The 133,980-nt window shown below is 50.6% G+C and overlaps 49 protein-coding genes across 49 annotated transcripts; 24 read left to right on the top strand and 25 right to left on the bottom strand.

Annotated features, from left to right (window-relative positions):
• Positions 1 to 760: 760 nt before the first annotated feature.
• Positions 761 to 3,195, bottom strand: J4E82_008103 (uncharacterized protein; the record flags this gene model as incomplete). Its single annotated transcript, XM_051734342.1, has 6 exons — positions 761 to 937; positions 991 to 1,266; positions 1,316 to 1,773; positions 2,506 to 2,933; positions 2,983 to 3,065; positions 3,127 to 3,195. The coding sequence occupies 6 exons, from the start codon at positions 3,193 to 3,195 to the stop codon at positions 761 to 763; spliced, it is 1,491 nt and encodes a 496-aa protein (XP_051585936.1).
• A 205-nt stretch (positions 3,196 to 3,400) lies between these two features.
• J4E82_008102 (uncharacterized protein) lies at positions 3,401 to 4,056 on the top strand (the record flags this gene model as incomplete). Its single annotated transcript, XM_051734341.1, has 2 exons — positions 3,401 to 3,745; positions 3,799 to 4,056. 2 exons carry the CDS (start codon positions 3,401 to 3,403, stop codon positions 4,054 to 4,056), a joined length of 603 nt encoding a protein of 200 aa, XP_051585935.1.
• A 270-nt stretch (positions 4,057 to 4,326) lies between these two features.
• On the bottom strand, positions 4,327 to 4,629 carry DPH3 (Diphthamide biosynthesis protein 3; the record flags this gene model as incomplete). Its single annotated transcript, XM_051734340.1, has 2 exons — positions 4,327 to 4,383; positions 4,435 to 4,629. 2 exons carry the CDS (start codon positions 4,627 to 4,629, stop codon positions 4,327 to 4,329), a joined length of 252 nt encoding a protein of 83 aa, XP_051585934.1.
• A 282-nt stretch (positions 4,630 to 4,911) lies between these two features.
• J4E82_008100 (uncharacterized protein) lies at positions 4,912 to 7,203 on the top strand (the record flags this gene model as incomplete). The annotated part of the gene is made up of 1 exon (XM_051734339.1): positions 4,912 to 7,203. The coding sequence occupies one exon, from the start codon at positions 4,912 to 4,914 to the stop codon at positions 7,201 to 7,203; it is 2,292 nt and encodes a 763-aa protein (XP_051585933.1).
• A 1,164-nt stretch (positions 7,204 to 8,367) lies between these two features.
• Positions 8,368 to 8,848, top strand: J4E82_008099 (uncharacterized protein; the record flags this gene model as incomplete). Its single annotated transcript, XM_051734338.1, has 2 exons — positions 8,368 to 8,474; positions 8,560 to 8,848. 2 exons carry the CDS (start codon positions 8,368 to 8,370, stop codon positions 8,846 to 8,848), a joined length of 396 nt encoding a protein of 131 aa, XP_051585932.1.
• A 307-nt stretch (positions 8,849 to 9,155) lies between these two features.
• On the bottom strand, positions 9,156 to 10,025 carry J4E82_008098 (uncharacterized protein; the record flags this gene model as incomplete). The annotated part of the gene is made up of 1 exon (XM_051734337.1): positions 9,156 to 10,025. One exon carries the CDS (start codon positions 10,023 to 10,025, stop codon positions 9,156 to 9,158), a length of 870 nt encoding a protein of 289 aa, XP_051585931.1.
• A 693-nt stretch (positions 10,026 to 10,718) lies between these two features.
• Positions 10,719 to 11,375, bottom strand: J4E82_008097 (uncharacterized protein; the record flags this gene model as incomplete). Its single annotated transcript, XM_051734336.1, has 1 exon — positions 10,719 to 11,375. The coding sequence occupies one exon, from the start codon at positions 11,373 to 11,375 to the stop codon at positions 10,719 to 10,721; it is 657 nt and encodes a 218-aa protein (XP_051585930.1).
• A 1,022-nt stretch (positions 11,376 to 12,397) lies between these two features.
• Positions 12,398 to 13,699, bottom strand: J4E82_008096 (uncharacterized protein; the record flags this gene model as incomplete). Its single annotated transcript, XM_051734335.1, has 2 exons — positions 12,398 to 12,934; positions 12,986 to 13,699. The coding sequence occupies 2 exons, from the start codon at positions 13,697 to 13,699 to the stop codon at positions 12,398 to 12,400; spliced, it is 1,251 nt and encodes a 416-aa protein (XP_051585929.1).
• A 1,191-nt stretch (positions 13,700 to 14,890) lies between these two features.
• On the top strand, positions 14,891 to 17,632 carry J4E82_008095 (uncharacterized protein; the record flags this gene model as incomplete). Its single annotated transcript, XM_051734334.1, has 3 exons — positions 14,891 to 14,994; positions 15,067 to 17,525; positions 17,574 to 17,632. 3 exons carry the CDS (start codon positions 14,891 to 14,893, stop codon positions 17,630 to 17,632), a joined length of 2,622 nt encoding a protein of 873 aa, XP_051585928.1.
• Positions 17,633 to 18,939: 1,307 nt separating this feature from the next.
• Positions 18,940 to 20,475, top strand: RVB1 (RuvB ATP-dependent DNA helicase pontin; the record flags this gene model as incomplete). The annotated part of the gene is made up of 4 exons (XM_051734333.1): positions 18,940 to 19,092; positions 19,143 to 19,362; positions 19,415 to 19,962; positions 20,008 to 20,475. The coding sequence occupies 4 exons, from the start codon at positions 18,940 to 18,942 to the stop codon at positions 20,473 to 20,475; spliced, it is 1,389 nt and encodes a 462-aa protein (XP_051585927.1).
• Positions 20,476 to 20,860: 385 nt separating this feature from the next.
• On the top strand, positions 20,861 to 21,388 carry J4E82_008093 (uncharacterized protein; the record flags this gene model as incomplete). The annotated part of the gene is made up of 1 exon (XM_051734332.1): positions 20,861 to 21,388. One exon carries the CDS (start codon positions 20,861 to 20,863, stop codon positions 21,386 to 21,388), a length of 528 nt encoding a protein of 175 aa, XP_051585926.1.
• A 2,175-nt stretch (positions 21,389 to 23,563) lies between these two features.
• J4E82_008092 (uncharacterized protein) lies at positions 23,564 to 25,179 on the top strand (the record flags this gene model as incomplete). The annotated part of the gene is made up of 2 exons (XM_051734331.1): positions 23,564 to 23,788; positions 23,839 to 25,179. 2 exons carry the CDS (start codon positions 23,564 to 23,566, stop codon positions 25,177 to 25,179), a joined length of 1,566 nt encoding a protein of 521 aa, XP_051585925.1.
• Positions 25,180 to 26,662: 1,483 nt separating this feature from the next.
• On the top strand, positions 26,663 to 28,532 carry J4E82_008091 (uncharacterized protein; the record flags this gene model as incomplete). Its single annotated transcript, XM_051734330.1, has 3 exons — positions 26,663 to 26,756; positions 27,134 to 27,406; positions 28,081 to 28,532. 3 exons carry the CDS (start codon positions 26,663 to 26,665, stop codon positions 28,530 to 28,532), a joined length of 819 nt encoding a protein of 272 aa, XP_051585924.1.
• A 340-nt stretch (positions 28,533 to 28,872) lies between these two features.
• On the top strand, positions 28,873 to 29,472 carry J4E82_008090 (uncharacterized protein; the record flags this gene model as incomplete). The annotated part of the gene is made up of 4 exons (XM_051734329.1): positions 28,873 to 28,876; positions 28,898 to 29,007; positions 29,091 to 29,196; positions 29,249 to 29,472. 4 exons carry the CDS (start codon positions 28,873 to 28,875, stop codon positions 29,470 to 29,472), a joined length of 444 nt encoding a protein of 147 aa, XP_051585923.1.
• A 426-nt stretch (positions 29,473 to 29,898) lies between these two features.
• On the bottom strand, positions 29,899 to 32,208 carry J4E82_008089 (uncharacterized protein; the record flags this gene model as incomplete). The annotated part of the gene is made up of 2 exons (XM_051734328.1): positions 29,899 to 31,927; positions 31,976 to 32,208. 2 exons carry the CDS (start codon positions 32,206 to 32,208, stop codon positions 29,899 to 29,901), a joined length of 2,262 nt encoding a protein of 753 aa, XP_051585922.1.
• A 417-nt stretch (positions 32,209 to 32,625) lies between these two features.
• J4E82_008088 (uncharacterized protein) lies at positions 32,626 to 33,399 on the top strand (the record flags this gene model as incomplete). Its single annotated transcript, XM_051734327.1, has 2 exons — positions 32,626 to 32,662; positions 32,768 to 33,399. 2 exons carry the CDS (start codon positions 32,626 to 32,628, stop codon positions 33,397 to 33,399), a joined length of 669 nt encoding a protein of 222 aa, XP_051585921.1.
• Positions 33,400 to 33,761: 362 nt separating this feature from the next.
• J4E82_008087 (uncharacterized protein) lies at positions 33,762 to 36,468 on the bottom strand (the record flags this gene model as incomplete). The annotated part of the gene is made up of 3 exons (XM_051734326.1): positions 33,762 to 35,134; positions 35,182 to 36,400; positions 36,457 to 36,468. The coding sequence occupies 3 exons, from the start codon at positions 36,466 to 36,468 to the stop codon at positions 33,762 to 33,764; spliced, it is 2,604 nt and encodes an 867-aa protein (XP_051585920.1).
• A 2,480-nt stretch (positions 36,469 to 38,948) lies between these two features.
• J4E82_008086 (uncharacterized protein) lies at positions 38,949 to 40,749 on the bottom strand (the record flags this gene model as incomplete). Its single annotated transcript, XM_051734325.1, has 5 exons — positions 38,949 to 39,087; positions 39,141 to 39,512; positions 39,562 to 39,978; positions 40,036 to 40,533; positions 40,586 to 40,749. 5 exons carry the CDS (start codon positions 40,747 to 40,749, stop codon positions 38,949 to 38,951), a joined length of 1,590 nt encoding a protein of 529 aa, XP_051585919.1.
• A 2,623-nt stretch (positions 40,750 to 43,372) lies between these two features.
• On the bottom strand, positions 43,373 to 45,416 carry J4E82_008085 (uncharacterized protein; the record flags this gene model as incomplete). The annotated part of the gene is made up of 6 exons (XM_051734324.1): positions 43,373 to 43,805; positions 43,860 to 44,070; positions 44,127 to 44,545; positions 44,595 to 44,716; positions 44,779 to 45,166; positions 45,232 to 45,416. The coding sequence occupies 6 exons, from the start codon at positions 45,414 to 45,416 to the stop codon at positions 43,373 to 43,375; spliced, it is 1,758 nt and encodes a 585-aa protein (XP_051585918.1).
• Positions 45,417 to 47,833: 2,417 nt separating this feature from the next.
• J4E82_008084 (uncharacterized protein) lies at positions 47,834 to 48,905 on the top strand (the record flags this gene model as incomplete). Its single annotated transcript, XM_051734323.1, has 2 exons — positions 47,834 to 48,804; positions 48,857 to 48,905. 2 exons carry the CDS (start codon positions 47,834 to 47,836, stop codon positions 48,903 to 48,905), a joined length of 1,020 nt encoding a protein of 339 aa, XP_051585917.1.
• Positions 48,906 to 49,853: 948 nt separating this feature from the next.
• J4E82_008083 (uncharacterized protein) lies at positions 49,854 to 50,127 on the top strand (the record flags this gene model as incomplete). The annotated part of the gene is made up of 2 exons (XM_051734322.1): positions 49,854 to 49,928; positions 49,978 to 50,127. 2 exons carry the CDS (start codon positions 49,854 to 49,856, stop codon positions 50,125 to 50,127), a joined length of 225 nt encoding a protein of 74 aa, XP_051585916.1.
• Positions 50,128 to 50,379: 252 nt separating this feature from the next.
• On the bottom strand, positions 50,380 to 51,210 carry J4E82_008082 (uncharacterized protein; the record flags this gene model as incomplete). Its single annotated transcript, XM_051734321.1, has 1 exon — positions 50,380 to 51,210. One exon carries the CDS (start codon positions 51,208 to 51,210, stop codon positions 50,380 to 50,382), a length of 831 nt encoding a protein of 276 aa, XP_051585915.1.
• Positions 51,211 to 53,000: 1,790 nt separating this feature from the next.
• On the bottom strand, positions 53,001 to 53,990 carry J4E82_008081 (uncharacterized protein; the record flags this gene model as incomplete). The annotated part of the gene is made up of 1 exon (XM_051734320.1): positions 53,001 to 53,990. The coding sequence occupies one exon, from the start codon at positions 53,988 to 53,990 to the stop codon at positions 53,001 to 53,003; it is 990 nt and encodes a 329-aa protein (XP_051585914.1).
• A 1,664-nt stretch (positions 53,991 to 55,654) lies between these two features.
• On the bottom strand, positions 55,655 to 58,873 carry J4E82_008080 (uncharacterized protein; the record flags this gene model as incomplete). The annotated part of the gene is made up of 2 exons (XM_051734319.1): positions 55,655 to 58,740; positions 58,804 to 58,873. The coding sequence occupies 2 exons, from the start codon at positions 58,871 to 58,873 to the stop codon at positions 55,655 to 55,657; spliced, it is 3,156 nt and encodes a 1,051-aa protein (XP_051585913.1).
• A 1,502-nt stretch (positions 58,874 to 60,375) lies between these two features.
• J4E82_008079 (uncharacterized protein) lies at positions 60,376 to 62,569 on the top strand (the record flags this gene model as incomplete). The annotated part of the gene is made up of 2 exons (XM_051734318.1): positions 60,376 to 61,099; positions 61,149 to 62,569. The coding sequence occupies 2 exons, from the start codon at positions 60,376 to 60,378 to the stop codon at positions 62,567 to 62,569; spliced, it is 2,145 nt and encodes a 714-aa protein (XP_051585912.1).
• Positions 62,570 to 63,447: 878 nt separating this feature from the next.
• Positions 63,448 to 65,117, top strand: SPM1 (Subtilisin-like proteinase Spm1; the record flags this gene model as incomplete). Its single annotated transcript, XM_051734317.1, has 7 exons — positions 63,448 to 63,480; positions 63,533 to 63,612; positions 63,665 to 63,790; positions 63,836 to 63,860; positions 63,908 to 63,974; positions 64,025 to 64,339; positions 64,495 to 65,117. The coding sequence occupies 7 exons, from the start codon at positions 63,448 to 63,450 to the stop codon at positions 65,115 to 65,117; spliced, it is 1,269 nt and encodes a 422-aa protein (XP_051585911.1).
• Positions 65,118 to 65,378: 261 nt separating this feature from the next.
• Positions 65,379 to 66,446, bottom strand: J4E82_008077 (uncharacterized protein; the record flags this gene model as incomplete). Its single annotated transcript, XM_051734316.1, has 2 exons — positions 65,379 to 66,375; positions 66,427 to 66,446. 2 exons carry the CDS (start codon positions 66,444 to 66,446, stop codon positions 65,379 to 65,381), a joined length of 1,017 nt encoding a protein of 338 aa, XP_051585910.1.
• Positions 66,447 to 67,151: 705 nt separating this feature from the next.
• Positions 67,152 to 69,028, top strand: HAS1 (ATP-dependent RNA helicase; the record flags this gene model as incomplete). Its single annotated transcript, XM_051734315.1, has 2 exons — positions 67,152 to 68,520; positions 68,574 to 69,028. The coding sequence occupies 2 exons, from the start codon at positions 67,152 to 67,154 to the stop codon at positions 69,026 to 69,028; spliced, it is 1,824 nt and encodes a 607-aa protein (XP_051585909.1).
• Positions 69,029 to 70,826: 1,798 nt separating this feature from the next.
• On the top strand, positions 70,827 to 76,182 carry J4E82_008075 (uncharacterized protein; the record flags this gene model as incomplete). Its single annotated transcript, XM_051734314.1, has 3 exons — positions 70,827 to 75,842; positions 75,898 to 76,069; positions 76,127 to 76,182. 3 exons carry the CDS (start codon positions 70,827 to 70,829, stop codon positions 76,180 to 76,182), a joined length of 5,244 nt encoding a protein of 1,747 aa, XP_051585908.1.
• Positions 76,183 to 77,047: 865 nt separating this feature from the next.
• On the top strand, positions 77,048 to 77,472 carry J4E82_008074 (uncharacterized protein; the record flags this gene model as incomplete). The annotated part of the gene is made up of 2 exons (XM_051734313.1): positions 77,048 to 77,153; positions 77,213 to 77,472. 2 exons carry the CDS (start codon positions 77,048 to 77,050, stop codon positions 77,470 to 77,472), a joined length of 366 nt encoding a protein of 121 aa, XP_051585907.1.
• A 2,321-nt stretch (positions 77,473 to 79,793) lies between these two features.
• Positions 79,794 to 81,017, bottom strand: J4E82_008073 (uncharacterized protein; the record flags this gene model as incomplete). Its single annotated transcript, XM_051734312.1, has 3 exons — positions 79,794 to 79,796; positions 79,844 to 80,551; positions 80,604 to 81,017. 3 exons carry the CDS (start codon positions 81,015 to 81,017, stop codon positions 79,794 to 79,796), a joined length of 1,125 nt encoding a protein of 374 aa, XP_051585906.1.
• Positions 81,018 to 81,622: 605 nt separating this feature from the next.
• Positions 81,623 to 83,320, bottom strand: J4E82_008072 (uncharacterized protein; the record flags this gene model as incomplete). The annotated part of the gene is made up of 1 exon (XM_051734311.1): positions 81,623 to 83,320. The coding sequence occupies one exon, from the start codon at positions 83,318 to 83,320 to the stop codon at positions 81,623 to 81,625; it is 1,698 nt and encodes a 565-aa protein (XP_051585905.1).
• A 325-nt stretch (positions 83,321 to 83,645) lies between these two features.
• Positions 83,646 to 85,533, top strand: NOP58 (Nucleolar protein 58; the record flags this gene model as incomplete). The annotated part of the gene is made up of 4 exons (XM_051734310.1): positions 83,646 to 83,892; positions 83,945 to 84,280; positions 84,343 to 84,770; positions 84,820 to 85,533. 4 exons carry the CDS (start codon positions 83,646 to 83,648, stop codon positions 85,531 to 85,533), a joined length of 1,725 nt encoding a protein of 574 aa, XP_051585904.1.
• Positions 85,534 to 85,889: 356 nt separating this feature from the next.
• On the bottom strand, positions 85,890 to 86,667 carry J4E82_008070 (uncharacterized protein; the record flags this gene model as incomplete). The annotated part of the gene is made up of 4 exons (XM_051734309.1): positions 85,890 to 86,066; positions 86,125 to 86,328; positions 86,382 to 86,522; positions 86,662 to 86,667. 4 exons carry the CDS (start codon positions 86,665 to 86,667, stop codon positions 85,890 to 85,892), a joined length of 528 nt encoding a protein of 175 aa, XP_051585903.1.
• Positions 86,668 to 87,411: 744 nt separating this feature from the next.
• Positions 87,412 to 89,304, bottom strand: J4E82_008069 (uncharacterized protein; the record flags this gene model as incomplete). The annotated part of the gene is made up of 2 exons (XM_051734308.1): positions 87,412 to 88,418; positions 88,473 to 89,304. 2 exons carry the CDS (start codon positions 89,302 to 89,304, stop codon positions 87,412 to 87,414), a joined length of 1,839 nt encoding a protein of 612 aa, XP_051585902.1.
• Positions 89,305 to 95,273: 5,969 nt separating this feature from the next.
• On the top strand, positions 95,274 to 95,735 carry J4E82_008068 (uncharacterized protein; the record flags this gene model as incomplete). The annotated part of the gene is made up of 1 exon (XM_051734307.1): positions 95,274 to 95,735. The coding sequence occupies one exon, from the start codon at positions 95,274 to 95,276 to the stop codon at positions 95,733 to 95,735; it is 462 nt and encodes a 153-aa protein (XP_051585901.1).
• Positions 95,736 to 96,312: 577 nt separating this feature from the next.
• On the bottom strand, positions 96,313 to 97,437 carry J4E82_008067 (uncharacterized protein; the record flags this gene model as incomplete). Its single annotated transcript, XM_051734306.1, has 1 exon — positions 96,313 to 97,437. One exon carries the CDS (start codon positions 97,435 to 97,437, stop codon positions 96,313 to 96,315), a length of 1,125 nt encoding a protein of 374 aa, XP_051585900.1.
• A 346-nt stretch (positions 97,438 to 97,783) lies between these two features.
• J4E82_008066 (uncharacterized protein) lies at positions 97,784 to 98,795 on the bottom strand (the record flags this gene model as incomplete). The annotated part of the gene is made up of 2 exons (XM_051734305.1): positions 97,784 to 98,539; positions 98,592 to 98,795. 2 exons carry the CDS (start codon positions 98,793 to 98,795, stop codon positions 97,784 to 97,786), a joined length of 960 nt encoding a protein of 319 aa, XP_051585899.1.
• Positions 98,796 to 99,961: 1,166 nt separating this feature from the next.
• On the bottom strand, positions 99,962 to 101,472 carry J4E82_008065 (uncharacterized protein; the record flags this gene model as incomplete). The annotated part of the gene is made up of 2 exons (XM_051734304.1): positions 99,962 to 101,295; positions 101,352 to 101,472. 2 exons carry the CDS (start codon positions 101,470 to 101,472, stop codon positions 99,962 to 99,964), a joined length of 1,455 nt encoding a protein of 484 aa, XP_051585898.1.
• A 467-nt stretch (positions 101,473 to 101,939) lies between these two features.
• On the bottom strand, positions 101,940 to 102,784 carry J4E82_008064 (uncharacterized protein; the record flags this gene model as incomplete). Its single annotated transcript, XM_051734303.1, has 2 exons — positions 101,940 to 102,379; positions 102,463 to 102,784. The coding sequence occupies 2 exons, from the start codon at positions 102,782 to 102,784 to the stop codon at positions 101,940 to 101,942; spliced, it is 762 nt and encodes a 253-aa protein (XP_051585897.1).
• A 1,678-nt stretch (positions 102,785 to 104,462) lies between these two features.
• J4E82_008063 (uncharacterized protein) lies at positions 104,463 to 104,966 on the top strand (the record flags this gene model as incomplete). Its single annotated transcript, XM_051734302.1, has 2 exons — positions 104,463 to 104,607; positions 104,656 to 104,966. The coding sequence occupies 2 exons, from the start codon at positions 104,463 to 104,465 to the stop codon at positions 104,964 to 104,966; spliced, it is 456 nt and encodes a 151-aa protein (XP_051585896.1).
• A 1,775-nt stretch (positions 104,967 to 106,741) lies between these two features.
• On the top strand, positions 106,742 to 108,582 carry J4E82_008062 (uncharacterized protein; the record flags this gene model as incomplete). Its single annotated transcript, XM_051734301.1, has 2 exons — positions 106,742 to 108,307; positions 108,445 to 108,582. 2 exons carry the CDS (start codon positions 106,742 to 106,744, stop codon positions 108,580 to 108,582), a joined length of 1,704 nt encoding a protein of 567 aa, XP_051585895.1.
• A 1,492-nt stretch (positions 108,583 to 110,074) lies between these two features.
• J4E82_008061 (uncharacterized protein) lies at positions 110,075 to 112,379 on the top strand (the record flags this gene model as incomplete). The annotated part of the gene is made up of 5 exons (XM_051734300.1): positions 110,075 to 110,513; positions 110,562 to 110,781; positions 110,830 to 110,933; positions 110,998 to 111,081; positions 111,130 to 112,379. 5 exons carry the CDS (start codon positions 110,075 to 110,077, stop codon positions 112,377 to 112,379), a joined length of 2,097 nt encoding a protein of 698 aa, XP_051585894.1.
• Positions 112,380 to 112,490: 111 nt separating this feature from the next.
• Positions 112,491 to 113,150, bottom strand: J4E82_008060 (uncharacterized protein; the record flags this gene model as incomplete). The annotated part of the gene is made up of 1 exon (XM_051734299.1): positions 112,491 to 113,150. The coding sequence occupies one exon, from the start codon at positions 113,148 to 113,150 to the stop codon at positions 112,491 to 112,493; it is 660 nt and encodes a 219-aa protein (XP_051585893.1).
• A 514-nt stretch (positions 113,151 to 113,664) lies between these two features.
• J4E82_008059 (uncharacterized protein) lies at positions 113,665 to 114,726 on the bottom strand (the record flags this gene model as incomplete). The annotated part of the gene is made up of 2 exons (XM_051734298.1): positions 113,665 to 114,629; positions 114,681 to 114,726. 2 exons carry the CDS (start codon positions 114,724 to 114,726, stop codon positions 113,665 to 113,667), a joined length of 1,011 nt encoding a protein of 336 aa, XP_051585892.1.
• A 222-nt stretch (positions 114,727 to 114,948) lies between these two features.
• On the top strand, positions 114,949 to 115,992 carry RPS0 (structural constituent of ribosome; the record flags this gene model as incomplete). Its single annotated transcript, XM_051734297.1, has 3 exons — positions 114,949 to 115,174; positions 115,259 to 115,473; positions 115,531 to 115,992. 3 exons carry the CDS (start codon positions 114,949 to 114,951, stop codon positions 115,990 to 115,992), a joined length of 903 nt encoding a protein of 300 aa, XP_051585891.1.
• A 657-nt stretch (positions 115,993 to 116,649) lies between these two features.
• Positions 116,650 to 118,578, bottom strand: J4E82_008057 (uncharacterized protein; the record flags this gene model as incomplete). Its single annotated transcript, XM_051734296.1, has 5 exons — positions 116,650 to 117,041; positions 117,096 to 117,743; positions 117,934 to 118,098; positions 118,150 to 118,282; positions 118,573 to 118,578. The coding sequence occupies 5 exons, from the start codon at positions 118,576 to 118,578 to the stop codon at positions 116,650 to 116,652; spliced, it is 1,344 nt and encodes a 447-aa protein (XP_051585890.1).
• A 549-nt stretch (positions 118,579 to 119,127) lies between these two features.
• On the bottom strand, positions 119,128 to 120,848 carry J4E82_008056 (uncharacterized protein; the record flags this gene model as incomplete). Its single annotated transcript, XM_051734295.1, has 3 exons — positions 119,128 to 120,312; positions 120,389 to 120,483; positions 120,548 to 120,848. 3 exons carry the CDS (start codon positions 120,846 to 120,848, stop codon positions 119,128 to 119,130), a joined length of 1,581 nt encoding a protein of 526 aa, XP_051585889.1.
• Positions 120,849 to 124,065: 3,217 nt separating this feature from the next.
• Positions 124,066 to 125,308, top strand: J4E82_008055 (uncharacterized protein; the record flags this gene model as incomplete). The annotated part of the gene is made up of 2 exons (XM_051734294.1): positions 124,066 to 124,230; positions 124,280 to 125,308. The coding sequence occupies 2 exons, from the start codon at positions 124,066 to 124,068 to the stop codon at positions 125,306 to 125,308; spliced, it is 1,194 nt and encodes a 397-aa protein (XP_051585888.1).
• Positions 125,309 to 133,980: the final 8,672 nt, after the last annotated feature.

Here is a 133,980-nt window from a genome sequence, read left to right as displayed (position 1 = left end):
CTCAACCCTCACTACCCTCTTCTTCATACAACACTCTCCGGAAAACAGCATATCAAGAACAACCTAACTTGAGTCGCGAATGGCGCACAAAGGTTTCCGAGACGGCAAATGCTACTCGCGCGGCATTAGGACCAATTTTCGATTTCACGGAGGAGGGTTATGAGCGTATGCAAACAGCAAATGACAATCGATATACCGGTGGTAGGCATCGTGTTGAGAGTGAATATGAAGATTACGTTCCTTCTCGCCGTGTCCATGAGCTCAGTCAGAAATACTGGGATAACGACGAAGTGCACATGAATGAGCAGTATCGCAAGAATGGTTGTAGTCTGCATTCAGGTAGGCATATTGGTATCAGTCCTTTAGCACACGCGCACCCTGAGCCTATGCCGCAACTAGGCAGAAAGCGGTATGATAGTGGAATAGGGGAAAGTCCCGTGTATGGACCGACGCCAGAACTCAGTAGTAAGTTTGACTGGAGTAGCGATGAAGACGAGTTGCCGAAACGCAAACGTTGGGGACGTCTTTTTCGGAGTAAGGAAGCTGGATGAGCGATAGGCTTCGTGAATAAGATTCTAGTGGTGAGTGCAACAGGAAAGCAAAGTTCAATGAACAGGGGGAGAGAAAGTATATATTTCTGCCATATCTCGGTGATATACGCAGTGATGGAATATGTACATCGAAAGGTCTCTGTGTCGTCGATACTGCCACGGTAAGGACTTGGCTACTGTGCATGGCAGATCTTTGCGCTTTCACAGACCTAGGCAAAGCCGAAGAACTTCATGTCGTCCGCGCCCCGAATAGGCACGGTGTGTCCAACATTCTGTGCATAGATACCCTGGACATTAGGACCATAGATAGTCCTCGTGTAACCGCTTTGGGGGTCATTGGCCTTTGTGCTCTGCGGCTTGTTGTAGTCGTAGCCGAAAACGCCAGCCTGTGTCTCGTTAGCATTTGACTGACTCATCAGACAACCGCGTAACTACTTACCCATTGCTTCATCGTCTCCTGGTAGTTCTGCGGGCGAAGGGTAGTGTCTGCGCTACCGTGGTAGATCTGCATCTTGGGACGAGCACCAGTGTAGCTGGGGTACATGTTCTTGACAACATTGGCCCAGGCTGCAGGGGTGGCGATAGAGTTACCCTGAGCGCAGGTGCTGTTCCAGGCGTCGACACCACCCGATGCAGAGACGAAGCAGCCGGCGCTTACACCTGAGTAGACAATGGCGCCCTTGAAGAGTTCAGGGTAGGTTGCTGCCATGACGTTCTGAAGAGACGTTAGCATGTCAATACAAGTGGAATTCGAACGAACATACGGTCATCATAGCGCCACTGCTGGAACCGGTAACGAAGACCTTGGAAGCATCCGCTTTGTACTGGCTGACAGTCCACTTGACCATGTTGGCAATGGTGTTGCTGTCTCCTCCACCCTCGTGGCTAAGCGTCGCCTTGCTGCTAACATCCCAGCAAGTACCCTCATGAGGGGAAGATGGGTAGATGACAATGAAGCCATACTGCTCAGACAACGTCTTGTAAGGGCTGCCAGTGTAGTATGCTTGCGCTGATCCAGTGCAGTAGTGAATAGCAACGATGACTCCTGGTGAGGCCGCAAGCTTCTTGGGCACATAGATATAGAAGCCCGCTTTGGTAGGCGCAGCACCGAATGAGGTGACTTGGGAGAGGGTGCCAGGCGTCACGGCACGTTTGCCGAGAGTCGCCGCTGCGGCTACAGACAGGAAGCTGGTGACAGCAGTGAGGAAGCGCATGGTGTTGACTAGAGAATGAATGAATGGATGGGTGGTTTCAATTGTCTTGGGATTGGGCCCTCTTATAAAGCTTGTCTTCAGCCGAAGCGTGTGTGCGGTTCAAGGGATGCCGTATGCATTGAGAGGATCTCCCCGAAACTATCCAGCAATCAGCAGCAGCGGAAATGAGGTCACGCAGTTCTGGAATAAAGTGTTTCTCCCCACATCTTTGGCGCCACAGCATAGATGAAGAGCCCACGGTTGTTATTCGCCCTCTAGTCGTGCTTGGAAGGGAACTAAAGGCGTATAGATTAAAAGCTTGTTTCCATTAATCCCAGCTCGGCAAAGGCTCCACGCGCGACGTTTCGAACATCTCCCGACCCTTGACCTTTACCATGTGTTTACCCGGTCCGGGGGAATTTCCTGAAGTAACCCCACAGATTGTGTAAGCATGCGCCATGCATCTGTAGACGACTCGTAATGCCTGGAAGAATTATATCAATGTCTACCGAGTCGGTGTGGATGGCATGAGCGCGTCTGGAGTAGGGCCGAGTCTGACAGCGTTCCATGGGCCAGATCCAGAACCAAGCCCTGTTCGAGCAACAAGTCCTAGTTCGGCCGTTGCTTGTCGCTTTTTGGTACGATGGAAGCGTAGTGATGTGGGCTGCCGGGTAATGCTGGGGGGTCCAATGGTTTTGACGGTGAAAGTTCTGGCATCGCAAACCTCGTGCAATATCTTCATCATCTCCCAGCCCACATACCGTCTCCTCTTCCCAGACCGCCGAATGTCAGTCCGCCCATGACACCACCACCGCCTCCTCCTCCACCAATGTTCTTCCCTTCGTTGACGGGCCTCTTGGCTACTCTTCCCTGTGCCTTGACGCCTTGAATGACCTTGTCTAACTGCGTCTCCACCACCACGCCGCCTACTATCATCTCACCCAGTGTCGCATGTAGTGTCTCGAAGTTGAAAATCAGATCTAGCTCGCATACGTTTTCAAAGAGGCCGTCGAGCGCCTGCACAAAGACCTGGATAAGATCGAGGAGCGCGAGAGGCGATTCGGTAGACGTGGAAATTACGATAAAGTAGAGGGTCGCATAGTGGCGGTAGGTGACGAGTGACGGTGTGTCGTTGTGAGGAGTCGTGGGCGTGCTAGATTTGGAGCTGCTGGCGAGGAGCGGTGGGAGGCTAGACGTGTGTTAGGGAGATGCGGGGCTGAATGCACGAGGCGACATACGGCAAGAAGTTACACGCTGAGTTTGGACGGTTGGCGACGAGGGTGAAGATCTCGGAAATGAGTCGCTGCTGGACGCTGGTTTCCTGGGCGGTGGTCAGCCAGTCAGTCTCGCAGCACGATGCTAGATGACATGTCGTGTAATACCAGCTGTGTGTAGAACTTGGTCAGGCGCGGCTGGCCGGCGTTGTTGAAGACAAGGACGGCGTTAATCATGGTGGTGATGTTTGGTGGTGTTGCTATTGGCTTTTGGACAATGTCCCGCCGAAGGATGCGGGGAGATGGACGAGGGTCCATGCTCCAGCTCCAGTTGCTTCCAGCCCAGGAACAGAAGCCTCTCTCCCGTCCGCTACTCGCCAATCTCCACCACCACCAAGAATAATTCTATCAATTGCTCTCTACCCATTCCACATCCATCACAATGAAGCCAGTCACTCGATTTGCCGGCACAGCCATCCGTCGCGTCGCCCGCACTTCTCCTCGCGTCCAGTCGCCCGTCAATTGCATCATCGCTAGCAGGGCCCCAGCTATCAGCCATGCCGCCCCGGTACGCAGCTTCCACGCATCAATGGGCATGAGAGTGGGCATGATGCCCGACTCAGAAGACCCCAAGCCAAAGGAGAGCGAGGCCCACGACGAGCCTGGCAAGCCGACCGAGCTCTCAATAGAGGAGTTCCACGAGCGCGCAGACCACTACCTGGGCGAGCTGCTGCAGAGGTTAGAGGAGGCTCAGGAGAACGACCCCGCGATTGAAGTAGATTACTCGGTAAACCTACACTACACAGCATACTCCAGCACTTGACACTAATCCCACCACAGGCCGGCGTCCTCGAAGTCACTTCGCAACAGAATACCTTCGTTCTGAACAAGCAACCCCCAAACAAGCAGATCTGGCTCAGCTCCCCGATATCCGGTCCCAAGCGTTTCGACTGGGTCGTGGCACAAGAGGGCATGGACTTCAAGGAGGGTGGAGGCATCGGCGACTGGGTGTACATGAGGGACGGCAGCTCGCTGACTGAGATTCTCAGGAAAGAGCTGGGCGTTGACGTCAGTGTTGACGATGAGGTCCCGCGTTAGAACAAGCGGGCTATGCTTGGTAGCACACGCTCCATCTAACACAGTGTTGCCCTGAGCACACATGATTCAACGGTAGCCAATATCGAATAGCGAATAGCGAATAGCGACAATGAAGTTTGATTGCGCACGCTCAACTCTGCTTCCCAGGCCGCGGTCACATAGTATAACCAACATGCTTCAAACGCCCGATATATGCATTACAACGCCGTAGATGCTGAGAGGCTAGGATGAGGTCCTCCTGCGACAGTATGAAAATAGGAACTGGGGAATCTAGGCGGTAATCGCAACGCTCTTGGGCGCATCGTCGTTCTCGGGCGGGAGATCGGACTGTCGCATATTAGTCTTCGCTTCTGACATGTGAGGACGGGCACAGCATACCGGGTCGAAGATGATGCGTATCATCAGACTACAGCTGGGGCAGCGCGCAATGTCTTCTCCGTCGCGCATGTCATAGATGGAAATCTCGAAGCGGTCGCCACATGGACATGGGTGGTGGTAGATCTGCAGAGTCTCGTCGTAGAAACAGTCTTCGATCTCGACTTCGTCGTAGAGGTTGACTTCTTCGTCGGCCATGGTCTTGTGGGCGTGCGCGTGCGTGCAAAGAGCGGATGAGTTTGTCGGCGACTGCGAGGAAGTGGCGGGGTGGGAACTTTTGCCCGCAGCGCACCTCCGGCACGCTAGCCCGCGACCTGCATCAGCCCCAGACTACTACTACCCGCCGTCCATTCACATCACCAAAAGCTCCGAACACGTATAGCAACACGCCGCCCGCCCGCCTTCCTATAGCACCACCCCGTCTGCCACCTTCCCCCTACCATGGGCGCGTGCCTGCCAAATTGATCCACGTCTAGCACCATGGACGATGTCGAGTCGGCGACGGTCAAGCTCGCGGAGCTGCTGCGACACCCGGAGGACCTCGACAAGATACCCGGACTCAAGGCCGAATTCATGCGCAAGAAGGCGGCCGTCGACGGCCAGCTCCGCCATGGTCTCAAGGAGCAGCTCGAGTTGACCCAGTCGGGCATGAGCAGCATCACCGAGGGCCAGCGCACCGTCAACCTGATCAAGGAGGAGATGATGAAGATAGACAAGCTATGCGCCGAGGCCCAGAATATGATTCAGGACTTCCCGCACATTAACTTGGTAGCCCAAACACACAAGAACTTTGAATCCGTCGAGAAGATGCGCAACGACATCGAGGCTTTCGAAGACCGCCTGGAGAACCTCGAGATCCTGCTGGCACAGGACGACGAAGACCCCGCCAACCAGCCCAATTTGTTGCAAGTTCACTACGGCCTGACGCAGCTACGAGACATCCGCGACGAGGCCATGGGCCAGATCAAGAACAGCGATACCTCCACCGAGCTCATCGACAATCTCACACTAGAGAGCGGCGTCACCGTCCAAGACCTCTTCGCGCGCTTGGATGACGTCGTAGAGTGGTTTGACAGACATGTCGGGGAGGCATGCATAAACCTGATACAGCTGGTGCAGACCGATAATGTAGGCATGGTGGTTCGTTTGGCCGTCGTAGTCGAGGAAGAAGAGAAGACGGACAAGAAGATCAAGGCCCTGCAGGATGCGCAGAGGGAGTTCGGTGATCTTGCGTCTCGCTTCAAGTCCATTACCCAAGGACCCAAGGAGCTTCGTGGCTACAAGGAAAAGTTCATTACTTCCATCGAATACGTTTGCAAGGCGGAAATGGACGCGGCGAGAGAAGAATTCATGCAAGACCCGGACAAGATTGAAAAGTCCTTCAAATGGTACTTTAACAACCTCAACACAGTCAAGTTGGGCATGGTCGATCTTATGCCCAAAAAGTGGAAGATCTTCGACACATACACCAACATCTACCACAAGCAGATGCACGACTTTCTTATGGAGTTTGCTGACGATGAAGCCCTCGGACCGCAATATCTGCTAGCTGTCATCAACTGGGTGGACAAGTACTACGTGAAGATGCAGAAGCTTGGGTACTCAGAAGAGCAACTGCAGCCGCATGTCATCGACAACCGCAGTCCTGAGCTGATACGTACCTATCGCTCCGTCATCATCCAGGCCGTCGACCAATATATGGAACGCATCAATAACCAAGATAGACAAAGGTTCCTGGAGCAAGACAAGACAGCATACGAGACCAACTTTGACGGCATCACCCAAACTAGGTCACTGGGAGATATGTGGACACTCTTCAGCCAGAACATTGGTGTCGCCGCCAGTAGTCAGCGTCCTGACGTTGCTGATGGTGTCGTTGATGCCATGTTCCGTGCCTTGTTGTCTCGCCAGCGTATATGGACTCAGCTCATTGATGATGAAAAGACTAAATATCTCGGACCAAATTTCGTGCAAGACGAGGATGAGACCTATGTCTTGCAAGAATGGCTTATCGCGCTCGCAAATGACCAAATCATTTGCATTGACGACGATATTGATGGTAGTGGTGGAGCCTCGTTCTTGACCGTCTTTGAACGCGAAGTCACGCCCATCGTCTCGCAAGACTACATGATCGACAAGCTGGCCAGGAACGTGGATGAAGCGAAGAACGGTTATATCGACATTTCATCTCACTGCATACAAGTTTTTAGCGAGCTCATCTTTATTGTCGATCTCAAGCCTGTGCTTGGCAAGTTCTTTACACCGGAGTGGTACTCGAGGACTGATATGGCTTCTATCATCACAACTTTCAAAGACTATGTGGAGGAGTTTATCCCCCGCATTCACCGCTCGCTGCGGGATCTTATCATCGACTCTCTCGCCGATGAGTTGCTTGTTCAGTATCTTGGGGCCGTGCGCAACAAGGGTGCCAAGTTCAAGAGAACGGACCAGTTTGCAGCAAAGATGAAGGACGATCTTCTCACAGCATTCGAATGGTTCAGGACATTCGGCGAGCAAGGTGCCGACATCATGCAGCGATGGCGCGCTGTGCAGGAGTTCCTCAAGCTGCTTGAATGCGACAAGTCGCAAGTGCAGTTTGCGTACGTTGAGTTCAAGACTGCTTATCGCGATGTTACTATTACATGGGTGGAAGCTGTATTGAAGACGAGGGACGACTTTGACCGGAGCATGTTGAATGCGGTTAAAGCAAAGGCTGCAGAACCTATTGGGGAAGAGTCGCCTCCTGATCCGATCATGGGCAGGGTGAAGTAGAGCTGATTTTGGCATTTTTCGGCTGCTGAGGCGTAAGCATGTCTGGCGTTGGAGGTGTATTCATACTGGGTCAGTGTTGCAGCCACCGGAACGCGGCATCACTAACGACTCTAGAGCAATACGGTATACCCCGGATTTCTGTTCGTTGCTAGATTAGCGAATACGAAGTTCCTCACATCACCTTCTGTCTACTTGACGATCAGCTTACTATGGTTTTCTCGTCGCAATACCTTTGCTCTCCCAGTATGACGTCTGCGACTCCCCGCCCACAGCTCGCGGTCTCCTTTCATGCATAAAAGCGGATTTGAGCGAGAATAAGAGGCAAGATCGACAGGTACATTTCCTTACCTGCGGAACATTCATGTTCACGCAAGTAGCCTAAACGGAAAGGGGCTAGCGTCAGGGGTCCACCAACGTCTCAGAATGGTGGAAGGCGCCGCGTGCTAATATCGTGCCGCTCCTATCAAAATGACCTTCATATGTCGGCCGCTTTGTTAGTTGGTGGTTTGATTGGGGATGTTTCGAAACAACATGTTCTTCAAAGACACGTCGAATGCCTTCATGCCAAAGAATTCAACGACTGTGAAACGAAAAAAAGTACAACGCAAAGTTATGCGCGCAAACGGAAACCACAAAAAGCCCAGAAGACGCGCAACACTCCCCCACTACCATTGACGCAACTTTACGGCTTTCAAAACTTCAAGCATCGCGCTCCTACCACCCGTCGATCAACCAACACAATCTCCGCTATCGCTCATCCCAACCTGTGAACCTTTCACGTAGCTCGCCACACTTGTCGTGCAAGGATCTCCCATCCAATCTAGACCAGCAGCCGCGAGGAAATGAATCACTGCAGTCGATCGTTGAGCGAGGCTGGCGCGTCCTAACCCACATGCGATACCACCCTTCCATCTCTCCGTTATATGACTGCTAATATGAGCCCTGTATAAGACCCTGTGTACCGCCTCGTGTCCTACCTCTCATTCTTCTTCATCCTACGATCTCCAATAATCAATAGTACTTAGTATACTATTAGCCACTCTTTTTTACCTTGCAAGCCAAGTCCAACCACAGTCTTTACTACCAACAACTCGACGTTTGTCTCTTTTGATACCCATCTTCTTACATTCACCAACACCTTTCAACAAACCATCAACCATCAAAATGCGTTTCTCCATCGTCGCCGCTTCTCTCATCGCAGCTGTCGCTGCTCAGTACCCCTCTGCTTCTGAGGAGGTCTGCTCTGCTGCCGTCACTGTCACCGTCACCGAGTAGGTCTGCCCTTACATATCCCTGCCATCCTGTCACATTCAATCCCTTCTCGTGTATATTCGGATCATTAACAACTCCCTCCAGGACTCTGGCACACACCCCCGTCGCCCCCTCCATGTCCAGCGCCTACTACCCCACCACCACCCCCATGGCCGCTACCCCCTCGTCCCCCGCCCCCGTCATGGGCGGCACCGGCGTTCCCATGGTTCCCGATGCGTCTTCCGTCGGCACCATGCCCGTCGCTTCCGGCACTGCTGCCCCCAGCGGTAGCGGAACCGGTGCTCCTTACCCCGAGTTCACTGGCGCTGCTTCCGGCCTCAAGGTCGGCGGTGCGCTTGCCGGTGTGGGTGCCGTTGCTGCTCTCTTCTTGTAGAGAGTGAAATCTTGCTAGTGGGAGAAGAGGGGGAGGGAGATTGTTGATACGATACCCTAGGGGATTAAGATACTGTTTCTTGTGTAGTCTTTGAATTGATGTGGTTTGAGCCGGATGTGGCTTAGCTTTGTATGAGATCTCTCCATCTGATGTTGAGGCCGTGATCGATAGTGATGTGTAGATGCAGTGAAGAACCGATGAAAGTTAGTGCAAGAGACATCGAGATTGATATTTATTCAGTCGCCAGCGATCCATCGATCACGAGACTGTGTCTATGAGATACTAATAGCAAGCACAGCATGTATAACTATGACTTCTTCATCTTCTCAATTTTTCGTTGTATTCTCTTCCATAGAATCCTCAAACCATTACCACTACCGTCACCCCTATTCTTCTTCACTAGTTTACGACTCGGCCTTTGAATCATTTTATGGTACCCACTCTCCCTCGCCGCTGGGTGCGACGGTGGCTGCAGGTAATGCGACGGCGGCGGGTAGTAGTTAAAGTCCGGTCCCTTGATAATCGGTAATGCGCCCTGAATCTCTGGGCCCAATACCACACCATCCACGTTTTCTTCTCGGACAGGTATTGCTTCAACTTGTATCGACTCCTCGAATTGTTCGATAGCGACATCCGGTTCTATAGCAACATTTAGCAGTTCTTCAGTAAGGTCTGTACTCCACCGTATCGCATCTCCGCCATTTTCATGTTCTTCAGCATAGAGGTCTATATCGCTGGGAAGAATGTCACTTAAATGTGTCGTTTGGGGTGCCAAATTGCTTTCCACGGCTGTTTCGGCAGTAGACAAGTCTGTTCTAGTAGACGAGTGAACGGATAGTGGAGGGTTGGAGTTTATACCGTCATCGTGGAAGCTACGAGGTGTCGGATAGGCTGGTAGTGTGGATATGGGTGTGGAGAGATGACGATTGCGGAAGAGAGCGAGGTGTGGTGATGGAGGTAATACGGGAGATGGAGGCAGAACAGGAGAATCGCCACGAATACTTGTTGAGCTCGAAGACGGAGTGGCGCTGAGGAGGAAAGTTTGGCACCCAGCAGATGGGGGGAGGGTAGGTGAATTGACATGGAAGGTTGTGGTCGTGGGAGTTGGACTGAGGAGGAAGGTCTGTTGAACTGGAGCATTAGTGGTAATGGTTATGTCCTGACGACGTCGAGGCATCGTGGACACTTTTTGTGTGGACTTCATCATAGGACGTGGACGGACAATGGGCCAACGGATGATGCGCCGACGAATGACAGATCGGTGGATGATAGGCCGAGGGGCGGTGGGTCGAAGGCTGGTTGGTGTGAGTGGTGTTGACTGGGAAGGTGCCTTCCAAGGAAGACATGTCAGTCGATAGAGAATAAGTGCTGCGTAGATGTACATTGGAGCTGAGTTATATGGTAGAAAATGGTCAGGTACGTATGTTGTTCTTATCACATAAGTAGTATATTAAGGTCTAGTTTGACAAGGGCATTGTTTTTCGGAATATGCGTAGAACAAAGACGTGATATGAGTAGTAAAATCGAGGAAGAAGACAAAGACTCGATCATGTTGGATTTTACAAGCATCAATGAGACTGAGGTACTGTAACCATCTAGCTCAATGTAGATATGTGATTCGACTCACTATGCATTTCACCTGGCTGGGACTCACATATGTAGCTGACCCGATTCTCGATCCGGAAGATTACTTGCTCTCCAAAGCAATGTCTCGGATTAGTTTGCGCACCTCGTCATCACCCAGCTGTTCGACGCCTAACAGCTTGTTGTCGTCCAACTGCTTCCAGCGCAGGGCGGAGATCAGCTATTTGTAGTCAGTGGCTCTGCTACTTCTCGCAGCTGAGTTCACATCATATTTCATCATCTTCAACTATTTCCGGTCGCGAGCAATTTGCGACCAAAGATCGTCACTATCAGTCTCAGAACTCTCCTTCTCCTCCTCAGTACGAAGAACAGGACGCATGTGATGATCCAAACGCACTACCTTCTTCTCGCCCGTTTTTGAATTCGTGACCGTCATGGTTCTTGGTCTCAGTAAGTTATCAACCCGGCCGTAAAAGCCATCACGATCAAACCCGTGGCCGAAATTGTGGGAAGAGGGCTCGCATGTTCTATCCCTCACTTTGTTCACAGCGAGTTCCCCATCAAGTTTGAAACGAGCCCGGAGATCGGAACAACTACTTACGAGGCGAAGTTCCACCGTACGCCAGTCATCGATAGCTTCTTTAGCGGGGTCCTTGTTACTCGCCATCCACCTCTTCCACTCACGCAATGTCTTATCCTCTTCACTCAATTCAGCCAAGTCGGCCGTGCATTGGGTAACGATCGTCGGCGCACGCCGTCTATTCGACCTAGGCCTAGGGTCAGCATCGTACGTGTTTGTATGCGGAGCAAATTGAGCCCGTGAGTCACTTCTATGACCTACTTGGATCAGTGTATACGGAGACGCCGTTCCAGTCAGATGTTGAGGCTGTGTCAGTGATGAATCTGTAGGTACGATGCGTTGGGTGTGTAGTGTAGGAGCCATAGGTATGTTAGCCCGATTTCTGGTATCACGTCTGGTAGTCCAATCTCTCGACTCTGATAATTCCTCGTTGGTGAGGCGCCGAGTGTGATGCGTAGGAATTTTGTGTCCGATAGCCAAGTTTCTTTGCTCTAGTTGTTCTTTGGTGAAGCGCTCACTTCGAAAGGCAGGACGAATATTGCGTCTATTAACCATGGTTTTCCGCTCTAGTGTCGTTGGTGAGGTTTAGTGGGGTTGCTGGTCCTTGTTTCGTCGCAATCGTTGTGCCAAGAGACTGGCGAGTGTAGTATCTAAACGGCTAGAGTTACGCTTTAGGTATGTTTGTCCTATTATGGTCAATGGAACCAGTTGTGGAGAATCGAAGGTACGCGACTCACGTTCCTGACAGCTGGTATCTTGTATTGGAAAAGATGGCCTGAAGCTGTGCGACGCAGCTCTGGGTACGGTTTGTTGCGGTCGATGAGATCGCCGTTGAAATCTAAGACTATAGCGTAAACCTTTCCCGCCTAGCCAGGGTAGATATGGCTGAAAAGCTGTCCGTTTTCTCTGCGTCGAAGTTGTGGATGAAGTCCAGATTGGGATGGTTCGCTGTTAAGTTTTAGGAGTACAGCGTCGAGGTGATGTGTGCTAGATTTCATGTTGACAGAGTTATGAGAATGTTGTTATATCAGCGTCAGAAGAACATTGTGCCATGAGACGACAGCTCGCTGTGCACAGTTAACGCGACAAGGCTTCACAGCAGGGACTGTCTCTGAGTGACGAGAAGGCAAAGACGTGTCTCAGAACAGCAAACTGACTGATTGTATGAAGTACCTTTAATTCCATGACATGCAAACCAACGGTGTCTGCAAAAGCGATGCGTTGAAGAGATCTAAACTTCGTGTAGATTGCCGTAAGTAAGGTATCAACGCCACCTAGATGAACGCCTATGCGTGAATCCCATTTTGGATGATCGGACGCGCCAAGCAGTTTGGTTCGCGGGCCGTCGTAGACTGTACAAATATTACGAACCTCCTCTTCCATACTCAGCGCCGGCTCTTAAGTCCTGCCCGTGCGGCAGTTGACCGTCGCTCCGGTTTCGATTCGTCTCCGCTCTCGGAGTCGCCATCTTCCAGGTCGTCGCTCATGGGTTCCGACATATCCTCGCCCTCGTCATCGTCCGTCTCTTCCGCCTCGTCGTCGATAAGGTCCTCGTCAGAACCTTCGCTGCCTTCATCAGAAACGTCTTCCATCTCTATGTTCAGGCCCATGTCGTCTGAAGAGCTTTCATCTTCATCGTCCATCTCCGCGCGCGATCGTTTCGGGGTCGCAGTGGCACCATCGACAGACTCATCATCGGAGACGTAGTCGTCCTGACCCTCGACGTAGACTAGCGCTTCGTCGGCATCGTCGTTGGCGGCTTGGTTCCGTTTCCTCAGATCAAGTTGAGCTTGGAGCATATCCAGGCGACCTTTCAACGACATGAGCGGCATGAGACCGCTCGAGCGCTCTTTCAAAACTTTGTTAAGTGCGGTGAGCTGCTTGACGATTTGTGGTTGGGAAGCGAGGTATCCACCGTGGGCCTGTTGATGTGTCAGTTGTTGCCTCCTTCAAGTCGGATGCGGATTGCTTACAGCAAGACTCCATTGTACCCAAGCCATCAACATGCCTGCCCGGCCAGGGCTTCGGTGAAGTCGCTCAGCCAACCTCTGCAACAATGTGCCAACCAATGGCGATGGCAACCGCTCTACAGTAGCGTATACTGACTCTACATCCACAACCTGGAGACATGAATCGAGAAGCTCCTTGTCGTTGGTGCGCAGGGCTTGGGTAAGGACAGTGCCGAGAGAGTTTGCGTTCGGCGGTGCAAGAGGGCGATTCTTGGTCGTCGTTACTGTGCGCTCGGGGTTGGGGTCAAATGCATCTTCTACGCTGATGATTCGTGATTCTTGAACAGGCTCAGGGCCCTCTGCGCGCAGCCGGTCTCCGAATGTAAGCTCTTCCGGCTCCGCGGCATTGTCGTCATCGGCGGCGGCGCCGTTTGGTGTGGGATCCTCCTGCTCACTCTCTGAATCGTCTTCATTCTCTTCCTCGGCGCTGCTGATCTCAATGACGTCTGCATCCAGCATGTGCGCATCGGCCGGGCCTTCGACAACAGCAGTGGCGTCGTCGACTCTGTCTGCTCGCGCGTTCTTTGAGCCACTTGTCTTTGCCGTGGGCTTTGCCGCATTTCCATTCACTAATGCTTTGAGGCCATTCTGACGGACTGTCGCAGATGATTGCGCCAACTTGGGCTTCTTCGCCGGCCGGCGGTCGTGATTCTTCGGGGTTGCTACTGCGGCGGGCATTGTGGTAGGCACAGTGGATGTCGAGGGGTCGCTGACTGGGCGCGTGGATGCCTTGACCGGAAGTTTGTTCAAGGCTGTGGTGCTGCAGCCTGAAGCAATGCGCAAGATGCAAGTGGTCGCAAAAAATTTGGAAAGAGCGAATTACCCACCCCTGCACGCACGGGCCTTGTTGACAGGGATCATAGTGTAGAGCTGTCGAGCTCGCTGCGACGCGTCGACGGCATCTGTTCCAGCAACAAAGTCATCGGGAGGGTAGCAGAGCCGTCCAAGTTGAACGCGCAGGTGTCGGAAGAGAGCAGATAATCCCAAAACGCGGCGTTGCGGGTGCGGATGCTCAAGTGGTCGGCAAGGACACGTACCCGTCCAGGTTAGTGGCAGGTCAGGGGCTGCTGCGAGGCTTGGCTCGGAGATGGAAGGGCCGGGCTACTTAACCCCAATGCCTCTCCTCTCGCGTCTGTCTTCGACGTTCTTGAGTCCATTTTCTTGATCTGCCTCCAATCAATACGCGCCTGCTCCCGATCACCCAACCTTACTCGCACTCCCCCGCCACACCTTCGTCACCTGTCCGAGATCCGTCACATCTCGACAAAAGTCTAGGCTGCTGCACCAAGTAAATCCGACATAATTAATATTGCGCATCCATCCCCCGTCTGTCTGCACCCGCTTGACACTAGCGCTCACCGCCCGCCCGTCTGAGCATCCAGCCCGCCGTCACCATCCGTGCACTACATCACCAACGTTTGTGTTGTCGCACATCTTGAGAGAGGGCGCACAGCTGCACCACTCCGTTATTGCCTCTGCCTTCCACGCGCTTGGCCCACCATAACAAACGCGTCGGCGCTATAAAGTCTGACTCATCACCGACCGCCGTCCACTCTTTGATACCTCGCCGCCGCCACCATCTGGTACGTAGTCACGTGCGTTTCAGCCTCTGCAACATATATTCCTCACTGCCCCTCCTGATCCCTCGCGTCACTTTACCGACGCTAGCCTCACCCTCCGACCCCACTTTCACCGCAAACGCGCCCACTCACCCCTCTCATTGCCGTGTCCGTCGTCAACACGCGTATTCTTGCGCAGTCGCGTGCGCCCGAAATGGCAATCGCTAACAACCCCAGATTAGCAACAACATCAAACACAACACATCCTCTGTCAGCCGCGCGCAAACCCGCCTTTCACTTTCATGGCCCTATGGCAGTAATGACATCTCCCACTGTCGACAAAACCTCCCTGGACCTTAAGGCGAGCGCTTTTGCGCCGGCAGACGCAATGGCGGTAGACACTGAGGCAAACGGGTAAGTCGCTCTTCCCTTTACTCTTCATCATGTCTCCCCTCTCACCTTACGCCACCTACTAATACCTAGTAGCGTTCACGATGTGCTCTTCGACGACCCAGAACCAAAGACAACCCTCAACGAAACCGCGCAATCAAAACCAACCACCAACGGCAATCACGTAGATATGGATGCATCAGTGCTTGCAGTCGAGCCCGCCGTCGAGCCCACTACCAACGTCTCTGCTGGAATCGACGGTGTCGCACAGTTTCTGCCTGACAGCCAACAAGATAACAACTCCTTGTTTGGTGACGAGGATACTGGTGCCACGGTTACCAACGCCGTAGAAGCGCCAACTTCAGACGTGCGCGACGAACCCGCAACTACCGAAGAGCTTTCCTCAGCGACCCAGGCAACAGCCGCTAGCACCCAAGAAGTACCCGAGACGCAGATTGTCGCCAAAGAGGAAGCGCCAGCTGAAGACAGCATGGATACCACCGCCGATGCACCTGCCGAGTCGAAACCTACAGAGTCATCCGGAGCACCTACAAAGCCAATGCACGACCTAACAATCAAGACCGACAGCGATGCGGCTACTGCGCCCCCATCTGTTGCTGCTCAGTCTCCAGCTATTGTAGATCGTGAGATGGAAGATGCTCCGTCCTCGGGCAAAGTCCGTCCCCGCGAGGATGATGATGACGATATTCCCGACGCGAAGCGCACAAAGACCGAAGAAGAGATGAGTGCTCAGACCGACTTCAAGCTCCCCGAGTTGCCCAATCAAACGGAGCAACCCAGCACAAATGGCGGTACTCCAGGACCGGCTTCCGACTCTGCACACGAGGCATCAGGTGTTCACAGGGCTGTTGATTGGGAAGAATGGCCAACCACTCCGATGACGGACGCACAGAACAAGTTTCTTCTTGAGCGGATAAGGAACACGAAGAAGATCAAGGTTTCGATAGCGTTCAAGGATCCTGTTGACCCCATAGCCCTCAACATTCCTACTTACCCTGACATTGTCAAGAACCCCATGGACTTGACTACTATGGAACACAAGTTGAAGGACAAGAAGTACACTTACGTAAGGGATTTCATGGCAGACCTCGATCAGATGATTACCAACAGCGAGCTTTTCAACAACAAGCAACATCCTGTAACTCAAGCAGGATACAACCTCCGCGCTTACTTCTTGAAAGGCATGGGTAAAATGCCCCGAGGTGCTGCTGCTGAAGAGCCACCTAAGCCGGCAAAGGCAAAGAAGCCATCAGTAAACACTTCGTCAAAGGCTCGACGTGAGTCTCGTGTTGCACCGCCTAATGTCAAATCTCCTGCCGTCGCTACTCCTGCAGCAACCTCACCTCAGGCTGCCTGGCCTCTGCAGCAAGACGGCACGCCGTTGATTCGACGTGATTCGTCTACTACAGACGGTCGTCCAAAGCGAGAGATTCATAGGCCTTCGAAGGATTTGCCTTACACCAACGCAAAGCCGAGAAGGAAGAAGTTTGCGCAAGAACTCAAGTTCTGCGAGTCTGTGCTTACCGAGCTCATGAAGCCAAAGTACAGTGCAGTTACTTACCCGTTCATTGCTCCGGTAGATCCTGTGGCGCTCAACATTCCGTCCTATCTCAAGATCATCAAGAAACCAATGGACTTTGGTACGATTGAGAAGAATCTGAAGAATGGCGTTTACCAAAGTGCCAAGGATTTCTACGCGGATGCGCAGCTCGTTTTCCAGAATTGCTACAAGTTCAATCCTGAAGGTGACGCCGTCAACCAGATGGGGCACAAGATGGAGGATCTGTTTGAGAGCCTGTGGAAGGAGAAGGCCGACTGGCTTGCCCAGCATGCGCCTGCTCCTGAACACTCGCCCAGCGACCTCTACTCTGACGAAGATGATGAGGAAGATGAAGACGAGGAGGAGATAGACCCTGCTCAGGCTCAGTTTCTTGCAATCCAGCAACAGATCGCACAACTGAACGCCACAGCGCAACAACTTCTGCAGCAGCAAACTGGTGGCAAACGTGCCTCACCCAAATTGCCTGGCAAGAAGAAGAAGGCCGCCGCGCCACCAACAAAGCGGAAGAGTCTTCCACTTGCGGTGCCACCGCCTGCGAAGCCTATCAAGACTGCACCGGTCAAGAAGGTTAAGGCTCCTGCGCCTCTGAGTTTCGCCCAGAAACAGGAGATCTCAGAGGGCATCAGTACGCTTGGTGACCTTGATATGCGTAAGGCAGTCCAAATCATCAGAAATGGCTGTCCACACCTTGCGACCGTGAACGATGACGAAATGGAGCTCGACATGGACGAGATCAACGATGATACGCTCCGGGAGTTGTTGAGGTTCATCAAGTCTCTGCGCGGTCCCAAGGGAGGTGCCGTAGCTGATGATGATTTTGAGCCACCTAGGCAGGTGACGAAGCAAGCTGCGGCTCGACCGAAGAAGAATAAGCCTATGGGCAAGAGTGAACAGGAGGATAACATGCGCAAGATCCAGGAGAAGCTGCAGTCGTTCCAGGGTGGTGCGTCGGGATCCAGCCAGTCTCCGCCTGGTGAGTTGTTAGTGCGTGCACCTCTCAATCATCAACTAACCTTTGTAGTGCATGATGCATCCAGCGACGACGACGAGTCCAGCGGCTCCGAGAGCGAGGAAGAGTAATCTTCTTCGGCAAATAGTCCTCCTGTTTTCGCGTGAAATCCTGGTTCGATGATTGGTCCGATCTCCTTCCTTCTCCTTTGACATGATCGAACATGCGCGTCTTGCCTTCTTCTTGATACTGCGGTCGGTGCGCATCGGGCGTCGTTAGCCATGGCGAGAGATCTGAGACAGACATCAGTGCTTGCTCGAGCTTGCAGGCGCTCACTTACCACCAAACCCACGCACACACACAACCAACGAACACATCGATGTATAGTATTCTCTTGCCCACCGACCCCACCCTAGAGGTGCCATGATCATGGTACCAATGCCGACAACGGATTACGAGTGACGAGGTTTGTCTTTTTAGGTCCTTTTGGTCGAAGGCATGGGCTGCGCGCTGTAACAAGCATTTGGCGTGGTGGTTCTACCGAAAATGGGGGACATGCGAGTAGTCTTTTGCTGTATGAATATGCTGCTCGTGTCGGCGGCCTGAATAAAATCCAGATAATATTGCCAAATGTGCGTTGTGCCTCGGTGTGTGATGTTCCATAATCTCTGGTCTTGGCTCGGTAGTGTACTCGAGAGTGGATGCGACTAACCAGGCGAGGCGGGATCCGAAGGAAATCGCTGTTGAGGGTGTTGTGTATTCTGTGGCGTCTTGCATGCGTACCTGTCTCGGACCTAGGGGCGTTTCGTGAGATACTCCGTGTTCCGTCAGGGTGAAGGAGTGGCCGTTGGTTGTTCGGAAGAGGATGTTCCGAAGGGGGGGATATCAGTGATGGCGGTACTCAGGGCGCGAACATGTGCTCCTGTAGGTAGTGGTCTGTAGTAAGGTCAGTACTCGGCACAGCGAGAGGAAGGTCAGATACTGTACGTTCTGTTGGCCCTTGGCCCAGGCAGTGACCCTGACTGCGCCGCCGTGTGACGGTCACTGATAGGCGACGCCATGGAGGAAAGAGGGATGGTGGAAGCCCTCAACATACCAGCAGGCTGCGATGCAGAGAGCGATGCGATAGTGAGCGAGTGCGCAGTATTGCGGGCAGCCCTGTGTCCTGGCTTGGGACAGTGAATGCCCTGCTGCTGTGAGTGGAGGCGGAGGGTGGGGATTCAAGCGGGTGACTGACATAGAGCGCCGGCGCTGCGGTCGACGCGCTAGCTGTGCCTTTCGCGAACTGCCATCCCTCCCAAAACTTCGAGCTCAAGACACCCAAAACAACGCGCGCCTACCTATCCACACCATCGCCACACCGCCTACACGAACTCGACCGTCATCCCGATACCAAATCATTATCGTTTGATAGAATTGAGTGCTTGCGACGCCGAAAATGACGACGGTGCCTGTCAGCGAAGTCAAGAGCACGCACGATCGCTCAGCCAGAACCGCGGCGCATTCCCATATCAAAGGACTTGGCCTATCAAGCGATGGACGCGCAACTCCCGCAGCTGGTGGCTTTGTCGGCCAAGCTGCAGCACGAGAGGTACTTGCAACTTTCGCTCGCTGCTTCAGCCTAGGTACTAACCAGCGCAGGCGTGTGGTTTAGTCGTCGACCTTGTCAAGGCGAAGAAGATGTCCGGCAGAGCTGTACTACTCGCAGGTGGCCCTGGAACTGGAAAGACCGCATTGGCATTGGCTGTGAGCCAGGAGTTGGGTACCAAGGTGCCGTTCTGCCCCATCGTTGGCAGCGAGATCTACTCTGCCGAGGTGAAGAAGACCGAGGCGCTTATGGAGAACTTCAGGAGAGCAATAGGTGCGCATTCACTCAATCTGTGGGTACAGGATGCACTAACACTTTGCGCTAGGTCTTCGCGTCAAGGAAACCAAGGAGGTCTATGAGGGTGAAGTGACAGAGCTTACGCCTGAGGAAGCTGAAAACCCGCTTGGAGGCTATGGCCGCACCATCTCGCATCTCCTCATCAACCTCAAGTCGGCCAAGGGCACGAAGAAGCTGCGACTCGACCCATCCATATACGAGGCTATACAGAAGGAGCGCGTCCGTCTAGGCGATGTTATCTACATCGAAGCCAACACGGGTGCTGTGAAGCGTGTCGGACGATCGGACGCCTACGCGACCGAGTTCGATCTCGAGGCAGAGGAGTACGTTCCTATACCAAAGGGTGATGTTCACAAGAAGAAGGAGATTGTTCAAGACGTCACTCTGCACGACCTAGACGTCGCCAACGCGCGGCCGCAAGGTGGGCAGGACATCATGAGCATGATGGGACAACTGATGAAACCCAAGAAGACCGAGATCACAGAGAAGCTGCGGTTAGAGATCAATAAGGTCGTTAATAGGTACATTGACCAAGGTATCGCGGACCTGGTACCTGGTGTACTCTTCATCGATGAGGTAAGATAGCACTTTCTAAAGTTTGGGTTTGACTAACATGCGCAGGTTCACATGCTCGACCTCGAGGCTTTCACATTCCTGAACCGCGCCCTTGAATCTCCCCTATCACCTCTTGTCATCCTCGCGTCGAACCGCGGCAACACACATATTCGTGGTGGGGAGAACCTGCCTCCTTCGGCGCACGGCATCCCGACCGATCTCCTCGCACGTCTCCTTATTATTCCAACACACCCATACGGGCCTGCGGAAATCAAGTCGATCATCTCCACCCGAGTTACGACCGAGAAACTCAACATCTCGGGTCCAGCTAAGGAGAAGGTCAGCGCGCTTGGTGAGAAGATTAGCTTGCGATATGCGCTGCAACTCCTGGCTCCAGCGAGTGTACTGGCAGAGGTCAATGGAAGGGAGAATAAGCAAATCGAGGTGGACGATGTGGAAGAATGTCAAAACTTGTTCTTGGATGCAGGAAGGAGTGCGCGGGCACTGGGCGAGACGAATGGATACATTGCGTAGATTATGTGCTGTAGTTTTGTACGATAGCCTGGCGTTTGGATGCAGAGGACGGTGGGCGTTTCTGACCCAGAAGGGACGATAGCTTTCTAAAAAGTTAGACACAACATGTACTGGGGATTTTGATATCACGAAAATAATTCGGAACACGGTGCAATTACACTGGAAGGTTGTAGAAGAGAAGTGTGATGCACATCCACGATGTACGAAAATCCGACCTCCGTTGCCACTGCAGGGCTCCGATTGGCTCCGTCAAGCCGCGGTCCCGATCTATAGTCAAGAAGGTCGTCTTCGCCATCGACTTACAAACAGCTTCCACCACACTCGCGACAGACCTCGCATAGTATATTCGCCCCCGAAAGTCCCATCACACATTTAGCCACCGACCATGGCTGCCTCAACGCGCACAGTCGCGCGCCTTCCCCGCCAGCTCTCCCGTCGCACATTCAGCATCTCAGCTCGACATGCTCAAGCACCCTTTGGCTCGGGCCCAGCACCACCCCGCCTACCCAAGGAAGAGCAAGAACTCTTTGAGAAGCTGCAAAAGCAAAGCACTGGCGCCTTCAGCACACCCAAAGACATTGAAACCCCAACCTCCAAACCAAACATCCGCATGCAAATCAACCAGTCTCCAGACTCGTCATCTCCAACACCCGCCTCCCCCGCCTCCAGGTCAAGACCACAAATAAATCAGTCACCCGACTCAGCTCCCGAAGTACGGTTTGAGAATGGCAAGGAAATCAAGAAGGGAGAGGAGTTTCATCCTAATATGAGGAGAGGGGCACCGCCGGAGTTTGAGGGTGATGTTAATCCCAAGACGGGGGAGGTGGGCGGACCGAAGAATGAACCTCTTAGGTGGGGAAGCACTGGAAAGACGGGTGATTGGAGCTATAATGGGAGGGTTACTGACTTCTGAGAGAAGCGTTGCTAGATATGGAAGATGCAGATTCAAGTGTCAGATAAGAAGACAGGAAATGAAGACGAGCATTGATGCCAGAAACAGCATAGGGTTCTGGATATGTATATACTGGGAACAGCTTTGGAGGAAAAGAACCAGCTAGGGTTTAGGCGGTGAGATACACCCTTGTGTACAAAGATCAAGAGATGTTTAAATACCGTTATAGAGAATTCGTGCTTTGACGCATTCATCTGCTGCGGAACTGCCATCCAGCACCTTTGAACTCAAGATCACGCTCTACTGAAATGTAACGAATGATTTACTTGAATATGAGTCAAGGTCCGCATACGCATTCCGAAGGATCATCATTGTGTTGGGAAACGGAACAGATTGTGCTGAGGAAATCACGCATGCTGCTGCAGTCTACGCGCGAATGAGACATCACTAGTTTGGACTCGGAAAGTTTTGAGTGCAGGTTGCGGCTCCCCAATCCGGAACCACTGCAGTACGCTTCAACCTCGGTGTTCTGCAAAGGTGAAACACGTGTAGAATGCTCTTTTACGAACTTTGGAGAATTCTCAAAGACATGTCGTGAAGTGTAAGAGTGGTGGAAGTTCTAGAACGATGGCTTAGTGGCTTGCAGGCCTGGCGTTCGGATAGCTTGGAAATCCCGCGGCATTGGGGCTTCTCCGGATCACCGAACCTAACGGCACGATGGTGTGCGTGAACGCGGGGATCATCTGTGTTGCACCGCAGACCAGTAGGTTCGCAGAGTGATGTGCTGTTTGGTTGACCGCCTCAAACCATGGATGCTATGTATTGATCCGACAACGTTGAGAAGTGACGCATGTGGACCCTGAAAAAGCAAGCCTTCAGGATAAGCAGATTCCTGGCTGGCGAGCTTTCGAGTGCTTGTCACAACCTCCAATACGCGCCCGAGGCTGACAACAGACCACGTGGGCCACGACGCATTCACAGACGCTGCAACAGGCCCGACCAAGCACGTCTCGACGTGGCTTTTAAACGCCATTCGGGCATCGCGACGGAGCCGAGTATCCCAAAGGCTCGCACTGATGCTGAACAAAATCATCATCATTCGATGATGAGGCCAAGCGAAGGGCAAAAATACTTGGAAAATGTAATTTGGAGTGTTTCCACAAAATCTCGTGAAGGCGTCGTGGTTTCATCCTTGTGCCCAGGTTTCAGCCGTCCTGCTCGCGCGTTGGCACGGCCGATCTTGCCCTCTAGCAGAAAGCCGGCAAGGATGCCGCTCCCCATCCTTGAGGTGATCAGGCTTCGCATCATGGATACGGCTGCAGGTCCCACATGGCTTTTGGATCAACAATGCTGGGCACCTGCCAACCGCTTTCACATCGTAGATCTGATCTCATTGCTGTTGTCAATCACCATCTGCCGTGCCCGTTCAGCACCAGTCGTCATTTTGCGTCTCCCCCTGTCGCCGTCCTTGATCCTCGAATGGGAATCCGCGGACCCCAGGAGTTCAACGAGGCACAGCAATGGAATAGTTTCGGTGTAATTGTACCGTCAGCGCGCGCTACTGCCTGTCGGTCAATCACCCTGGTCGGTACCACCCACTTGTCGGAGGCCTGGGGTCATCCCGTCGCAGAGTCGCTCACGCCCTCATGCAGTCAAATGGTCTGGATCTTTGCAAAACCCTGGTTCGATGCTGCAGTGCGGCGGTGCAGATAGGTCCATTGCAGCGATAACTAGAAGCAACAACAAATCACTCAGGCACTCTTATACCCGCGGGCCCGCTCTTTTATGACGTGGATCCTCGTTGCTGTACTACCATCGACTCAGCCCGCGAGCTTACGTTTGCTAATAGCACGGTGGTGCTAATGTCACTGATCCTTCTCCACACAGTATGTACTATTCACCACAGCGCAAACAGACGTCACATGTAAAAGCTAACGCTTCGGAAATAGCACACTTCCGACCGAACTCCCTGTCATGATAGCATGATGCAACTGTCGAGTTTCTTTTGTACTTCTGACCCGTTCCCCTAGAACAGAGATCTACGTAGCCCTGCCGCACTATAGCATAGCTCGTATCGGAACGACCCTTCGGCGACAACCAGGGGAAACATCACCGAATACGATACCCCATTGTTTGTACCTATTTGCGACTTGCCTTCCTTCCTTCCTTCGCCTTTCGTTTACTCAACTGTCAACAATGTTTCGCCTGCTGCTTTGTGTAGCACTCTTATTTCAGCATGCCTTAGCGCTGCAAGAAACGATCGACCTTGGATATGCAAAGTACCGTGGAAAAGATCTCGGCAATGGTGTCATACGCTGGGCTGGTATGCGATATGCACGCAATCCATCGCGTGTAGAGGGACTGCGATTTACCGCACCTCAAGATCCCAAAGATGAGTCTGGTGTTGTCAACGCTACAAAAGTATTCAAGACGCGTTCATGTTTGTTGACAACACGCTAACAGCACTTTAGTTCGGACCCCTATGTATCGGCACCAAGAGACCACTGAAAGCTGAATTTGGGGGAACCAACTCAGAAGATTGCCTGTTTATCAACGTTTTCGCGCCAGAGAGAGCCACAAATAAGAGCAAGTTGCCGGTCTACGTCTTCATTCAGGGCGGTGGCTTCAATCTCAACGGCAATGCAAACTACAACGGTGCAGACTTGATTGATGCTGGCGACGACGGCATGGTTGTGGTGAACTTCAACTATCGAGTAGGCCCTTATGGGTTCCTAGCTGGACGTGAGATTGTTGCGAATTCGAGTCTGAGTCTAAACAACGGACTGAAAGATCAGAGAAAAGCACTCGAATGGGTACAAAAACATATTCAACAGTTTGGAGGCGACCCGAAACATGTTACCATTGGGGGAGCAAGCGCTGGTGGAGGCTCCGTTGTTTTCCAACTTACCGCATATGGTGGACGAGATGACGGCCTCTTCCACGCTGCTGCTGCCGAGTCACCTGCCTTTCCATCGCTACGAGACGTAGGAGACAGTCAATGGCAATTCGACGAGCTACTCAAACAGACGGGATGCGCCGATCTCAACTGCATGGCAAGCCTCGATGCGGTCACCTTCCAAGATGCTGTCAGTACATTGAAGATGCCATTCCCAGGCGGCAAGAATCCACCGCTTTACTTCTGGAATCCGACCCTGGACTACGATTTCGTGCAAGACTACACTTTTAACGAATTGAAGGCTGGTCATTTCGTCAACGTGCCCACTATCTTTGGCAGTGCCACGCATGATGGCATCAATTTCGTTCAGAAGAGCATCATGTCCCAGTCTCGGTCTCAGGATTTCCTCACCGACCAGTACCCCGCCTTGAACTGGGATACAATCCGTCAAGTTTGGGGTGGTAACATTGCGACGACTGCTGACGCCCGCTGGAGATCACTGACCGCTGATGTCTATGGGTACATCCGATATACCTGCCCTGCTCTTAATGTCACCGATACCTACGCCATCAATAACACGAACCCAACCTGGCAATACCGGTGGAATGTGGGAAGCGCGTCGCATGTCGGAGAATTACTACCAATCTGGAACAATGCTACTTCGGCCGCAGGCGTTTTCGTGCAGGCATACTGGGCGTCCTTCATCCGAAGCTTTGACCCCAACACACACGCTGCAGAATATTTAGTCTCCAAAGGCTCAGAGCTTCAGAGCCCGGACTGGCACTCCTTTAGCGCAAGTAACGGACAAAGGCTGAGCTTCAACGACGACAACAACGTGACCATGGAGGCAGTTCCCGAGCTGGAGTGGCAGAGGTGTGATGCCATCGATGACATGGGTCTACATCTGAAGCAGTAAGTTCAAATCCCACGCGCACTTTACCCGAGCGGTCCACTATGCGGCTGCAGATTGCGTCTCGATGATGCTATTACCCTATCTAGAAGTTACGCCAAGTTCAGGAATGTGAACGCTGACAATGATCCCAGACCCACAGGCGACCCCACATCTCTCGGAAGCCGGCACGCACCGCTTACATCAACATACCTGGTTATTGCTACCATGATTCTGGGATTTTTCCAATGGGTCGTTATATGAGTACAGTGACGGACAACAGGACAATAATCAACATTCGTGTTCGCTCGCTAAGCGTAGCATGCAACTCAACGATGAGGCTCGGCTGAAGCATTTGACCCCCGGGCTCCTCTCTCAGCCCGCTTGATACTCCGGTGGTCAAGGTGCCGCTCAAAGGAACGACGAAGCCAGGAATTACATATGTCGATGAGCTTAATAGCTCCATATGGTGCCATCGATGGAGGAGACTCCAGGTTCTCAGGTAGAGGAGACTGATGCAAAGAAGAATAGAGTATGGAGAAAGAGGGCTTGACCTACCCAGAGATGGGGACAAGATGTGGGAACGGGTATTGGTTTGAAGCGTCATTCAAGAGTGAATGAATTACTACCAAACAATTGACAGATCAGCTGCCGCTTTTCCCTGTTCATTCACGATGATACTCGTTATCTCTACAGTGCATGTTCCATTCAGCTCACAGGTCCTCACAATGACTATACTAGTGCACGTATATTGTTTGATCCAGCTAGAATGTCCCAGCGGCAATAGCAGCTCGAGCTCAAGCTTTCGAACCTGAACAACTTCTGACGCTTTACCACAGTCGCTTGTCCGACACCAGAACCATCCCCTTCTTCACCTTGTCGCAAGTTTCGACGCCGAAAAGAATCGCACATTAGGGACTATCTGCTGCGTACAATGTCGTCACTACGCAAGAAGGATGTAAGTCATGGTGAGGTCCACGATAACCATTGGCCGCCTATCGTAGGCGCCGGGGATGCGACTTCATCATCCTCTTTTACGGTGAAGCAGAGGGAGTCAGGTGTCCACCCGGACTCAAGGGTCACAGATGGCTATACGTCGAACAATCTAGCTGCAAATATGTGGGAGCCTTTTGATCAGCCAGTCGCATTGCCAATACAGGACGCTCCTTCATCACCTTTCACTATTCCCATACGAGAGCCTTTCGGCCCACACGGTTCCCACCCATTGACGTCTTTTGGTGCTAACAAAGCAGCTGACCGTACTGCGAATTCTGGATCGCAAAATCAGCACCAATCCTTGGGATTAAACTTACACCATCGCTCAAGTCCTTCCATGTCAGTCCTTTCGTGCAAACAACCCCGACAACAGTCGCGCTACTACGCCCAAGCACTGTCCGCAGAAGACAGACTAGCGCTTGTACAGGGCATAGAGGACGACAGCCTTCAAGATTGGTTGGGCGAGAGCGCCAATACTCGTCACGATAGGCCCGGAGACTTGGTTCCACGCGTGATGCCAAAGGTGGAGAGAACCAATGCGCTTACCACTATGGAGGATGATAAGCAGCACAGCCAGCGCGCTTTGTCAAAGCTGACAAAGAAGGTGCGTAAATTTTTTGGCCTATCTCAGGTTCAAACCAAGATTGCTTCTATTGACGCCAAAAAGGATGAAGAGTCTGTTTACTCAGAGTCCCGGCGCACTTCTTGTCATTCGACGTACAATTTTCGTTCTTCTACATTATCGCCTCCAGAACCATCTCCGCTACCCGAGTCAAAATCCACACCATCATTCCAGGAGTTTGTGAACAACGCGCCTCGCTATCACGGCTCACATGTAGGTGACTTCATGTATGAACTGCGCATGAGATCTGGCTAACTTCATACATCGATCCTTAGGCTCGAGCAGCAAGCAGTGAAGACTACTTCTCGCAACATTCCAATTCTCGGATAAGCACCTGTAACGCGAACTGCACCTCATCCCTAGCATCCAATTCCGGTCCACTATCATCATCCGATACCTCCACCCGTGTTCGCAGTCCTCTACTCCAGGAAGTGAAGTTCCGGGCTAACCCAGAGACGACGTTCGATTCTCTCCTTGCGCCACACAAATCTGGGAAGGGTGAGGTATTGAAGGATTCAAAATATGCACAGAAGGTCAAGACACCAAAGGCGAGCCCAAACCTAAACGCGAAGACTAAGAGGTTGACAAAGATGCCCTCGATACCGTTGCTGCTGAGGCGTGGTAGTAGAACCGAAGGTGGGTAGGCTTGGATTCAAGAGCAGATTATGTGTATGATCTTGCTACTACTTCTTAGAATAACATCGCAGGAGCGTAGGCAGAGCTGAAGGACATCGAGGAAGAGTCGGACGTAGTGACTGCCTTGCTTTACGATCCTGAGCCATGTTCAGTTGGGATTATCACATTTGTAGATAAGACACTGAGGCTGGACATTGAGACTAGACGCTGAGATCTGGAGATCAAGGAGCGAAAGCATCAAATCCAAGTTTGGGAATAAAGTAGCAACCACATATGAGTCTTGTGACAATTAGCTTGAGATTCCAACCTCACCTTCACTTTTACTATCATAATTACACCGCTCGTACAAACTATCTCATCTCCGTTCGTATCGCATTGTCCAACTCTTACGTCCCACAAGAGCTGCAGCCTAAAGATAGCCTCCTAGATCCTCTTCTCTGACAAGCTGTACTGTTTGCGAGATGTTGTTCAATCGTTTACCCACGACTGCACAATGTCAAGGACAGAGCCAACGAAACGCAGTCGTAATCCATCCTTCAAACGTCTTTTTCCTCGTAACGACACGTACCCAATTGCACGAGCAAAGTCTGTAGGTTTAGAAAACCACAATGTACCCGTGAGGAAGACACTAACATAATGGAAGCTACAGTCAACAATACATGCCAGCTCTGCAGAATCGCCTCTCACCTCCCTAATCAAGGATCTAAGAAGGCATGAGTGGCAGGTTCTCAGTCTATCAAGCACTCTCGAGAAAGAGCGTGTAGATCACAAGAAGCATTTCGATGACCTCAAAGCAGCTCATGCAAAGGACATCGCGATCGTCAACGAGAATCACGCTCGGCAGCTCATGGAGATCAACATGAGACACAAAGAAGATATCACACGCGTCAAGATGTGGTGTGAGGTGAATCAACCGAGGCCAAATGAGCTAGCCCGGATTCTCGAAAGGCAGCGAAGGTCAGCACTACAAGCTGAGTTGCGGTTAATGAAGGAAGAGGCAGAATCGCGCGATCTGTGGAATGAGACCAGGGTTCAGAAGCTGAATCGTGAGAGTGATGAGGTCGAGAATCGATTGGCAAAGTTGCAGAGGCAATGGGATGATATAGTGGCTTGGTTCTCCGGCTAGCGTAACGAAGTAGTCTGAGAAACAAGTGGGAACACGATGGATATCGTACAAAACAAAATGTAGACAGTCTGAGCTAGATTTCTGAATTGAACCAGATGCTTTGAGCCTTATATAGAGGCATGAATGGAGGATTTTCATCTACAAATCTTCACCAACGCGCGCTTTGACCGCCCTCTTGGTCGCGTCTCTTCGGCAACGCACTCACCTTCACCTTGCTCCTTCCCCATTCTTGACCCTTGGCGTTGTGTACACGCGTCTGCTTGGATCACAAACATCACACTCTTAACACTGACTCATTAACAACGTCTCAACACCAACTCGGCATAGCGACTCTGCCACCATGAGTCCGCCCCGGCAATATGGAGTGACTGTCAAGAGGGAAGAACACGGAGAACATAATGTGCGAGTAAAGCAGGAAGAACGTCCCGAGGAACCCACTCCGACTCTTGCTCTAAAGGTTGAGCACGCCAATCACGTAAGTATACTCAGTCTCTGAAGCAGGCCGTACAAGCGCACACTACTACTTCTTGTAACATGCGCTAACTGCAACATCGTCAGGCCACCATTGTCCCTCAGGAAACAAATAGGAAGAACCGAAATAAGAAGGCTCTAAAGTCAGCTCGCAGTGACCCCGCTGGTGGTTTCTCGACCAAAAAACAGAGACGTGCGCTACATGTCACTTACCTCGAGAAAAAAAATGGCCAGACTTCGTCAAGAGCTTCTGAGGAAGGCGCGCGAGAAAGAACAGTTTGAAGCCGCTTTGAACGAGAAATTTGAGGAGGTGAAGGCAGATAACGGCATGCAGGTCGGCAAGCTTGAGAACAAACTTGAACAAGAGAAAGCAAAGACCGAAGAGGCGCACAGGCTTTTACGCGAAAGCGTGAAGTTGGTAGCACATATGACAAGCCTGTTGAAAGGCCAAGGTGGATCGGTACACTGAAATTGGTCGAGTATGAGGGCGAGAATATGGAATCTGAGTATGAGGACGAGAGTATGGAGTCTGAGTAGGATGTAGCGGAAAGAACGATGAGATACGGATGACAAGAACTAAAAAGACCCGCCTGGCTACGGTAACATGCATGGACACGACTAGAATGACAAATAGATAAAGTCCGCGAACGCGCGGGTAGACAGCAGACAACACCTTCCGAATAAGATGTTATATATAATCTCATTTCCTAAGCCATCGGCTTCGCAATGGCGTTTTCTTCCCTTTGCATCCCTTTTAAGTTGGAAAGTGAGTATAGGGAAACAAAACAATGTCATTCTTCACGTTGACCAACATTGGGTATAAATTACAGATTCCTCTCTTCGTTTGGGCATTCCCACATAAGTGTCGTGTATCAGTCCATATTGCAGGCGTGGTTTACGTCAGTTTGAATGATGCGCTCGAACCCTCAAACTCTGTAATCGTTCCACCGACCTTCTTAGCATCGCCGTAGTACCGGATCTTGTACGTGCCTGCTTCTGGTCCTGTGAAACTGGTGTCCCATGTGATTGTAACATCACTCGTTCCTGTAAGTCCGTTGACGCGCTTCCATTGGTAGACCAGCTCCCAGTCTTCATCGTTCTTCACTTGCACCCAAGTGCCATCGCTGTTCTGCTTCTCAATTGAAGCAAAAGTACCTTCTAGACGGAGATTATTACGCGGGTTGGCGCCGACAAATGTAGCAGATACGGTGGCGCCACGGGCATAGGTGGGTAGGACGTCTTTGGTAACTTGGCCAAATGAACGCCCAAAGCCTGCACCATCGTAGACGACGCCAGTGATAAGGGAGATGCTCTTGTCGCGGTTATCGGGAGGGGAAGGCCCAGGTGGCGGAGAGCTTGCTGCATCGTCGGCGAGGTAGGGAAGGTACGTTAGGGTGGAGTTGATGTATGCGTTCAAAGTGTGCTGACCATACAAGGTGGATGCACCCTCATATCGCTGGATGCCATACTCTTCTTCTGTCGCAATATAATGAGTGTAGCTGTTGGCTGGTCCACCTAGCACAACAATTGGCGAGGAAGCAATGTTCGAGGAGACAATGTAGTTGTGTACTGCCTCGCGCCAGCGGCGACCAGACATGGTCGTAGCCTCACCTGGTGAGACAATGATCACCAGCTGGCCAACACGAAGAACTTGGATGTCGACAATATTTGGAGACCATGGGTACGGTATGTTAGCCTGTCCAACATTTAGTAGGACAGGTTTCGGGTATTGGCACTCCTTCTGCTCCTTGCTTGGTGGTGCGATGGCGCTGCCAACTATATTCCAGAAAGGATTCGAAGGCGCGCCAGGGTCGTTCTGAACAAAGTCGAATGCGCCAGGCCCATCAGATGTACCAGCGGCAAAGGAGTTACCCATTGCTGCTGGGCAAGTGTGAACGACAGATCCATTGCTGAGGGTGAAGGTAAAATTGGAAAAGTCGACAAAGGTGTGGAACGAGCGGACCTTGCCAGAGATAGGCGTGAACTCATTGAAGTCGTAGATGCTCCTGGCGCCCAGAGCCTGACGCCTGCCGATCTCGTAGCATGACCTGTGGCCTCCGTCGTCGAGACCAAAGTATGGTCCACGGCCGTGGCAGTCCTGACTCTTTCCTCCACAGGTGCTGTCATTGAGTCGGCACTGTTGGCCTGAGCCGTCTTCACAGTAGGCGCCAAGTACATTGGGGGTAGTGTCACCGACGTTAGCTTGGGAGAAGCCCGCCACGAAGCCCTCGGCAGCATTTGAGTTGCTAGCGTCCGCCTCGATGTCCTTCTCCAGCAAGTAGGCAGCCACGCCCTTGTTGTCTCCAGCAATGAGCGTCTGGTTGCCGAGTAAACTCGTACCATGGACAGGGAACCAATTCAGAATTCCAATGCTCTTTCCGTCACTAGCTCTTGTAAACTTCAGGAGTGTCATGGTCTTGTCCACGTTGTCGGTATACCGATCGCGTTCTGCCTGTGGGTTGGCCAGGTAGGCGAACAGACTGCGGTTGATGTTCGCATCGGCAATTTTCGCAGTCCCAGCACTGACAGTTCCTAGGGTCAGACTCTCGTGTGCCCTCCTGATAGATAGAAGTGTTCCGTCGACGATAGCCTGGTAGCTCTGCTTATCGAAGCCTTGACTTGTGATCTGGGGAAGAAGGTAGTTCAGCCAGGCTCCTGGCCCAGCATGGCTGTGAGTGCCTGTCACGGCTACATTGTTCTTTCCATAGACGGAGTACTCGGAGCCCATGGCCTGGAGGCCCTCCAAGATGCCGTTGCGAATGGCAGAGTCTCCGGACTGGGTGTCGAGGACAAGGTACACGAGTCGTTCGCTGGTTTCGCTCGGGTTGCCAACGATGAAGGCGCGGGAGTAGAGGCGTTGGCGGAGTCCAGAGCCAATTTGCGATGAGTTGGCATAGCCCATCATGTTGAGCTCGACAACCGGACTGTGGTGTCGTCAGTACAGTCGCATGTAGTTTGTTCGCGCCACTCACCCCGTGATGTCCGCCTTGCCAACGCCGATGAGGTACGAAGATGGGTCATCGGCCAGGCCGCCATCCTGCTTCTCGCTGTTGAAGCGGTCCTGCTGCGCTCCATTGTAGCTGTTGTCGAGCCTTCCGTGCCAGAAGTCGACGGCAGGAAATCCCAAGTTGATGACGAGCTGTGCGATGATCAATGAGGCGACAAGGGCAGCGCCCAGGGCCACGGCGATGTGTGAGCGCGCCATGCACGCGATGAGATGTGTATGGTGTGGACGGATGTGTGCGGAAGAAAGCAGGAGCCCGCTGTGGAGGCAAGAAGAAGTACTTGTACGCTACTGATGGCACATGGAGCTACGCGTGCCGGACGCCTATATGTCTGCACATGGGCTCGCCTGGCACAGGGGAAACAAGATGCTGGTGCTCCTGGAGTCGTACGAATGGCCACCAGAGCTCGCAGAAGCTCGACAGTTGCGTCAGGCACATGCATGAGCCTAGGATGACGTTGCGGGGCTCCTCGTGTGCTGGTTGGCGGGGGGCCCGGACAGACCCAGTAGCCTAAATTTACCGGGCCTGCCTCTAGTTTCGCGACACCCTTCACTGCCAATACCTCGCCGTCTCCAATACACCCTCTTCCCCTCTCCTCCTGCAGGTCCCTTGCAACAATGCCACTCATCCAGGAATCCTACGACCATCTCCCTTGTATGTGCAATTTGCGATTGCCTGGAACAGCCCCATGTCCGATGCGCGCTGTTCCGCCGAGGCGCGCGTGACGATAACCAGTTATTGCCTGCTAACTGCTTGTAGATGTCGATACGGAGCTCGATGCTGGAAGCCTGGCTGCTGCCAGAGCCGTTATCAACGCCGATATCAGGAGCGCCGGCGTAGATACCTCAGACATGCACCCAGCGCTTATACCAGCAGCCGCAAAATACACACCTACCTTTTCCGACTTCATCGCACGCGAACATGCCCGACTTGACGACCACCCTACTTCCAAGCTATCGGGTGTCGATCTGAAGCGCTACGAGGATCTCGATGCGCCCGAGAACACAACCCCTACCAGCGACGAGGAGAGGCCAGAGCTGCTACAAAGGTGGAACAAGGCGCTGAAGCAGGCCTACACAAGCTCCGAGTACGTCCAGGGCAGGCTGACACAACTGGGCCTGCTGGAGAAGTTTGGCAAGAATGCGTGGCTAGTGGGCAACTCGCAGTTGGAGGACATTCTGAAGGGCATCGAGGCAGAGCTGGCGGATCTGAGGAAGCAGCAAGAAGAGGCAGAGATGTTGAGGCAGTCGCAGCAAAACAACGCAAGCGGTGAGATCAAGACGCTTGAGGAGACATGGAAGAAGGGCGTAGGCAGAGTGTTGGAGACCGAGGTTGCTGCCGAAGGTTTGAAGTTGCAGATTCTTGAAAAGAGGAGGGCAGGCGCAGTTTGAAGATTGAATTACACCATCTTGGTGAGGCGCACAACAGCATGATACCCAATACACCAGTTCCACTCAAACAGCATGTGTGTGGTCATCATGATTCGTGTCTTGCATCGCTCACACGTACCCACAGTGGAAAATTGAATGCGCAACTCAGTGATCATTACTATTTATATATAGCTAAAGTAGTAGGGGTACTCGTTTACTGAAGAGAAAAGTGTTGGAGCAAACACGCCTTTTTCGCCGTCACCCATTTGCTCATGCTAGGAAACTCTGCAAATACAAGGAAAGCACAACGTTCCTTTCATCCCTTTGGGGTATCGAACTCCAGTAATCCGTCATCGTTAGTTAAAACACCATCCTCCATTAGACTAGTAAACGATACGCTCGTCGAAGACGGGTGCCTCACGAGAGTGGCCATTCTCAACACCATCCCAGCTGACCTTACCCTTCTCGTTAAAGGTGGCCTGCTCGTCAGTCATGATGAGTCCGGGAACAATCTTTTGCGTGTCTCTGATCTCGCGCTGGCTGATGCCCATGTCATCTCTCACAATCCACAACACAGGCGTAGGGCTAGTGACCGATGGGTTGAAGAAAGCACGCTTCTGGATCTCGATTGGCAGTGGCTCCTGCGGTTGGTGGTAGAATTGGTCGAGCGAGGCTGAGAGATTGTGGATCGAGTGCTTCTCGGGGTTGAACATCTTACGCAGGAACATGGGCATACGAGTAGGCTTGGGCGCGTAGCTAGGGGTGGCGTCGGTTGTGTTGACCTTCTCGCCATTTTGGGCGTGCATGCCATCCTCAATGTGTCCCTTGAGGCCGCCGTGGGCAGGGGATGGATCAGTATAGGCAAGGCGTGCTTCTTCATGCTTCAGGGCGAACTTCAGAGTGAACTGGAAGACGATGGTGAGGAAGAGAAGGACACACATGATGGCCAGAGGACCAACAGCCTGGATGTTGTCGGCGGTAGCAATGGCGAAGAGACCAATGAGGCAAATCTCAGAGAGGTAGACACCTGTAAGTAGCTGGCGAAGTGCCTTCTGGTAGGCCTCACCCTTGGTGTCCAGGTTGGTCTCATAGACGTAGAGGAAGTTGTACCTGAAAGCAATGTAGATGAGGGTGAAACCGACCGTGGCGAAACCGAGGATAAGAGGTGCGATGCCAGAGTAGGTGATACCAATGACAGCTAAGTTCACCCACTTGGGGTACTCGGATCCCCATGAAGGAGCAGAGAGCTTGGTAAGCTTTTCGAAGATCTTGCGAGGTGTCTTGCCGGGGAGGATGCGGCCGAGGAGTACTACTACAACAAAGCCACCGATGTTCAGCAGAGTTCCGGCAGCCGACGAGAGACCCAACAGGATGAAGTAGCTAATGTAGAAGTTGGAGGCCTTGGGCAAGTTGGTAGCGAGAAGGTTGAGTACAATGCTCGGGTTGTCGAGGACCTGGTTGATGACGGACGTGATGGCACTAGAGAGAGTTGCTACAAGGAAGACTTGCACAACCTGGAAGGCAAAGTACCAGCTCTGGCACTTGAGCTCGATCTGACTGTATGTAACGTATCCGGCCAACTTGGCCATCAGACGACAAACGATAGGCACAAGAGCCATGAGAACGGCAAGCATGACAGCGGGAAGGAGACCAGTGACTACACCCAGAATCACCTTGGGAATGTCCAGGATCCATTCGAGCCAGGTGAAGCGATCAGCGAGGTAGTTGATGTTGGAGATCAGACCGACAAAGGCAACTGCATACGTTAGTGGGATGCTGTAGGATATGTTTTATGGATCTTACCAGGAACCGCGAAGAAGATGATCATGACGGAGATGAAGCCAGTAGCTAGTGCCCAACGAACGAGGTGCTCCATGGGCTTGATGCGCAGATTACCCCAGGCAACTTCTTGAGGCATGACACCAAGCTGGCGCGCCTTGAGCTTCTTGTCAGGCCTAGTCTTGCTGCTCTGCATCATCTGCCAGGCGTCTTGCGCGTGCTTTTGGGTGTCGAACTCGAGGAAGACAGCTCCAACCAAGTCGCCTTGGCCATTCCAGTGCTTGTCCTGCTCTTGTTGAATCTTGGGAAGGAGCTCAGCCAGGTGCGAACGCCCGTACTCAATGGTGTCAACCTTCTTGCCAATCAAGAATTTCAGCTTGTGTGTTGGTCGCTTCTTGGGGTCAATCCACTTGGTGCCGTCAGATACGTCGCTCGCAACGAAGTGCTTTTTGCCCTTCTCGGCCTTCATTCGGTTTGTGTTGGCATCGCGGGACAACTGGATCTCGCCCTCCTCCAGCTTCATGGCAGTCTTGTCGCGGTCCTCGACCAAGTCATCCAACTCCTTGGTGTTGGACGCAACCCAGGCGTGCTTGACGCCAGGGAACATTTCGAAGAGAGCCGACTGGGACATGGTGGTAGGGACATTTGTGAACAGAATGGTACGCGAGGACAAGCGGCTGGCTCCCCATGGTGAACGGCGGTATGCTTGGCGGAGGTTGACAACATAGAAAGACTCGCGGGCAATGATGGCCATGACCATTGAAAGAAAGATGAAGGAGATTCCGGCGTGCGCATAGTAGCGGTTGACGTTGGTGCCTGCGGGGTCGACATTGCTCATGGAGAGCAGGTCGAGCTGTTCTTGGCCTGCGCCTCCAGTGGCATTGACGGGGAACAAGACAGGCCATGTGACGAGACATCCTAGGAAGCAGGTGATGATGAGAACCTTGAAGAAGCGCACAAACAGGTAGCCGTCAATGGACTGGTGGTCCAGGATGTACTCGTCCTTGAGGTTCTTGAAGTCCTTTATCCATCCAAAGAAGCCTGGGCTCGGCGCGGGGGTCTGTCGCTGCTGGCCCAGATGGTTGAGGTAGGTCCTGGGCGCATAGACGCGGCGGAAGTACTTGCGCGCGATGAAGAAGGCGGCCACGAAGGCGAAGGCGAGAATGGCAGTCGGTACCAGGGTGGATACCAAACTGGAGAGGGAATTGGAGGAGCCCTCTTTGGCACTGCCAATGTCTCCACCCTGTGTTATGGTCAGCGCAGGCTTGCGTTTGGTTGTCGCAGCGAATTTCAACTTACGGAACTCGACATGATGGGCAGCTAGGCAGTTGCGCGCCCGTGAGGTGAGAGTGTAGGGTTTGCGAAGGGAAGATGCTTCGATAGGAAATTAGGAGGCTCCCTGGAACTAGATACAAATAAACAGGACTGCGGGCGCTATACAAGGAGCCCACAAGCCTCTAGTGTGACGTATGGTCCAAGCACACTCCACAAATCGGCCCTACCGCGCGACTCGTCAGTGCGCTAGCAACCTCAGCTCTGCGTGCGCGCATCGAGCTTCTGGACCCTGGACGCAGTCGTCGACCTGCATCACCAGCCTCAATTGCCGCGGGCTTGCTAGTGTGCGGCGTTGAATGCATCTCGGCGTTGCCGTCGATGAGGCTATACAACTGCTACTCTTATCGGTCAGCATACGAAACGCGTTCCCATGTGAAGATGCGCGACAAGGGCACAAGGAAATTACCGAGTTGGCGCAAAAGCAACCTTGTGATTCGCGAGATGCGGCGCGAATCCAGTTGAGAGACAATTGCCAAGCTCTCAGCCAATTCCCAGCCTCGCTGGCGATCGCCCTGGCAGCGGTATGCACATTACGTCAATATTGGAGTGCTTTCTGCCGGCTACCCCTTCTCCGTGTTACAATAAAGCAAGGCTCGACTAAGAGCGACCGACAAGATCGTGATACACGCGAACGTACACGGCACAGAGCACACTATGCGTTGTTGTGGGTTAGCGAACCGCAACCATGACGATGCTATCACACCGCACTCTGCGCGCACCCTATCAACTTACAGCCAGACATAGGACATCACGCCCACGACATCTTCATCCCGCAGCGATGGCCACTATTGATTGACTTGATTGACACGCAGCCGCCGCCCCTCACACACAGCGGGAAGGATTGACAGCCTCCCACCCCTGTGAGAACCGACGATCTAGATTGCAGCCACATCCCGTCTCACTACGTCTACGATCTAAATTGCGTATGCAGCCTATCCCTGACCGCTCACGCCAACGGCATGTGACGCGCAAGATGAACAGGAGAAAATTTGAGTTTTGTTGCTTTCAGCTGGCACCCCTTGTTTACACATGCGGGTTGACGTGGCGCAGCTCCAGACCCTGCTTTTTTCTTGCACAGCCACATGTTCGAACCATTTCCTCGGTGGGGTATCAGACACCTGACTTACTTCGGCTCCAAAACAACATGCTCCAGACACTTCGATTTACGGCTTTTGTACAGGCCTGGTGCAATCGCACACAGCATTTCATTTCAATCCGTTACAGACTTCCGCAAATGACCCTGGGGTAGTTGGGCGCTGCTGTCCAGTCGATTGGAGGCTAATATCATCCTTACGCGGCATCAGACACACAAATGCCCGTCGTTTTGTCGGGAACCGATGAACCTTCCTTTCTTCTTTCAGAGTTTGACAAAATAGGTCCGAACGAGCCGTTGAAGTCTCCAAGACGCGTAGATAGGCGATACGCGACCGAAAACGACCGACCCCCCTGTCCACCTCGGCACTGCCGTCACGAGATGGCAAACGGTCGATGCAGCGCAATTCAGACTTGCTGATGTGCTTACACAACCGGTTGATTGAGAATCGTTACCAAAGCTATGAGTTTCATCTAATTCGAGGTCTTCTCCAACGCATGCCCTTGCGTATTTGTCACAGAGTTGCCCATAGAGCATAAGCCTTGTTGTTACTACCTTCTTCTTTACTTGTTCGTTCGTGCTAGAGCAAAACGAAAAGAGAGGGAAAAAAGTAAAAAAACATACAACAGCGGGGATTCGCTAGTGGTCACCCACCTAACTACTAATCCGCCGGTACACTGCTTGTATATGGCTGAGCGGACGGGAAGCCTAATTTTCAGTGTCCTATGGTCGTATGTACCATTTCTACTAATAGGTGGCTTCATAACCTACAGATACACGATCACTAGAGGCTACACTAATATGGACGCACAGACTCATCCACAATCTGCATACATGGGAGAACAGACACAAGGGTCTTGCTACAGACGCTTGTCCGAGGATCTCCGAAAACTTGGCGTGCCAACATTCTATCTCTAACCATACGACAGATCCGATACTGCAAGCAATGGGCAATATTCGGTCTCCCCGTGAGATCTTCACACCAGGATTCCTAGCAAGACTTTCGTCTCTGACCTCTCTTACTTCGCTTCGGCGTTGTATCTCGGGCAACTTCTCTCCATGAACTTCGTCCTGTTCCCGGATACTAAGTGGGTTTGATGCAGTTAGGTATAGTACCTCGCCATGGGCCATAATCTTGCCTGAATATGCGGATGTAGTTCCTTGCTCACGGCGAGTCATCAAGTCGAAGAGGAAGTAGCATTCACACTCTACTGCAACGATGGTTCGGTAATGGGTATCTGGTTCGGTGCTAATAAGTTCTTATTTCTCTGGCTAACGCCATAGGCTCTAACACTAAATCGCACACATGCTACAATGCTATATAGCCCAAAACGACGTGGCTGACAAATAGTGGCGGAGTCGCCTATGCCTTCTCGATTTGCACATGAGCCTCCTTGATGCTGTCATTGCGGTTGCTGATACCCTTGCCATCAATATCAATGTCAGCAACCTCTGCGTTATCGCCATCGAAGATACGAGCGATCTCCTCGAGAGTGGGGCCACTGCAGGGAAGGTTAGCCTTGATTCATATAGGCGAGGACAAAAAGTGACGTACCGAGTCTCGACGTAGAAGTAGTAGACCCAGATCAACTCGAGGAAAACCCAGCCAGCATAGCAGGCGAACAGCTTCCAGTTCTGTTTGTACCAGCCGCCACCCTCGGAGATGGGAATAGGGTTCACGTAGTTGTTGATTGTGAGGGCGACTTGAACGGAAATGTTCATGATGAACACACCCTTGGCACGGAGCTTGTAGGGCAGAATCTCGACGGTGTAGGCAACCAGGAGACCAGACCAAGCCAGGGAGTAAGCGACACCATGCAGCCAGACAAAGACAATGTTGACATAGCCAATTGCAAGGGTACCTTTCTCGGCATATTGCTCACCAGTGATGGTAGCGCAAATCAAGAACAAGAGCATACCACCGGTGCTATTGTAAATTAGTTAATGTGTCGAATGAAGCGGATGTGCAAACTTACGCAGCGAGGAAAAGCGGGCGTCTACCAACACGGTCGACCAACAAAGCGCATGAGATGGAGACGAACAAGGAGAGAACCTTGTTTCCAGCGTCCAAACCCAATTTGTCGGTCTGGCGAGTGATACCGGCACCTTCGTAGATAATACCAGCGTAGTAGCTAACAAGGGCATTGCCAGACCACTGAGAGAAGAGACCGAGGGAGATGATCATCAAGAGCCGCTTGCGGTTGCCTGCAGTCTTAATAAAGTCCATGTATGACGAGTTCTTCTTGTGCAAGAATTCGATGCGGATAGTCTCCTTCATTTCAGCATACTCGAACATGACAGTGGAGTCGCTATCGTTGCCGTCGGCGTGGTAGTGAGAGAGCATGCGGAGCGCCTCGTCGTTCCTGTCCTTGGACAACAGCCAACGTGGGGACCTGGAAATCAAAGTTAGCCAATTGCGAAAGACAGTTTGTAATATGGAAGAAGCTTACTCAGGAATCCACCAGATGAACACGAGCTGGATGATAGAGAAAATGCCTTGGATGAGAGTCGGGATTCTCCAAGACCAGGTGTTGGGGATGTGCTGTGTACCGAAAGCCAACCAACCACAGATCAGGGCACCAAGATTCCACAAGCAGTTGTACACGGTGGTAATCCTGGCACGGTGCTGAGGATGCGCAATTTCAGTGATAAGCATAGGGCAAGAGAGTTGAGCCATGGAGTTGCCGAAACCCATGAAGAAACGGCCTCCCTCATATTGCGGGCGGCTCATAGAGGCAGCCTGAATGGCGGCGGCAATAACCATAATGATGCAACCAATAGTGATGGGGGTTTTGCGCCCATATCTGTCGCTGAGGAAAGGTACCACGGGGAGGGAAACGATGGAGCCGATTGAGTACATGGCGCTGAGACGACCCAAAGTGTCCTCTGAAGGGTTGTCCATCGTGGTCTTCCAGGAGTCAAGAAGCTGAGAAGTGTTCATGAGAGATCTTCGCACAGTTAGTTACTGGACTTTCTCTGTTTGTAGGACCCAGAACTCACCCATCGTAACCGGTGGTGGCCGAACAGACGCAAAGAATCATGCAGTAGAAGTAAAGCTTGCGCATGTTGGGTGACTTGCTCCATGACACTGGTGGAAGCTCAGGCGCAGCTTCCTGTGCCTCGACCACATTGGCCTGGTTGGGACGCTTGAAATGGGGACTCATTGCGGATAGTATTGACCAGCTGTTCCAGCGGCCAACGACGATTGCAAGGCGGAGGTGGAGTGAATACTGGGGAAGAATTGGAGCTCATCTGGGCAGGGGAGTTCTTATATGCTAGGCTGTATATCCATGCGAGTCCATATTGCGGGCCGCACAAGAGGAGATCACAAAGGTCGGGGTAGATATTACCACTATTAGGCTAAATGTCTTGCCAGGTCTGATCGAGGGCTACTCGTCTCATTGGTTGGATACGGCGTGCGGCTCAGCCACCAACCCTTCTAGAAGTATTGAACCGGACATGACCCCGGAATCCCGCCCCGGTCGAGCGATGCCAAGGCAGGACGTAGGAGCTTACCCGACTCAAGAGCGCATGAGAGATGCATGATCGCTCGATGCGGGTCGAGAAGCTGTTCCTGTGAAAGGGTCATGATCAACAGGCGAAGGTGTTCTGGACCACACCACAGATGAGTTTGGAGTAGTGAAGCGTGTTATCGTGGCGACGAAGGAAGTAGTGTTGACTGACGCGAAACTCCCGAGCTCGGCAAAAGTCTCCCTTGGCGTCAAAGATCAAGCCATCCATGGACTGTTTATCCTGGCGCGAATGTGGACTTGTGTTGTGGAGTGTATCGGACCTCCCATGAGGGTGTGTTAAGCCATTGTAGTCAAGCGCGGACAAGATTGGTGAGATGGCAGCTTGTCAGGTCGAAGCTTACGCTAGCCCGTACCGAGGTTGCGGCGTGGTACCGGGATGGCGGGATGCCCACTCCGAACACCAACACAACGATCAAATTGAGGCTATACATCTGCGTACAACAGCTGTCAAGGCGATATTTCTTGGTAGTGAGGCGTAGTGATCTTAATTGATATATACAGCTATCGATACTTGGCTGTCAGACTATTGTTTCTGCCGCGTTGTGATTCCGAACCAGGCCTTCTGCAACGCGCACTGGCGCGACCGGCTTTGCTAACGCGGCAGTCGATAGGTGGAACTCACTTTTTCCATAGCTTTCCAGCATGTCGAAATAGTCTAAAAGTTCCTACCATCATCCACAGTTCGGTTTCATGAGTAGAAAGCGATCGCGGAGCGCTCTGTTCTTGCGCACGCTCGCGTAGGTTCGGAAGATTATGCTTTCCCTCTTTCCAGGCGGTATGTTCGTTCTCAGCACAGAAGACTGTATCCAAAAAAAAGGCCCGAAAAGGGAAAAAGTAAACAAGGAGTAGGACACAGTTTCCAACACCCGCGCCATAGTATTGTGGTCACTTGGGTAAGGCGAGCAGAGCGAAGCGCGCGTGTGAGATTGAGGGAAAGGCTGGGCAAATCATAATAATAGATGACCTGGACAGTTCCGAGATTTGCATAATCTTGGTTAATGGTCGCGTGTGGCACAGTGGTTGGGGCCGAGGTCATTCGTCGAACACCAGATGCCGAAACACGACCTCGGGAGCTTGTAAATGATCCATTTACGGTGCAGCGACAGGTAACAGCTGAGACAAGAGAACCAACCGTCTCTTGTCCCGTCGGCGTAAAACCCCATATTTCTCCAGTTTGTAGCACCCCGGGTTAGGCGAATGGGGTAGTTAGCACGTACAGACTTCTGTACTAACGGCTCCACGTGTCGGCCCCCGACAGTACTTGATAGACGCCCGACTCCACCCCTGCCAGACCATGGCGCAGCCGATGCGCCATCATGCGCGATCCTGTTTCCCGGTTACTAGAGTATAACAAGAACATCTGCGCAACCGGGCATTCGCATCTCTTTCGCTATTCTATTGTAATGAAGTGCAAAGAATAAAATTTATAGTGGATATCACTGACCTACTGGCTGTTGCGCAGTCGAACGATACATCATTTCAACCCGCCCACCCACAACCATGCAGAGGCTACAATGATCTCGTTTAGCCTTGTAAGCCTATCGCATGTCTATTGGACAGTAATGCGAGTATGTTACGCTTGCGAAGAGTACTACGAACATCGTCTGACACCTCAATAGTTTCCTATAGGTTCCTAGACACGCGCTGGGCAGCCGGTGTCCAGAAGAGCTAACATTGCCTGAAGCACCTTCAATCAGACACATCAGGCTTTACCTTACATTGCTCGTTTGACAGGGCCAAGGTCAAGTTAAAGGAATGACCACGCACATGACCATTAGGAGACAGCTTTCTTCGTTAAAGCGGGCTATCAAGGTTCAAAACTAATTACTAGTAAAATAGAGCACAGAGTGATCAGCTCATAGGTGTAGGCAGCTTCTCTCGTAGAGAGGCATGTCAACCAAACTGACACGATAGATTCATTCAGACGGACTTTCCAAGGAATGGAAACCCTTCTACAGCTGTTTATAGAAGGCCAAACGCGCCCCTCGAATTAGCAGAAGACCTTATGCGCTTCGTATGAGTTTGCGATGAGTATCAGTATCTGCATGCACGTGTTCGCCTTCGCGTTGCGTTCTCGACCATTCTTCTTATTTTCATGAGGCGTCAGCCTGGGGAGTTCATTGGATTTGGTGGTTGGAGAGATAGATCGCGTTTCAATGTCTACGATTGTTTGAGTTCAGAATCTGCCATACTCTTGCACCCTTGAGAACTTTTCATTTCTGTGGACGCGCTTACCAGCAAGGCAAATCCACCACTAAAATACTGTACGAACAGCCGCCATAACGCGGGCCTTGACACCCTTCTTCTTCTGCTCGTCATTCATCTCCTGAATGCTCGCGCGCCTCCGCTCTTCGGATACACCTTCACCACTGATCATCTCTCTCTGTCCCTGCCTCATACCAGTATAGATGTCAATGTCCTTAGTTCTGATCCACAATGGGCGGTGTGAAGGAAACTTGAACCAGCTGTACACCTTCCAAATCGAGTACAAGAAAACGAGAAAAGGTGCCGCCATGTAGAGTTCGAAAAAGCCCTCTGCGCTGAGAGCCTCACCACCGACTGGCCAGAGCGCAACGTAGAATTGGGCGATGAGCGCAATGGCACAAATGAAGAAGCATACCCAAGAGCCCCAAACACCGAACGAGGCTCTGTATGGAATCTCATCCAGGGTGTGCCCTTTGTAGGCCCTAAAGGAACATTAGTGTCTATAGAGACTTTGCATACTGCTGCATGGAACTCACCAAGCTCTGCGGAAACGGATATGTGCAATAGCAATGCTGCCGAAGACAAAAAGCACTGTGATGCCAGATAAAGATAGCAACCAAGTGAAAATATCTCCACCGTTGGGGGCGAGATTGATGTATGCCAACAGTCCGAACAGAAGCTGAATAGCTACCACAACAACTGGACGGCCCTTCTTGTCAATGTAGGCAGTGGCTTTCGGACCCATACCTAGATAACGATTATTATCAGTGAGGAACTAGTATGGTATGATGCAGGACACTCACCGTTCGCCGCAAGAGCCTGCATTGTGCGTGTGGAGCCAAAGGTACAAGCATTGGCAACGCTCATGACTGCAATGAGAATGACGGCATTGAAGATGGATGGAAGAACCTTAATTCCGGCGAGCTGGATAGCGATCACGAAAGGTGAATGAAGCGAACTGGCGCCAGCGCTACCGTTCAGTGCCTCGTTGTTGACCGGCACAACCAGGCCGACCAGAGCAAGGTTAACAACATAGAAGAGGATGATTCGATAGATGACTTGCTTCGCGGCCTTGGGAATCTCCTTCCTTGGGTTATCCGTCTCAGCTGCTGCTAAGCCAGTAAGCTCGGTGCCAGTGTATGCGAAGGCTGCATTAACGAAAACACCGCAGAATCCGTGAAAACCGTTACGGAATCCTGCGGAGGTCACACCAGGAATGTTGCTAGAAATGGTCAGTAGACAACTCTGCGATCCGACTATGGAGGACGTACTAGTACTTGTTGCCAATATAACCTCTGTCGTCGGTTGGCACACCTCCGGTATCAATAATAATGCCCAGAATCATGAATCCTACACAAGCTGCAACCTTTATGATGGATAGTACGAATTCGACCTGTTCAGAAATGTTATTCTGGTTGTCTCATAGTGGAGGAGGCTGCAGAGCAGCGGACTCACCTCGCCATACCCCTTGACGCCGAAAAATTGAATGGCGATCAAAGCCACGAGAAGTGGTGTGATCCACGCAGCGTTGTTGATTCCCTGCGATCCTGACCAGTAGTGGATGATGTTGCAAGCAGCGGAGATTTCAAAAGGCAGGACAGTGAGCCAGCTGATAGCGTACTGCCATCCACAGGCAAAGCCCCAGGATGGATCGATGAATCGACAGATGTACATGGTGAAGGCTCCGTTGATTGGATACATGACTGCGAGTTCAGCCAATGCCTGCATCATCAAGTACATCATAATGCCGATGAGGGTAAATCCGATGATAACAGAGGCTGGTCCACCAGTGACGAAGGATGAGGCGGAACCAATGAATAGACCGGAGCCAATGGCACCACCACTATAAAGCGTGTTAGTCGCAGTAAAGCATAGTTACTCCGTCAAGGAGTGTTCGCAGAGACTGACATGGCGATCATTTGCATATGACGACCCTTCAAGTCCTTCCTGAGCTCATTTTGATCAGAAATGACAATAGCGACATCCTCGTCATTGGCACTGAGCTGATTTCCTTTGGTGTGATCCCCCAGGGAGTAATGCGCTGGAGGCGGATCGCCATAGTGATTCTTTTCCGTCTCGTGCGCGAGACTCATGGTGGCGAAAACGTGATAAGAACCGGCGAGGACCTTGTGACACTCAGACGGAGTGAATACGTCAAAAATCGCAGACGATTGGAACGTCGAGCGGCGATCAAAGAAAGGAGGCCAAGATGTAGGGCACAAGTGAAAGATGCGAGGTGTGCGCGAGACGCGGTAATATACTCGAGAAGAGAGCTCGCGGCTAGACAATCAGTGGCGGGCATTTGGTGGCTGCATTCGCGCACAGGGACTGAGCCTATCTTCGCCCACAAATCACTATGTCAGGCCCTCTCGCACGGCGTTCAGCACTTAATTGGTATAGTACATGCACCCTCGTAAGTCTAGGGTTACGCCCCATGTTGTCATGCAACACAATGGTAGACTGACGGATCCGGGGCCTCCGTGAGTGGTTGTGAAGTTATGTTCCAATGCCTTGGGTGGCCTGGATGGCGATGTCGCTTCCAAGCAGGAATGAAACAGTGCTTCTGGCGTCTCTTTACTGCACACCATACTTTGGCTTCAAGCGCGTTCGCGTGGCGGACCACCTGCTGGGATCCCAGGGTAGAGTCAGGGGAACGAATATCAGCAGGTCTGGAAGAGTACCAATGTCGGACCTTCTGTGCCTATCTTAGCCTGCGACGTATCTACTTGCGCAATCGCGTAACGCCCAAATATCGCTCAAACCCCAACACGTTATCAATGAACCGCTCAGCCACATTAGGCGCTAACGTACGCTACAGGCACGCTAGCTGATATTCGGGCCACTTGTTTCTGATAAGAAGTCGCTAGCGAACGCTTCGACGCATCGAAGAAAGCTTGCACAAAGCTTGTGTGCGGGGTCGCTCCAGACTCGCACGTGGAGTGCACTTGTCGTAGGGTCAGCGGGGCGCTGTTTGAGAGAGGACATGATGGATATTGTATGTTTAGACGGTTGCCTGACGCAAGAACCTCACATATCAGATGGAGCAGGATACGTCTAGTCTACCAAACACCCATCTTCGCTTCGTGGTGCGTGTGTGGAGGCTCACGTAAGATCGGGATTCGCCTTGTGACGAAAGCCCACCTCTACTTTGCGACCCGAGACGAACTGCTAAAGCTATTAGGTACAATGCAACAGACGTGGTGGGTAGCTTCTGGAAGATCTCTATCCCGAAAAGGAAGGTGGTCTGGAGGGCTTGCCGCACATGTTGGATTGGTTAGGCAACTCGAGGCTCGGGGTTGCGCGGCTGATTTTCCGGAATCATACCGGTCAGACTATGAAGTGCTATTGGATTGTATTTATTGCAGCCTCCTTCCTCTTCTTGTCGCTACATGTCTGTTGCTTTAGGTGCAGGATTACGCTGTTGGAGTCTCCTACGAAGTGCCTCATCTGCGCATGGTTTAGTTCGTTCACGTCTCAGGCTCGCTATATGCCTAGCAAGTTCTGGATCTCAATCCTCTGAACCGGCTCTAGAATGGTCGAATTTGCCACCTGTCCTAAGACTCCGGTTACCGCTCGTTCGGTACAGCTATCTAGGGTTCCCGAAGACACCTGAGCGGGAATGCACACCACAGCGTACCCAAAACAGCACTACAGCAGACCCCAACTCTGACAGGAGAACCGATTCTGTTGGATAGAGATGCATTCTCATTAGGCGCGACGACTGGCTGTGGCTGGCACTGGCTTTTTGCACAGTTCACGAAATGTGTGTCTCCTAGAGAAGGCGACAACAGGCCCATTGGCGAGCCTATTGCAATACTCTATGTTAAAGGTTACCACGTAAAGGAGGACTGAAGAAGTACTTAAGTAGGAATTGTTAACCCCGGGGAGAAAAGCTAAAGGTAGGTCAGCGGTTACGAGCCATAATCCTTCAACGGGTAGCTTATCATGTTATTCAAATTCGGTGTTGTACTCTCATTAGCCTATGCCATGCTGCATCGCAATCACTGAAGGTTAGCGCCAGCTACGTCAAGTTACCAATCGACCAACGCTGCTTAGCGCCGCTTAGCGCCGACGCGGAACTTGCTGCAACTTAATGGATTCAAACGGGCCGCGCATTGCTTAACTTCAAAATGTTGCTGCTCTCTACCTCTGAGATGAGTGCTGGAACAAGTGCTAACCCCATCAACTCCCTTGTGCGTGTCTCCACAACACCTGAGCTGTGCCGCAATGCTACGTCGCCAGGCTGCTAGCTTCGACCAACGCTTCCCCTTTTGTTGCAATAGCTGCCTTCCGCGTCTCTCTTGAGAATGTGTTTTAAGATCACGCAACCCAGTCACTCTTCACCTCCTGGTGACTCGCGTCACCTCTAGGCACTTATTTCACCCCCGCACGTGTGTGTGAAGCAAATATTGAGCCATCACGATATCATCCGCGAACGCACGTCCGAGACGGATTATCACATGTCCAATTCGAGCATTTTTCAAGGAATTCACTCACTCATCATCAAGCAATGTTGCATTCCCGCAGGAGAGTTGAATTCATGGTGGTAGCAGTGTTCGTGCTCTGCACATGGTTTCTGTTTGACGCCCGTTTGAATCGTGTTCAAAAAGAGTCTGTTGAGGCTGGCGGTGTGGAGAAGCCGAAGCGACTTGAGACAGCAGAAGTAGAAGGAGAGCGAAATATACTTGGGCAAGGAATCACGCATGGAGGCACGAAAGAGGAAACATTGTCGACCTCCACCACCTCTCACCACACAAGCACACTGACGAAAAGCACTGCGGTCGCGACACCTAGCACATCGCTACCTGATCGCGTCGTGGTGATGGCTAAGCTTCCCACCGACGACACACGGTGGGTGCATACCGACCTGGGAGACTGGCAATCAGCTATCTACGACATTGACACGGAGACTCCGCACAACATATCCACCCTGGATCCGCTCACTAACAGCACTCTACGTACCCTTCGGAACAAGGGCATGGAAGCAAATGCATACCTCGCATACATCGTACAGAATTACGACAATCTCCCTTCAACGATAGCGTTCATCCATCCGCACAAAGACGGCTACCCCATCGCTTGGCACACCGACAATAACGAGCATTCCAATGTGATCTCTCTGCAAACTCTCAACATCGACTTCATTCAGAGCAACGGATACGCGAATTTGCGTTGCGTCAACGATCCTGGCTGTCCGCACGAAGTGATGCCGTTCCGTGATCCGCCTGAGGAGCATCGAACAATCGAAGCAGCGATGCCAGATGCGTGGCGAGACTTGTTCAACAACACCGATGTACCGCACGTGCTGGCGACCCCTTGCTGTGCGCAATTTGCCGTATCGAGCAGGCAAGTGCAGAAGCGACCATTGGACACATACAGAAAATATTACACGTGGTTGATGGAAACTCCACTGAAGGATGAAACAAGCGGACGTGTTTTTGAATATCTCTGGCACATTATGTTTGGTCAAGAACCTGTTTAGTAAGCATTCGACGAAACAAAATTGGGTTGCGTGGCTGCTAATCTGCACAAGCTGTCCCACATACGAGAAGTGTTATTGCGATGTATACAACAGATGTTGAGAATTTTCTCTTCCGTTCACGGAACAGATAATCTGAGTACATGTTGGCGACATTTTCGATCGTCTCAAGTCAAGTCGATTTGGGATTTCCGACGGGCATTCAAGTTCTCGTCTATCATACGAAGCTGCGCCGCCGGCTCTGTCCGAAGACGATGTATATTAACTGAGTACAAGTCGATACTTCGGATATCGGTCTTAAGCCACAAGAATACCAAGGGCTACAGATAATGCGCATGACATAAACACAACCATGCGCATCATACCTGTCATTGTGATACGCAGCATACTGCTACCTTGTCGGCAGAGTGCTCCGTAAGTCGCTTGGTATGTAAGCGCCAAACGGAAGGAATGCTAAAGATGCCAGATTTGGAAGGCGAAACACAACACTTTGTTGCATTTATGTTGATCTTCGTCGCCAATTCGATCTACTGCGCCATGTGTATGCATCGGGAACCATTACGGGTTTTGGGAGCCATGTGTTAACATATTTTGACACTTGCCGAGCGAGAAGTGTCTTTGTCCGACCGGAGAGGAATAGTAAGAAGCTGGGCTTACGTCGGATCGATTGAAACGGCTAAGCTGAACCCTCGTGAGAGCTCGTCAGCAGATGTTTCATACATTCCCCAATCCACAACCATTTCCAATCCCCTTCTAGACATGCGGGACTATCTTCGTCATGAATAGGGGTGTAGGTCATCCCCTGTACCTACACTAACGTTCCAATCTGCAAGGCATGGTGTCAGTGCTGTACTATGTTATGCATAGTCCTTCGAGTCGTGATTAGTTCCGCTGAAAGATGCCAACTACCAGAACAATGGCTTCAAAGAGCGATATAAAAAGGTATTTTCTCTCCAAAGGAAAGAAAGCTTCGCAATCTTTCTTCGATACCACAGCTTCATGGCGAAACCTCATCAGGACAATTATATAATATACTCGTCACGCTAACATCATGTCTTCTTCTGACGAGAAGTCCGAGACTGGTGGTAGCGACAAGACCCCCACCCCAATGGGCAAGTCAGACGTTGTTAGGATACACTCTACTCAACCAGGTCATTTCGCTCTGTCAAGTCAAGGCGTTTACAGTTTCCGATGCTCGTTCTCGCTTCGCGCAGGCCAAAAGCGGCGGCGATGTGTCTTCGGGTGGCTTCGCTGCACGTGCTCAGGGTGCTGGCGATTGCAACGCCAACGCTGGCAGCCAGCAGGGTACCGGAGAAAAGAAGTGAAAAGGTACTCAAGATACACTCTAGGAAAAGTCATGAACAGGAAGCAACGTGCTTTGGTAAACGAGGACTCGCTGGATGTATTCAGGCTGTCTACATGTCAGGTTATACAGCGCTGGGACTAGTATGAATGCATTTATATGACTGTCAGAAATATGCTGAAATACTATGTTTCACCCGCAATCATAGTCCATACAACATCCTAAACTCATCCCGACCTCGAAAGACCTCATCTCCTCCTTTACCATTCATCGCTTAGATATACTGGACAGTGACTTGGGATCCACTGTTGATGGTAACGTCAGTGTAGACAGTGCTACCCTGCTTGAGATCGATGATGGTAGCGCTGCTCAGTCCGTCCGATCCACCAGTGCTAAGAGCAGCACTAGCCTGGGTGAAAACAACAGTGCCAAAGTTGCTCAATGCGACCAAGCTGCCTCCAGACTCAAAGTCCTCTACAATCCACTCAGCGTTCTGACGGCACAAAACGGAGCCGCTTGGTGCGCTAAGTGTCTGGCTGACACTCTTTCCAGTGCTCACATTAGTGAGCTTGACCGTACCCTTGGTGGTGGAGGTGGCGGTGATGTCGACTTGAATAACGTTTCCCGCCTTGACGGCGAAGTTGCTGAAGTCGTAGGCGTAGTCAGGGTACCACTCGTACCAAGCATCGTAGGACACAGCGCCGGAGCTGCTGACGGTGAAGTCGATACCGGCCTGGAGCAGACCGCTGGCACATGAATCGCCGTCGATTCCAACCCAAGCTGACGCGGACTCGGTTCCACCAGAGCCAACGTGCTTGGGTGTTGGTACTGTAAAGCGTCCGGTGGCTGACTTGAAGTAGCCGGAGGAGGGCTGTTCGAGAACGGCGCCAGACCAGTTGGATGAATAGTCAACGTGGGCAGTGGTGTTGTCTACATCAGCGACGAACTTGGAGTTCTCTTTCGCGGCGGTGCCGACCAAGATCATGGGCTGGGTCCTGTGACGACGAGTGCCATCGGCGCGAGACTTTACGCGCTCGGCGAGGTTTGAGGGACGGGCCAGGACTGCGCCTGTGATGGCGGCGAGGACAGCGATAGAAAGCTTCATGTTGAAGGATGAGTGAACTTGAGACTCGAGAACGAGAGGCGAAGAGAGCGAGGATGTTTAGGAAGCGATGGACTATTGGAACTTGCTGCGTTGATAAGTCTAACAGCGGCGTTTGACGCTCCTTATATATTTTTCAGGCTCAAGTCCGAACACCATGTTGTATATATTCGCCCCGTTTCGGTATACGATGGCGCGATAGTCCAGACTCATTACCTGATGATACCTTCCTGATATCCACTGGTCAGGTGCAAAGCTATCCAGCTAGATGCGCCCTTCTTGGTGGATTGGAAAGCGGCCTACAAGATCAATCAGGTCAAATGCCGAGATAGAGATCACTAATTGGTAGCTTGACTTATCCATTAGAGCGCTTTCGAATTTTGAGATCGGTGTATTTCCGGACGGTACAAGGGTATGGTAGAACATTCTGCATGTGTATTGGACCAGTCGATATCAGAAGACCTCTGTGAGCGAACCTTCTTGTGTATGGGTCGAGGTCCACCTATCAAATCACTCAGATGTTCATCAACTGCACGAGACAGTGTCCGACTATGCGGTCGTAGTGCTTGCATCTACAGGTCCTCCTGCCTTTCTGGGAAGCTATCCGAACACTCTGTTGAAACCACCATTGCGGGAAACAGAAGTGTGACGGGGACGTTCGTATGCTGCGCGATGAACTCGTAAAATCTTCGGAAATGCTACAGGTTCTTACCACATAGTAGAAATCGCAACCTCAAGGTTTTCGCACCGCTCTCTGTCCACGATGTAAACTCATTCCATACCAAACCTCGGTCTTCAACCACATCGGATTTCGCAATCGCTAGTACGGACACGCCCGGCGCATAGACGGATGGCACTTGTCGCGTAGGCATGCAGGATATATTAACTGCATCAGAAGCTTGTCGTTGCTTATCAGTTGGCGTGCACTTGGCAAGGGTTGGTGCGGTGCTGCTAGTCCGATATAGGAAGTTCGTGATAGTTGACGCCCGGGATGCGTGAGTGAGGTGTGCCTAGCTCGACTCTCGCCAAGATAGCTTGTAGAAGCTTGTTCGTGGTCGGAGAATAGGTCGAGTTGAGATGGTGTGTTGAGCGTTGTTCGAGGCTTGTTTGAGGAGGGACGAAGGCGCAAAATAACACAAAATTGCGCTATCGATTTTAGTGGGGCCTTTACGTTTGGGTTTCTGGGCACAGCCCAAAGCCATCAGCGTAAAACTTTGAACTCTGTCCACAGGTTGAGAGTCCATCTAGCTTAGATGGGAGGAAGATTCGGTGTGCGAAGCATGCTCGGTCTACTCGACACAGATGGCACAACGGAAAGCCTGTGACGTAGCATGGTTTGAGGAGAACGATGTGCCCAGGAGATCGGACGGCTGGATGTCTATCTGATCTTGGAGCAATACGAGGATGAATTGTACTTTTTCGAGGAGTCAGGTGCAACCTAAACCAAGCAGCTAAGGAGATGAAAGAAGCTCCGGAAACAGAGCTAATACTAAGGGACTGCGGGAAGTGGAAACGACAGTTATGTCAACATGTTATGAGAAGTGCGGAGTCAAGTCATTGGATCACAGGTAGCATAGGCACAGGTCAAGTAGACGGGAAGGTTACAATGACTTTTCGAACTCCATTCGTCGTGAATGCTATATTTACATCAAAAGAAGTGATAGCCGATCTCGCGGTCTACTTAGAAGAAAGGTATGGGGGTTTCCCATCAAAGAAGATACGTCTCAAAAAGGTCCAACCATGAACACCAGTTCATGCAAGAAAGATCGTCTTGCGACCGTTATAGAAGGCGCTTACAAGTGGAAAGCGCGGGCGTGGCGGCGAGCCTTGGAGGCAGAGGAGCCAGTGGTGGTCTTGAGCCACTGGATGAACTGCTCGATGGTGAAGGTCTCGGGGAGAGCAGAGCCAGACTCGCTGCCAGAGGAGGGAGCAGCAGGAGTGGCAGCGGGCTTGGTGGCAGAAGGGGTGGCGGGCTCGGCCTCCTCAACGGGAGAGGGAGTGGCGGAAGGAGCGGCGCTGGAGGCTGGGGAAGGAGTAGCAGAAGCAGCGGGCTTGGAGGGAGTGGAAGGAGCGTTTCCACCGGTGGAGGCACCGTCCCAGACCTTGGGGCCGGGGACAGTGTACTCGGTAGCACCACCGTAGATGTTGAACAAGACACCGGGGTCGGTGGCCTTGTAAGCCTTGGTCATGTCGACACCGGTGGCGGGGAGGGAGGCAGAGCCGCTGCCGGTGACCTTGATCTGACCGCAGCCGTTGTAGAACTGAGCCTTGGCCTCAGCGCTGGCCTCGTGGAGACCGATCATCTCGGGGCGGATGAGGTAGTCACCAGCCTCAAGGTCGGGAAGGGTGACCTCGACGAGACCCTTGTTGGCAATGAAGTTGTCAACACCCCACTTGCCACCGGAAAGACCGTCCTCCCAGATCTTGGTCCAGACAGCGCCCTCACCGTTGGTGTCGGCCTTGGCGATGTAGACCATGACGGGACCCTTGTGCGAGGCAGCAATGGGCTCGTCACCGTCACCAGTGGTAACGGGGTCGTTGTGGTGCCATTGCATGCCGATCTTGGAGCCAGCAGCAACCTCGACCTGGTCAGCGGTAGCCTTGCCACCGTTGCAGATCATGGCAGTGGAGGTGACATCGAGGATGGGGTTGTTGCCGTTGGAAGGAGTCTGGACGGCGAAGTGCTGACCCTGGTCCTTGCCGTCAATGACGAAGCTCTGGAAGGTGGTGTGCGCAGCAGCGAGGTTGGCAGCAGCCAGGATGATAGCGGTCTTGGTGAACATGTTTGCGGTTGTTGTGTTGGTTGGTTGGTTGGATTGCAAAAGTTGAGCGTATCTTCAAAGATAGAATAAGAACGAATGAATGATAGACGAATGGATTGAAAGTGAGTGTAATGCTAAAGAGCGTGTGAAAGTGAGTGTCAGCGTCAAGCTTGATGCCCTTCCAACGACGATGGCTTCTGTTTCTCTTATACTCCTTCCGCCTACACGGCACGTTCACGCCATGACAAGACTAGTGCCCTTACTGACAGAGTCCTGACAGCGCCAACAGCATGAAACCCGGGTCTGTGGATTGATGCCAAGCACCTGTCAATCTATTCCGCGCCGCACTAGCACCATAAGCGGAAGCGTGGCTTCGTTTAGCTGCCGCAGAACGTTGAATCGAGGCTTTGTCCGCTCCCACGACCCATAATATGTGATGAGGTATTGTCGGGGCGAGATTTGAAGGCGTCGCCTCCATGCATGTGCCTGGAAGTGGCCTGTACGACATCCTGAGCGTCGAATGACGGGAGAGCCTCATGGGAAACGTGAAACCATGTCGGAAAAGCTTGAGCGGTTGAAGTCTGCCATCGTGCCGCGGCGTTTAACGAAACGTCATGCGGTGAAGCGCCAACATGTTGTTCAGTCCATACCACCCGCTGCACACTGCATCAACATGTTCGCAGTTGATTGTTTGCTTATGCCATAACGTTCTTTCGGGAACTGATTGTTGGTCGTTGCTGCATGGTTCCTCACAACAGCAAGGCTGCAATAGGCAATCTCCCTACTCTTCACCCTTCGTGCTACCGGCCTACAATGACTCTCATATTTGATGATCCAATCTTCTAGAACCTGCAGTGCTTGGGGACGCAACCTCGGTGGTGGGGCGAATTGTTCCGCGAAGGGTGTGTTCGTTCGCGAGACGACATGAAACGAAATCCTTTAGTGGGGGAGATTGCGCGCCAGTGCCTGCCAAGACAATGGTGATGTTTCGACACTTCCGAGGCTTTCATGGAACAACACCGTTTCCCGCTTGAGTCGTGACGCTCTCTTTTCATGGCGGTGCTCAACATGAGAAGAACCACCGGTTATAAAATCTCTTCGCATGAACAGTCAAAATGCCGCAGCCCGTGCCTCGCAATGCTGTCAAAGAAACCGTCACTGGACGGTTGAAGAAGAACGCGGCGCTTACATGACGCGAAGCCTATTCCTGCTGTACGTTGTTTTTACTGTTGGTGTGGGGAGGGCGTTGCGCCGATGCACGACGCTGTGTAGTGGCGTTGATGAAGGATTATCGCGCCCGCTGTGGTTACCTGGCCCCAACGAAATGCGGGAGTCTTTCTAGCTTTAAGTACCCGTCGAACGATCAAAATATGCTCAATAGTTCTCATTGTCTACCAACTATCCCAACTTCTGGGAATCGGCCGTTACGGGGGTGCGCCACGTCTAAACCGATGCGCCCGCTCATACTTTTAGTTCACTCGCCACCAGAGGAGATGTATTGTTGTTTACATCGTCGCGACGCCATCGTATGTCTGCCGCCCAGGATGGATTAAACGCCGATAATTACTTGTTGTACACGTGGTATCTCTTGCTAGCAACAACCCAGGAACGCCCTTTCAATGCTCATTATACTCATTAGTAGACCGCGAATCCATGCCAAGGACCAAAGAACTTGCTGTGCTGTCTCAAGCAAAATATGAATAAAGGACCACGACGACTGCAGACACCATGGACCTCCCGTACGTTGAGTGCGATGCTGTGCCCTCCTTTTTGCCAGTCGCTATAGCCTCTCCGTTGGGCCTACTGCCCCCTACACTCGCAGCCGCACTGCTAGTGACGCTTTGGAGCCGTGTTGTTGTAGCGGGAAATAAAGCACTTTTTGTGGTGCGACCTGAACTTCCGTAAATCAATTCTGTAGCTCCCAGCGCAAGACTGATGGTGGTTCCGTCGATAGTAATTGTGCCGCCTGGCGTCAATGTCTGATCGCCAATGATGAATGTTGTTCCACTGCCAGATCGTGCTGTGTACGTCTGCGAACCGATAGTAAGTAATGGCGGGTTGGTGATAATCGGCTGGATCCCGGGCGAGATAAAGCTGGTCTTTCCGTTGATGGCCAGAGCAGTAGCTCCGTGTGCGAGGGAAATGGTGGTACCCGAAACGACGATAGACCCACCTGCAGTGAGCAATATCGAACCAATTAGATATGCAGTACCAGTCCCTGGAAGCGGTCTAAAAGTCGCATGCCCGATAGTTAAGGGAGGCGCAGTAATCAGTGGGGCAGCTGGGGTAGCCAAAACGGAGGTAACGCCGTTGATCACGACCAGGGATGCCGATTGAGCGAGAGACAATGTGGTACCAGAAACGGTGATTTCCGAACCACCGGGAAAGAGTGTTTGACCATCTACCACGAAAACAGGCCCTGAAGGCTCTGGAAGAGCGCTGATGACATCGCCGCCAATAGTAATCACGGGAGGGTTGCCGAACTGCAGACTAGGAGTGACGAGCGAGGAGGTAGTTCCATCGACAATGATAAATGAGGCAAAAGGCGCGAGCGATAACGTAGTCCCCGAGACGGTGATTGCTGGGCCACCTGGGATGAGAGATTGGTCGCCAACGACAAATGACGGTCCAGATGGGGCCGAGATAGGAGCGAAGACCTCGTTGCCAACATTGATAGTCAGCGCAGCCGGATCTGGAATAACGGATGTAACTCCATCCACGACAAGGAAAGATGCTGAAGATGCCAATGATAGCGTAGTATCGGACGCAATTATTGCCGAACCTCCAGGCACCAGTGTCTGACCGGCGATGACGAACGAGTTCCGCGGACTATCAAGAGCAGAGAACACACTGTTCCCAACAGTGAGTACGGGTGGTGTTATGTTGGGAAAGGCTGGTGATTGTATCGTCGAGGATGCCCCATTGACCACCAGAACACTTCCTGCAGCTGCTAGAGACAGCGTAGTGCCCGAGACGGTAATGGCAGGAGCACCGGGGGCGAGCGTCTGCCCCGAAACCACAAAGGTAGGACTAGGCATATGATTGTTTTGGCCGTTGGGGTTATTCGACCTGTCCTGAGTGACTTGCGCTGTGATTGTCGAGCTGCCAATTACGAATTGCGGCGGACTGCCTGGAACTGGTAGTGATTCTGGTAAAGCTTGAGTGGAGCCTCCAATAACTATAAACGAAGCCGAGGGTGCCAGACTGACAACGGTGCCATCAATAGTAGCGACGCCTCCAGGGGAAAGGGTTTGTCCTGGACCGACAAAGAACTGAGTAGCAGCGTTAGGTGTAAGTGTCGTCGAACCAATGGTCAGTACGGGTGGAGGACGTGATTGACCAGCCTGAGGAAGTCTAGACGTTCGACCGTCCACAACAATAGCTGTAGCTGATGGAGCGAGAGAAACCAGAGTTCCATCTCCCACAGTAACAGGTGAACCTCCAGCCCGCAGGGTCTGCGAGCCCACAATGACTTCGGAGGACGGGCCAACCACGACAGCTTTGGTGCCCACAAATCCCACGGTAACCCGGGTGGATTCGGGGGGGTTTACGGCATTGTTGTTGTTGTTGCCACCGCGCACCTGGGTTGTTGGGATCGAGCCAGGTCGATTGTTTGGCTTAACAGTGGTAGTCGGCTCGCCGTTAATGTCAGAGAGATTCCAGTCAGCTACTGTGAGCGGAATGGGCTTCGAGGTGCCAGTGCCCCAATTGTTTACGACGATAGGCAGATCGTCAAAACCAAGAACAGAAGACTCAGCGTGGATGAGTTGAGGGGCCATACCAGGCCAGTTTTGGTAGTATAGGTCGACAATGACAAGAACAGTCACGACGGCCTGGAGCTGCCCAGCATCACATGCAGACTGTGGAATCTGTTCGAGAAAGCCATCTGGTATTGGGCCTACAATGGTAGGTTTCTCTTCAATTCCTTTCAACCAATAAGGATAAGCTTGTGGGGAGTGCAACTGTACTGTCTCTGTTATGTGACCTGATGCGATCTCATAAGCTGTGAAGTAGACAAACGGCGTGGCAGAAGTTTGAACTATTGTGGTGTTCGGCCCAAGAGTAACGGTAGCAGTGGCCGATGGGAAGGTATCCGGATAGTAAAGATCATATAGTCCGGCATCTGACGTAGGGATGACACCTCCAGAGGGAAAAGGAGAGTAGGCTGCAGACCGATAGGCAACGGACGTAGTAGCTGCATTAGGTCTTACCGTGTACTCTTCACACATCGTAAGCGTGAAGTCCCATTCGGCATAATACGACGTGCTATAGCTGCACACAAAGTCTGATGACAATGCACTAGATACATCAAACGTCGTCGTGTAAGGAACAAGGGTATACGAATTCATGTTACTGAAATTCGATGCCTCTGTTGTCATGATTCCCACCACGTGGCTGTAAGTTGGAGCGAACCAGTAATCCACACTCGCACCTGGGATGTTGATTGTGCATGTTGCATTGGAGATGTGATTTTGCTGTGTTGCTGTGTCGTTAATGGAAGACGGGCCGATCCTTGAAGTTGCTAGCGGTGGAGACTGGGTCTGCGACAATGTTGTGTTATAGGCGTCTGACGAAGTGCCGTTCGGTTGTAGAACAGAAGAAATCTGTGATCCAATCGAGGCCGGATCGGTCGGCTGAAGGATTCCATACTCGCTAGAGCTCCCTGTACCAAAGGTGCTAACGCTTTGTAACAAGGTTCCTGGAAGGATAGCTGCGAGTGTCGAAGCAGATGCAGGCAAGGTCGTTCCGAGAGTAACGTTGGAATATGGGGCTTGGAGGCTCGGTTAGCATGCAGCGATTCAAAGCCGCGAGGCGCAATGGGATTTGACTTTACCACGACGGAACACGGCCCCCGCTGCAGACGAAGCGAAGCCTACTGCAAGAAGCGGATGATTAAGATACATGGCGGCTGTAGAGTGCTGCTCACGCAGACACTCTACGGATAACGAACGTCGTGCTCTCAAGTCGTCCCGAGAGAGTGGTGGACATACAAGAGTGCAGCAGAGGCAATCTGGGTGAGCGGGTCCAGCGTGTTTTGGCCTATCGACGGCACCGACTGGCGTGGTCCCGAGCAGAGGCATGCATATTTATCGGAAGATCAGCGCGGGAGGCAGCTAGACTAGGCCTCTGGGCGAAGTCCGAGACCTGCTCGTACATTGGTTACGTTCCTTTTCCCTCCTATTTCAGACAGGGATCAGAGACGGACAGCACGTGAGTTGCAGGCCGTCACCAATAACATGCCCTGGTCTCGCAGAACATGAAGAATCCGGTCAAGGTTTTTAACAAGTCGAATGCGGCTGCCACGCAGGTCCATGGGCGCACGCAACTGCTACAGTAAGTTACTGCGGGTTCTCCTGAGGTTTGCGAGGAGCCACTAAAAGTCCGGCCTTCCTGTCTCGGCATGGGCGAATGCTTGTATTTGTGCGGCGCGCCTCTACACCATTGCAGACATCCCTTCCTGTTCCTCGTACTGAAGGTTTGATTACCATCATGCAGGCATTGTTGAGGCTCTGACGGACATTGACACGCCACGTTGGCGATGCAGGAGTAATGCATAACCAGCATTCGGATCAGCACTATGGACGACGCATGCCGGCTCGACACTCATAGTTCTGTCCTGTTGAGCATGACGATCGTTTGGCAGGTTCCTGGTAAGCGTGCCGATCTGCCAGACTGAAGAGGGGAAATCTAAGCGAATGCGCTGCTCCAGTGCTCGAGAATCTACTGTTTCAAGCTTGTCGTTCGGGGTGGCTGCCTTGGAGTCCGGGCTTGGGTGGCCAAAGCCCAGCGCCTTGCCGTGGCAGATGGGAGCTCCAGAAAGCCCAGAGGCCCACCCCAGATTGCGCGAACATGTGCCAATCGGTGTAGGGGTGAAACGAGGGGTTGGGTGCCTCACGGCACTCAGCTGCATTCATTAATGATGCTGCGGAAGAATACCGGCTGAAAGCGACGGGAAGAGAATGGCCGTCTCACGGAGTTGAGGTGCGAGCCTGTCTGCCCGCCGCCGCGCAGCATTGAAGCGGTATGATCAAGAAGCACAGCAAAGGACTCGCAAGAAAGCGCGACGGTTGCGGCGTTCCCGCAAAAAGTGCTATCGCGGCGAGTGGCGGGTACGTCAAGTCGAAAGGAGCGGTAGCCAAGTGACAAACTCCGTTAGAGCATTTGGTGCAATATATGCCTTGGCCTGCTCGCTCGGCATCCATGCCAGGATCCGGCCAATCTGGCTCGACTCCAGACTTCGGACTGAGAGTGCTTTTGCATGCTGTCCGTGTCTTCTTCTCTTTCCCCCCTCTCTCGTGGCGCTGGCGGGGACAGACAATGCCCTTCGGTGATGCTGTTCGCTGCAATCTTCGAGGTTGAGTGGCTTCAGTCGTGCCTCCTTCCACGCGCCGCTTAGTCACGGAACATGGTCCCTTTGCAAGGGCATCGCGCCTGCCTCACGTCTCTATGCGCCTTCCTCGCCGCCGCCCTGCTCCTGCCCTTACTTGCGGCCGCCGACTATGTGCAGACAAACATCACCGAGACGCCCAACTTCAAGTTGCTTCCCGGCATCGCCTCAGTGCCAGCACCCGTCGCGGTCGCGCCGGACCAAACCTGGATCGGAATTGATGGCGCATGGAACACCTTCACCTTGGCCATAGGCGAGCCTCAGGAGTACGTGCAGGTCTATGTGTCGACTGCAAGTCAGCAAATATGGGCCATCAATCGCATGGCCTGTATCTCAAATATTACGGACCCCACGACTGGAGAGATCACAGCGTTCAACGTCTTCGACTCAGAGTGCGAGCTTAGTCGCGGTTTCTTGTTCAACAGCAGCAACTCGGAAACATGGGAGCAAAAAGGCTTTTACCAACTGTGGATTGAGAAGTACCTTGGACTAGTCGGTAATGGACTGTACGGTTTCGATTCGGTGGGTCTAGGGAGGGCCGGGGAGATGGGGCCCTCTGTCCAGAATACAACAATCGGCACCTTGGTCACGGCCAACTTCTGGCTCGGGCATATAGGCGTGCATTCCAAGTCAACCAACTTCTCCGTCTTCGACGACCCAGTCCCGAGCTACATAACTACTCTGTTCGAACAAAAGAGCATTCCCAGTCTATCTTTTGGCTACACTGCCGGCGCACAGTACCGTAAGACAGTCCCACATGCTTCCTGTATATCACTGACTCGTGTGTATAGGCGACCAAACCGTCCTCGGAAGTCTCACGCTGGGTGGCTACGATGCCTCCCGCCTTATTCCCAACGACCTTACTTTCATCTTCGCACCGGACAATGAGCGCGACCTGGTGGTTGGCATAGTTGGCATCACAGCGAACACCACGTCGGAAGAAGACATCGATCTCATGAAAACTGACGACGTCACCATGTACATTGATTCTACGATTGCAGAACTCTACCTGCCAGTTGAAATCTGCCAAGCTTTCGAAGACGCATTCGGATTGCAGTACGACGAAGCGACTGATCTCTACCTTGTGGACGATAAGCTTCACCAGAGTCTCCTCGCGCAGAACCCCAGTGTGACGTTCACTCTTGGTCAAAAATTCAGTACCGATGCCACTCTACAGATCACCTTGCCTTATGCTGCCCTAGACTTGGAGGCAACCCCTCCCTACAGAGGACTAAAAGAGAAGACAAGGTACTTTCCAATCAGGCGAGGTGGTGAGTCGCGCCAGTGGATACTAGGCAGAACCTTTCTACAGGAAGCCTACCTGACTGTAGATTGGGAACGTCAGAACTTTACAGTGTCAGCTGTCGACTGGACATTTGGCAAGGCACCAGAAATCCTTCCCATCGTGTCGCCTACCTATGCAGTAGCGCATTCCACTCCCCCGAAAAAGAAGCCTCTATCGTCTACGGCAGTCATTGGGATTGCCGTGGGAGGTGGCTTCTTCGTTGCTTTACTGTTGTGCGCAATTGGATGGTGGTTTTGGCATCGGCGACACAAACGCAAATTGGAAGCCATCAAGGCGAAATACGAGGCCGAGGCCGCTGCGGCTGCAGTCACCAAGATGGATCCACCCGTTTTGGAGGAAACTCCGACCTCTCCAGTACGAAGTAGTACCGAGGGTGTGATTGTCTTTCCGAAGGCTGAGCTGCCTGGTACATCTCATGTACATCACGAGATGAGCTCCAGTGCGCAAGAGAAGGGTTTATTGCCGGTGCATGAGGCAGATGGCAAGGAGCGTGAGATTTACGAGATGCCTGGCGACATGCCTGTGCTTGCAGAAGCAGGCGGCCGTCAACTGTCGGAGAAGGAGTCTATGGTGGTACGTGAGAGGATATACAACGGCGTAGATCCGGCTGGTATGCCAGATGCACCCCCCGTTACACATGACGAGTCACGAAGGCTTGCACCGATATCTCCCTCAGAAGTGGCGATTGTGGGCGGTCAACTACCGACTGGCAACGTGTCGCCCGTCACACCACGATTACCCCGAGACGGTGCGTCCTTGGAACCTTCGGACACATTTTTCCAGCTGCCGCCCTATCGTGCTCGCGATGGAAGACGCACCGAATCGGATGACGATCCCCTCTCCCCCGTCTCGCCTCTGGAAGGGTCTACGGATATGTCCCGACGGCGGTTCTCGTACGAGTCATGAAACCCAAAAAGCTGATTGTTTAGCGACGTTACGACTGGCGTTTACTTTGTTTGGCATAACTGGCGGGGATCTCTTGGCTTAGCGACACGCGGCACCGTTGCTTACTGCGGATATGGCGTTTGAGAGACGATAGTTTTGATTTTGTACATGCCAGAGGCTGAATACCCATCTAGACGGAGGCACGTGGTAGACACGAGTCGAGCCACGTTTTGTTAGTGTCTATGCTGTATATACCCTCTTTCCACGTACATAGCAGCAGTCCATGCGGCGGAAATGCACAACAAGCTGCTCGCAGCGCTAGGCTCATGCGTTCATCTCGATTGACATGCACCGCGCTGAGGCACCGGTCTGGCCGTCGGCTGGCTAAACGGTCATAAACCTGCAACGGGCAATTGTCCTGATTGTAGGGCAGAGCCAGGGGCGCGGGCGAAGCGGTCTGAGGAAGGTGGCTATACCAGCGCCTTGCCGCCTTGGGCCAAGTTGAACCCCTCGTATGCGCTGCGACTGGATACCAACCCCACCATTGCCCTCACGGAGGCCGCGACGAGGCACAGGACGACCGCTTTTCTGCATCGTCACTTTGTCAATCGCTTTCCTATTGCTTCATACTTCCCGGTGAAGACTCTGCGCCTTCTTTGACCGTCCCACCGCCCACCCGGTTTCGACAGCCGCCGCCCCGCTTTGTGTTGAAGCAGCTCCTGTCAGTCATCACATTGGCCGCGCGCCTAGCCTTATATCATATCTTCCGTCTGCCGCCTGCGCCTTCTCTCTGCTGCTCGACTCCTGCGACCGCCCCGATCGTTACTTCCTTCTTTGAAAGAAACTAGAAAGAGCTTGCTTTGGTTACCCCTCGCTCTTACCCCGCCGCATCTGCTATCATGGGCGACCTCGCCAACCGCAAGGTGTTCAAGGTAGCGTGGCATCCGCCTCTCAGACCCGAGCATGCGTACTTACAGGCTGCAGGTGTTCAATCAAGAGTTCATCGTCGACGAGCGCTACAATGTGACCAAGGAGCTAGGACAGGGTGCTTATGGCATCGTTTGGTACGACCCGAGCAACTGCGCGACGCATGCGGATACTGACCGTGCCTTCCAGTGCGGCTACCAACAACCAGACGGGCGAAGGCGTAGCCATCAAGAAGGTCACCAACGTCTTCAGCAAGAAGATCCTAGCAAAGCGTGCCCTGCGCGAGATCAAGCTGCTGCAACACTTCAGAGGCAAGTCTAGATTGCCCCCGTCGGCTCTGCCACAACTAACATCCGCCAGGCCACCGCAACGTAAGAAACCCCTGGTCCGAGAAGCAGACCGTCCGACACGATGCTAAATCCCGTCGCACAGATAACATGTCTCTACGACATGGACATTCCCCGCCCGGACAACTTCAACGAGTGCTACCTCTATGAAGGTATAGATTCTCCTCTTGGCATCTGACAAGGAGATGCTGACACGGTGCAGAGCTCATGGAGTGCGACCTGGCAGCCATCATCCGCTCTGGCCAGCCACTTACCGACGCCCATTTCCAGTCCTTCATCTATCAAATTCTGTGCGGTCTGAAGTATATCCATTCAGCAAACGTCCTCCATCGCGACCTCAAACCCGGTAACCTACTCGTCAACGCCGACTGCGAGCTCAAGATTTGTGACTTTGGTCTCGCAAGAGGTTTCTCCATGGATCCCGAGGAGAATGCAGGTTACATGACTGAATATGTCGCTACGCGATGGTACAGAGCTCCCGAGATCATGTTGAGCTTCCAGAGCTACACGAAAGCCAGTGAGTAGTTACCATTTTGTTCCACTCGTGCACGTCAGAGTTCCATGGCTTTGCCGTGTAGACTCTGGCGACCCCACAGACCCAGGGTCTGCATAACCACCAGCGGACCCAACTTAGCCGCCCCGGCGTTTGAATACATAGCTGACTTCGGCTAGTCGACGTATGGTCAGTAGGCTGTATTCTTGCTGAGCTTCTCGGAGGCAAGCCCTTCTTCAAAGGCCGGGATTACGTCGACCAACTGAACCAGATCCTGCACTATCTCGGAACACCAAACGAAGAAACACTCTCACGTATCGGCTCGCCTCGTGCCCAGGACTACGTTCGCAATCTACCATACATGCAAAAGATTTCGTTCCAGTCACTATTTAGGAACGCCAATCCGGACGCGCTCGACTTGCTCGACCGCATGCTCGCTTTTGACCCATCGAGCCGTATCTCAGTCGAAGAAGCCCTGGAGCACAGGTATCTACAAATCTGGCACGACGCCTCCGACGAGCCTTCCTGCCCAACAACGTTTGATTTCCAGTTTGAGGTCGTCGAGGAGATTCCAGAGATGAAGAAGATGATTTTGGACGAAGTCAGCCGCTTCCGCCAGATGGTCCGCGTACAACCCGGTGCAGGCGCTGGGGCGAACCAGGCGCCTCAAGTCCCAATACCCAACAACTACGACCGCGCCGGCTACGAAGACCCTAGGCCACAAGAAGCCTTCAACCAGGGTGGATGGAACGGCAGCGACTTGGAGCGTGACCTTCAAGGCCTTGACGGTCGCATGCGATGATTGCATCCAGATGATGTTGTTGGATACAAGAAACTTCTCATTGTTCAGAGCGTGAAGGATTTGGGTAATATTTGAGCCCCGTGTAATTTCTCTCGAAAATCTATTCATTTATATGTACCCCAGAGTGTCTTCGCAATATATGAACTTGGCGAGTGGTGTTGTAATCGTCTACGGTGCCTCACGGTATGAAGCTCCTGTCGTTGTCCCATGGAAAATCTGCTCGAGTTGTGCAAGTCGCCATCCACTCTCAATGGTCAGACACTAGGTACGTACAGCATCCAGTATATCCGCCTCCAAACACTCCAACAAGCCTGGTGCCTCGCCTTTGTATCCCCAAGCCTTCCCCGCTCTCTCTGCCCTCGTGCGCGAATTACTTGCAAAAAGATATCTGGCCAGTCTGGGAAATCCAGGGATATTCGCCATTGCGTCCAATCTCTCTAAACTAATCTGCACGGGTGTCGCATCATCGATCACACCATGTCTGTGCAGAACCTCTCCTGTCGCTTTCGCAACATCAATTTGAGAATGCTCCTGTGTACTAGCGAAGTAGTATCCATTCTCGTTGAAGAAGTCTTTTGAATTGGATGCCGCGGCTTCCACGACTTGGAGATACAGACGCATCAAATCGTCGATGTGCACCCAACTCCTCGTATTTGCACCTTGGTCGAGGTAAACTACTTTACCACCCATGTTCTTCACTTCTTTGATGAAAAATGGGATGAAAGCACTTTGGATCTTTGCTAGCCCCTTGCCTCTACCGTAGATATCCGGTGGGCACATGATTGCTATGTTGATTTTGTCGCCGTGCTCTGCAACTGTATGATGGAGAATGGTCTCTGTATTGCGGTGGAGTGCGTTTGGGGGCAGTTGACGGATTTCAGGCAGAGAAGCAATGTCCGACCATATCTCTGGGTTCAACTTCCCTAGATACTCTTCGTCGGCCCAGTCAGATACAATTCCTGTTCCGGAGAGGTGAAGGAGGTAGCCCGGGATTGGACGGTGGAGAAGACCCGTGATGATAGCGTTTAGACTGGGCTCATGGTCTGAATCGCCATTGTGGATAACAATGTCAGCGTTCTCCGCTGCTGATGTGATGAGGTCGGCGCTCGAGTAGTCACCTGTGATGACGTCGATGTTGGGATAGGTGGATTTGAAGTTTTCAGGAGTTTTGCGTAACAGAACAGTGATGTGGTATTCAGGGTGGGCGGTTGCAATAGTATGTAGGACGGAACCACCGATGTAGCCTGTGCCTCCTGTACTGCGTGCGAGTTAGTGGTCTGTCTTGGAAGCTGCGAGCATGTGAACATACAGGAAAACTTTGGGTGTCATGATCAAAGGTCAACTAGTCAAGAACACGATACCACAAAGTTGTTCAAAGTATTGATGTAGTAAAGATGCTTGAGGCGGCTTTAGAGATAATCTATCAGCAAGGCCCAACTCATGAACAAGGAATCATGCGACTCCACTTGATTGGTAATTCAACTTGGCATCACTTCCCTCTTGGTCTGATAGTGCCTGGAATGACGTTCTAGCGCCCTTACAAATGGATCGTTCTGACGGGCATGGAAAGACTGTTAGACAGTCTCGATCTGAGGACATGATGGGAATACGAATCACAGAATTTCCGTGCGCAGACACCTAGCAATGAGTGTAAAGACCGAAGCGTATAGGATGAGCTAAAGTGAACCTCAGCATGCTCAGGCGTATACGATTCCCGAAATCAGCATCAGTGGTGAGTCGCGTGAGTGCATGTATTATTTGTGACATTTGCATCGAGCTACACCACGAAGTTCGGGAGCCACAGCGTGGGTGCACAAAATACTGTGGTTTCTGCTAAGGTGGTTTCCGTCCCGTTGTTCATGTTCGTAGTGACCGCTCGACACTGCGGCGATGAGTGAAGCCGCCGACAGGGATTGTCGCGCTAGAGAACTAGCGCGACAATTATTTCCCCGTTTTCGAACTTTTGGCATGCGCTCCAAATCGAACTTTTCGTGTCACTGCACTGCATAGCACTCCCAAGACGCTCAATACACCATGTCGCCCGCCGCGATCGAGTCAGGCAATAAGAGGAAGAGGTCTCACAAGAGCAAAAAGAGCGCCGAAGCAGAGGCTGTCCCAGCGCATAATGGCGTAGACTCCACCAAGGCGCGCAAGAAGGCGCGCAAGGAAAAGGAAGTCGTTGTAGCCGAGCCTGTGGTTGAGGATGTTTCCGAGGAGGTAGAGAGCGATGAGGAAGAAGACGAGAAGGTAGCAGAGGAGGTTGCCGCCGAGGCCAGTCCCGCGAACGACGACGACGAGGATAGCGACAAGGAAGACGATGAAGGCAACGACGACAAGCTCCCCGAGCTTCCTTCTGGCACGGGCAGCAATGCCCTTGACCTTCCATCAGGCACTACCATGCCTTCGGCGAACCCAACACGATTCGATGAGCTCAACCTGAGCGAGCGAACCATGTCTTCAATCAAGAACATGGGCTTCGAGAACATGACAGAGATCCAGCAGAAGGCTATACCACCCCTGCTGTCTGGAAGGGATGTGCTTGGAGCGGCCAAGACTGGCAGTGGAAAGACATTGGCTTTCCTTATCCCGGCCATCGAAATGCTTTCGCAATTGCGTTTCAAGCCGCGCAACGGAACTGGTGTCATTGTTGTGTCACCTACAAGAGAACTTGCATTGCAGATCTTCGGTGTAGCTCGCGAGCTCATGGAATCACACAGCCAGACGTTTGGTATCTGTATCGGTGGCGCGAACCGAAACGCAGAAGCTGAGAAGATCAGGAAGGGCTTGAACCTGATCATCGCTACTCCAGGGCGTCTTCTCGATCACCTACACAACACACAAGGCTTCGTTTTCAAGAACCTGAGGTCGCTCATCATCGACGAAGCGGACAGAATTCTCGAGGTCGGTTTCGAGGATGAGATGAGGTCGATTATCAAGATCCTGCCCACGGAGCGTCAGACCATGCTGTTCTCGGCAACACAGACCACCAAGGTTGAGGATCTCGCAAGGATCTCGCTCAAGCCAGGACCTCTGTACATCAACGTCGATCATCGAGCCGAACATAGCACGGTCCAGGGACTGGAGCAGGGTTACGTTCTGTGCGATTCAGACACCAGATTCAGGCTCCTCTTCTCCTTCCTCAAGAAGCACCAGAAGAAGAAGGTCATTGTCTTTTTGTCTTCGTGCGCATCAGTCGACTTCTACAGCGAACTGCTCAACTACATTGACTTGCCAGTGCTTGGACTGCACGGCAAGCTTAAGCAACAGGCCCGTACGAACCGCTTCTTCGAATTTGTCAACGCACAAAGTGGCACACTCATCTGTACCGATGTTGCTGCGCGAGGATTGGACATTCCTGAGGTAGATTGGGTCATCCAATTCGACCCGCCTGATGATCCCCGAGGTAAGTTTTGATCATGCGCGATGGATACGAAACATATACTGACACATGTGCAGACTACATCCACAGAGTCGGTCGAACAGCTCGAGGTGCCAACGGCAAAGGCAGGAGTTTGATGTTCCTCCTGCCCTCTGAGGTGGGATTTCTCAAGCTCCTTAAGGAAAACCGAGTGCCCCTTGTAGAGTTCGAGCTGCCTTCCAACAAGATCCTCAACATACAGTCACAACTGGAAGCCTTGATCAACAAGAACTACTACCTGAACAAGAGTGCGAAGGACGGTTACCGGTCCTACCTCCAGTCGTACGCGTCACACAGCTTGCGTTCAGTGTTCGATGTGCATAAGCTGGATCTTGTCAAGGTAGCCAAGTCGTTCGGCTTCTCAGCACCACCGCGTATCGACATCAGTCTTGGAGCGAGTCTGAGCCGCGATAAGAAGGTAGAGGGACGAAGAGCATACGGGAGCCAGCCTCAGCAGCAACGACGACCGATGAGGGGAGGCAAGAGGTTCTGAGACGGTGCTTGAACGGCATTGATCGGAGTTTGGCGTACAAAATCACATACGGACAATGATCTAGGGTTTATAGCTTTATCTGCATGATCTAATCGAGTACCCAGAAGGACGTGAGTAACTTTTGGAATGTGGAATTTGCCAATGTGATGTAGCGTGGCACAGAAAGCTGTGATCAGATGCGCCCATGACACGGTCTCTCTACTCGGCAGCTTCATGAAACTTAGTGGGTGCAAAATATGGTTAGCAAAATGAATGTCTCTGAGAAAATTGGCAGTTCAACGCCACCAAACCGGTGAGCGCTAGTGGGATTTGGGCAGCAACCACTGAGACAGCAGAAGAGCAATATCACCAGGTCGGGCCAACTGCCAGTTCATCAAGTCTGCATCCTTCGGAATATGGTTCTCTAGCATATCTGACTTCTGACATATTACTTGATGGACATGCAAGCGCAGCCCAGCCCTACGAGTTTTTGAAAAAGCTATGCGGCAGATTGTATGGGGGATGCGCTGGCAAGTCGCTCTAGCGAAATGACCAATGACGTCGAGCAGACAAGCAAGCGGATGCGTCCGCCCACCGGGGGAATCGGCACAATCACCCCTGGTAACGACACGGGTGCTAGAAGCTAGCTAGCGGTCGTAGTATCGAGACGGCCTACATGACGGTGTTGACATGTGGCGGTGAGACAGACGTGTGAAGTGACAGGCTGTCTAGGGATGGGAGTGAAGATAAAAAAACCCAGAGTGTGCATAACCTGATTTCAGCAAAAGTGCATGCCGGCGCGGGACGACGGGAGGGGTAAGAATAGAATGGAATAAGCGGCGTGATTGCTTTTGCTGCTACCAGCCATCTTGTTGCTGCGCTCAGCCGGGTGGAGGGACGGTAGAGGCTGGCATTCGTCGGGCAGTCGTCTAGGAGGGCAGAGTTTGGTTCGAAACACGCGCCTGCTCGACGGAACATGCATGGCCAACGGCGTCCACGAGGGACTTCAGGCACGCTGTATGGCCTTGACGCGGGAAGGTGGCTGGGCTGTGGACAAGTCATGATGTATCGTCGGTAGCCCAAAGATACGACGCGACCTGTCGCACGTCTACTGACTGGGCTTGCTCGCTCTCTCTTGTACCATTTTCTACGTAATCAGCTGTTATTTCCCGACTATTGTCTAATATACCCTTTGCGGCTCTAATAATCCAACGCAAATCCCGCGAGCGATCTGCCAGGCCAACAAGCCTCACCTCGGCCGTGTTAGCGCCGACAAGGATTGCTGTTCTTCTAGGCTTGGACCCAGCCCGGCTTTCTCTCCACCACAGCTGGAGTTGGTTCCCACGACCGCCTCTCCACCAGCTCGACGGAGCTTGTAGAGCCCATTGCTACCCCCGAGAGACGGCTGTGAGCTGTCTGCGCGGCCTGGTCTGGTGAGTCCCGTGACGCGTGCCCTGCCACGCCCGAGCAGCTGCTAACACTGGCTGGCCAGCTTCGCTACGACCGTCGGCGCCCAGCTCGCCATTGTCGCAGAGCGTCGCACGCACTGCACATGCACCAGGTGGCCTCAGGTCCTGGTTCACGCCGCCGATAACGCAGTTCGCTCCCGCGCATCGTCCGCGCCCACACCCACGATCGCTGTTCGCGCTCGCACCCAACACCAGCAACATCCAGGTTCGCGCACACGGGGACTAGCCACCGTGCGGCCCTGCACCCACACCTCAAACAACAACACTTCCCTCTTATAACGTCCTCGAGGAAAACGGCGCCGGGCATGTCTTCCGTCACCCACCCCGCCTTCTAGAATCTTTCGGATTCTATGATGGTTTTAGATACAGACAGACCTCCTCTTCCGGCACCTACTGAACCCTCGACTCTCGATTCCGCAGACGAAAACAACTACACCGACGACGTCGACACAAACGTCTCCAACCGCACCGACAGGACCTCCTACTCGGTCCCCGAAGACGGCACCCCCATTACTATCAACACCACCTCGCCCACCAAGCCCCGTGGCAGCCGCGTCCTGCACAAGAAGTTCCCCTCGCAGACTTCGCTGCTCATTGAGTACTTCGAAGCAGGCGAAACCGAAGGCCAAGTCCGCTCGCGCCCCAGTGTGCGCGTACGGGTCACGCCTTCCTCCCGCAAGAGCAGGAACAGCACCGTCAGTGATCACGTCCAGATCACCCAGACCCAGACCCATCGCCATTCCCACGCCGCCTCGTACTCGCGGCGCATCTCCCTCCACAGCAAGTCGTACGACCAGCTCTACAGCTCGCGCCGTAACACCGTCGATTACTCCGACCTCTCCAACATCTCCTCTCTTCCCCCCGTCGACATCGAGCTACTGCCCGATCACAGCGACGACGACTCTAGCGACGGCGGACGCTATATTCCCATGCCCTCGGACATATCGTCCATGCCCGCAGACAGCATGACTGGCCAAACAGAAATCCTCCCGCCCGCGCGGCGCAGGAGCCGAAGCCTCGAAAGGGACGCAGTCACTGAGTCCATGGTCTCAGAGGCCATTCAGGACACACTCAAAGCACCCCGCCACCACCGAAGCAGAAGTCTCAGCAAAGACCGCATCACACAGCGCGTCATGGAGAAGCTGCAGCAGCAGGCCGCAGAAGGCGGCACCACAAAGTCCAAAGACCGATCCTCCAAGTCGAGAGAGGTTTCCAGGCGGCGAGAAGATGACCTCGCCTCACCACGCAAGTCGCATCGTAGAAGGAGCAAAGAAGTCGACCAAGTGAGCGGCACTGACTCCAGTCTGCTCTCCTCCAACGCCGACCGTCGCTCTCACGTCTCTGGGACTTCGTCGATCAACAACCCCAAACTACTAGCCACAGTTGAGGACGCCATCAAGCGCCTCATTCTCCCTGAGTTGAACGCGCTGAAAGAAGAGAACCGCACTTCCAGGAACATGGACAAGTTCGACCGTGCCAACCGTGATAGCATAGCCACATTCGAGACTATGGAATCCGACCGCTCTCGCGACCCATCCAGACGCCGTGTTTCCAAATCCTCGAGCGCGCCTAAACTCCACAGCAACAAGCCCAAGGTCGTCCTCAACAGGGATGGTGACAACCCAGGGACGACACTGACTGGCGGATCAAGTCGCAAGAGCGAGCGACGATCCAGTCGCGGCTCCATCTCGAGCTACGCAGACTCGACTACTCGCGATGAGAAGTCTCATCGAAGAAAGAGCAAGGACGAGAAGACCCTATCCCAACGGGATTCTGCGCTAATTGGGCTTGCCGGAGCTGGCCTTACTACCGCCGCTCTCAAGCACCACACTTCGCGGGAAGAGAAGGAGGAAGAGCGCAAACACCGCAAGCATCGCTCCTCTCGCAGCAGTCGATCTGAGAGCGTATCTGAAAGCGTCCACGAGGAACGCGTTCCACCTCTACCCTTCAACCGCAGCGAGCTTATCGGAGGATCCGAGCTCACTCGCGACTCCATCCTTTCCGCAGAAACTGAGACCAAGGAGAGGCCGCAGTCAAGGTCATCGACGAGCACTGGCATAACAGGCACAGGTGCTGAGACGCCTCTGCAACAGGTCTCTCGTGGTTACATTTCACCATCTCCACGCACACCAACCCGCACACCTAATGCGCTTCAACAAACGCTCGGCACTGCTCACAGTAACAAATCAACCAACGAAGTCCGCACAGCGACTCCAAAGAGCGATCGCAGCTACACCTCCCGCTCGAAAGTCACTGACGCCAGTCTGTCGGCTGCAGCTGCGGCCAAAGCCCGCGCAATCGAGCGGTCAGAACCTCAAGCATCGCAGTATGAAATTGAGAGTGACACGCAATCAAGACGTGGTGATACTGTCAGCCCGATACAAAGCGAGGCTAGCTATCGGGGGGACGCACAGATCACAGGCTCACCACGAAGATTTAACTCCATCCGCAGTGGGCCATCTGTGTCTTCTCTTGGCCATCAATTTGAGCGACGAGAGTCTAATCTCTCTATCGCATCAATGGACTCAACAGCGAGCACCAAGGCGGCACGTACCCGCAAACGACCTCAGGGCGTCACTCTCGAAAGCAAGAGGTCTATCCTCAACGAGGCCACGACGCCCAAGGACACAAATGAGTTCTTCGAACGCAACCACGAGAAGAATGAAATGTACCGGCGAGAACTAGAGGACAGCTCTGTGAACTACAACCGCATGACCATGTATACCGATGACAGCACAGGCGTAGAGTATCTTGATCAACAACAGAAGATTGGTGATCTTCAAGACCTTCGCAAGGTCGGCTCGAATCCTGAATACGTTCACACACCGCTAGCAGTAGAATCAGCCGTCGCATCCCTACACGACCCGTCTACCATCAGTGTTCGATCTTCAATGGCTTCAAGCCCGATCAAGAAGAGTATGCTATCGCAGGTCAGCACGAACCCAGCCTACGTGCAAACCGAAGAAGTACCTGCTGGTCAGAGATGGGCCGCCATCCGTGATAAGGCGGAAGCACTAGTACAAGAACGACGTGCTGAGGAATCTCCAAAACAAAACATTGCGCGCGAGAATTCTCCCAGGCAAAGCATTGCGCAGTCTGAAGATGGACAATCGGTTGTATCTGAAGCACCTCAGATGCATCACAGCGCCTATCCCGTTGGCAATGACGACATGATGCCCGAGATTGGGTACGGCATGGATGACGACTCAGATGTGACTACCAACCCATCAATTATCCAAGGGCCAATTGGCGGAGGAGATGGTTACCATGATCGTACCGACGAGTTGCTGAGCCGCCAAGAAGAGCGGGAGCGTACACCTACCTCGTTCAGCAAAGGCGTCACTGGACTCGGAGCTGGAGCTGCTGCCATGGCTGCTGCCGCTGCCTATGAAAGGCAGGAGCAGCAGACTCCGGATTCGTTCGACCAACGACACCAGGCCACCGTAGAAGACGAATATGATCATCCCTATCCAGGTGAGCAACAATACGAGCAGGCAGGCTATGCGCAGAGTAATCGCACTCCTTTGTCGTCAGGCCAGACCGGCTGGAAAGACGAGGGTTACCAGTCGGCTAACCAACGTGAAGCGTACACGCCTCAAAACCGCAATCATTCAAAGATCTTTGATGATGACGGTTACGGTGATGAGTACAATGGCGTGGATCTTGGCAGCCCGGACATGTTTGCTGCTCGTGCCAAACATGACCGACACGTTAGTGGCAACTCCCACGGTATGACTTCGCCTCTCTACGACGCAGCTACCGGCAAAGGTATTGATCGTATCGAATCGAAAGACATTGTGGCACTCATGGACCACCTCACCGTTCGCGATGCCCAGCGTAATGCACGCGATACCGAGATCCTAGTGACTCTTGTCCGAAGTGCTGCCGAGATGCGCAATCAGTTGGACGATCTGAAGCAGTTCATCAAGACTCAGGACACTATGATCATGAATACCACTGACAAGCGAGTCAACTTGGCGGAGCAAAGGATTCTGGGTGGCCCTCGCCCTCAACCCATGACGCCCCCTCGCATGAATCGCACATCTTCCGACGACGACATTGAGACCAAGAAGAAGAGTGTCTTCAGGCGTGCTCTGAAGGGACTAAGCTCTGGCAAGGGCGATGGCGACATCAAGCACATCGAGCAAATGCTCGTCCAATTGCTCGGTGAAGTTGAGGGTTTGAAGCAAGTCAATCAGCTCTCGTTGGACCAACAAGCGAGGACGAATAGTCTCAACTCGTACGAGAATCTGCGAGCAAGCGATGACGCAGGCTATGAGCCAGAAGGTCGTGCCAACACTGCGCCTTCTCCCGACCAGTCGGGTTACTTTTCTAACCCTTCCTCATCACGGCGCATTCAAGATCTTCACTCCGGCTTTGATGTTGTGCCAACAAACCGTATAAGCACGGTGCGAGAGGAGAGCGACGAGGAGTACGACGAGCGCAATCCCCAATACGAAAACACTGAGCGCATGACAACGCCAACTCAGGAAGCTTTCCCAGACAAGCGTCGATCTTTGGGTACTCCCCCACAAGCTTCAAAGTCGACACGGGACTCAAGCCATGAGACCACACCGAAGCGCAAGCACAAGTCCAACTCATCATCCATCTTCGGTATCCCCAAGATCTCTCGATGGTCGAAGACAACTTCTTCTACCAACCCTGAGAGTCTGCCGCGCAACAGTGTGTCTGGTGAGAGGCGACCACAATCCACACACTCCAGGTCTTCTTCTTTGGATGACTACTACGATGACGACGAGCCGTATCAGCAGCATGGTGACGATAGGCTTCGCTCCAACACTTCGCTGGCTAGGGACGATCAGGCGTCCGTCCGCTCTGCGCGCTCTCTACGCTCTCCATCGCCTCTTATCCCAGAGGAGCATCAGTACGAGATGGAAGACCCCAAGTATCAGGCGCATCGCAATTCGCTGAATCTGCAACACCCTCAGCCGCGACCCGGGCCAACCGGTCGTCACCAGAACCAACTGGAGAGCCAAGCACAAATCTACAATCCTGTTCGTTCAAGCATAGGGTCTCCAGATTTTGATCAGTGGGGTAGCATGCCATCGCTTGCGCGAAACCGGATGTCTGGTATCTCGGCTCAACAGAATGCTGGCAACCTCTCACCAATTTCGTCAGATGGCTACAGCCAACACTCTGCTTCGGAGCAACAAGCCGGCCCACCCAGGCCTCCCAAGATCCCGGATGACGGTCCTCTTATCCCGCCGCCACAGCTGCTTGCCGGCTATGGGCAGACGAGGCAGATGTACAGCTCTCCGAACGAATTCGGTAGCCAAGGTGCTTTGACACCGCTTGCACCTATCGCAGAGGTGCGTTACTCACTTGAAACCGATCGGGGCCATCGCGTAAGTTCAGCTCACGCCTCAGAAGATGGCGAACAATGCTGACATTACGCGAAAGATGACACCTACTGCCTCGCCTCGCCCGAGCAGCCAGTACCTCCGCTCCGAGGCTAGCATGGACAGCCCACAACGAAGGGTTACTGGCCCCAGGCCCATGGGTAGCAAGAGCCCGCAGCCACAGAGTCCGCTGCAACACTCGGATACCGTTGTTCGCAGGAAGCCTATCGCTGGTGAGTCTTATGCTGCTTGACGTATCGACTGAGAAAGGTTACTAACAAGTACGACAGATGATGAAGAGTCTCTAGAGAGCTACCGTAGCAGTCTTGATTCCGAGATTTTCTAGGCGAACCATCTCAAACCCAGCATTGTAATCCACAGCAACAGGCAAACTGCAGTCAATAGCTGGGTCGAAAGTAATGGACAGAAGGGGGACGCACGTTTTCTTTCCCATCAACGACCAAGCAAGAATTTGCAACAGCGGTCACCGCTTAGGCATGTGACATTTGCTGAATGAACGAAGAGTACGAAGAGTAGTAATATTGGGATGTGCAAAAGCTTTTCATTGGTTATATGGACTTCATTCGCTTTACATACCTGCGCATATATCACTTTGCGAGCATGGCGTTTATATAGCGTTCTTCGACATGGTTTCTGTGGCATGAAGTTTGGAGGGAGTCTTGAGTGGCTGATGAGGGACGAACTTCATGCTTTATGAGAAACGACGGCGTATTTAGGTAGGCATTTCGATACGAATGCAACATTGTGTGTTGGCAGAAATGTTTTCCTTCAGCGTGTGATGTTTTGTTCCACGATCTGTTTCGTCATCGTTCGGATTCGGTACCTGGATGTCTTCAATGCACCCCACCAGCACGCGACCACCACAGCAAACTTACCAACTAGCCCCTACAGTTCTCAGGTTCCCGCTTACCAGCCCTTCACTAATCGGCAAGTCTTTGCCTGAACGCGAAGGGTCTTCCTGTCTCGGCCCGCAGTTATGAGGTCGTCGTGACATCATCAGGGTCCACCACTCTTTCATCATCATCGATGAGCTGTAAAGCTAGCAGTATGTAAAAAACCTTTATAACATGTCCTTCCGGCTTGGATCTCCATCAAATACACACACACAACTTCTTTGATACCCATATCTCCGATTCCAATACACACCTCACCAACAAATTTCCAAACTACTTCAGCCTACACACATCACAATGTCTGCCGAATACAAGAACACCAACGTCAACGAGATCGCCAAGAAGGCTGAGCAGGAACTCAGCAGCGATAGCGCTACCAAGGGCCACAACGTTGGTCTTTCCAGTATGTCTTCTTTACCAACCCATCGCACAAAAACACCGACTAACTCTACTCCTTCACAGCCACCGAATCCGGCGTCGACACCGCAAACGTAGAGGGCAAGTTCCCTGGCGCAGAAGTAAAATACGGCTCCGCTGCCAGCGGCGCTGGCAACAACCGCGAGATCCCGCTCGACGAGGGTGGTTCCATCAAGGCCAACGGTCAACCTACCAAGGCGGGTGACTTTGCTCACGGAGGTGTCGGCGCACCTGAGGAGAGGAATCAGACTTATATCAACAACAACGGTGGTGATGACTCCATCCGGGGGAACATCAGGAACTAGGATGGTTGATGCATGAAGATGCGGGAAAGAGGTTGATTGAGACCCTACCGCTTAATGAATGAAATGAAATGATCCAAAAGAGAAACCATGAAATCAAAGAATCTGAATGCTGTTGTGAGGATTTGACCATTTTCCTTCTCCATTCTTTCTTGCTTCGTCCTCTTCTAACCTCACTAATTCCTACGTTCTGTTTCGCTCCATGCTGTAGCCATGTTTTACTTTCTCGAATGCACTGTTTCTGTCTATCATCCCTCACTATTCCCTTCGCGCACGAAAGCTCTGTTCTGCTCACACCTAGTATCTATTCTCGAAAAAATCTCGATCATATGTGGGTATACATGTATTGACACAGTGTGTACCAGAAACAGAGTAATTGGCCTGCTGAACTAATAATACCTAGATCAACGTATCGCAATCCAGCCTAACGTCAGCATTCAGAGACCTCGTTTGTACGAGAGAGGGCTCTACGAGCACCTAAGCGTTTTGGACTAGACCATATACACTTACCTAGCTAAACCAGGGCACCTGTTTGACACATATTTCTAGCAAGCTACTACACTCCAACCAAACGGTAACTGCGTCAGACAGCCCTATTAAAGTCGAGTCCCGAACTACATTCTCCGACTCCTCTTCTCGCTCGAGCTCCGATTTTACTAGTACTACGAACAACTCTCTATCAAAACCATGTCCATAAAGAACGAAAGGCGATAATAACCAATCCTCTGGCCTACAGGGCAATCTTGGAAAGGGAAAGGAGAAAGTTAACCTACGTGCTGGCGGTAGTGTACTGACTAGCTGGCGATGTGATCACTGTATTACGATACAGTCATAAGATAGTGTAGAGCATAGTGTGACGTGGTCTTGAATGGGGGTAACATGCGGTTATGGGTATTGTGGAGAGTGAGAGTGCTAGAGCTAATAGTATGATGAAGTCATGATACCTGAGCTGCAATCTTCAGCTAGACGAGGATGAAGGTCGGTGTCGTCCTTCGGCTCATAACAACGACACGACGCTGACGCTGTATGCCTAGATATGCTTACTAGGAAAATTGGAAAAAGATTGCTTTTGAGCCTTTCATGATTACAAAGCTCCTTTCGTTAGCCCTGAAGGTTCACTTTCTTTAACCCTCAGAATCATTTCTCCTCGCTTAGAATCCTTGTGCATCATTGGAGGACTCGACCGCGTCAAGTATGACTACCACACTTGACCAGGAGAGCCAAAATAGCCTGAGTGAGGATTTCGAGGCTTCAAGATGCAGAAAGAAAGGTGCCGTAACGGCACATATCCATCTATACTTGGAGACATCAGAAATGACCACAGTAACTCGATGTTCCTCAATCATCGTGCTGTAAATGCGTCGCTTAAACCAGTTGCAATCGGGACAGATTCCAGAACTCCTTTAAATTACCAGTTCCTAAAACTACAAGGAATTTGCGACTTAGGTTCGATCCAAGGCACATGGGAAAGCATATATGGATATTGAGGCTTCTGAAGTGAAGCGAGATTGGTAGTAGAGATACTCAAGTAGAAGATGACATTTCTTTACAGCTAACAAGTCCCATCATCTACATACAAGTCAACCTGAAGCGGAACTCATGAAATCTAGATATTGTTCCTTGTTTGCATGTCTTGTCTGAGGGCGAGCAACGTACGGCCTAGCTAATTGTTGGTGATACTTTCTGTAGTGCTTAAGTCGGGCGTCTTGCCGATTGAACACTCTCTCGCACGAAGCGTTCTCACAAACATAGACTCTACTCGAATGTTTGAGCCGCTGGTGTCTTGCTAAGTTGCCCCTACGGTGAACACCACTGAATGCGGTACAGCAGTCATCTATATCGCAATATATCTCGGATGAGGCAGTGGAGGAGGACGTGGTACTGGTTTCGGACTGTAATGCCGTTGTGGATTGTACAGATGAATCCCACGAGTCTTCGCTGAAAGACACCGAGGGAACAATGTGTGCTGGTGGCGTTGCCAGCCGTATTTCGAAGGCTGGGTGATCGAAGAACTGGGCGGGATGTGTAGATTTGTGAGATAAGGACAACGGATTCCAGCTCGGTTCATGCAGCGACGTAGGACGCACCGTCAGCATGGAATCAACCATGGATATCGGATCTATGTCGTGGGATGAGATACATTCACATGTTGCAAAACCCACGCCAGGACGTTCGGTCAGCGTGGATTCGTCCATGGATCCATCCACGTTGGATACGCGTTGGTACGCTGCTCTTCCCGCGCTGGCATCGGTGCCACTATGACTATCGGCCATGCACAAGTCAGGCCCCATAAGCAGCGGTGGCCTTTGGTCTTCCTCTAGAGGCTACTAATGTCGGTCAGAGTGCAATTGCAAGTAAGCTTTCAGGCACTTACGTTATCTTTTGCCTTGCGTGAGTATGAAGACGTTTTGCATTGAAGCGGTGAGCTAGGAGGCTCAGCTACTGTATCTGAAGCCTGAGTCGACACAGGGAGCTCTGGAGTAAGGTCTGGATCATGTAAAATTGGCATTGAGCTCAACAGCGTAGCGTCAGTTTCGGCTGTGGTGGAGTTTGCTGAACTTCTTTGGTTTCCTTGGGTGATGATGTAGGTCTCCACTTTGGAGCACAAAATATCATACTGCTCCTGTTGCCCCGTATCGCCCTTGCGCTGTTGCCGTGGGGTCTCACATTTGAGGCCGTCTTTGCCATGGTAAGCCTCGAATTCGTGCTCGTCCAGTAAGTCTTCGTTACAGGTTGTGCAAAGCTTGAGGAAGGGTAAGTGCGGAGGCCTTCCTTTGGGTAGCCTACGGGTTAAATGCGTTCGGACAGCAGATACCGTAGTAACTGGGGCTGCTGTACATGTATAAGGCAAACCCAGTTTTGCCTGAGCTTTCCGGAATGCACATTGTAGGCTGCGCTTGGGTTTCTGAACCTCTTCTGTCATGGTTGAGGGCGTTGATTGTGACTCTGGCAAATGAACATTGGTATGCAAGACATGTGGGGACTGTTGTGATGTCACAAGTTGGTCCGCTGGAAGGCCATAGAACGATGATGCTGGCTGTTCGATTTGAGATGTGAATGACTTGCGGGTGCTTTTTCGCCGCTATAATGAACAACATTAGTGATGCCTCCTCAGTGCGGACTGATATGCAAACCTTGTTTACAATGTCCGAAGGCAAAGACAAAGAAATTGTCCTCTTTTTCCCTGTGAGCTGCGTGACAGACTGTCGTACTGGACCAGGATCAGCCTCAAGATTGTTGGCCCAAGACTGCGCAGTTGCTTTTTGTGGAGGTGAGTTTGAATCGTCGAAATTGCCGGCGTCAGTGAAATCAAATGATGCTATGAACGCATCAACATCAAATGCGGATGCAAGAGGAGCGTGCGGGGGGTCAACGAAGTCGAAGTCTTGGCGCAGAGCTGGGTATTCTTCCCGTGCATGTGTAACTCCATATGGAAGGACGTGAGCACCCGGAGCAGCATTGGTCCCTGGACGTAAAGATGGAAGTCCTTCGGAAGCTTGTAGAGGAATAGTATAAGTCGAAGGACCATTGGTATCTCGGGTAGCCATAATAAGCACAAGGCAGGAAGGACGAGGAGGACATCGAGAAAGCTTACGAGCGTGGGCATCGAGGTCTATAACGCTCTGCCATAACCAATCATCGTAGTTGAAGCGTTGCTTAGGGAGATGGCTTGCACAAATACGTACCTTACGATCTGAGGACCTGAGGATTTACGGACTTTCAGAGATGCCTGATGGCCTTACAAGCCAAATGCCAAGGACCACTGACAGAGCGAGGCGACGTAAGGTAGATGGAAGCCTGATCGCCATTGGGTCAGATCGCGGGCAGCTAGCCACATGCGATTTAGCAGACCGAAACAAGGCTGAGAGCTGCAGGAGAGAGCGGTCAATGGTATGTTCGACTCGCTTGAATACCAGACTGAATTGTTGAGATGAGGATATGCATATTCAGACACCTACATGGTCACAGTGACTTCTTAGATCCTGTGTATCTGACAGTAGCAATGTGCAGCCAGACGCCTGCTGTAGCAGTAGTCTCGTACTCTGAGGGGACAAATGTATTGAAAGGAAGACGGATCAATAATGCAGAGAAGAGAGACAATTGAAGGGGTATCAAAAAGGAACAGTATGCTCAACAACAGTTCGCACGCGGTTCATGCCCACACACCTAGAGTCCAGCTAGCTCTCTCTCCGCCCTTGGTAGAAAGTCCAGGGCCCATGCTCTGCCTCTGTGCGATTACAGAGACGTCCTTCTCTCTTGTGGCTCCTTGCAAACCATCTTTGAGATACTTTTCGCGTTCGACTTCGACGATGCCCTTGATGCGCTGCTGTGCTATCAGACTTGCACCTGCCCACGCACCTAATGTATCTACGCCTCTGATGGTGCCACCAACCAAGCTAGCAGGTGGCGGACCGTGACGTATCGCCATCTGAGCGAACTTTGTGTCTATAGGATCTTCTTGGGGCGATTGAAGCGCTGCGGGTAGTTGGGCAGGGGGCGCATTCGCATCGAGCGACGAGGGGAACATATCCTCGCCTTCTTGTCGGCGCATCTCCACATCTTCCCTCTGGTTTCGGAGTTTCTCTTCGCGACGCGCGCTTGCTTTCCCATAGCTTTTGACTGGGTCCCAGCCCTTGAGTTGTACCAGAGCATCCAGCTCCTTCAGTATGCGCGTCTTGAGACCGGGCAAGTTGGACACGCCGCCTGTTATGACGATGCGCGACATGCATAGTCGACGGACGTCTATGGGCAGCTGGACAAGGGCGCGGTATATGAGGTGATGCAGCGGAAGGTCTTCGTCGTCGAACTCGTGTATGGCTAACTCTGGTGCAAAGAGAGCATTCTCGGTAGGCTTGGCTAGTGATGCGAACGATATGGTGAGTTCGGTAGGAGGGGTGTGTTTCGGGAAAGGTATGGTGACAGTAGGTGGCGGTGACTCGACAGCGTCTTCAAACTCCTCTAGCACAGGCGCTTCTCGTGCAGGAAAGTATACGGTTCTTCGGTTCGATCTAGGGACAGGCTTGCACCATCCGACGCGCGTAAGGACTTCCTCTGCCTCTTCAAAAGATACGTCTGCCTTGGTAGGGCCTGGCTCAGCATCGTCGAGTTCGGCGTTGAGTAGCTTCGCCATCTCCTCGCTCAATAGCCTGCCTGCTCGTACACTGCGCCTCTCAGCTACCTCGCGATACTCGCAAACTGCGGTCACCAGTGTCTCGGCCCAGCCAATGTCCACAACCAATGCTGAGCGTAATCCTGCTGCCACGGTCGACAGCACTGGCGTGGACATGAGGGTGATGCTGGGGGCTTGGAAGCTCGTAAACAGCACATCGAGAACTGTCGACATGAGTGCATGCGGCATGCGGGGCGGCATTGCAAGTAGCACGCGGCGTGGCTTCGTGTCGAGCAAGAAGTATTTGCCGTACGCCTCTCGCATTGCCCGCTCGAACTTGTCCTCGACCAGCCCCAAGTCGACCTTGCTCAGGTCCGTCCGGTAGAGCTCATACTCGTGCCCCCAGTCCAGACCCCGCTTCCGCCTTCTTCTCTTGTGCGTATATTGGGGGTCCCACTGCCTGTAGTCGCCCACCCTGCGCTGGTCGTCGGGCCCAAACGGGAGGGTGCATCGCGGGGCGCTCTCGCCGGGAAAGCCGGCGCGCACGAAGCGTGAGCCGACTTCAATCACGACGTATTCGTCTTCGGTACGGAAGGAGCCGCCAGGTGAGCCGAAGGAGGATGAGATGGTTCGTAGAATGGGTGTTCGCGGGGACTCTCCCAGGTCAGCGAGGCGCGGCGTTGTGCCCCTTGTGCTGCGGCTCAGGGAGCCCGAGACTTTGCGCTCGCCGCCAGAGGACATTTGGATTACGGCGAGCAATGTTGGGGATGGAAGTGGCTAGTTCATGGCAGCCCTCACAAGCTCAATGGCCCAGCAGCGTCGCTTTCGCTTGCCTGTGCCTGGCGTTCGTCACTGCTGTAGCTACCAGAAACAGAGCTTGTGCGTTCGAGGGTTAGCGCTGGGCTGTTGGCCCGAGCTCAGGAAAAAGTTCGAGCTGGGATTCCGCACTGTTCGAGCTTGCGACAACTCCCATCGCGACTTCCCACACCACGTCCAAATTCACCACGGAGGGTAGTTGCGTTTCGCGATCGCCATTGGACCTACCCCACGACCGACCACTCGCAAAATGGGTCTTTTCATCCTCTCCGAGACTTCGGCAGGCTATGTCCTGTTGAAGTCCAAGGACAAGAAGCTCTTGGGCGCAGACAGCAAAGAGTCCTCAGACATTGTCGAGCAGCTCAAGCTCAAGAAGTTCGCAAAGTTCGGAAGCGCCGTCGACGCTCTCGAGCAGGCTGCTGCGCTCCACGATGGAAAAGTCACGCCTATGCTGTCGTCTCTTTTGGAGGATCTGAAGGATGAGACCAAAGCCACTTGTACGCATACTCCGACATGGCGAACAGAACGTCGCAGCTAACATATCTCAAGTGGCCGTTGCCGACCCCAAGCTCTCCAACTCGATTGCGCAACTCCCAGGTCTCTCCCTCAAGACAGTGTCAGACTCTTCCACTCAAGATGTATTCCGTGCCATCCGCGAAAACCTGACTTCGCTCCTTCCCGACCTACTCCCCGCTGAGGAGGCCGCGACCAGGCTTGGTCTTGCCCATTCCCTGTCGAGACACAAGTTGCGCTTCTCGCCCGACAAGGTCGACACCATGATCATCCAGTCCATCGCATCGCTCGATGTGCTCGACAAGCAGCTGAACACCTACGCCATGCGCGTCAAGGAATGGTACGGCTGGCACTTCCCAGAACTCGCCAAGAGTAAGTTTCAGTAGTGCCCGACGTCCACCGCTTCACGAGCACGTTACTGACTATTGCTGCAGTTCTCAACGACAACCTTGCCTACTCTCGCGTTGTTCTTAAGATGGGTTTCCGAACCAACGCGCGTGAGAGCGACCTCTCTGAGATTCTGCCCGAAGAGATTGAGGCGGCTGTCAAGGCCGCTGCAGAGATCTCCATGGGTACCGAGATCACAGACGAAGATTTGGAGGCGACCTCTGCTCTTGCCGAGCAGGTTGTCGACCTTACCGAGCACCGTCAAAACCTCGGCAGCTACCTGTCCAACCGTATGCAGGCACTCGCTCCTAACCTGACAGCTCTTGTTGGCGAGCTCGTTGGTGCGCGCCTCATTGCCCATGCTGGATCCCTTATGAACCTCGCCAAGTCGCCTGGTTCTACCATCCAGATTCTCGGTGCTGAGAAGGCCCTCTTCCGTGCCCTGAAGACCAAGCACGACACACCCAAGTACGGTGTATGTATTTGACCTCCCCAACGTATTTTGCCTGTACTAATGTTACCAGCTCATCTACCACGCATCCCTCATTGGCCAAGCTACTGGAAAGAACAAGGGCAAGATTGCCCGTATGCTCGCTGCCAAGTCCGCCTTGGGTCTGCGCGTCGACGCCCTCAGCACCTGGGGCGTCTCATCCGAGGACACCTCCAAGGAGCCCACTGAAGAGGAGAAGTCCCAGCTCGGTCGCGACGCACGTCTCACCATTGAGAGGAGACTACGCGCCCTTGAGGGTAAGCCGCTCAAGAGCATTCCTGCCGGAAATGCAAACCAGACAACACTTGGACAGAAGAAGTGGGAGGTCAAGGAGGCACGGAAGTACAACCCAGACGCTGACGGTCTTACTGGTGATGAGCCAGCTGCCGATGCGCCTGCACCCAAGAAGTCAAAGTCCGCCAAGACCAACGGTACACCCAAGAAGCTGGTACAAGAGGTTGACAGTGACGAGGAGATGGCAGATGCCGACGGCGCTGAGGATTCATCCGACTCCAGCTCTGAAGACAAGCCTGCCGCAAAGGGTGACAAGGCAGCGAAGAAGGCGGAGAAGGAGGCCAAGAAGGCACGAAAAGCTGAGCGAGCCGCAAAGCGCGAGGCCAAGGAAGCGAAGAAGGCTGCCAAGGAGGCAAAGAAGGCCGGAAAGGAGACCAAGGATAGCAAGAAGCGGAAAGCCGACGATGGTGACGAGAAGGTAGAGAAGAAGAAAAAGAAGAAGAGCAAGGACTAGATGCGTCGCAACCCCACGGAGACTTATGTATCTGTAGCCATGTTCTTACAAAAGAGGGTACGGCGTTGTATGGGTTTGAGCTTGCTATGTTCAGGCGAGTGGCGCATCAGGGTTCGGGCTTCTGTAGTTTTATCTTTCCAAGTCCTTTTACGTTGCATGATGGGGATGCGGTGGATGGATACCCGCCAGTTGGTAGCATACAATCACATGTTCATAAACTTCAATCGTGTTGGCTGTATACGTGCATGGTGATGTATCGTTGATTAATGTTCAATCAATCTGCCATGTGGTTCCGACCCCTTCATCCATCTACTCATCCTTTGCAAGCGCCCATCTACTGCTCATTGAGAGCAAGCTCAAGCCTTCTTCTTAGCTTTTCTCCTCTTCTTGTTAGCACCCAGCAGCTTGTTAGCAATCTTCGGCATCTCCATGTTCTCCACTCCAGCGGGAATATTGCCTTCCTCCTCATCGAAGACCTGTTGGGTAATGGCTAGAATGTCGTGTAGTTCGTCTTCAGTGAAACGTGTACCCGCCTTTCTGAGCGTCAGCGATCGTGCACGTGAAAGAGGTTAATCAGTAGTCAAGCATTACCTCCTCAATGACCAACTCTAGCATGACTTGCGTAGTAGGCCTCAAGTTATACAACTGGAGATACTCTGCCTTATTCAGCCGGTACTTGGGCGCCAGCGCGCGGAATAGGCTGTTTGGTCCTCGGTACAGCGTCATGGGCCGGTCGGGATGTTGGTCAGCGAGTGATGAAGTCGTGTAATCTGGGGTTTGCAGATAGGCGAGCCCCTTTCGTATGTTAGTCTTGTTCGAAAGTATACTTTGCACCATGGAACACCTACATCTCGCAACATGTGGTTTAGACCAGACGGCTTCTTGCGTTTCCGATCCGTCCCATCGGCGCCTGTGTATTCTGCGTCTTCTTGCCGCAGATGCAGGAGGACTTCATGGTTAGAGAGTAAGGCGGATTGGGGGGTTTTGATCTAACAGAAGTATCAGTGAAAAATGTCAGAGTGATGCCAGAGTAATCCATGGACGTTGCGGAGAAGACCGAGTGCGAATATTGTACGATTGGAATATACAACTGAAAGATTGATTTCAGGATTCAAATGTGGAACTTACATGCATGTTGATGATCACGCGGCGCTCACGCAGTCTTCCGAGCCGATGCCGTGGGTGTCTAGTGATCACAAGATTGATTCGTGTAGCGGGTATACCTCGGTTGCTAATATATCCAAGTCAGATAGCTCCTTTGAACAAAAATTGCTTGTTTCACTCTAGCAGATTCGAGAGAAAAGACAAGATCTTAAAGGATCGCATATGATCATTGCAGAGCTTTTCGTGATGTTTCCGGATCTTGAACTCTATTCTTGACAGACGAAAGAGGCTAGAGCCGTGAAAACGCGTTAAAAGAGCGCGTACCTGAAATGAGTGACCGCACTTTGCGAAGAAGCTCTTGTAGAAAAAAGACTTCTTTGAGTTTTGTAACAGTGCGTACTACCTAGGTACTAGCTAGAGTCACGTCTACATGGTGTTGGAGCCAAAGTGAGACCCGGTAGGTGAGCAAAGGGCAGTTTTTCGCGCTAGCGGCTTGGCACGTCGAGGGTAGGGATGCCGTGGCGATAGATAGTGTTGGAGTCAAATCTGAAGACACTCAAGAAAGACGGATTGACGATCATTACTGGGTATCATTACTATGTTACTTGGTTCCTTTTGTGCTGTTCCAGACAGGTCTCAATCGATGCCGCTAACGCCGCGCAATGCTATGCGAAATTTGAGATCATCGCGACCCGAGATCATGATCTTCGTACACCCGTGACACCGTTGCCTCACGCCCAGTGTTTATATCTTCTCACCACATGTGCTTCCTCATCATATTCCTCTCTGTGCCCTGGCAGTAGCCCTTGTCTTTTTAACCATAAAGACACCAACTTCTACGCCTTCGCTTGGCTCACCATCGTGGTAGTCTCGCTCCGACACTCCCTCCAGAACAGCCTGGATCAGAGTCGCTGCACTCATCTCGGAGCTCGGGAGCTTCTTCGACTTACTAAAATACTTGGTGATAACGTCCCGTACACGAGGCTTCTCCTGCTTGATCCACCAATCGTCCGCCCATGCCGACCGTTGCAACAAGATCTCCTCTTTCGCCGCATGTATGACCTCGTAGTTCGCCCTTTTCTCGGGGTTTGAATGTCTCTCAACCATTGCTTCGCAATATTTGCGGACTTGCGCTTCTAGGTGGTCGTATTCGTCCAGATAGTTGACTGAACTCATTTGACCTAGACTCCTGCCTAGCTCAGAGTGAAGGTCATGGACCACCGTTACGGTTCGTAGAAGCGGGTCGAGAATGGGTCCAAGGTACTGCTGCATGAAAGTCCTCGCGCCTGTTTTAGTCGGGTAGATGAAGAGAAGGACACCATCGTCACTAGACAGCTCAATCAGGCGGTCGTACAACAAGGATCTGCCCCGAAACGTGAACATCTCAGAGAACTCGTTCGTGTTCGTAGGTGGGATGTATCGCTCTACGATAGAGACATTAATGCTTCCAGGTGGCACAACGGGGCGAGGCGATGGAGGAAGGAGTTTTGAATCGAGTTGGTAATCAGGAATGGCCACTGCACTGTCGAAAACTTTGCTGGTAAAGTATGAATCCCCTCCCACAGCAGGACCAGGGGTGGATGGTGGAGACTTGGGCAGGTCCATCAGCGTATAACGGCCAGGAAGCGCATGGAATACATTGATCCATGAAGTTTGCGTTGACGATCTGTCATGAATCGAAGCAATAATCTGACCAAAGATATGGCCCGATGTCGAGGGGCAAGGAAGCGCGTGGGATAATATCTTGACTGAATCCAGGTCCAGGCATCCAGATTCAGTTACTAAGCTGCTCAGTACATGAAACTACGCATCACCCTAGTGTCAGAAGTACTCACTGATGGTGCGTTTGGCCTCCTCTATCCACGCTGCCATTCTAAGCGCGTCGCTGAACTCGTCGTGAAACTCGTCGTGAGTCGGTACAACGATGGGGGCTTGGGGAGGAGCAGTCGAAGTGGCAGTGCCGTGGAGGTTTGGCGACACGCCTGGCTCAGAATTAGGAGGTGAACCCAGACCAACCGTCCCTACGTTCACAAAGGATCCCCAACTGATCGTCCCCGGCTCCGTATCCGAGGGAGGCGTGTGAGTTGACACAAGATGTCCGACGCGGGCTCTAGCTGCCTTGGGACTGGTAACGGGGGTATGGCTGGCCCCGTTGGCGTGACTGAAGAAGTCGAGTGGTGGGCTGAGTGCATGGAGAGGGTCCTCTGGCTTTGAGAGAGGTCCAGCGCCTAGTGGAGAGAAAGACTGATGTGCTTGAGTTGGAATACGATCAGGGTGGGGCGCAGCAATGCCTAGTACATCAAACGAGGGTAGACGCAGATTGTGCGTACTTCTAAGGACCGTGGACGCGGGAAGCGAGAAGTTAGTTTGAGGAAGGTTGAGGGTCAGATCAAGATGTGGCCGGTCCTCGATGGTGGGAGTCCTAAGAGGCTGGGGTAAGACGGAAGGCAGCGGGAAAGGCTGCGGCAGAGAAGCGTCGAGAAACGAAGAGATGTCGTTGGGAACCGCTATGTCGGGGCAGGGACCCGCATCTATGCCTTCATCCGGCGTGGGTGGGATAGAGTTGGGCTGGAGCGCTTCGTGGGAGGGTTGCTGAAAGTGAGGAGGGGCAGTCTCAGCATGAAATTGCTGTGTAAGATGTGAAGGAGACTGGGGATCCGCCATCATGGCCAACGAGGTCTAAGATGTTTGCCGGCAACGCGAACAATCACGCTACGTGTTGGGTAAGTGGGATGAACAGACGCACGGAGACGTGGCTGAAAGATCTGGCGTCCAGGTACAAACGCGGTAGCGCCGCGGCGGCAGTAACGGCCGCGTGGAAGTATTGACAGGTAGGAAGGGCTGGCGGTAAACGAGTGAATGGAGGCCTGGGGGAGACCGTTGCTGGCTCCAAGACTTGAGAGCAACAGCAGCAGACCAGGCGAACGCAGTGAGTGGACTAGGTGGTGGTGGGCTAGGTTGGGTTCGCGGAGTGAATACCCGATGTTCGCTGCAGTTGATACTAGCGTGTTTTGGGGGGCCAGGGTCTCATCAGCAGAGATCTAGACCTCGGCCACAAACAATTCACACCAGCAGAATGGCCTGACCGCGCGTGGTTCTCCCTGCATACATGGTCGCCTGGCTCAATCGCCGTCAAGCCTGTCTGTCCATCGGTCTTTGTGGTGCCGTTGATTATTTCCACCGACGTCTATCATGTCCCTCCTGCACGACAAGCCCGGCTAGTCCTGAAGCTGCTTGATACGAATTGAACGCACGCCTCCCGTGGGGACTCAGTCGTGCCAGTGTACATGAATACGGCGCTTACCTTCCTGACTGCGGCACTGTTGTTGCGCTATAAGAGTGCAGCCTGTCTTTGACTCTGCCCGACTAGTCGGCAAACTGAAGAAACCCCAAGCAGCCCCACAACCCATGCTCACAATATCACTCATCATACGTTTTGGTGCGAGCTTACTGCGTGTGTGTCCCTACTCCCTTGGCTTTCCCTGCGCATGGTCTGACAAGCCAAAGCTATCTACCCGCAGTCACACAGAACAGCCACACTCAGCTGCCGCGACACGCTTTGCCCTACAAGGATAGGGGCCATGCGAGTCTAGGCTTCCATCGAGATGTCTCTCAACTCTGCCTAGCGAGCGCAGTTTTGGTTGACAGCGTTGGAAAACTTCTTTTTAGCTGGATGCGTCTTTGGTTAATGATCAGCGCTGTACTGCTCGTCACGGGATCTTCCGTTTGCGCACATTTCGATCTTGCCGCCACTGCATTCAGGGTTTAATCGTTTGATCCCAGTCTTGGTTTACAAACGTAAAAGTTCGCTATCAAATGTGCGACCGATCCACTTGTGCATCCGCTGCAAGACATTTCTCACAAGGACCATCGAGCGAATCACCTTGCTTGTTCCCCCGCCTGCATGGGAGAATCCGGCGAAGAAGCGTAAACACCATGCCAAGCTGTTTGCACTTGTAGACTACAACAGCTCACAGTGAGCTGTGGTGCAGCAGCTTGCTATGACTTGTTCTCAGGGGTTCTCTCCTTCTTTCCTCATTAGTCCAGCTCTTCTTTCATCCAGACACTTCTCTCGAATCGCTACGCCACCACTGTGTCGACATAGATTCAAGTATCAAACTATCCACATTAGCACCAACCTTAACATGGAAATGAGACGTGGTATAACGTACTTGCCACTTCTGCAGTCCCCTCTCTCTTCCTCCAGCTGTACTTGCACTAGACTTTGACGCCATCTTCGGCTCGTGTAATTTCACATACTCCTGCGCAAGGATGGGGCACGCTTTCTTGTGCGCCTTAAAATGCGCCTTTTGGCAGTCTTTGTTGCAGTAAGTAACACTATGGCACTTGATGCACTGCTTAAGCGAGTCCGGGGACTTTCCACATTGCGCACATGCCTGAGGTGGTGCTGTCGACGACGAGGAAGTGGGCGTTGGCTCTGCAATGGGGGGTTGTGACGATGCTGAGTTTGATGATTCTGGCTGTGTGGTAGGTGCAACGTCCGGGTTGGCCGTCGAATCCGCCATTTTTCGAGAAACAGACAAGTCAAATCTTCCAGAAGATGGGTGTGATAATTGCCAAACGCTGTCTCTGATGTCGTTGTGCTTTCTCTGGATTCACCTAACAGACGCCAAAAGTTGAATGCGATCGACATTGTGCCTGCAGGGATAGAATGCAAGCGACAAGACTAGGTCGATTTCGTGCTAGCCTCGAAAGTATCAGTTACTAATGTACTCTGCCACGACACAGCCACTGTGCAAGATGTCTCACGAAGTAAGTCATTGCTAATTTCACTTCATCACTATGACTCCAGTGTCACGGCTGCTTTTGTGGCGTCATGAAGCTCGGTAACGGTAACATAACATCTCGGCAAGGACATGAAGCTGCGAGACTATCCAAAGCCAACGGTCATCAGCTCGTTGCATTGTCCCAATGGCCCTATCCTGGTCACAATGGCATGTCTAAGAAACCTCACTGTGATTCCCCAGAGCGTGTGTTTGTGATTCAAAGCAAGATTTTGTTCTCTGTCGCTACTACCGTCCTCTTCGCCAGTTGTTCCTTTGTATGCCCAGATAATCAGCCACTTGTGTTGTCTTGTCTCTATCCGGCTGCCTAGATATCTGCGTCGGAACAACAAGACAATCTAAGTGTTATCAAGCGGGCACTCACTGTATTTCGGTCTTCACTGTGATACAGTCGGTGCAGCAGCCTCAACATCCCTTACGCACGCCACTCTAGTGGACGATCAAAGCTATATCGACCACTTCAACTTGCTGCATCGAAGGCAAACAAGTTTTAGTATCCGTTATTTGCAGTATAACCGGGTTCATGGAGGATCTGTTAACTTTCCTCCACTCGCTCCGTCAGCTATAGGATGTTTCTCACTGATTGTCAAGGCATCGGACCCGGCGACATGAGTCCAGAAAAGCTGTTAGGACTGCAAGAGAAAGGCACTCATGAAAGCTCGGGACGAAAACTTGCAAACACCATATGGAGGGAGGGAGAAAACTATCGGTATGCGAATCGATAGATGTATGTCGTAGTAATGTATCCTACACTCATCTTGGGTCATGGCAATTTAGGCTGGCAGATATAACCCACGACAGAGTTGAGTCCATGAGGTGCTGAGGAGGTACCTTGCTTGCTACATCGAGCTGCCATCAACCGTGCTATGGGACTAGAGTACAACTAGTTCACGCGACTGGATCCCTCTCTGACTCTTCCGCACATGTCCCCGTTCTCGTTCACGCTGTTCCACGCCCAACCTCTCTCAACCAATCTTCGCAACACAATCCTGCAGCCACTTTTCTATGTTGAGCCTCACAGTTTCCTGTAAAAGCTACACATTCGCGTCTCGATTGCGCCGATATGCTCGCGCATGCTCAGTCATAGCGTTAAACTCCTGTTGTCGCCGCTGCAGTTCTTGGCGATCCCTTTCGACGCGTAGTTCACGTTGTGCTAAATCTCTCTCACGAGCATCCAGAGCTGATGTACAGCGTTGAAGCTCGGCTTCTCTAGGATGAGGTAACGGTACTTTCTTACTTGATCCACTTCCACGCATAGTGCCTCTGTTACTTGGAGGCTGATCGGTTATTCCTGGCGCAGGCCGGCTGTTCGTTGGCCTACCTTTCGGCTGTTGTGACGTGTTTGAGGCTGTTGTTACTGGGGCAGCTTGCTGACCAAAGGGAGATGTCCCGGAGAAGGGAAACCCATTAGCGAAGGGAGACCCCTCGGAGAAGGGAAACGTCCCGAAGAAGGGAAACCCCTCAGAGAAAGGAAACCCGCCGGAGAATGGAGTCGTAGGCTCCTGACCGTGGTGTGATGTTGATGGCACCTGCGGTCGAGCTACAGGCGCAGACGGTCGACTATTGCGGATGTATGGCCGTGGCTCACGCTGAGGGAGTGGTACTGTTGCAGGTGGTCGAGACGCGGAATCTTGGGTGAGAGGCGCATCATTTGCCTCATTTTCCAAGCTCTGATTGCGGGCCGATACGTCCTGGTACTCTGCTTGAAACCATCTAGTGCGACACAGCGGACAAAGGTTCGCGGTTCCTTGGGTTTTGCGACGGGAGAAGATCTTCTCGAGACAATGGCGACAGAACTCGTGGTTGCACTGAGCGGGCGGCTGCACTACGATGCGGATCGCCTGATGAATACCACGATCGTACTCCTCAGTACATATCGGACAGTGAGCTTTATCGGATGGATCGCGCTCGCTGCATGGCCTGAAACAACGGCGCATGAAGTCGTTGAAGGCGAGTGGCCGTGTTGCCATATTGATAAGATGCTAAAGAATGTTCTCAGCGTGGTGTAGGAAAGTGAGTACACTACAAAGATGTTACTATCGGAGAAATTGCGGTTAGTGTTGAAGAAGGTGCGGGTGTGTTGATGAGTCTAGAAGGAGATTTCAAGACCCTACAACAAGCACATAAAGTTCGCGTTCACCAGTGAATTCCCGGACACAGAGCCACTGGTGTAGCTTGAAGACTTAGTTCATGTGTGGTGGGATAGACGGAGTCGTGAGTTGCATGATGTAATAGTTCACACATCGTGGTAATCCGTGGATAGTTGGTATGATCAGTAGTTGCTGTGGTCTTTCGTATCTGTTCAATCTTAGCAATAGACCACGCGGGTTCTGTGAATAAGATCAGGTGATCGTGGCTACTCATATGGGTACTGAACTACGCTATCCTGTCCCTATATCATATTACCTAGGTAGCATCGAGGGGATCGTAAATCGTGGGGATCAAGATTGATGAAAATTTGAAGTTCAGGCGAAGAAGCCTGGTGGATGCACTCCAGCAAAAATACGTCCACTGTCATGCAAACCTATACCGTGAGCAGCAGGCCAACGATCCTCATCGCTGGTAAAGTAGTGATCCAGTAACTGGTCGAGTGTACATGCGTATCGATCTACCTCTGCTGACAGCATGCGTATATGCAGTTTTGTAAGGGATTCCGAAGCACATCGGCACCTCTTCTTGTTTGCAGTGCTTCAAAGATCAAGGTAAAGTGTGTGATGGTGAAGAGTTGATCAAAGGGGGCGATGACCTCATGTGCGCATTGCGCCATTGGCTGAATTGCCCGAACCCAGCCACGCGCCAGCCTTGTCTTATCGCAAACATTGACAGCTCGTCGCACATCGCAACGAAGTCCACCTCTAATCCTTCGCAGTGATGTAGGTATGCGCCAGCTTGTTTCGCTCAGGTGAATGTATAGGTCAAACCGGGAGGAAGGCGTGTGCTAATGGTCAAGTTGTTTTGCTAAGTCTTTTTGCTAAGGCAGGTACTTCTCATGTCTACTGGCAACATTGTGCAACCATTCGTTCTTGCAGAAGACTTATCTTCGCTGCGCCACTGTAGAGACCCATGGCTGGGTCAGATGTGCTCGCCCCGAAAGTCAGCAATGACAACACAGCTATTTGACTCGCTACGCCGAAGCTTGGGCTCCGTGTCAGCCTAGGTTCAGACGCACAGAGTACGGACTTCGCCAAAAGTCCGTTGCGTGACCTCCGTCCGTAAATCTGACTGTATGAGCCAAGAGCGTGCACGCACATACCGGTGCACACATAGTCCGATGCCTACCAGCATACGTAGTCCTGATGGCTTTGTTGGTCTAATAGCAGATCCAAGAGACGCGTATATCGCGAGAATGGCAGCGGTATGAGGGACCTGTCCGAAGTAATCAAAGTGTTTGCTAACATCTACAAAACGTCTTTTTGCTATCCATAGTGAGCATTGGTCAAGTGCATCCGAGAGATGGAAGAAGCCCCAGCATCATACGAGTAAATCGCCCAACTTTTGATGTATCGTTGAACCCTTCTGATGATATCGCTGACATGAACAAAGTGGTACTAGTAGCAATGAGTCTCGTTGAGTACTTGTCCGAGACGTGCTTGGGGTACTAGAAGGCGTCAAGGGGATGTACAGGGCGGGCGTTTCCTGTGGCTTGATTAATGCGGAAAATGCTGGAGGTACACGCGTCAGGACCCCAAGTTTGGTGACATCCAGCTTTGATCTTACGTGTGGCATAGAGGTCGGCAAGGCTATATATCTTGTCTTCGCAACATGGTTTCGTTGCTTCACCACCCATCAGCTCCAGCTTTCTTCCAGATACGTATCTTCCCTACCACCACCATGAAATCTCTCCTGTTCTTTTCAATCATACCTTCCACTCTTGCACTAGTCGCACCGCTCGAGCGCCTGAAACCCAATGTCTATAAACGTGACGCACATTGGGAAACAAAGTCTTGGTCCCATGGTCCCGACACCGCCACCATTACCGTAACAACGACTTTGATTGTCACCATTAACGCCATCCCGACAGATGATGGAACGTTTCCCAACACCACTACCACGGAAACGAGCGTGACAGCGACATCCGGCGACGGCCTCGCACCAACTACGTTGATCACGCAGCCCAGTGGGGCTTCTACGCCGCAAGAGACAAGTGATATCCTAGCACCTATCACGTTGATCGATCTCAGTACGGCATTTTCTCTGTCTACCGCCACTGGAGATGCGGATGGCGCCGCACCTACACCAAATGATATCGAACCAATTACGTTGATCGACATCAGCACTGCGACCCCCATCTAGATGGAATCAAGACTGGGGGAAGGTTGTGGAAGAGACGTCGGTATGATACGACGTTGTATTGGTATAATCAGAGAACCCGTAGCTGGAGGATTATTGTGGTCTGCCTCGTGATGGAAGTGGTTTCGTTGTACATATTGTCTTTCTTTGGGTCTTGAATCTAACACACTCGCTTGATGCGTTGACTAAGTCTTACACCATTAACAATGCTATTCATGCCGTTATGTCGGGAAGATCATTGGTAGTAGTCTGCGTTCACGCTATCCTGAACACAACGCACGAATAACAGAGGAATTTGGAGTATGGGAATCGGCGTCCGAAGTTTTGCACAAAATTCGTTTAGACCTCAAAAGGTTTCGAGGGTCGGTCGTTAGGATAAATGAAAGACTCCTTGAGGCCAAGAACCTGCACCATCAGTGGTCTGCAACAAGTACTCTCTTAGTGGCAGCTTTCAAATAGCTCCGTCGCACTCAACCGCATACTACTGCTGACTTTGCTGCCTCTTCTCACATGTTTTGCTGCATATGGCCTGCCGTAAATTAGCCTCTCTCTGCCAAATATATGCCAAAGACAGTATGACTTACACGTCTCCAACGACCTTCTTCAGGACCAGACTATCCACCCATTCCCCCTTGATCATCTCTTTCTCCTTCGTGAGGCTGTGTCTTTCAAACCCCAGCCTTTCTGCTAACTTCCAGCTTCCCTCGTTCCTTGGATCACACTCAATCTCCATTTCTAGTTTCCCTTGATCCTGCAGTCGTTCCTTCAGAGCATCAATGAAAGCCGTCATGGCTTCGGTAGCGAAACCTTGACCTTGCATAGAAGGCAAGAAGGAAAACCAGAGGTTGGCATGGGTGACTGGCTTGATGGTGGTTTCTCCTGGTAGGGAGTCGGAGTTCGCTTGAGACGTCTTGGCGCCTACGCGGCCGATGAACTGCTCGTCGAGGTTTTCGACAGCAAGTTCGTACTTGGTTCGGGGTACATCGTTGTGGTTGCGAATGTTCTCCAGGACGAGCTGACGAGCTTCTTGGCGTGTACGTGGGGGCCATTCCTGATAACGTGCGTTTTGCTCGTTTCCCTCGAGAAGAAAGTAGCTTTCCTCATCCTTCATGACGAACTCGCGGAGGAGCAAACGACGTGTTTTGATGGCGCCAAAGCGTTCGCCTTTTACATTTGCGCGGGCGATGGCTGCGAGTTCTTCCTTCGTCAGAACACCAGAGGCTTTGAGTATCTTCTGAATGACATTTCCCTTGCCGATCATATAGTCGATGATGTTGTTTGTCTTGGCTGCAAGTTCGAGCTTCACACGTGCATATTCATCCCTCAACTCGACGTTTGAGCGTAGCGTGTCACGTAAGCTGAGATGATTGCGCGTTTGTGCAACACCGTCGACGCACACATAGATGTTATGGCGCAAAGACTGGTTGGGGTCTTTGAAGACATGACGGTCCTCGATACCCAGTTCCCCAAGGTAGTCGAACTTTGCCTTCGCTATGAGAGTGTCGATAGCAGGCTGGACATTGTCGCGAGTAACTATGATGTCGACATCGATGATAGGTTTGGCGACAAGGCCAGGCACTGATGTGCTACCCACGTGTTCGATCGATAGGTAATCGACGTCCTGAAGGTAATGTTCCAACTGTGACTTGATACTTTCGAATTGCTGCGGCCATTCCTTGTTGTATTGCTCGATGATGACAGACATGATCGCTGATAGAAGGGAAAAGTAAAGTGCAAAGCCGGTCAAGCTGGCGATGCCTGATAGAGGTCAAGCAGGTCAATGTGTCGGCTAAACCTACCGAACTTGTGAAACGCTCTCGCTTCTCACCCGGGTGCTCCCGAGGGGTGCAGGAGCAAGAATGTCGGTGTAATAAAAAGCATGAAAAGGGCACAAGAATGAACAAGAAAGCGGATACCCGAGATTGATGTCGTACATACAGCCAAGATGCCGCTTGCGCACAAAGGGCGAATGCGACGCGGAGATACGGGCGAGTCTCCGGCGCGCTTGGTTTGATTGCGCTCCAGCCCTTCAGCCCTTCCCACATAACGAACTAATCATACTCTTCAATCTTGATCACCGGGATGTCTGCGTACGGTGGAGGGGCGTCGCGGCCCAACAAAGCAGTCTCGGCATCCGAGTCGGTGCTTGTATTTTCCTGCTGCCTTCGCAAGAACAGGCGACGAGCCATGATGAGGCTAGCCGCAACCAGTGCAAAGAGCGGAAGAAGCAGGGTATTTCCTCCAAGCTGTATTTTGCCAACGAAGAAGTTCCAGGTTCTCGACCACGTGCCAATTTTGCCATACTCGTCCCATTCGCTTGGATCGAATGACGTTTGCATCATAGCCAGCTTTCCACACTTCATCCTAGGTGGTTGCATTCTGTTCTTGGCCTCAACAACTTGTACGTCTTGGATGGAGAGGATGTAGGGACCGCCCAAGTTCTTGTCATACACAAGGTGCTCATCATATTCCTTGTGCAACAATATCTGAACGACCTTCTGACCCATCTTGATCGGCTCAGGTCCTTCTCCCCAGGGCAGACCAGTCACGTTGAATTGAAGCCACAAGTGTTCGGGCTTTTGAGCGCGAAAGATGGTATGCTGGTATTGGAGCGGAAACATCATTCTCCTGTGCTTGTATAGCTCCAATGTGTCGTTGTCTTCGTCTTCGGATTCCATCTCGTCCTGCTGCATATTGGTGGATACCTGTACGGCATTGATATGAAGGGGCATGGGGTCCAGAGGGAAGATGCGATTGCCGTTGAGGAGTAACGCATCGTTGAACTCGGTCATGTCGAACTTGAGCAACTGATTTATGGTTAGCAAGCGCAGCCTCCTGCATGCGATGGGATACACCCACTAGCGAGCTGTTCGGAGGCGGATGTAGCCATTCCGCCTTTTCAGGGCTCGTCCAGACACGAACAGGGCATCCGACGCATCCCAGCTTCACGGTGTATTCCCGGCCCGCCTCCCTCTCGATGACTTCATCCTGATCCAGTATGTTCTGTGGTGTGATGGCCGCTGCAGCCAGGGCCGAGAGACTAAGAAGAGCGAGTGAACGCATAGTAATGCTGAACGAAAATGAGAGAAGAAGGAAATACAATGTTCGATTTGACTGAGGTTCGCACCAGGAGGCGGGAGATGGCCGACGATGCCGGGCGACGCGTACACACAAGCCTCGGGCTACGGCACGCTAGCGCAGGGACCATTGACGTGGGGGATGCTGATTTTAGAAGCCGATCTCCCTCTAGAACGAATGGTATCCATACTGTTCTTTGCGTATGTTAGACTGTTAAGCTGTACAGTGCTCGCGATGGCTGACGATCGTGTTCGCAGGTGCATCGGCTTTGATCAAAGCCAACGCAGCTCATCACCGATTTGTTATCCACAAGGGAGTAGCACAATACACCTCGTTCGAAGACAACATTATTACTACGTCTTAAAATACTGTGACTGACGGGTAGAGGGATATGGCTAGGGCAGCTCTACCAGCTTCCTCATCAATTCCTCAGTCATCGACCTGGCTCAAGCACGGCATAGAGTTATACAAAATTTATGATCTTTGTCAACGGTAATGTCTCGCTCTGCTACTAGCCTCCTAACTCCCACGCTGGCTTAACAAACTAAGCAACGCTATAGTAAACCGGAGCTAGAAGTAGCGCGAATGCTATATAGGTGCGAGACTCGATTTTGCGATTTGAGTGCCGATTGATGAGCTTTCTACAGGCCGTCTCTCATGCCGATGGTATACGCAAAGTGCATGGAACATGTTGCTCCATCTTCTGCCACGTGGTGGACTGGGTACCTCTTCGTACCTTGGCATAGCTGTGGAAAGCTTCCGATGAAGTATGAAGTAGAGAGCTACCAAGTGATTGCTTGCTTCTGGACCGGATGCTAACCTCGTTGCAACCTTGTGCAGAAAGATTGGGAAATCGACTACCAGCAGACACAGAAGATGGTGCGGGTAGTGTCGCAGCTGGTGAGGGTTGAGCCAATGGCTCTACCAACGTCGCTGGAGTCTTCACTAGCGACAGAAGCAGTGTTCACTTTCACCCTCGACCGAGCAAGCTGACGAGACTTCGGGGCTCATAGACGGAGGTGTCATGCTCGCAAGGCAATCCGAAGTGATTTGGCTATGACCAGCAAGCATGCATCTGCTCGTACAAGCGATGAGCTGGGAAGATGGCTCGTCAGATGCATAGTTGACAGAACCATCAATCGAAGAGGATTTCACTCCTCTTCACTCTCTTCGCTGCTGTCTCCGCCCTCCAAGCCTCTCATCATCAGCGCCTCAAGATCATCTTCGTCGTCGTCGTCGGCTGCCGCGACTTCACCAACATCGCTAGGCTTCCGATCGTGGCCCGTTATCTCTTGTCGGGCAGGCGGGCCGATGTCCATAGGCTCGATGTCCCTGTTATTGTAGTCATCGTCATCGTCGTCTTCACCTTCTGCGTCGTCGCCGCCCAGATCACCAAAGTCAATCTCATCTTGAGCGTTGCGATTGCGTGCGTGTGGGTTTGGCGAGCCTTCGACGTCGCTGTTGGCTGCGCTAGCGAGGGAGATGGGGCCGTTTGAGGGTGAGCGCAAGTAGCCTGCACCGAGGTTCTGACCAAGGCCTAGAGAGGCCAAGGCACCGTTGTTGCGTCGTGGTGGGCGGGCATCGGGCACTTCAATCTCCAGACCGCCGTCGTCATCTGACTCGCCCTCTGCGTCATCACGATCTTCTTCTTCTTCTTCTTCTTCATCACTGTGGTGTTGTTGGCCTTGGTCAGGAGGGGGCGATGAGCGCGCGGGGGATGAAGCCACTTCGCCGTCGGATTCGTCAGACGAGTGTATGACTTCGGAGGATTTGATCTTGGATGCTGGCGGTGCCGTAGACTTTACCTTGGGCTTTGACGCGGTATCGGTTGCGGTGCGTTGGAGGCGGACGGCTGGTGTGGCTTGCGCCTTCTTGGGCTTCACCATGGGGTTCGCTGTCGCTGTCTTGCGCTTCTTGGGGCCCGGGGCAGTCATGGGCTTCCGCGCGGGAGCAGCAGCCGCAGTCGGGCGAGCGCCCAGCTGCGGTGTGTTGACGGCGCTGCCCGTGCCTGTCCTGTAGTCTGGCGAGGACGCGTAGCGATATTCCGACTCGTCGCCGCGTTTCTCCTTCTCCTTGCTCAAGAAGTGCCGGAAGTCGTAGGGGTTGTCCGCGTCAGGATCGCCTCCTTGGTCGTCGGCTGCTGCCTCGCCAAACAGGTCCTCTTCGTCGTGTTTGTCTTGGGCATCGTCCTTGAGCTTCTTGGGATATATCTTGGCGTGCTGCGACGAGACGTCTTTGCCGTTCCTGGTGGCGAGGTTGAACGTGTAGCTGCTGGAAAGAGGCTCAAGCGTGGCCTGCTGGTTCGCGGCATCGAAGACGAGGACATAGGACTTCTTCGGTTGTGACTTTTGTCCGGTGAAGGTGAAGACGTCCTTGTCGCCCGAACTGCTCGTATCATCAATGCGGAGCTTGTAGAGGTTGGCCGAGGTGGGCGGTGTCAGCGTTGTAGAGCGCGATTCCGTCGTTTGCGAGGGTTTGTGGTTGTCTACGCTGCGCATCAGCCAGCGGCCACGGACGGGGAAAATGGCGGACAAGACTCACATTTGACACTGCTGAGTTCTCCGAGAGCATCGTCGCTGCTGCCTATGCGGTCGCTGATGTGCAGGCTGAAGTGCGCCTTCTTGTGAGGCTCGATACGACTCTCGAGCATAGGGGACGCCATTTTACTACGCGTCCACCTCCAGCATGCAGGCTCGGAAGCAGAAAAACAAAGACACGCAAAGCAAGCAAAGACTGCGAACGCTGCCGAGGCCAAGAAGATGCGCAGAAAAATAGAATGACTGTCGTTTGCTGAGCCCGAGAGTTGGTGGGTGTTCACGTCAACTCGCAACGCCGGCTGGTCTGGATTGGGATGCTCCGCCTGCCGTCCTCCCGCAGCTAGTCTCTCCCCACATTGCACCGCTAGTTTTAGTCTGCTTCTTCCCATCTCATCTCATCTCCGCTTCCGCCTTTTTGCTTCTCTCATCACAGTCATTTTGCCAAAAGCGCACGTCTTGTCATCAGCCACGTCAGTTGCACACTGTACTGCACGCCATAGCTGCATATCCAAACAGTTGTATTGCCGTGCATCACTATCATCGCTAAGGCTGTGTCCCGCAGGCGGACCAACTAGCTCGAGCATGTAACATCTTACAAGTCGTCGGTGTATCTTGTAGTCTTTGCCCCGTCTACAAGACCACCTTGTTCAGTGCCAACCTGGAGGGTTTGCAGCGCTTTCCTTTGCTTCCTCCTTTGCCAGAGGACTCGAGCAAAGAAGACCATACAAAGCCCAAGGACAACCATGCCACCAACCATGTACAAGCTCGATGGCTTCGCCTGGTCATCTTCATATGGTAACCCCTGAGGAGCGTCAGACGTGAAAGCGCGCCTCCCTCTGTCTTGTGGTGGCGTCTTGTTGATGACAGGAAACGCTTGCGAAAGACCGCCTTCCATCGTGCCAGGGAACCCAAACGCGCAGACCATCGTATCCGTTTCCGCAGTGAAATCAAATTTGACTGGAACTTTGACCATACCCGATCCCATCACGTCGAAACTTGTAGACCATATTCCCCCATGGTTCGGCCTCTCGTCTGACACGATGGTCAAATTCATGTAATTTGAAACATCAGAGAGAATGCTTGGTAATCCAAGTCATGCAGCGAGATGAACTTACAACAAGACTCCCAGTCAAACTGTGCCTGACTGCTCTGATCCCCAATTTTCTGCTGGCAGGGTTTGCAGTAGAGATTTCGATGCAACGCAAAAGGAACATCAAAATCCCCGGGCCATGTCAGCTCGACGACGTCGTTTACGAATAGGGGAGTAGCACCAAAGCCTGAAGTAGGCGGATGATGAGCTGATGTTTCAAGGTATTGCTCGACCAAGAAGCTAGAGCTCTGAGGGTTCTTGTCAGGCATCAGAGATTTGTCGCCCGGCGCTGGGAATGTCCATAGAGCCTGGGTTGGGCAATCGCAGTCTTCGCCCTTGGAAGCCATCGTGTAGATATGTTGTGGTTTGTGAAAGGTGTTGACGACTAAGAAACTGGAGAACTGTTCCTTGAAGACATGTTATATGAATGGAGATTATGCGCGCATAGCGATAAACTTAGACTACTCCGGGTAACAAAGCGCTATCGAAATCTAGCCCTCAGCCCCGTGCAGCTGTCGTATGTGCCGCTGACGACTGCTGTGAGTGGGCTACGTCAGAATCAGGCGTTCTCTATCTAACGCAAAATAGCGGAGTGGAGTTCGCGTACAGCTGCTACGCGCAAGGCTGCTTGCATCAAACACGCAGCTGTGGAGGCGAAGCACCGAAAACCAAATCACAAACGTAGAAACGCCGGTGCCTTGAGTTATGCGCCAGATACTTGATTCTTAGTGTGACAGTTGTTGTTGCATTAGCTACATGTTATGATGGGCTCGATGCTACCCTCCCATCAGCACTGATCTCTAGGAACGCATGGAACGAACAAGTAGAAAGCCGATACGTTATGTGTTGGCGCAGGCAACCGTGTTTCGAAGACTTGGAGCGAATTAACAACTTGTGTTGAGCACGAAATGAATAGATGTACAAAAACGCGTCATGCAAGTGACCGGTCGCGGTGGTGAGAAGCCAAGGCCGCTCGAAGTCAACTACACACATGTTGAGAGGCACGACTTCACGATTTCACCATGTGAGGAAGTACCTTACCTGTCGTTGTTGAACCTGATGTTCCACGAAAACTTTAACAATGTCGGCTCAAACCTGTGCAGCGATGACGATGATAGTACATGAAGAACAACCTAACGTTATAAAGAAGAAACTTCTGACGATTGTACATTGAAGCGCCAATTTGTTCATGTACTAGAATTCTGGCAAAGCGGCAAGGTAGAAAGGGAATGCGACTCAAAAGTGTAGAGACAGGAAATGCGTCAACAAGGCCCACATGCAACGATTTCGGTAATGATCAAGACGAAATTTCTAAAGGAAAAGCCTGTTAGAGTTCAGCTCTCAGAACGGGTTGTAAATTAGTCGTCACTCTCTGAAGTTTTGCAAAGTACTCTAATGTTTGGACTTCGGTACTCATCCTGCTGGAGTTCATCTCCATTCGACTATCTTATCACAACCAGTGAACAGGGATTAACAGATTTGAAGCCTTGAACAGCCTTACGAGTTTCTTTTCGCAATGGTTTTGCACGTATCGACCGATACTTAGTATACGGGTCAACACCCATGCCCGCATGGTCAACATGAATAGCCATATTAGATGTATTGCCTCTGCCCTGTTGGCGGCGCACGGCAAGGTGTTGGCAATCTATCGGAGTATTGAAATTATCCGAACGCAGTACAGAACCACAATATACATGCTGGCGGATCTGCCAAGCAAGGTAAGTCATCAGGAACAGTACCTCAGGATTGGTCTGGCAATACTGGAGCTCGAATCTGTTATCCCAGACATGGATTTGTGAGTTGGTCAGCTAAGGAGTGGGCCCATAGTCAATGTTGGCACGATGACTTGCGACTTAGCGGTATTGTTCTTTGGAGAACCTTGAAGGCAGCTAAGACACAGTATAAAATGCAGCAATGCAGCCTTCGTGACGATCCATCGCTCCGCTGGGAAGGCATCGTTTTCATAACTCCCGTCGTTACAGTCAACTCGATTGCACCACACTCGCTCTGAACATATTGCACAACATGCGCTTCATGATTCCACAGTTCTTAGCATTGGCGGCCTCAGCTGGGGCTGTTGGTATCGCTGTTGTACTAAACAATTCAAAAGAACCTGTTTACGTATGGTCTGTTGGCGGCTCAGTCGGTCCCCGTCATGATATTAAGGCTGGTTGGTACCAACGCAGGTTTTGACTCAAACCCTAGCTGATGATTCCAGGTGGTATCTACTGGGAACAAATGCGTCGCGATGAGAAGTCTGGAGGTATTGCAATCAAAATTACAAAAACCGGGGATGGTCTGTACACAGGCGCCCCTCAGCAGGTATGGGCATATAACCTGGATGGTGCTTCGGTCTGGTACGACCTCAGTACCGTCTTTGGGGATCCGTTCGCTGGTAGCCATTTAGAAGTTGCTGGAGATAATGGGGGTCTCATCGTGTGGGCAAACGGGACTCATCCGGGAGGTAGCCAGGTCGCGTCGGCCCCGAGCGAGGGAAACATATTTCTCACTATCGATCCTGCTGCTTGAGCATTAAAAGATAGCTTGAAGATGCAAGGGACTAGAACGCCCGAGAATGGCTTTATGGAATTGTCAAAGTGTCACTGCCCCAACGGCACAGGTGCCGTTGATGCCTCACAGTAGAGCAAGGTGATGAAGCGACATCTGTGAAAGACTTCTCAGACATGTTCGAGTCAATCGAGTTTATGCTCACGTCGTACGGCCGTTGGAACCGCCCAGAAAGTATTTCGATAGTCGGACAGCTAGCAGCGGTATGGTGGGCGATCATTACTCTACTCGATTCGACGACCGACAGCGCACGTGGGAATCGGGAGCTCCTACCAAATCCAGTAGCCATCCAGAAATGTCCAAGGTGGTAGTCGCCACAAATGTGGACGAACTGTCAAGCGTGCAAGGCATGGGGTCGGCCGTGCTCTGAAGGTGAATTGGGTCTTCGGGTCGACCTGTGCGCAGCCTGCCACCATCTCGAGCGGCCTTGCCAACTCAAGTGACGACCCCCTTAAGCAGTATCGACTACTTCGTCTCGAAAGGATAGTGAATGCTGGAACTGTGTCAATATCCTAGAGGATGGCGACCGACAGCTGTTTGTGTGATGCCGCGCTCTGCTGTGCCCTGTTCCGTGCTGCCGTCTCGTTGCGTCCAGGCTGCCCCAGCTGAGGCCTCAGTCGCGTGGTCGCGAGTCATTGCGCCGTTTTCGCTTGCTAGCCACCCAGCTATCATGGGTGTTACCATCCAGCCGAGATGCCGCCGCACAGCCTTCATAGCTAATGCTATGCCGCAATCTGCCTTCATCTAGCAACTGCACTTTCTCATCTTACCTGTTGAGTTGGTGGTTTGTGTAGCCTCGGTTGTGAGGACCCAACCGGCTGTGTCCTATCTCCAGTCGCCGTCTGTCACCTGCATGATACCACTGCATGATAGCAAATGCAGGCGGTATCGCACCATGAGCATCGGGTGATGCAAAATGGAGCCGCATCTAGGTGCTGATCCTTCCTCTGTCAGCACGATCAACTTTCGCAAGAGTGCGATATGCGATAGGCCTGAAGTGGAGCATGCCCACCCCTTGATTCTTGCGACATCTCTCAACCCCTCGTGAAATGCTTGGACAAGACCAGATGAGAAACCCATCACAGAGTGTCACGTATTAGCCGCCCTTGGGTATGGTTGGCGTGCAGAAAGCCCGGCACCGCTCATTGCTAGACGCGATGCCGCCCCGCTCCAGGAACGGCCCTCCGCAAAAGTCACTGGCATGCTAGTTTAGCATCCGTCTCCCTGCGTCTGTAATTCGCTTGTTGCACCATGTCTTATCAACCTCCCGCCTGGAAACACCCTGGTCACATTGCACATGGCGGCCGCTTTCGGGGCCACGCAGACCTTTCGAGGCAAAAGGCCCTACCTCGCCCTATGCCAACGGCGCTGGAGCATGCGCCTTCTATTGCCATGCTCCTGGTGATTGGCTTCTGGGCGGCGACCCGAAGCCATGTATTCGTCGCCATGCCGCTTGCCACAACTAGAAGCGTTCCGAGAGGCGGATCAAATTCTGTACCACAATCAAAAGCCGATGTTTCTGGCCCCGCTGACGCCTAACAACAGTATCGTCTTACTTGCTGAAGGCTGGAGGCTGAAAACCATTCTTCCGCGTCAGTCCGCGTCATCAATCTTATTCCCACTGGACATCACTGGAGATGATCATCAGCTCACTACTGGTCGCGCGACTCATGTCTTGTACCAACACACACGATTCGGCAACATAAGAGCTTTACCTAATCCCACCACTCGACAAGATGAGCGCGAGGACGTTAACGAACGTCGTGAACGATCAGACGGTTGCGCTTAACGCACTGATTTACGGATACGCGGGGCACAGCCTGGTCACCCCGCAACACGCCCTCCAGCAGATATGGTGGACCAAAGAGCGAATCAACGAGAAAGTCAATCATGAATATGTGACCTCGAGGTTGCAGCCAAAAGAAAGGGAACGTCTCACCCAGCCTGTAGGCTTCGGCGACTTGAGCGACGATACCTACATCGAATGGATACTGGAGAAGGCGCGACGACTATTTCTGATATTGGTAGAAATTGGCGAAGCGGATCGAATTTTCGCTGTCGTCGATAGATCGTGGGACGACGATGATCTACCTCTCGAAATGGACGACATCGAACAGCTTTCGCTCTCAAACCGACGCGATAATCACGCCAATGCTCGCTTCTATCACACCCAGTTCACGTTCTTATTGAGAGAACTACGAGAAGGCATACACATAGATTATGCGCCTAATGAGGAGATTCCAGTCGAAAATGTCATGTCGCTACCTGTGGCAGTAAGCTTGCAAGCTTGGTCGCGCATGCATCTCCCGAAAAAGCCCAAGGACATCTTCGTTCGTAGAAGATTTGCGCTAGGTGATGCAGAGACGCCAGACGCTTTTGAACAGGGTTTCATGATGGACGTTGAGAGCGCTAGAATGGTCGAGCATGAGCACTTTGCGCCAATCTGGGCCTCGTATACCGCTAAAGGGGTTGGCTACATTGTCACCAACTTCGTAGGCCACCATACACTTCGCACATTCATCGACCACCGTAATCCCACCCAATACCAAAAACTACCGAAGCCCGATCGGAGATGGCTAGTGCTCAATTGGATGCATTGTCTGGCGGATGCCATTGCGACACTGCATCAGAACGGGTTCTGCCACTCTGCTATTCGACCTTCCAACATCCTTGTTGACGAACAAAACGCTATAGCCTTCAGCGACATCGGTAGTCTAGAAACGTTCCAAAAGGATAAAAAGCCCGATGCCATGGATGCCTACATATACAGCGCGCCGGAGGCAAACAACAGCGCAGGGCCGTTCGACCCAAATGGACCTGCACCGTCACCCGTCGTCCCGAGTACTCGACATGCATCAATAATGAGCAAGAGCTCGTCTGGATCCTCGAGTAGTAGTGGCTCACAACGTCAGAAGCTTACCAAGGCTCCTACAACCGATTTCTCTGGATTTAACTTCGGATTCAAGAAGTCAAAACAGAAGCCAGTGCCAAAGAAACGATCGCGAGTCCACGAATCCGAGACGGCAGATATATTCTCCCTTGGTTGCGTGTTCTTGGAGATCATTACGTTCATGCTCAAGAAGAAACCGCATGATTTCGTAAAGCACCGCACATCGAAACAAAGGACCAACACTGGCGGCAAGAATTCCCGGACGGACTCATCGTATCATGTCAATCTTGACAAGGTCGAGACTTGGATAAATCTGCTAGAAAAGGCCTCGTTCGAGCATGACGATGACGCATTTCGTGCAGTACCTCACATCTTGCAGATCATCCGAAGCATGCTTAGCAGAGCGCCCACAGTACGTCCTGCTGCGCGCGACGTTCGCGACAAGATATTTGATATTCTTTTCAACTATACGTCTATTCCTGATATACACTGTGGTGCCCACAAGCATGATGTTGGCATTGCAACGTCTTCGTACTCCGGTTCGGACAGGGCATCGCTAATGACGATGTCGACAATGAGTTCTATGAGCTCGAGTACCTCGGACACGGATACGATCCGCTCAAGCACGACCCGGGTGAGCTCGATACTGAACTCTTATTCCGACCGAACTACCTTACATGGTATTGAGGAAGACGACAGCTCTTCGATAAAGACGTTAGAGCCCATAATCGCCCCTGGCCACGTTGGCAAATCTTATGAGTCGCCTAGAGAAGCGCCCATGCCTCCAGGCTCTCCCACTTCGCCTATATCGCCACGTTCCCCTACATCTCCATCGTTTGCCCGCCCTTCTAGCCCCCTGAGGCCGACTTCATCAAGGGGAAAGTCGTGGTCTAAGCCGTTTATGCTGTTACCGTGAGGCTTGAAAGAAGTCTGGCCTCAGCATAAGGCTCAAGAAGGCATCCCTTTCAATACTCGGTTGCATGATCGGTAGCTTGAGATAGCTAGGCACCCTACGTACTTTGCGAGATTGCGGGGTTTTACACATCGGCAAGCCTGGGCTGCACGTGGCAGTACTCACCCCAGGACCGCAAGGTGACCCAAACAGCAGGATCAAGAAGGCAATCGTCGAAGAAAACAATGCTGTTGTGCGAAGGAGGGGTATGCACGTGGATCGTGGCTGCTGAAAACACAAGGCTTTGGTGAGCTATGATGCAGGGATTGTCGTACTTCCGCGGACGTGTGCATACCCCATGTTCCACACGCATACTTTCTACCCTTACTACATTATAGCGCAAGAATGCTTAATACATACCAACAACGATAACCCTGAGATACTGTCTCTCCGAGTGATCTTTTGAGCATCTGCTTTGCACACACGAAACCATCACGGGTTGACTCTGATCAGCCAAAGTTGCCAAAGCGGGGCCTCCCGGTATCCCGCTTAGTTACATCTACTCTGAATTCAAGGCTGCACTGTTGGTGACCCCAACCCCGACCCCAGGCCATGCTGCTCAACCCTGATCCTGTTGCACTCCTTATGGGATAGTCCATCGCTAGTATATTGAGGTCACTTGCGCAGGTCTCAGCATAAACACAACAATGCTAGAAGCTCGGCATACGTCAGTCGGTTTTGCAGACGTCCACGTGAAAACCCAAAGATTCTTGTATTCACGCTTTTCGACACATTGTAGTGCGTAGCCTGGACGCTGCACTTGACTTCTGGTCGTTGTTGGGTGGTTCGAAATCACAATCCGGCCCCATTTGATCCGAATGGTGCGGGGAATCCATCGGTCTGACAGCCAAGACGCAGATCGCAGCTGATCAGTACTTCCTCTGCATCTGACATCCGGCAGGTAGACATGCATCCCGGTATGCATCTACTGCGTTGCTCTAAGATCATGTCGTGGTTTCGCACTATCAGCCTTGCTGTGTTCGAGCCAACATGCTCATGCAGTAACTCTTGGACATACTGTAACTACTTGCCAGGAGTCAAGAATCTGATCAGCCGGTCCAGCCACGCGACTATTTTGGCATGTGCAAACCTGCGCCGAGCTATTCCAATACTGCAGTGATCGTCCAAGGTGTACAGCCACCAGGATCATCCCGCCGCTATCCCCAGAGCCAAGAATATCGATATGCAGCTACGCAGCCATCACAGGTACCTAGGTACCATTGAACTATGCCGCTATTAGTCACCTCCTTGCTGAAAAGCTTAAAAGGCGTCATCATCTTGTCAATCTTGACTATTCTTCATCGCAACCCGGATGCGCACCTGGTATCCGGTCCTGTCAATATGCAACTTAGTTTTGGTATAGTCGCGAGCTTCTTAGCATTGGCCTCTACCGCTCATACCGACAAAAAGATCTATTCACGTCAAAGCAATGGCACGGAATACAAAGTCGGATACACCCCTTTGAAGACAGACTGGACAGATACGGTGGGAACCAATCCATGGCCTGAATATCCACGACCACGCCTTCAACGGCCTGACTGGAAAAACCTCAATGGCGTTTGGGGTTACAGAAATACTACCAATGGATCAGACGCATCGCCTCCGTTTGGACAGACACTCGAGAATCCTGTTCTAGTCCCCTTCTGTCTCGAGAGTGCTCTTTCAGGTCAGTCCGCTCAGGCTTCCTACTAGGCACAGTACTGACGCTGCCAAGGCGTGACAGGTAAGGGTCGCATGTGGAGTTGGTACCAGACCACGTTCGAAGTGCCCACGTCTTGGCCCAGTGACAACAGTGTCATTCTGAACTTTGGCGCTGTTGATTATGAAGCCACCATCTTTGTCAATAGCCAGAAAGCTGGTTTCCATAGAGGTGGATACTTTGAGTTTAGTGTAGATGTGACGCCGTATTTGAACATGAACGGGACGAATGAGCTGTAAGTTTACCCACTCAGGGATTGAGAACAAAGCTGATGAGAACGCAGACTGGTATATTCCTTTGACCCGACAGATGTGGATGATGTTCAGATACCAATCGGAAAGCAAACCTTGAACCGAGGCGGAATGATCTGGTATACGCCTTGCAGTGGTGAGAAATGTCCCTGTACGAACTGCACGTGGGACACAAACTGACTTCGGACACGTATCTTTAGGCATCTGGCAAACCGTCTGGCTTGAATCAACACCGAAAGAGCACATCTCCAAACTCGATCTGACAGCAGACATGAACGGGAATGGTAAATGCAAAGCATATTTTCACATATGCCATAGCTAACATGACGAAGTGAATGTATTTGTGCATAGTAGCACCAACTCTACGAGCACTGCATACGAGATCACGGTTCATGAACTGAACTCTAATGACGCTAAGGCGACAGCGACGGGTACAAGCGGATCCTCATTTACCTTTACTGTTAGCTCACCGGAGCTATGGACTCCAAGCAGTCCGGTCTTGTATAACATCACGGTCAAGATGGGTAGTGATACTATCCAGAGCTACACTGGATTTAGGACTGTTTCCCGAGGTGCCATCAACGGTATCCAGCGCCCGCTCCTAAACGGACAATTCATCTTTCCCTTTGGCACTCTGGATCAAGGCTACTGGCCAGACGGAATTTACACACCTCCAAGCGTAGAAGCCATGGTGTACGATCTCAAAGTACTGAAAAATGTCGGCTACAACATGGTACGTAAGCATATCAAGGTAGAACCGGCGCTCTTCTACAGAGCTTGCGACGAGATGGGAATGTTGGTCATTCAAGACATGCCTTCGCTTCGACCAGACTTACCAGACGGTGTATGTGGCAGCAAGCGCTTAGCAGGCGAAGCCGCGCAAGCAGAGTTTGACCGGGAGTTGGGCTTGATGGTCGAGCAGTTGAAGTCGTACCCTAGTATATTTGCTTGGACGATTTACAACGAAGAATGGGGTCAAGCTACTAATGGTCCTCCGTGGCCCGAGTTTAATCTGACGGATATGGTCCGGAAGATTGATCCTACTCGTCTAGTCAATGCTGTCAGCGGCTGGACCGACCACAGAGCAGGTGACTTTGACGATAATCACCATTACTCCACACCCCAATGCGGAACGCCATTCTGGTCTAACCAAGGTAGCGGCTATGATTCTGCCTATGATAGCTCACGCATTGGCCTTCAAGGCGAGTTCGGTGGCATTGGAACCCAACTTGTGGAAAACAACTTTGACCACGCCTGGTACAAGGAACTGAGTAGCCAAACTGCATACGAGCTTACCAATGGGACCGGATGGTGGAACTATCGTTGTCACGACTTACTCGTGCAACTGCGCGAGCAAATTGATCTATTCGCATGCTCAGGAGGCGTTTGGACACAGACCACAGACGTGGAGGGGGAAGTCAACGGAATGATGACTTACGACAGGAAGATCATTCGCATGAACGAGACGATGTGGAAGCAAGATATACAGGCGCTTTATGACGCCGCGGAGAGAAGGGCCAATAACGCTACGATGGTCATCAGAGCTACAGATATGGAGGGGTTGCAGTACGGTATGTCCTGAGCGGACGGGAAGATCCATATAGACTATCGGCAACTAGTTTAACCCCCGGCCATTATCGTCTAATCATGAATCACAGCTATAGTTCTGTGCATAAGTGGCTTTTGTTCACTCTCAGCTGCTGAGTCTCTGCCATTCTCTCTCTAGCATACCAAAGATTACCACATCCCACCACTGTCCCTCATACCACACGCTCTCTCTCTCCCTCCCTTCAAGCACAAATCCCAACTTCTCATACAACCGTACAGCACCTTCGTTGTAGGTGAAAGCTCGAACTTTGACTCGGTGCAGACCTGCACGTTTGAAGGCATAGTTAAGCGCCCAATTGATGGCTTCAGAACCATAACCCTTGCCCTGGTATGGCGGAAGGATATCAAGTCCAATCTCAGTGTTCCGGTGATGTTGTTTGTGCATCGGCAGCGCATGCATATGAAGCTCACCGACGGCAGTACCAAGTTGTTCGTCAACCACTTCTCCATTCTTCCTTCGTTGCGCAAAGTCTTTTGATCGGTCCTCGTCATTCATAAGGGTAGTTTCCGTTGTGTGGGGCAGCCAGATGATGGCACCCAGGAGGCAGTCGTCGAGTAGCCCTTTCATGAACGATTCCGAATCTGAAGTGCTAGGCAATTTGATATTATTAAAATTACTGTTTGCGAAACCGGAGTGGTCAGCGCTTATGGCGTGGAAGACAGATATGTCGCTTGGACGGATAGCACGGTAGTGCAGCCGCTGACTAGACCATGGGTCAGCCTGAGGCGGGGACCTTGTCGACATGCCTTCGACTATTCTGGTTATGGCAGGGAGGACGTCTCGAGAGGTTCAAGTATGCGTAGTTCAGCTTGTGGCAAAGTAGTGATTGTAAAGTTCTTTGAACTGAACAACTTGGCAGACTTTGAGTGGGAGGTATGTTGACAGGTAGATAATGACTTGCAATGATGGGTTCAGTGTGATTACGCCCTTTACTAACATCCTTCGCGTGAAAACGCCCTTGCTAGCCATGAGCCGAATGGAAGAATCCAGGACTAAGCTTGCCTAAGATAGGCTAGCGAGAATGCCGTCAAACAAACGATGGGATAATTCGATCCATCTCACCTGTTCGTGGGTCACTGCAAAAGGCGCTTCGACAAGTCACAAGACATTCGTGCGATGGCGTCCATGCCGGCAAAATGTGGACGTGAACGCTGTGATAGAAAAACATGTGTGATAGACAAACATGCTATGTTCACACAGAGTCGAAAGTTGTTCTACAAGGTTTATCCACAAGTACACTGCATTCATCTTCATGCTCTCACAAGGATATCTCGCCTCTCCAGGTGCCCTCAGTCAACCCAAGCGTTTCAATGCAATGCTGCCACCTCGGGCCGCCTCTTTCCTTCCTTCTCAGATATTGTAACAGCTTCTGCCTCCTGTGCACCAGCAGCCGCAGGTTTCGCTTGTTGTGCTTGTCGCCCTTTCCTCTTGACTGTAAGAAATCTGCCAGGGTTTTGATCTTGGCGGTCAAGATGGCAATCTGGACTTCGGAAGAGCCTGTATCGGGTCCGACTCGCTTCGCGGCTGCTGCTTTGTTTGTCTCTGGGCGGACGACGCGTGTTTCATCAGCACCAGACCGACTCAGCGATGGGGCCTTGGGTGGAAATATTTTGTCGGTCTTGTGGCGTCCAAATGTCTCGATACAACGTGAGATGTTCACACGCATACGATCTTTGCTCGACCCGTTTTCAAGGGCCGTAATACGGGCGATGGCCTCAGCGGCTCGGGCATGATCCTTCTTATTTTGCTCTCCAATCTCTTCAGCCGATTTCTCGATTTCCGTTATCCTTCCACCATATATGTCACTGCTCCATTGGGTAGATGCAGGTGTGGTGTGCTTTTCAACGTCGCTCAGCGGCACAGCTAATTCTTGGCTCTTCTGGAGCTGCTGGTAAACGGTTTCGGGATCGAAGGCATAGTTAAGGTGCTTCTGGTCCTTTGGTACGTTTTTGCCTTGTTCGTGTTCAATCGGCTTTCCAGTATCGAACGACTGCACAAATGGTGTGGAAACGCCACGGACAGGGTCTCCAAGACTGGCAACCCGGCCTTGTTCGAGCTCAGCGCGGCGCGTGAGGTTGGCAGCCTTCTTCCTGTTCCGCTGGGCGACTATGTACGGGTCATTGGCAAGGCGTTTCTTCTGTCGCTCAATTGATTCGGCGTGAACTCGCGATGTGGAGGCGAAAGTTCGAATGGGCAGGGTGAGTTGGTATGACACGGATGAGGCTGGAGGGGCATGTCAGTACGAGGCACTGGAAAATGTTCTATCGTACGTACATGTCGGCGCCCGCAGGCACGACAAAGCTGGTATTCGCGGCGGCATTGCTGGCTACACACTCGCTGCCACCACCCTCGAATCTTTTGCGGATCCATGACCGGCGACTGGTTTCGCCGATGCCGGCAGCGCTGTGACGCGAAGCCCGTTGGGGACTAGCCGTTCCCACACGATATTTGCATCGTCCAAGTCCCTCCACCAAAAGTTCCCTCGCACGCAACACGACAACTTCTCTATACCAACCAGCTTGTACAGCGCCAAACCGTCAAAATGGCTCCTTCCAACCTTCCCGCCATCTTCAACCCCACCCAGCAGGACATTGAGATGCTCCTGGCTGCTCAGTGCCATCTCGGCAGCAAGAACCTCCAGGTTCACATGGAGCCATACCTGTGGAAGACCAGGCCCGACGGTGTCAACGTCTTGAACATTGGCAAGACCTGGGAGAAGATTGTCCTTGCCGCGCGCATCATCGTCGCCATTGACAACCCGGCCGACAGTACGTTTGCTCGCGCAATTCGAGACCGACAATCTTGAAAGATGCGACCATTTGCGAAAATGGAATTTGGCTGACACCGTGTAGTCTGTGTCATCTCTGCCCGTCCCTACGGACAGCGTGCCGTCCTCAAGTTCGCATCGCACACCGGTGCCACCGCCATCGCTGGTCGTTTCACCCCCGGTAACTTCACCAACTACATCACCCGTTCCTTCAGGGAGCCCCGCCTGGTTATCGTCACCGACCCCCGCACCGACGCCCAGGCCATCAAGGAGGCTTCCTACGTCAACATCCCCGTCATTGTAAGCATGAAATCGCGTGGAATCAGCGATTGAAGCAGGCGGACTAACATGTGACAGGCCCTCTGTGACGGAGACTCACCTACCGAGTACGTCGATGTTGCCATCCCCACCAACAACAAGGGTCGCCACGCTATTGGTTTGATCTGGTGGATGCTTGCCCGTGAGGTCCTCCGCCTCCGCGGCACCCTCGCCAACCGCGAGACCGAGTGGGACGTCATGACTGACTTGTACTTCTACCGCGACCCCGAGGCTGAGGAGAACAAGGACAGCGCTGGTGTTGAGGAGGCCAAGGTCCCTGGTGCCGACGAGGTTGGCCCTGGTGCCGTCGCTGATGGCTTCACTAGCGAGTGGGAGGTCTCCGGCGCATCTGCTGGTGCTTTCACTGCCCAGGCCGCCGCTGCCCCCGGCACCAGCTGGGACGCTGACACCGCCGACTGGGCTGCGTCTGGCGATGCTCAGACTGGCAACGAAGGCTGGGGTGCTGAGACTGCTGCCCCTGCTACCACCACCCAGTGGTAGATATCATCTTGAGCATCTTCGTCAATTCTTCTCTTACATACCCTGTCTTTGACAACCACTGGCATGTCGGCGTAGGAGTAGGGAAAGGAAAAGGAAAAAAATGAGACCGTTTGACAAAAACTCAAGAATACCATGCTTTCAGTGGAGAGGGTCGTCTTGAGGGATATGATCAATGCTACGCGCTTATGAGGGAAAGATATCCATGCTTCTCTGAGGTATGGGGGAAAGCCCTGTGCTGGCGATCGGGTTGTACTTAATTGGCGCCCAGTCCTTCAATGCGAACCTTGCACCATGACTACCACGATCACCTGTCCCCACTGTTGATATGATTCCACTTGAGCCTGTAAAATGCTGAGCCTGCCAAAGGTTAATGTTGTCTCATCCATGCGTGAGCCATGTGCGGTGCTTGATGGATTGGTACTGAACTGGAACACACTGCGATGGTTGCAACTAATATTCTTGAAACGTATACAATTGAAAAACCTTTTTCGTCAATCCATAATCCCGTGTTGTACGTACAATGTCATGCCAAAAATCTATAGTTCAAGATATGTACAACGAAACATGATACCGAGCATTTGGCGTATGCTTCACCAAAAGAATTGTCCACGTTCAAGTCGCATGGACAGATGCCTCTAGATGTCATATGTGACGCACTCAAAGCAAGGCGAAGATGGCAACTACACCCGCGAACAGAGCACCCATGCCCTTGAGCTCCTTGGCTAAGCTGTCCGCAGCAGCACCAGTGGAGGCAGGTCCAGAGGTTTCTGCTCCACCAGATCCAGATGAGCCAGACTCTTGCGCACCGGAACCTCCAGTCGCTGTTGCGCTGGAGCCCGCAGATGTAGGGGTTCCGTTGAAGTCATGCTTTTGACCCAGCGTAGGAAGTGGCGATGTAGGAACAACCTCCCAGACCGATGCAGTGTAGTCTGGGCATGCGACAGGCGAGTTTGTTGGGTTGTATTCCGATGCCTTCACGCCGGTTGGGTTGAGTGTTGCCCACACAGCAGAGAGGTTGGGGAAGTCAGGTTCAACTGGAGTAGGCTTTCCTGCGGAAGTCATTAGTCTAAATGCATGCGTAGAGTGCGCCACACAGAACGTACCTGAGCGAGGGAAGCCATCCGGCGGTGCAGAAGGGCTGGCTGGGTCGACGTGAGGGCCATAGCTGATGAGTCCATAGTCGTTTTGCTCCTCGATCCATTCGTAGATGATGCTTCCAGACCAGACATCGGACATTTCTCCAAATAACGCCTCCTGATCCTTGAAATCGCGGGGCTTCACGGTGTTGCAACCCGTCTCCGACATGAAGATTGGGATGTGCAAATCCTCGGAGTTCTTCTCCAGCTGGTCGTAACCCGATTGTTGGTACGTACTCTGTCCACACCAAGAGTAAGCATTCAGGCTGAAAAAGTCTAGGCGCTCAGACGCATTGCTACCACAGGCCAGATAGTTCTGAAGCATAGGTCGGAGAGATGCGATGTCGGCAGCTGAGTACCCAATAGGGATACTGCGGTAGCCCTTCTCATCGCGATAAGCCTTCATGTCTCGGGCAGCGGCCTTGATGTAAGGGGCGGTAACAGAGCCATTGACAGTGGTAATAGCCTCGTTACCAATGAAAAAGCCAGCCACGTTGTCGTATTGATGGAACTCATCCATGACCTTGGCAAAGGCGTCGCGTTGATCGGTCTCCCAGCGAGGAGTGTTCTGCTCGACTTGGGTATCGAACGTGTCGAGGTCGACCCAGATGTAGACTATCAAAGACAAGTTAGCCTCATGGACCTTGGGGAACTTGTGTTCACAAAGCTGTTGCTTTGCGCCAGTTGACAATGAAAAGCTCATGTCCAAGTTGTAGCTAGAAGCGAATTGTACCCCAGAGGCATACACTGCCCCCAGTACAACCCAATAGACACAGACTTGATCTCATATGTGCGGTGTACGTACTTCCAGCGTCAGCGAATGTCTTCATGCAATCGGTGTGATCCGCATCAGGATCCACATGGTAAACACGGATCGAGTTGGCGCCGATGGTCTTCATGAGGGCAGAGTCGAGACCACATTGTGTCGCGTCGATGAGGGGATCGTCGGGTACCAGTTGGTAGGCGATACCTGCCGGCTTTGGTCAGTAGCTGTTTTGGTTTCACGAGCTGGCGTTCGTACCCTTGACGAAGAATTGATTGCCCTCGCTGGTGAAGAACTTGGAGCCCTTGACCTCAATGGTAGGAATAGCCGACGCGACAGAACTCAAGCCAGCCAGTAGGCTCAGCGATAGAAATTGAACCATCTTGTAGCACTGCGACAGGTGATGGGTTTGGCCGCTGGATCCTCGGGTGTGGTTGCGGGAGAAAACAGGTCGCGATAGCTTTGCGCAGATGTTGAGCAAATGCACTAGCTCGCCAGAAGCACAGAGCAAACAGCGACGGAGCCGGTGAGTAACGAGTGAAGGACTGAGCCGTAGAGAAAGAAAGCGCAACGAGGGTGAATCGGTTGAGGGAAGGAAGACGAGAAATACCCGTCGACACAAACAGACTTCCGAACCAAGCTATCAATCCTTCTAATCTCCATCACGTATCGGGCAAGCACCATCATGCCTGCTTGCCGCAAGTCCATCCAGCCTTCCCTAAGCGGCCCCAGTAGCAAGGCACGAACGGCAACGAGGTACATCATGACATTGGAAGAGGACAGGCGCAGTGGGCCCCAGCCGAGACGTGCGCCTGTGTCGCGTCGATCGTCTGAGCTTGTTATTGGTCGATACGCGTTAAGCCTGCTGGCGTGCAGCCTTGATACAGCTAAGCCGTGCACGGCGGGAAATCGCTTCTGCTTGATTGCCTTAGCGCGTCAAGGCTATGTGGAACCCCTCCACGGCTAGAGAAGCCGATACTGCAACACAACAACGGGTATTGGTTACGCCCGTTTCATCCTCAAGCCTTTGCATTTAATGTTGAAACAAAGAGACTCGATGAAAGCCGCATGCAGACTTATCGGCGCTGACACCAGACCTAGGACGTGTAAAAGCTCATGGGAAGGATACTCAATGATCAGGACAACTGTCGCACATAAGAACTAGAGTACTAGCTCTACTCTCATTTCTAGTACTGTGTGCGGAGTATCCAGCCGAATTTGAAAGATTGCCCAAGTTCACAAGTAGAAGACTACCACTAACAAAACCATAGACAACAGGGTACACTGCCCCATATAGGCTGGTGCCACGGAGCCCGAAGTCGGTGGAGGAGACTGTTGAATCGGACATATTGAGGCATTATAGGTAGTCGACACAGTCTGAGGATTGCGAAAGACATTATCAGGATCGAGCGCCGCCTTGACCGTCTGCAAGCGAGGCACATTGCAGCCCCAGTAAGACCGCTGTGGATCCCCAAGCTCAGGGTCGACATAACCTGGATACGCACTCTGATCTGCGCCCGTCTCATTCTGCACCAGGAGGCTGAGGCCGGCCAAGAAGCTCTTGGAGACATCGCTGACGGGCTCAGTAAGACTGACGACGTAGCTCTGCATAAAATAGAGCGCATCACGGTGCCAGTACGCGGTAGCCGTCTGAGAAACATCGGATATGGCGCCGCCTTCGAGATCCCAGATGACGAGCCACACGGGTGATCCTTTCTCTGTCGCATTGATGTACGAAAACATCAATTGAATGGTTTCGTTCGACATCAGTGTCTTGTTCGTCGTCTTGACACTCTTGGCGTAGAAGTGCAGCGGGAAGCTGCCAGTGGCTGTAAGAGTGGGGTCGCCGAGGCCCATGAATGGCACGGTGACAACGGTGCTCTGCGCAGATACGGCTGAGCTATTGGTAGGCATGATAGACTTGGTGTCTAGCGCATCGAACTCAGATCGCGGCCCATAGAAGATGCCATTGATGATCATCGAGCCTTGGCTGAGAGTGACAGTGCTGGAAAACTGGCGGCTGAGATTGGGCTGCGAGACGAGTGTTTGCCAACCTTGGAATGTGCTTGTGAAAGAGGTCGTATCCCTGGCCGTGATGTTGTACGCATACTGGGTAATCTCAGATGGCGCGGGTGCAGTCTTCATGGTGAACTCTGTAACAATAGCGAACGAGAAACCAGCGCCTCGGATAGCGAAGAACAGGTCAGGGTTCGTGCTTGCGCTGGCTGTCACAATGGAACCGTTTGCGACCACGCACTGCGCTGATACGATCTGATCAGTTGCCAGTCCCAGCTGTCGACTGAGTGTTCCGAGACCGCCAATGGTCATGTGGCCACCTGAGCCGATGACGTCCACTTCACCGTATGCCATAACCCGCCCGAGGGGTTGCAGCTTCTGCGAGAGGTTTCCGAGAAGGTTCCCCTATAAAAGTTGTTCAAGTCAGCTGAGGAAATAACGAAGGGTCTTCTAGTCTGTTCAATGTTAGGAGGCGACGTACTGGACCAAAAGTAACCGTCTGATCAGTCTCGTTGTAACTGAAAGCACCCATATTCTTCATGTTCATTACCAGGGACCCATTGAAGCCTCCCAATCCTAATTGTAACGCAATTATTAGCAACTCCACTACCACGAGTCTTCTTCGTGGACTCTGCCTTACCATAGTTCGCATAGCTATGGCCGCCACTGCGCGCCTGTACTGCAACTCCTGCTGTATGCGCACACTTGACGGCTTGCGATACTTGCTGTTGCGTCTTTGGGGATATAATTGCAGCTGGAATATTGAGGTAATCCAGATTGTATGGTGTCACGTCCCCTTGTAAGAACAGTGGGTCTTCAGGTAGGGAGTAAAGGTTGGTGTCGTTACCGAAAGCCGACTCCAAACATTGTAAAAACGTGCCGTTCGAAGCTTTAACAGCAACCGCGGCGGTGGGTATGGTTACCAGCCAGAGGTTCTTCATTGTCGATAAGAGATGGTTGAGCAGAAATCAGGCAAGGTCACTTAGCGGGCGGATGAAGCAGTTGCCCAGCTTTAGAGTATTCCGTCCGAAACTCATCTCATTTCTTTTTGAATGGCATGGTCTGCTTGGATTCTCGCCCGGGCTGCAAGCTCTAGTGAACGAGATCCAGCTGGTCTTACATGCAGCTGTCTTACACCTCAGCCGGACGGACTTAGCAAGCCACGACGCCCCGCCGCCCCCAACAACTCCTCGTGCGCCATGAAAACGCAGTGTCAAGAGCCGTAAGGCTGCAGCGTGCCTGTATTTTGGGAAGGTTGAAGGCACGATATCATCAGACTCTCAATCTGCAGATACAGCCGGTCAGTGCGGGAGTGACGAACGGAAGATAAGGGCGAGCAAAAACTGTTAAAGAAGTGCTCTTACATCAGAAACATGAGGACATGTCCGTAACTAAATACGCGTCGTTGCAGGTTAGTTACCCCGCATCTTACATGCAACTAGTAATTGAGGCGCGAATACTAGCCCTTTCCAAAGGGCTAGTATGTGCTTTAACTTTTTAGCAAGACGTAAGCACTCTAGTGCTCTAGCAAATGCTAGCTGCACGCGGTCCGTATGCAATGCGCAAACTGAAGGTACTATCATACAACTTATAACGGCTTACTACATGCCCTTATCATTCCAATCCATTCTTACTTCAACTGTTCGGACAATGCCTCGTTGACTTTCACGACTGGCTGCATCGTCCTTATCTATCGCTTTGTCGAGAGTATGCATTTCTACTTCTGCGCCGACAAGAGCAAGGTCTGAGTTTGATTCGTTTTGTCGTTCCAACCGGTCCCTCCCTCTAGTTGCAGACGAAAAGGGATCGAGAGCTAAGGACCTTGAGTGAGGGGCCGATCTCGATGTGAGACCGCGTTCCCAAACACGATTAAAGAATGGACGCATAGTGGGAACGCAAGCAGCTATGATAACAATGTTTTGCTCAACCCTGCCAAAGAATTAGTACATAGGCTTCAGTTTTGATGAGGGAACGTGACGTACAAGCCCCACAGGACGAGCGGTACAGGTTTCCATACTACGCATTGATTAGTGTCGTTCTATCATCGTCCCTTGAGGAACTCACAAGGGTCTGTCGTGTCTGTAAACAGTGGTAGATATGTTCCCTTCACTGTAGTGACGACTGCGGACAGCATAGTCATGCTCATCATGGCAATCAGCCCTGCTTTTGTAAAACGAGGCATCTGAAGATTCCAGAATGCGCGTGATGGAACAATTGCTAGAACCATGTCTGTAAGTGCAGTGTATGCACAAAGCCAGTAAGAGAAGTAGTTGACAATATCCGGGCTCCAGCATGAGCCTGGCAGGGTTTTCTCCCACAGCTTGCTAGTTGGCTGACATTGTGCAAACACTAGGGCGATAGTGATGATGGCGAAGATGACCTGCAAGATCGCCATTGTATGTAGGGCGATGGTCCGCTGTGGGTTCAAGGGAAGAATTTGACAAACAAGTATCGCGATAGATATGTTTGGGAAACTGAATGCAGCTACCGCATGCTACTTAGAGAGAGGAACTGTAATGATATATTGCAGGTCACCTACCAATATTGAAAGCTGCGAACATGTCAGCTCAGACACCGCTGGAAGAGGACCACCGTTGTGACCAACTTACGATATCCAAGCATTTGAACCTTAGCACCCTGGAACAGTCGCTGGTTGCCATACTTTTCTGCCACTACTGCTGTGTGCTGGCCGAATCCCAACTGAACTCCATAATGTACGAACGATGAGGCGATGACACTAAAAATCTGTTGGAATCATGAGAACCCAGTCTTGCTCGATGGAAAGGCTGTGCAGCAACTCCATACCAGTGACAGGAAGATGAAGAAGTCGTCCCATCCAACGACGTGGACTATCCTTGCTCGAGCAAAAAGCTTGATACCACAGTCATAACTGCGGCTCCAGTCATGACCCATGCTACAACTAGAACCTCTGTCTGTCTGTTCTCGGTGAGATCCACAGACTCTGCCATCATTGCAGAGTCTTCTACGTGTTGGAAAGGGAAGCAAGGCACCTGAAAACAAAAGCACTCAGACTTCGATAGTATTAAGATGTGATCGCGGTTGCATTTCACTATGCAGACCGACGGTTTGTAGGAACATACGACGAAGAGCTCGAGGCGAGCAAATATATTGGGATGGCACTCTGGTCAAGGGATGAAAATTAACACGATGAGGTCAATCCTACATCGAGGTCAATCACTCCCAAGGCCACGGTACAAATTACGAAACATGGACAAGGGTTACGAACCAGCTCATCCAGTGTCGTGTATCCTGCCTCGAATCGAAAGGCTGGCATTATTTCATCAAGCCAAGAAGCGGCAGAGTTGTTAATCTCGTTCGTTGGAGAGCACAGGGATTCTCCATAGAATTCTTATTGATGTTTAGTCTCATCCTTCGAAAATCCTGAATGCTTTGAGGATGTGGCACAGTTGCTTCGGACGAATTTCTCTGTTTGCGTCTGCGCAAATTTACCTAATACCGCATGCTACCTGCAGGGTCGCCTCACTCAGGATAGCATTTTGTCATACTAAACAAAGCTATAAATCTGTCTTCTGTTGTACTCAGTTGTGTTGGGTAATGGTGTCCAGAGAGGTTGCGATGTACTGTGCATGGCTTCTCTCGGGTGTTCATACATTAACGGAATCTTGACCGAGCCGTGTCCCTGGGGCCGTCGCTCCAGCCCGCACCCCACAAAAATACCATATAGGTTACCTAACTATCCAGATCCGGTCGAACCTTATCGAACCAACGTCGCGATAAGGATGGGATGGCAATAGGCGCAGCCCTCCCTGGTTTGAACAAGTTGTCTGTAAGCTCGTCAAGTACCTAGGTAGGTACCTAGGTATCTCTGATATGAAGTCGTGCCTACTCGGGCCGGCCAGCGCTGGACATAGAATGCCTTGTAGATGTGTCTTTAATGTGCCAACGCAACGTTTTTGTACCCTCAGCTATGTCACTGAAGCGGTAGTGAGGAAGCCGTACACGTAGTGCGAGTCATGAACAGCGTCGCATAGCGCCACAGGAAGACAGCAGCCGCACTGGGTGCGACTTCCACCAGGGGGTCTGTACGTACGGAATTCTTATATAAAGCGTCTTGACTCTTTGATTCTTGCACCAAGGTCGGAAGAAATCGACTTCATCACTCTACACCCAGGCAGTATGTCGACATCAGTTCCAATCATTCTCGAGCGCATCACGTCGGCCGGCAAGGCTTTTGAAAGCAACGAAGTTGGTTCACGGGAAAACTTAATCGACCTTGCCAGAGACCTCATAGCAAGTCTCGAGATTCCGAGTGAATTCCTACAAAGAAGTTTTTGGGCGGAGGTTGGTCGCCCAAATCCGAATGGACGCGATTGCGCTAATCATATCGAAGCCTGCATTATCTGCACATTGCAAGATTGCCGTTGAAGTCAAGCTCTTCCAACATCTCAAGGATGCAGGCGAAGCTGGCCTCAGCGCCGATGATCTTGCACGGAAAACAGGCGTTGAGTCGACTTTGCTACGACGGATCATGCGTCACCTGATTGCCACGAAGGTTGTTGCCTTCTCTAATGACCGTTTCCTCGGGTCAAACCTCAGCGATGGGCTTGCAGCAGAGAACTACCAAAAAAGTATCGACTTCTGCTATGATGTTGCACGGCCATCATTCAATCGCTTTCCCGACTTCTTTAAGACTACGGACTACAAGTCACCGGCCTCGCCTACGGATGGGCCTTTCCAAATGGCGCATGGAACGCAGCTGCCATTCTTTCCATGGCTGGAGGCTACACCACCCCATCTAGATGAGTTCGGTAACTTCATGTCAGCGTACCGGGCTGGTAAGGCGAACTGGTTCGATCCAGGTTTTTATCCAGTCGCCGACCGACTGATCGAAGGCTTCAATCCTGCCAACAACGAAGTGTTGCTGGTAGATGTAGGTGGTGGCCGGGGACATGATGTCCAGCAATTCGTGGCGCAGTACAAGGCACAGCCTTCCCAGGCTGTGCTCCAGGACCTAGAACCTGTCATCGCTAGTATCCAGGATAAGGACAAACTGCCATTCGACAGCACGGTTCACGATTTCTTCACCCGGCAACCAATCAAGGCCGCAAGGGCATATGCACTCCATTCTATACTACACGATTGGAGTGACGAGGAAGGAATCAACATCCTCGAGAACTTGAAACCTGCACTCAAGCCTGGGTACTCGCGGGTGTTGCTGAACGAGATCGTGTTGTCGGAAGAGAAGCCCACTATTGCTGCCACATCGATGGACATGATGATGTTAGCACATCTCTCTGTACATGAGAGAACTGAATCGGATTGGAGAAGGATACTGCAAAAGGCCGGATTAGAATGTCTACATGTATATAGCTACCCAGGCGTTGCAGAGAGCGTTATAGAAGTAGAACTAAAACAGTAGAGATTGTATAGAGAGATATATAATTAGATCTTTAATACTCTAGAAAATATCGCAATACGTTTAATATAGAACTCTGATAATACAATAGTATTACTATAATATATTACAGATTTTCTACTACTTATTATAGAATATACTCTATACAACTAAGCTATATAGTGTATTAATACCTAGTATCTATATAATATTATATAGATACTATAATATAAAATAGTTAAAAGATTAGTATTAAAATAGAATATATATTTAAAATAGCTTTATATACTAGCTTACTATTATAGCTTTATTACTACTAATTTCTTTATAAGTATAAGAATAATTATAATACTAAGTATAGTACTTAGCGCTTAGCGCTTAGAGCTTAGGCCTTTATATATTATACTATTAAAATTATAAGTAATACTATATTATTTTATTATAAATATATCTATATAAATATTATAAGTACTAGCTATCTTTTCTACTTAATATAATTAATTAGATAATAACTTAACTATAAAATCTTACAATAAACTCTGTATAAGTATAAGATACTTTACTTACTTTCTTTAAAGTTCTTTACGTAATATTAGAACTTAGTAGTTAAGTATAGTTAAAGTGTAGCCTAAGAGCTGCGCTCTACTTATACCTAATCACTAACCTCTATAATTACTATAACTATACCTGTAGCTAATTATAGATATTTCTAGATTAACTAACTATATTTTATATTTTTATTCTACTAATTTTAACTATAAAGGCCTTAAAAGTAAAGTAACTAAGTTTTGATACTACTTTTATCTTTTTATTTTTATTCTTTTACTATATACTTATTAGTTATATCTACTCTACTTATATAAGCTATTTCTAAAGCTTTTTTAATTAATATTTAAATATATTATTAGTTAAGTAAAGTAGTTTACTTCTAGAAATAATAAAAATAAAAAATATCTATTATAGTAGAGCTTTATTTATAAGTGATTAAAGAAATACTTAACTTACTTCTATAACTTTAAGAAATACTAAGACTAGTAGTTATTAATCTTAGCTATATAAGCGTTTATGTAATACGCTATTAACTATACTTATAAGTTATTAGCTTTTAGCTTTATTATATAGAAATATAATATATTTTCTTATAAGTTATAGTACTCTACTATTATCTTAAGTAATAGATTATAGCTTTTAGAATTAGCTTTAGTATACAGGAAATTGTAAGTAAGCTAGTAGTATATAATACTAGTAGTAATTACTAGTAGCGTATCTTTATATAGCTTTAAAAGAGATAAGCCTAATATAAACTTAAATAGTATTATATATTATATTTTTTTATATACTTGTAGTAAACCTCTAGTACTATATTATAAATAGTGTTTTTTTAAAACTTACTATAGAAAGTAGCTTTAAAAACAATTAATAAAAATCTATATATAAGCAATAGCTATAAGTACACTTATAGATATATTCTTAGGTTTAAATATAGTAGTAATATCTAGCGCTAATAGTATTAAAAAAAATAAGTTATATATTTCTAAAGAAGTCTACTTATTAACTTTTATATAATAAGGTCTTTTAAGCTATTTTTTTAAGTACTATAGTTTTGTTTTATAGTATAACTTTATAATAACATTAGTAATAAATAAGTTTGAATAAGCTTCTATTTTTAAGTTTAATAAACTTACAAAAAGTTACTTTAAGTTCTCTTCTAGATAGCTATAATTTGAAAAATTATAGATTAAGAGATATTTAAGCTTTCTACTAAACTATAAAAATATATAAATGTTATTACTATCTATATTCTATAGTACTAGTCTAAGTAACATAAGTAACTAAATATACGTAATGTAACTAAGTAGGTTATACTACTACTTCTTCTAAAGAGGTTATATTTAGATTATATTATAAGTAATACTAGAAGATCTAGATTATATATAACTATAATACGCTAGTAGCTTAGAATATGTTATAAGACTATAATTCTAATTATATAGTATAAACGTATAGTTTTAATTACTATAACTACGTTCTACTAGAGAAAAAAAACAACTTTATAGTATAAGTTTATTATAAATTATAAGTACAAAGTAAAGTACTTAATATAGCTAATATTATAGAAGTATATAATAGAATAGTAGTATTCTTATAAAAGTAGAAGCCTCTAAACGCTAAGTATTAGAAAAAATTCTATATTCTAAATAGTTCTAAGCCTTTTTAAGTACTTTATATACCAAAGAAAATAGATTAATAAAGAAATACATAGGATTTATATTAGCTAGATCTCTAAACTATAGAAAGACTAAATAATAATAATACTCTTTAGAATTAAGGCTTATAAGCTTACTTATTTATTAGTACTAGTTAAAGCTACTAAAAAAAATATACTTTATTACTTATATAGTAGAAAGAATATAGTATCTAATAATAAAAGTTATTATACTTCTATATTTTAAAAGTTAAAGTAATTAACCTAAAGCTATAAAAGAAAGAATATCTTAAAAACAAATGTATAGCTAAAAGAATAGTGTATAGTTCTAGTCTTGTATAAGTCTTAAAGTATAGATTAGGTCTTTCTTTAATTATCTATAAATAGAGCTACTTTGCTGTTATAAGCGTATATTACCTTTACCTTTTTTTAACTTCTTATTACCATATTATTAAGATACTATATCGAAAGAATCTTATACCTTTTGTATAAATTAACTAACTAATTATATATATAAACGAATTAACTAAGCTTAAGAAATAGTATACGTAAGCAATTTAAATACAACTAATAAGTAGATAATAAAAAACTAAAGGTAGTATAAGGGACTAGTATAGGTAAGCTGTTTTGAATCTAAGTATATTAGGTAGAAAAACTAGGTAGTACTTATAATGTTAATATAGATATATTACTAATAGGGTAATATAGTTATATTTATTCCTAATAGTATAATAGAAAAAGTCTAAGCTCTAAGCGCTAAGCGCTAAGTTAAGAGATGTTATTATTCTTATATAAAGAACTTAGTAGTAAAAAGCTATAATAATTAAAAATGTTTTAGATGTATTTATTTTCTTTAATAGTTTTTATTCTACTACCTAAAACTATATTATATAATAACTTTGCTTACTATTTCTAAGTATAAGCAAAAGGTTTATATAGTTAACTTATAGTTATTTTAGTTAGCATAAGAATAGTACTTATAAAGAGAACTTAAAAACAAATAGTTTTTTAATCAAGCTTATTGATAAGCTCTTTTAAGCTTAACTTAGATAAGTTAACTAACTATCTATAAGCTTATACTTAGTACTTAAAGTACTATTTAAGTAGTTTATACTAAAGATAATTTAATTCTTACTCTATTAAGAAGTAGCTGTTAGCGTAGTATCTATAGCTAGTATTATTATTAATATTATTATTAAGAGGACTATAACACCTGTAGTAAATAGGCGCTTTATTTCTATAATATAGTAATATATAATAAGTTTCTATGTATTATAGATAAGATACTAGAGTATAGGAGTTAAAAAAAGAATATTAAAGGTTATATTTCGATTTTTTTTTAAATGTAAAGTTTTGTAGTTTAAGGCTCTAATTATATTATTAATCTATTATAGATTATAAGTAGAGGTTAAAGTGCTTAAAAGAGGTAATATAATAGTATAATAAAAGAATAGCAGTATGCTTGCAGAGTTGGAAGCATCTAGACGCTAAACACAATAAAAAAATAAAAAAGCTCTGCTTATCTACTATTAACTAAAATTAGTTTTAGGAATTTTTAAATTAAGCGTCTAGAAGCTTCTACCTTTATAAGTATACTGCTATTCTATTATAATTTTGTAATATTAGCTATTTAAGCACTCTACTCTATGCTTATAATCTATAATAAATTAATAATAGAAAGTAGTCTTTTTATTCTTTAGAAAAACGTAGTTATAGTAATTTAAACTTAACCTTTAGATTATATCTTTTAAAACTATTAGTAGCGTAAGTATTATAATTATAAAACGTTATTCTAGTATAAAGTAGAAAATACTTAGAAAAACTATTAATTAACTCTAATTATATTCGTTTAGTTACCTGTCTTACTTAAATTAAACCTTTAGAGCTAAGTAGACTTAACTTTTAAAAAAAAAACTTTTATATATTTTCTAAGTTTACTTATAGAGAGCCTTAGTATTCCTTAATATATTATTAGTTATAATAGCTGCTGTCCAGAGGCTATTATTAGTTATAATAGCTGCTGTCTAGAGGCTATTATTAGTTATAATAGCTGCTGTCTAGAGGCTATTATTAAAGAATTTAAGTAAACTTTAACAAGCCTATCTATAAGTTTATTAAAGTTGCTAGATTTATTAGATAATCTTTAGGTATAAATTTGTGTAGTATACTAAAAAGTAGTAGTACCTAGTTATTATTATAAGAGCTAGTAATATCCTCTTAACTATTATAACAGGCGTATAATTGTTCTAGAGAAGATATCTCTATATTTTGAATCTTAGTTGCGAATTCTCCACTGCTTTAACTATATCTTTTTTTTTAATAATAATAGCCTCTTTTTCTATAATAATAGCATCGTCTCTTATAATTATAGCTTCTTCTCCTATAATAATAGCCTCTTTTCTTATTATAATAACCTCTTTCTCTAGAATAATAGCTATAATAGATTTACGTAACTACGTATTCCTAAATACGCTCTACAATATAAACTTTAGCTTTACTTACTCTTAGGTAGTATAATACTACTATAAATAATTAAAGTAAATCTTTATAAGAGTAGACGTATAAAGAATTAACTAGTTATTTTTAAGTACTTTAGTAGGCTTTTAATTCTAACTATTATTATATAGGCTATCTAGTATAATAAGCTTACTTATAACTTACTACTAGCTAAGCCTTTTTTATTACTATAGAAGACTATAAAGTTTGCCTACTTTTATAAAAGAAATAAGAAACTTCTACTTTATAAAGTCTAACTTTAGCTATCTTAAAGCCCTAAAGAATATATACTTATAAGAAGTATATTCTAAGTAAAATAGTATATAGTTTATTTTTTTTCTAACTCTCTAGAAATTAAAGTTAAATATTTCCTTAATTACTTATAGATAAACCTACTTTATAGTTATAAATCTTTTTTATTCTTACTTATATCTTTATTCTTCTCTTAGATAAATTAATTAGATTAGCTAAGTAATTACGCGCGTATACAAGTTAGAAAAGCTTTAGAGATAGCATATATAAGCTATAGTAAGTTAAATATAACTAATAAGTAGATAGCAGAAGTTAGAGATTAAAGAATAGACGTAGTAATAAATTAATATAGTTAAGTTGTCTAGTAAGGCGTATTAAGTTAGAAAAGATAAAAGTAGTACTTAATAATAATAATAATAATATTTATATATTGGTAATAATATAATATAGTATTATCTATAATTCTAGAAATAGATAAAAAAAAGTCTAAGCTTTAAGCGCTAAGCGTTAAGTGCTACGCTTAGTATTATTATTATTCTTATGCCTATTAAAAGAAACTAGTAGTAATTAAGCTATAATAGAATATATAATTATAACTAATATAATCTACTTAGAACTTAACTTATAGTATACGTCTTACAAACGTATATACTTTTATAGTATATTTTATTAAAAAACAAACAAAAAGCTATATATCAAGCTTATATATAATAATAATATACTATAAATCTTAGATATTAGTACTCTTTTTATAATAGCTAGTAAAGAAATAGCTATAGTATATACATTATCTGCTTAAGGGTAAAACTAATAGGTTTAGTAAATATATTATATATAGTTAGTTAGTTCGCAACTTTAATATACCTATAAACAGACTTATTATAGTTTACTTAAGCCCTTATATAATTGCGTCTAGAGAGCTAATATTATAACTAATAATATATTAAAGATTATTAAAGCTGTCTATTAGTTAACTTAGAGAATATATAAATATTATATATTTTTAAAAGTTAAGTCTCTTTAGTCCTATAATACTATTTTAGAAGGCAGCTAAACTATATATATTATAGCTAATTAGAGCAGGTTTATAGTTTTTCTAAGTAGTATTTACTTTATACTAGAATAATATTTAAGTGTTATAGTATCTAGAGTACTAATAGATTAAAAAGATACAATATAGAGCTTAAGTTTTAATTACTATACCTACGTTGTAACAGGCTAATTAAGAGATGCTTGCTAGTAGTTTAGGTTAAGATAAATTAACTATTAAAGCTATCTTAAGATAGAATAGATATTTGTATGTGTAGCGGTTCTAAACTCTAGGCGAGTTCCGGGTAATACTTAGTGCTCTAGCTAAGCTCCGCCTAAGCTCTAATACTATCCTAAGCAAGGTTAGAAGATTCCTCCAGCCCACATCAAACTCTAGCTAGGTTCCAGCGCAATCCCAAGCGAGTTCAGATAGCTGCACTAGTCCCAAGGCTACCCAGCCAAGGCTTCTTATCCCCAGGCTTCCGCCTGTTACAACCTCCTCTCTCCCTTAGGGCGAACTTCACCTAACTGCCCCTAAGCTTAGTAAAATCCAACCTGCCTCCGTTAACTTACTTCTACAGGTATTAATTTCCTAACCCTACACTAAGATAACAATGCGACACCCTATAGCTCTGTAACGTAGTCCTGTTATTCGCGTATGTTACGCAAAATCTGCTTAATCTTTACATCCGCTGCAGCCTGTTTGCGATCGCTCTACGTTTCTACTATAAAGCATGCTTAACTCTGCTGTAAGTCCGCTGTTCAGTCGCCAACTTTCTATGTTACGCGCCGTATTTTAGTCTCCTCTCCGCGCTGTTTACGACTTTAATCTAACTTCTTTACAGGCTCTGTTACTATCCTAACCGCAAGTTTATTGCTGTAACGAGGGCTCGAGACACACGTCCCTCGAAGGAACAGAGTACGCGCTAAACCTGCTTATAAGGCGCGCCTCGCTCTGTAGAGCGAGGTCAGGATTATTCTCTTTACAACCTACACCTGTAGTCTGAATACATAAGCTATCTCCTACTATCCTTAGTAACGTGAAGCAAGCACTATTGCCTACAGTTACGCCTTACAATTGCGCCGCTCTTACTTGTTTGCTACCCTGCTTTATTTAATCGCGCATAACGAACTTACCTAGAAATCCGCGCTAATTGCGCTTCTCCTCTTACTGTAGGAGTCCTGTGCTTAGCATATCTCGTAGCTATAAGAGTAGGTGTTAGAGACGCTTAGGAACTCTAGAATAGTTACCCTATATTAATAACAACAATATAACTAAGTACCTCCGCTACGCCTTTAGTGCCTGTAACAAGAAGCCTAGCACCTTGCTTAGCCGCCCCTAGAACTCTAGTGACGACCCTAACAACAGTAATAACAGCAGTCCTAGCGACTTACTTACTAGCTAAGCTCTGCGCTCCCTTAACATAGCGCTTAAGAAGCTAAATAAGAACTTAATTTATTTAGAGTGCGCTAAGCACATTATAGAGAGAGTTTAGTGTAGTTATAATTAAATAACTACGCGTTAGAAGTCTTGCGCGCGTTGCCGTAAGAAGAACTGCTGCTGCACTTTAGTAAGTTCTTTACCCTAATTGTAAGGCGTAACTGTAGGCAATAGTGCTTGCTTCACGTTACTAAGGATAGTGGGAGATAGCTTGTATATTCAGACTACAGGTGTAGGTTGTAAAGAGAATAATCCTTGCCTCTCTCTGTAGAGCAAGGCGCGCCTTATAAGCAGGTTTAGCGCGTACTCTGTTCCTTTAAGGGACGTGTGCCTCAAGTCCTTATTACAGAACCTCCCTCTCTAGGCTAACGTCCTCGACAGCAGCGGCCTTAATAAAAACCTCTCCTGTTGTTTTAGGAGTAGGAAAAGAGTGTCCTCTACTATGCGCCCTAGGTCTGTTGCGCTTACGGCTCCTCTGCGCTATTCTTATGTAGCTCGTATAATGCTTAGAACTTACCCTACAGTAAGAAGATGTAACAGAAAGAGTTGTAAGGACTGTTGCTTTGTTGTAATAATATTACCTTGTTGTAATAAAAATTTTTTATATTGTTAAGGTAAAGGCGGAAAATTTTTCGCTCGCTTGTAGTGATAGCAAACAGTTATTGTTGTGATATATTGCTGTTGTCCTCTATGTCCCTTACACGCTTAACACCTTCGCATTGCACACTATATAACAATACAACGCACACTTATCGCACACTACTCGCACTCTAAGATAGTCTACTATTCTATTCCTAAGTATATTTTAAAAACTGTCTTTAAGGATGCTAGTCCTTACAAGTAGAGCGAGCGCGACAAGCGCGTGTTAGAGGTAGCTATTACGCTAACTTGCCTGCGCTGCGCATAAGGCGTAGCTAATAGCAAAAAGCTTTGCAAGAAGCCTAGAAAGAAGCGCTGTAGCTATTATATTAAGGGCAATTGTAGCAATTACTTCTTAGTAACTTTCCCCTTAGTTTTCCTAGACATTTAGACTTTTGCTAATATTTTGTAGGTTCCTAGGGATATAGTTAGCAAGCTCAACTAGCTGTATCGCCTTTAGGCTAAGTATAACACTACTGTGTCAAATTCCAACAATCCTAGGATTATGTTACAAGCAACAAAAGGAACTCCACCCTTGATGAAGGAGTTGGCGCGGAACGCCAACCGACGACCACGTCAGAAGGTAACGATCAACGCGGGGCGCTGATCACGTGACTGACATCCCGCCAAGGC

This window comes from Alternaria postmessia, assembly GCF_024291825.1.
Source record: "Alternaria postmessia strain BMP 2775 chromosome Unknown scaffold_61, whole genome shotgun sequence".
In the NCBI taxonomy this organism is placed as follows: Eukaryota; Fungi; Ascomycota; class Dothideomycetes; order Pleosporales; family Pleosporaceae; genus Alternaria; species Alternaria postmessia.
The sequence above is the reverse complement of the archived record's forward strand: the minus strand, read 5'-3'. Positions and strand labels throughout refer to the sequence as shown.